The sequence below is a fragment of the Bombina bombina genome, chromosome 2 (assembly GCF_027579735.1).
Source record: "Bombina bombina isolate aBomBom1 chromosome 2, aBomBom1.pri, whole genome shotgun sequence".
In the NCBI taxonomy this organism is placed as follows: domain Eukaryota; kingdom Metazoa; phylum Chordata; class Amphibia; order Anura; family Bombinatoridae; genus Bombina; species Bombina bombina.
Window position 1 is genome coordinate 399,527,682 of NC_069500.1, and position 144,179 is coordinate 399,671,860.

At 39.8% G+C, this 144,179-nt stretch overlaps 1 protein-coding gene across 1 annotated transcript; it reads left to right on the plus strand.

Moving 5' to 3' along the window:
* The first annotated feature begins 37,509 nt into the window (after positions 1-37,509).
* On the plus strand, positions 37,510-110,441 carry NOC4L (nucleolar complex associated 4 homolog). The gene is made up of 15 exons (XM_053701875.1): positions 37,510-37,699; positions 39,405-39,525; positions 39,744-39,850; positions 40,828-40,935; positions 41,003-41,152; positions 41,741-41,843; positions 43,085-43,119; positions 43,209-43,259; positions 80,260-80,371; positions 82,287-82,347; positions 82,431-82,541; positions 82,702-82,865; positions 86,987-87,069; positions 96,488-96,601; positions 110,296-110,441. Exons 1-15 carry the CDS (start codon positions 37,544-37,546, stop codon positions 110,407-110,409), a joined length of 1,590 nt encoding a protein of 529 aa, XP_053557850.1. The 5' UTR covers positions 37,510-37,543; the 3' UTR covers positions 110,410-110,441.
* Positions 110,442-144,179: the final 33,738 nt, after the last annotated feature.

The window sequence follows — 144,179 nt, forward strand, 5'->3', positions numbered from 1 at the left end:
AAACCTTTACCCTGATAGGGATTGAGAAAGTAAAGCTGGGAATAAGGGGTGGCAATTTAGATAACATTCTTTTACAGCATGAAAGCCATTGGATTTTTAATTTAGATACCCTCCCCAGGAGGGCTAAATGAAGAATTTTTGTTTTCCCCATTTCTGTAATGTTTAAACAAAAACAAAATTATTTAATCCCAAAATAGCAATGTTGCACTTTAGACAAAATATATGAATATAGTGGGATTGCCTCAATGTTTGTCTTTATAAGAAGCATATCCTGTTGTGGAAGCCATTGTGGTTAAAAATCATATTGTAAATATTAAAGAAGTTTTGTGGGTTTAATGTAATTAGTTATGATTAACTGTAATTATTTCACAAGCTTATCGGTTTTAATTATATGTCAGATTTATGAAGATCAAATTATAAAGTATCAACAAGTGTATTGCTAATATCAATGTTACAATTTTGTATATAGAAGGAACAAAAATTCATGCAAAGGATTCCCGGTGGATTGCAACAAATGTTGCTATTTAAGGAAGCATTACTTGATGCTGGAATACAAGCCCTGACGAAGCCGTAAGGTAAAACGATAGTTGGAGTTTTCTAATGGTTCCCTGTCTGAACTTCAAACACAGCACGACCAGTCAAGAGAAACTTTCAGGGGTTGAGGAGTTTGAATATACAGGTGCAAAACAGGTATTCATAAGGCTTGCTTACTGCCCGCTTCCTACTTACTCCGTAACTAAAGCATTTGGAATAATGCACTTATAAGGTTTAAGTGTACCGGAAGCACTCTGGCTTCTCAGCGGTTTAGAATGGCGGTCTTACTGCCAGACCCACAGCGTAAGGAGAAGCGCTTTACCTGAAAGTACAGTCCATTGCTTACGGACAATAAGCGAGGTAGCTCTTTAGCCTGTCATTACCTGGCAAACACAGTTTGCAGCACGCTGTCTCCCGCAACATACTCTTTACCAACTACCTGCTCGATAAGCCTGTATTGTCATATCACCACTGAATGATTGTTTTCAATTTATTTGGATCCACATCTAATCAGATTTGTACCCACTGGACACAGCCGTTATCCTACTTATTACGGCTCACCTGTATGAAAATGATACAGGACATTTCCAGTGGTAACTATAAGGAAGGTTTGATTTATGGATTACAGAATACACCTTTAACAAGGTGACTTTTTGTATTTAATCATTAATTTGTTTGCGATTGTGCAATACACTTGATCTTCAGTATATAGGTTTTCTTTGTGTGTTTATCTATATATTGGAATAAAATAAATTTATATGAACATTCAATAGATTCCTATTGATTTTTGTGGATGGCCGTATTTTATGTATAGCCATCTTTTCAATTGACTCTGTTTTGAGGCAAGAGTGCTATTTATAAGTTCTATATTTTCCCTTTTTTATTGGATTTTACTGTACCTGTCATGTGTGAACTGGTATTGTATAAGGTGTCAGTGGTTGTTTCCTTTCAATACATTTTCGTATTGATATAGCCATCTATGACTTTTTCAATAGTCAAATCCAATAAATTGACTTTTGATTGACTTGCATTAAATGTCAAATTAATATTGAGGTCATTGGTATTTACCTTATCTAGAAATGTAATCAAATCAGCATAATAACCTTCCCAGAAAAATAAGAAATCATGGATATGTATGATCCACAGAAAGATAAGAGTTGCGTATCGATCATTATCATCATTAAATAGTTTTATTTGTTCCCAAAACCCAAGGAACAAGTTGGCCTATGTTGCGGAACATGCTTTGCCCATCGCTGTTCCCTGGATAGCGCTTGCTGATTGGTGGCTACATTTAGCTACCAATTAGCAAGAGCAACCCAGGTGCTAAACCAAAAATGGGATGGCTTCTAAACTTACATTCTTGCTTTTCAAATAAAGATAGCAAGAGAACAAAGAAAATTTGATAATAGGAGTAAATTAGAAAGTTGCTTAAAATTGCATGCGCTATCTGAATCATTAAAGAATAAAAAAAAATTGAGTTTACTATCCCTTTAAATGTAAAATAATGGTGTGTTAATACATATTTTAGTAAGTTAAAGGAATATTCCAGTCAAAATTGGAATCCACATGGATGCATTTCAGTTTTGGATAGAAGCATTTTTCAATATACACGTTTTAGCAAACATGCTTCTAATTAGGGCTGCAACTAACGATTATTTTCATAATCTATTAATCGGCCAATTATTTTTTCGATTAATCGACTAATCGGATAAAAAGAGAATCAACATGAGTGTTACAAATATAAACTTCAGACTAAAACTTTACATTAACACAACTGTTTCTTCAATTTTTAAGCAGCAGAGCACAGTTTTATAATTAAACAAAACCACAAACTGTTTGAAAAGAGGTAGAACTAGAAAGAGTTAGACTCTATCTCAACATGTCCACATGCTTCTGGCTAAGGCTGTTTCTCTGTTTGCAGCTATATTTCCTGCAGCAGAGAAAAGGCTGTTGAGGTGTATAAGTAGGGTTTTGCCAATTTCACCAAAGTGTGATATTTATCTTTGTTAGCTCTTCACCAATGCGAAGTGTTTTCTACCTTGGCAAGGGGCCTCTCAATAAAGTAACTCTTGACTTCATTCTAACATAAACATATCTTGAAAATCTATATGCAATGGTAAATAACCAGCTATAAGGTTAGGGGAAATATCTAGTCAGCTCTAAAAATAACGAATATATACTTATAAAGGTTGAATCTGGTACATATCACAATTTATTAAAAATTTAAAAAACAATAAAATACAAAATCAAAAGCGCTAAGGACTGTATATTAATAACAGGACCTAGCATTACACATTTATTTATACAGTACATATAATCAGCAATAGCAAACAATACGCTAATAATTGTGCAAACAGATAATAGTGCACATCAATTTAAATAACTCCCATCAATCTAGGGGCAAGGTGTAAACAACTATCTTGGCACCATATCATGAAAAGCATAGTTCCAAATCACCTGATTTAATATAAACAATCCAAATGATGACTATTATATCTGGGTTGCACATAAGCCAGGGGTAGTTGTAAACGTATACCGTCCTGAAAATGTGAAAAGTAGACGTCATTTAGGCTAAGGACATAACCATAAAACACAATACCATGTGCAGGAGCTCAGTGTTATGAAGCAGCTGAACTTGTGCACAGACCAACTAATTGCAAACCAACTAATCGATTATGAGATTCGTTGACAACTATTTTCATAATCGATTATTATCGATTATGACGATTAGTTGTTGCAGCTCTACTTCTAATAAATACTATAGTGGTTTCAAAAGTGTATTTAAGTATGCACCGTGCACCAGCATTTTATATACAGCACTTGCTTGGAGAGCCTAAAGGTGCTTGTGCCACCTGGTAATGATTCAATTTGTTAATTGCTGACATGATACAAGCCCACTGGCGCTCTAAACAGCTGCAGTATTTAAAATGCTGATACACTGAGAATATCTAGCTATGCTTCACATGCACGTGCAGAGAAAAATGTTAACACTAAACAAGTGATGACTTTTACCAATATATTATGTATATTGCAAATGTGTTTCTATTCAAAGATGTAATTCAACTATGTGCATTTAAATTTTGACTGGAATGTCCCTTTAAGGACAAAATGATTATGCCTCACGTTGTCCGATTGGTTGGTGGATAAAAAATAGATTATGCCTTCCATTCCATCTGGGTGTCTGATACTGATGTAGAGGGGTTCAATATCCAGTTACCATTCACGTATCAGGAGATATTTGTAAATGCTGTAACTTTTGAAGTACCTCTGTAGTGTCTTTTACATATAATAGAAGTGTGTGCATTACCATAATCATTGGTCAACATATTTGCTTGCTGATTCTGTTAAGCTTTCATTGCCAGAGACAATGGGTCTGCCAGGGGGTTGTTGTAAGTCTTTATGTACCTTTGGTATAAAATAAATTGTTGACATTTTGGGTTTAGTAGAGAAAATAAACTTATTTTCTGTGGTTGTTATTTTATTCTCCCAGGCTTCTATTATTCATTTATTATACTGTGTTTGATATCCTAATTACCTGATCGTTGCTTATAGTTCTGAGTATTACTTAGTTGTCTTTTGGCTTCTGTCAAATACATCTGTGTTGGCCACAATACTTTATTGCCACCCTTATCTGAGGGCTTAATTATTGTGTCTGACCAGGATTTCATATCTTTCAATGCATGTTTTTCTTTATATTTCAAATTAGGTGGAATTGGAAATTGGTTTTATCTAACATTAGATAATGTATGATATCTCCATTTATAAATTATTTTTCTTGATCTCTGGATCTTTTTTTATTCTGTATCAATTCTTGTTCGAGTTGATCAAGTTCTTGTTGATATTAATACTCTGATAAGTAAATATGCAAACGATATCGGCACCAATTTACTCCCAAAAAAGTCTGTGAGCATATAACCACTGTAATTCTAATGTGAATAAGCTGATCGAATCCGCTTCTTCTCCACTCACCTCTACTTCGGGGCGCAAACGACAGTGTGAACGTACTTAGAAGATATGCCTTACCTCTCCCAGGCTTCAGAGATTCCCAACACCACGGTACCTTATTCCGCTTGTGTGGTCCTATATGCGGACTGCAGAAAACAAACCAACTTCTCCGCTAGGTTGTGCTCAGTTTCCAGCCTCGAGGTTTTCCGGCGTCTGACGTCACTGTCTCTCCCCTATGCTTCAATTCTCGCGGGAGGTGAGTGGACTATGCTAACAGGAATGGTCACCTGTAACTCCGTGCAAATCCTCAGTTTCTTTAACGTGTAGCAATAGAGGGATTCAAGGATGCACTGGTAGCTGATAGATGTTACAAAAACTTTATTGAAGAAAACATTAAAAGTTAATCGCTGAACATATTTCATTCCATAGACAAGTGAGAGGTGTATGTTCCACCCCAGGGACTGCTTGCTGACGCGTTTCGGCTCCAAGGGCCGTAATCGTAGCTGCAGTCACTTGCCTTAATGATCCTTAAATATCAATTAAAGCCAGCTAATAGGTTAAAAATAGTAACACCCTTCTTTTACCTGGGGCGGAACAAAAAACACCTTTTAAGGTCTAAACTCTTTATTGCATATATGGACACATAGTAAGTTTGATACTAACTTGGACCAAACAATGATTAAAGACCGTAAAGCTCACTAAATTTTGCTCAAAATGACCCATATACCTACATTAACAATATGAAACAACAAATATATATATATATATATATATATATAAAAAAGTTCATAGTGCATATAACCATATTTGCAACTTCCTGATACATTTGTTGACATTGCAAAATAGATACAAATATACAGAATAGCGATATTACAAATGCAATTGCCAATACACAAAAGGAAAGGAAAAGAAAGTGTAAGTCTATTTCATTCCCTTATTATAACCTAAGTTTCATGCCCCAAATTTGATCACTTCCCAATTAATGTGAAAACATATATAGAGGATTTAATCCAATCCAAGGGGATTCATGGAAGAAAAAAAGGTTATAAACCATGTTTAAAATTTATGGGATTCTCAATCTCACTTATCAAGTCACTTTCTTCTCAGTGACACAGGGATTGAAAAGGGGTCTTCCTAGTTAAAAAGACTGAAATAATGATGCAAAGATAATAGCATCTTCAGGATGCTAGATACACAGGCCAAAGGATTATTACTCCCAAAAATTAATGAGATCAAACTCTGAATTTAATCCATAAGGGATCCTTGTTTTTAGTCTGTGTATCCAGTATGCCTCCCTTTTAGACAATAATTTATCTCTATCTCCTCCTCTTGATTTACATCTCACCAATTCAACTAAGGTCCATTTCAAGGATTGGGGACTACTATTGTGCCTCTCCTTGAAATGCCGCACTAGCGGTGTGGTCAATTTGCCTGCTTTTATGTTCGTAAGGTGTTCCCTTATTCTTTCCCTTGTTTCTCTCGTCGTGAGTCCTGTGTACTGAATTTCACATTCAGTACAAGTCAGGAGATACACTGCATAAGAGGTTCTGCAATTTAGACAAGATAGATGTTCAAATTGCTCTCCTGTCGCTGTGCTGGAAAAGCCATTACCTTGTTGTAAGTACATGCATGCTGTGCACTGTGTGTAACTGCACCTGTATGTGCCCTTGTATTTTAGCCATGATGAGGTTGGCATAGGAGGGGCAAACTTGGCCCCCATAGCTGTCCCACATCTCTGCAGGTAATGGACTCCTTCAAAGAGAAACATGTTATGTGTGTATAATAAACAATTCTCTCTTTCCAGCGCTATTATCTTTGCATCATTATTTCAGTCTTTTTAACTAGGAAGACCCCTTTTCAATCCCTGTGTCACTGAGAAGAAAGTGACTTGATAAGTGAGATTGAGAATCCCATAAATTTTAAACATGGTTTATAACCTTTTTTTCTTCCATGAATCCCCTTGGATTGGATTAAATCCTCTATATATGTTTTCACATTAATTGGGAAGTGATCAAATTTGGGGCATGAAACTTAGGTTATAATAAGGGAATGAAATAGACTTACACTTTCTTTTCCTTTCCTTTTGTGTATTGGCAATTGCATTTGTAATATCGCTATTCTGTATATTTGTATCTATTTTGCAATGTCAACAAATGTATCAGGAAGTTGCAAATATGGTTATATGCACTATGAACTTTTATATATATATATATATATATTTGTTGTTTCATATTGTTAATGTAGGTATATGGGTCATTTTGAGCAAAATTTAGTGAGCTTTACGGTCTTTAATCATTGTTTGGTCCAAGTTAGTATCAAACTTACTATGTGTCCATATATGCAATAAAGAGTTTAGATCTTAAAAGGTGTTTTTTGTTCCGCCCCAGGTAAAAGAAGGGTGTTACTATTTTTAACCTATTAGCTGGCTTTAATTGATATTTAAGGATCATTAAGGCAAGTGACTGCAGCTACGATTACGGCCCTTGGAGCCGAAACGCGTCAGCAAGCAGTCCCTGGGGTGGAACATACACCTCTCACTTGTCTATGGAATGAAATATGTTCAGCGATGAACTTTTAATGTTTTCTTCAATAAAGTTTTTGTAACATCTATCAATTAATACTCTGATGTAACATTCAATTTATCCTTAAATTGATTATTTTTTTCATTGTCTTTTAATTTACTAATCTAATCTTTGTACTTCTAAATCATCATGCTTAATTAGTATTTGAATACGTTTTAAGGAGCACTCCAATGTTTTCCCATTTTTTTTTAACTAATTCTTCATTGTTTTATGTGTGTGTAGAAAACATTTTCCATAACCCCCTCTTGGAAAAAGTGGGAATTCCACCATCTTTTAGTTTCTTTAAAAAGAGTTTGATTTAATTTTCATAATAAGTTATTTAGCTAATCTTCACTGATTTCAGTACTTTCTGAATTGTGTTTGCTAAATATTTGTTTTAATTCTAACAGCTTTTCTCCAACATTGGTGTGTCCGGTCCACGGCGTCATCCTTACTTGTGGGATATTCTCTTCCCCAACAGGAAATGGCAAAGAGTCCCAGCAAAGCTGGTCACATGATCCCTCCTAGGCTCCGCCCACCCCAGTCATTCTCTTTGCCGTTGCACAGGCAACATCTCCACGGAGATGGTTAAGAGTTTTTTTGGTGTTTAAATGTAGTTTTATTCTTCTATCAAGTGTTTGTTATTTTAAAATAGTGCTGGTATGTACTATTTACTCTGAAACAGAAAAGGATGAAGATTTCTGTTTGTAAGAGGAAGATGATTTTAGCAGACAGTAACTAAAATCGATTGCTGTTTCCACACAGGACTGTTGAGATGAAGTAACTTCAGTTGGGGGAAACAGTTAGCAGACTTTTCTGCTTAAGGTATGACTAGCCATATTTCTAACAAGACCATGTAATGCTGGAAGGCTGTCATTTCCCCTCATGGGGACCGGTAAGCCATTTTCTTAGTTAAACATAAAAGAATAAAGGGCTTCAAAAAGGGCTTAAAAACTGGTAGACATTTTTCTGGGCTAAAACGATTGCTTTACTAGGCATATTATGCAGATTCTAACTAATAATTGGTATTATAATCTTGGGGAACGTTTAGAAAAACGGCAGGCACTGTGTTGGACACCTTTTTCAGATGGGGGCCTTTCTAGTTATAGACAGAGCCTCATTTTCGCGCCATTAATGCACAGTTGTTTTTGGAGAGCAAGGCATGCAGATGCATGTGTCAGGAGCTAAGAATCACTGAAAAAGCTTATAGAAGGCGTCATTTGGTATTGTATTCCCCTCTGGGCTTGGTTGGGTCTCAGCAAAGCATATAGCTGGGACTGTATAGGGGTTAAATGTAAAAACGGCTCCGGTTCCGTTAATTTAAGGGTTAAAGCTCTGAAATTTGGTGTGCAATACTTTTAATGCTTTAAGACACTGTGGTGAAATTTTGGTGAATTCCTTCATACTTTTTCACATATTCAGTAATAAAGTGTTTTCAGTTTGAAATTTAAAGTGACAGTAACGGTTTTATTTTAAAACGTTTTTTGTGCTTTGTTGACAAGTTTAAGCCTGTTTAACATGTCTGTACCATCAGATAAGCTATGTTCTATATGTATGAAAGCCAATGTGTCTCCCCATTTAAATTTATGTGATAATTGTGCCATAGTGTCCAAACAAAGTAAGGACAGTAATGCCACAGATAATGATATTGCCCAAGATGATTCCTCAAATGAGGGGAGTAAACATGATACTACATCATCCCCTACTGTGTCTACACCAGTTATGCCCACACAGGAGGCCCCTAGTACATCTAGTGCGCCAATACTTATTACCATGCAACAATTAACGGCTGTAATGGATAACTCCATAGCAAATCTTTTATCCAAGATGCCTACTTATCAGAGAAAGCGCGATTGCTCTGTTTTTAACACTGAAGAGCAAGAGGACGCTGATGATAACTGTTCTGACATACCCTCACACCAATCTCAAGGGGCCATGAGGGAGGTTTTGTCTGATGGAGATATTTCAGATTCAGGAAAAATTTCTCATCAAGCTGAACCTGATGTTGTGACATTTAAATTTAAATTAGAACATCTCCGCGCACTGCTTAAGGAGGTGTTATCTACTCTGGATGATTGTGACAATTTGGTCATTCCAGAGAAATTATGTAAGATGGACAAGTTCCTAGAGGTTCCGGTGCCCCCCGACGCTTTTCCTATACCCAAGCGTGTGGCGGACATAGTAAATAAAGAGTGGGAAAGGCCCGGCATACCTTTTGTTCCCCCCCCCCCTATATTTAAGAAATTATTTTCTATAGTCGACCCCAGAAAGGACTTATGGCAGACAGTCCCCAAGGTCGAGGGGGCGGTTTCTACTCTAAACAAACGCACTACTATTCCTATCGAAGATAGTTGTGCTTTCAAAGATCCTATGGATAAGAAATTAGAGGGTTTGCTTAAAAAGATTTTTGTACAGCAAGGTTACCTTCTACAACCAATTTCATGCATTGTTCCTGTCACTACGGCAGCGTGTTTCTGGTTCGAGGAACTAGAAAAATCGCTCAGTAAAGAATCTTCGTATGAGGAGGTTATGGACAGAGTTCAAGCACTTAAATTGGCTAACTCTTTTGTTTTAGATGCCGCTTTGCAATTAGCTAGATTAGCGGCGAAAAATTCAGGGTTTGCTATCGTGGCGCGCAGAGCGCTTTGGCTAAAGTCTTGGTCAGCGGATGTGTCTTCCAAGACAAAATTGCTTAACATTCCTTTCAAAGGTAAAACATTATTTGGACCTGATTTGAAAGAGATTATTTCAGACATCACTGGGGGAAAGGGCCACGCCCTCCCACAGGATAGGTCTTTTAAGGCTAAAAATAAGCCTAATTTCTTCTGTTATGTGTGATCAGTCCACGGGTCATCATTACTTCTGGGATATAACTCCTCCCCAACAGGAAATGCAAGAGGATTCACCCAGCAGAGCTGCATATAGCTCCTCCCCTCTACGTCACTCCCAGTCATTCTCTTGCACCCAACGACTAGATAGGAGGTGTGAGAGGACTATGGTGATTATACTTAGTTTTTATAACTTCAATCAAAAGTTTGTTATTTTACAATAGCACCGGAGCGTGTTATTGCCTCTCTGGCAGAGTTTGAAGAAGAATCTACCAGAGTTTTTACTATGATTTTAACCGGAGTAGTTAAGATCATATTGCTGTTTCTCGGCCATCTGAGGGAGGTAAAAGCTTCAGATCAGGGGACAGCGGGCAGATGAATCTGCATTGAGGTATGTAGCAGTTTTTATTTTCTGAATGGAATTGATGAGAAAATCCTGCCATACCGTTATAATGACATGTATGTATACTCTACACTTCAGTATTCTGGGGATGGTATTTCACTGGAATTACTCTGTTAAAAGTACATTAAACCTTTTATTATGTTAAACGTTTTTGCTGGAATGTAGAATCGTTTGCATTTTCTGAGGTACTGAGTGAATAAATATTTGGGCATTATTTTTCCACTTGGCAGTTGCTTGTTTTAATTGTGACAGTTTCATTTCTCTCTCACTGCTGTTGTGTGAGGGGGAGGGGCCGTTTTTGGCGCTCTTTGCTACGCATCAAAAATTTCCAGTCAGTTACTCTTGTATTTCCTGCATGATCCGGTTCATCTCTAACAGAACTCAGGGGTCTTCAAACTTCTTTGAAGGGAGGTAGATTCTCTCAGCAGAGCTGTGAGACATATATTGACTGTGATTAAAAACGTTGCTCTGTAATTTTATGTTTCAAATTTAATTATTGTTACTTTACTAATGGGAACAAACCTTTGCTAAAAGTTGTGTTATTTTCAAGGATTGATGCTATAACTGTTTTTCAGTTCATTATTTCAACTGTCATTTAATCGTTTAGTGCTTCTTTGAGGCACAGTACGTTTTAATTGTAACCAAGTTGCAAGTTTATTTGCTAGTGTGTTAAACATGTCTGATTCAGAGGAAGATACCTGTGTCATTTGTTCCAATGCCAAGGTGGAGCCCAATAGAAATTTATGTACTAACTGTATTGATGCTACTTTAAATAAAAGCCAATCTGTACAAATTGAACAAATTTCACCAAACAGCGAGGGGAGAGTTATGCCGACTAACTCGCCTCACGTGTCAGTACCTGCATCTCCCGCCCGGGAGGTGCGTGATATTGTGGCGCCTAGTACATCTGGGCGGCCATTACAGATAACATTACAAGATATGGCTACTGTTATGACTGAAGTTTTGGCTAAATTACCAGAACTAAGAGGCAAGCGTGATCACTCTGGGGTGAGAACAGAGTGCGCTGATAATACTAGAGCCATGTCTGATACTGCGTCACAGCTTGCAGAGCATGAGGACGGAGAGCTTCATTCTGTCGGTGACGGTTCTGATCCAAACAGATTGGATTCAGATATTTCAAATTTTAAATTTAAATTGGAGAACCTCCGTGTATTACTAGGGGAGGTTTTAGCGGCTCTTAATGATTGTAACACTGTTGCAATACCAGAGAAATTGTGTAGGTTGGATAAATACTTTGCGGTACCGGCGAGTACTGACGTTTTTCCTATACCTAAGAGACTAACTGAAATTGTTACTAAGGAGTGGGATAGACCCGGTGTGCCGTTCTCACCCCCTCCAATATTTAGAAAGATGTTTCCAATAGACGCCACCACACGGGACTTATGGCAAACGGTCCCTAAGGTGGAGGGAGCAGTTTCTACTTTAGCTAAGCGTACCACTATCCCGGTGGAGGATAGCTGTGCTTTTTCAGATCCAATGGATAAAAAATTAGAGGGTTACCTTAAGAAAATGTTTGTTCAACAAGGTTTTATATTGCAACCCCTTGCATGCATCGCGCCGATTACGGCTGCGGCAGCATTTTGGATTGAGTCTCTGGAAGAGAACCTTAGTTCAGCTACGCTGGACGACATTACGGACAGGCTTAGAGTCCTTAAACTAGCTAATTCATTCATTTCGGAGGCCGTAGTACATTTAACCAAACTTACGGCTAAGAACTCAGGATTCGCCATTCAGGCACGTAGGGCGCTGTGGCTAAAATCCTGGTCAGCTGATGTAACTTCTAAGTCCAAATTACTTAATATACCTTTCAAGGGGCAAACTTTATTTGGGCCCGGTTTGAAAGAAATTATCGCTGACATTACAGGAGGTAAGGGCCACGCCCTGCCTCAAGACAAGGCCAAACCTAAGGCTAGACAGTCTAATTTTCGTCCCTTTCGGAATTTCAAAGCAGGAGCAGCACCAACTTCCACTGCACCAAAACAGGAAGGAGCTGTTGCTCGTTACAGACAAGGCTGGAAACCTAACCAGTCCTGGAACAAGGGCAAGCAGGCCAGGAAACCTGCTGCTGCCCCTAAGACAGCATGAATCGAGGGCCCCCGATCCGGGACCGGATCTAGTGGGGGGCAGACTCTCTCTCTTCGCCCAGGCTTGGGCAAGAGATGTTCAGGATCCCTGGGCGCTAGAGATCATATCTCAGGGATACCTTCTAGACTTCAAATTCTCTCCCCCAAGAGGGAGATTTCATCTGTCAAGGTTGTCAACAAACCAGATAAAGAAAGAAGCGTTTCTACGCTGTGTACAAGATCTGTCATTAATGGGAGTGATCCATCCGGTTCCGCGGTCGGAACAAGGACAAGGGTTTTACTCAAACCTGTTTGTGGTTCCCAAAAAAGAGGGAATTTTCAGGCCAATCTTGGATTTAAAGATCCTAAACAAATTCCTAAGAGTTCCATCGTTCAAAATGGAAACTATTCGGACAATCTTACCCATGATCCAAAAGGGTCAGTACATGACCACAGTGGATTTAAAGGATGCTTACCTTCACATACCGATTCACAAAGATCATTACCGGTATCTAAGGTTTGCCTTCTTAGACAGGCATTACCAGTTTGTAGCTCTTCCATTCGGATTGGCTACGGCTCCAAGAATCTTCACAAAGGTTCTGGGTGCCCTTCTGGCGGTACTAAGACCGCGAGGAATTTCGGTAGCTCCGTACCTAGACGACATTCTGATACAAGCTTCAAGCTTTCAAACTGCCAAGTCTCATACAGAGTTAGTTCTGGCATTTCTAAGGTCGCATGGATGGAAAGTGAACGAAAAGAAGAGTTCTCTCTTTCCTCTCACAAGCGTTCCATTCTTGGGGACTCTTATAGATTCTGTAGAAATGAAGATTTATCTGACAGAAGACAGATTAACAAAGCTTCTAAATGCATGCCGTGTCCTTCATTCCATTCAACTCCCGTCAGTAGCTCAATGCATGGAGGTGATCGGCTTAATGGTAGCAGCAATGGACATAGTACCCTTTGCACGTCTACATCTCAGACCGCTGCAATTGTGCATGCTGAGTCAGTGGAATGGGGATTACTCAGACTTGTCCCCTACTCTGAATCTGGATCAAGAGACCAGAAACTCTCTTCTATGGTGGCTTTCTCGGCCACATCTGTCCAGGGGGATGCCATTCAGCAGGCCGGACTGGACAATTGTAACAACAGACGCCAGCCTACTAGGTTGGGGCGCTGTCTGGAATTCTCTGAAGGCTCAGGGACAATGGAATCAGGAGGAAAGTCTCCTACCAATAAACATTCTGGAATTGAGAGCAGTTCTCAATGCCCTTCTGGCTTGGCCCCAGTTAAAAACTCGGGGGTTCATCAGGTTTCAGTCGGACAACATCACGACTGTAGCTTACATCAACCATCAAGGAGGGACAAGAAGCTCCCTAGCAATGATGGAAGTATCAAAGATAATTCGCTGGGCAGAGTCTCACTCTTGCCACCTGTCAGCAATCCACATCCCGGGAGTGGAGAACTGGGAGGCGGATTTCTTGAGTCGCCAGACTTTTCATCCGGGGGAGTGGGAACTTCATCCGGAGGTCTTTGCCCAAATACTTCGACGTTGGGGCAAACCAGAGATAGATCTCATGGCGTCTCGCCAGAACGCCAAACTTCCTCGCTACGGGTCCAGATCCAGGGATCCGGGAGCGATTCTGATAGATGCTTTGACAGCACCTTGGAACTTCGGGATGGCTTATGTGTTTCCACCCTTCCCGCTGCTTCCTCGATTGATTGCCAAAATCAAACAGGAGAGAGCATCAGTGATTCTAATAGCGCCTGCATGGCCACGCAGGACTTGGTATGCAGATCTAGTGGACATGTCATCCTGTCCGCCTTGGTCTCTACCTCTAAGACAGGACCTTCTGATACAGGGTCCATTCAAACATCAAAATCTAACTTCTCTGAAGCTGACTGCTTGGAAATTGAACGCTTGATTTTATCAAAACGTGGTTTTTCTGAGTCGGTTATTGATACCCTGATACAGGCTAGGAAGCCTGTTACCAGAAGGATTTACCATAAGATATGGCGTAAATACCTATACTGGTGCGAATCCAAAGGTTACTCCTGGAGTAAGGTTAGGATTCCTAGGATATTGTCCTTTCTACAAGAAGGTTTAGAAAAGGGTTTATCGGCTAGTTCATTAAAGGGACAGATCTCAGCTCTGTCCATCTTGTTGCACAGGCGTCTGTCAGAAAATCCAGACGTCCAGGCCTTTTGTCAGGCTTTAGCTAGAATCAAGCCTGTGTTTAAAACTGTTGCTCCGCCATGGAGTCTAAATCTTGTTCTTAACGTTCTACAAGGAGTTCCGTTTGAACCCCTTCATTCCATTGATATAAAGTTGTTATCTTGGAAAGTGTTATTTTTAATGGCTATTTCTTCGGCTCGGAGAGTCTCTGAGTTATCAGCTTTACATTGTGATTCTCCTTATTTGATTTTTCATTCAGATAAGGTAGTTCTGCGTACTAAACCTGGGTTCTTACCTAAGGTAGTCACTAACAGGAACATCAATCAAGAGATCGTGGTTCCTTCTCTGTGCCCGAATCCTTCTTCAAAGAAGGAACGTCTTCTACACAATCTGGATGTAGTTCGTGCCCTCAAGTTCTACTTGCAGGCAACTAAGGATTTTCGACAAACGTCTTCCCTGTTTGTCGTGTACTCTGGTCAGAGGAGAGGTCATAAGGCTTCGGCTACCTCTCTCTCCTTCTGGCTTCGTAGCATAATTCGTTTAGCCTATGAGACTGCTGGACAGCAGCCTCCTGAAAGAATTACAGCTCACTCTACTAGAGCTGTGGCTTCCACTTGGGCCTTTAAGAATGAGGCCTCTGTTGAACAGATTTGCAAGGCTGCAACTTGGTCTTCGCTTCATACTTTTTCCAAATTTTACAAATTTGACACTTTTGCTTCTTCGGAGGCTATTTTTGGGAGAAAGGTTCTTCAGGCAGTGGTTCCTTCTGTATAATGAGCCTGCCTATCCCTCCCGTCATCCGTGTACTTTTGCTTTGGTATTGGTATCCCAGAAGTAATGATGACCCGTGGACTGATCACACATAACAGAAGAAAACATAATTTATGCTTACCTGATAAATTCCTTTCTTCTGTTGTGTGATCAGTCCACGGCCCGCCCTGTTTTTTAAGGCAGGTAAATATTTTTTAAATTATACTCCAGTCACCACTTCACCCTTGGTTTCCCCTTTCTCGTTGATTCTTGGTCGAATGACTGGGAGTGACGTAGAGGGGAGGAGCTATATGCAGCTCTGCTGGGTGAATCCTCTTGCATTTCCTGTTGGGGAGGAGTTATATCCCAGAAGTAATGATGACCCGTGGACTGATCACACAACAGAAGAAAGGAATTTATCAGGTAAGCATAAATTATGTTTTTCGTCCCTTTCGCAGAAACGGACCAGTCTCTAATTCTGTATCCTCTAAGCAAGAGGGTAATACTTCACAACCCAAACCAGCCTGGAAACCAATGCAAGGCTGGAACAAGGGTAAGCAGGCCAAGAAGCCTACCACTGCTACCAAAACAGCATGAAGCGATAGCCCCCGATCCGGGACCGGATCTAGTGGGGGGCAGACTTTCTCTCTTTGCTCAGGCTTGGGCAAGAGATGTTCAGGATCCTTGGGTGCTAGAAATAGTTTCTCAAGGTTATCTCCAGGAATTCAAGGAACTACCCCCAAGGGGAAGGTTCCACAGGTCTCAATTATCTTCAAACCAAATAAAGAGACAGGCATTCTTACATTGTGTAGAAGACCTGTTAAAGATGGGAGTGATACATCCAGTTCCAATAAGAGAACAAGGAATGGGATTGTATTCCAATCTGTTCATAGTTCCCAAAAAAGAGGGAACATTCAGACCAATTTTGGATCTAAAGATCCTAAACAAATTTCTCAGGGTACCATCGTTCAAAATGGAAACTATTCGAACGATCCTACCTACTATCCAGGAAAATCAATTTATGACTACCGTGGATTTAAAGGATGCGTACCTACATATTCCTATCCACAAGGAACATCATCAGTTCCTAAGGTTCGCTTTTCTGGACAAGCATTACCAGTTTGTGGCACTTCCATTCGGATTAGCCACTGCTCCAAGGATTTTCACAAAGGTACTAGGGTCCCTTCTAGCGGTTCTAAGACCAAGGGGCATTGCAGTAGTACCTTACTTGGACGACATCCTGATTCAAGCGTCGTCCATGTCAAAAGCAAAGGCTCATACGGACATCGTCCTAGCCTTTCTCAGATCTCACGGATGGAAGGTGAACAAAGAAAAAAGTTCTCTGTCCCCGTCAACAAGAGTTCCCTTCTTGGGAACAATAATAGATTCCTTAGAAATGAGGATTTTTCTGACAGAGGTCAGAAAATCAAAACTTCTAAGCTCTTGTCAAGTACTTCATTCTGTTCCTCATCCTTCCATAGCGCAGTGCATGGAAGTAATAGGATTGATGGTTGCAACAATGGACATAGTTCCTTTTGCACGAATTCATCTAAGACCATTACAACTGTGCATGCTCAGACAGTGGAATGGGGATTATACAGACTTGTCTCCGACGATTCAAGTAGATCAAAAGACCAGAGATTCACTCCGTTGGTGGCTGACCCTGGACAATCTGTCACAGGGAATGAGCTTCCGCAGACCAGAGTGGGTCATTGTCACGACCGACGCCAGCCTAGTGGGCTGGGGCGCGGTCTGGGAATCCCTGAAAGCTCAGGGTCTATGGTCTCGGGAAGAGTCTCTTCTCCCGATAAAAATTCTGGAACTGAGAGCGATATTCAATGCTCTCAGAGCTTGGCCTCAACTAGCAAAGGCCAAATTCATAAGGTTTCAGTCAGACAACATGACGACCGTTGCATATATCAATCATCAGGGGGGAACAAGGAGTTCCCTGGCGATGAAAGAAGTGACCAAGATAATTCAATGGGCGGAGGATCACTCCTGCCACTTGTCTGCGATCCACATCCCAGGAGGGGAAAATTGGGAAGCGGATTTTCTGAGTCGTCAGACATTCCATCCGGGGGAGTGGGAACTCCATCCGGAAATCTTTGCCCAAATAACTCAATTATGGGGCATTCCAGACATGGATCTGATGGCATCTCGTCAGAACTTCAAGGTTCCTTGCTACGGGTCCAGATCCAGGGATCCCAAGGCGACTCTAGTAGATGCACTAGTAGCACCTTGGACCTTCAACCTAGCTTATGTATTCCCACCGTTTCCTCTCATCCCCAGGCTGGTAGCCAGGATCAATCAGGAGAGGGCCTCGGTGATCTTGATAGCTCCTGCGTGGCCACGCAGGACTTGGTATGCAGACCTGGTGAATATGGCATCGGCTCCACCATGGAAGCTACCTTTGAGACAGGACCTTCTTGTTCAGGGTCCATTCGAACATCCGAATCTGGTTTCCCTCCAACTGACGGCTTGGACATTGAACGCTTGATTTTATCAAAGCGTGGGTTTTCAGATTCTGTAATAGATACTCTGATTCAGGCTAGAAAGCCTGTAACTAGAAAAATTTACCATAAAATATGGAAAAAATATATCTGTTGGTGTGAATCTAAAGGATTCCCATGGAACAAGATAAAAATTCCTAAGATTCTATCCTTTCTACAAGAAGGTTTGGAGAAAGGATTATCTGCAAGTTCTCTGAAGGGACAGATCTCTGCTTTATCTGTTTTACTTCACAAAAGACTGGCAGCTGTACCAGATGTTCAAGCATTTGTTCAGGCTCTGGTTAGGATCAAGCCTGTTTACAGACCTTTGACTCCTCCCTGGAGTCTAAATCTAGTTCTTTCAGTTCTTCAAGGGGTTCCGTTTGAACCCTTACATTCCGTAGATATTAAGTTATTATCTTGGAAAGTTTTGTTTTTGGTTGCAATTTCTTCTGCTAGAAGAGTTTCAGAGTTATCTGCTCTGCAGTGCTCTCCGCCCTATCTGGTGTTCCATGCAGATAAGGTGGTTTTGCGTACTAAGCCTGGTTTTCTTCCGAAAGTTGTTTCCAACAAAAATATTAACCAGGAGATAGTTGTACCTTCTTTGTGTCCGAATCCAGTTTCAAAGAAGGAACGTTTGTTACACAATTTGGACGTAGTCCGTGCTCTAAAATTCTATTTAGAGGCTACTAAAGATTTCAGACAAACATCTTCCTTGTTTGTTGTTTATTCTGGTAAAAGGAGAGGTCAAAAAGCGACTTCTACCTCTCTTTCCTTTTGGCTTAAAAGCATTATCCGATTGGCTTATGAGACTGCCGGACGGCAGCCTCCTGAAAGAATCACAGCTCACTCCACTAGGGCTGTGGCTTCCACATGGGCCTTCAAGAACGAGGCTTCTGTTGACCAGATATGTAAGGCAGCGACTTGGTCTTCACTGCACACTTTTGCCAAATTTTACAAATTTGATACTTTTGCTTCTTCGGAGGCTATTTTTGGGAGAAAGGTTTTGCAAGCCGTGGTGCCTTCCATTTAGCTGACCTGATTTGCTCCCTCCCTTCATCCGTGTCCTAAAGCTTTGGTATTGGTTCCCACAAGTAAGGATGACGCCGTGGACCGGACACACCAATGTTGGAGAAAACAGAATTTATGCTTACCTGATAAATTACTTTCTCCAACGGTGTGTCCGGTCCACGGCCCGCCCTGGTTTTTTAATCAGGTCTGATGAATTATTTTCTCTAACTACAGTCACCACGGTATCATATGGTTTCTCCTATATATATTTCCTCCTGTCCGTCGGTCGAATGACTGGGGTGGGCGGAGCCTAGGAGGGATCATGTGACCAGCTTTGCTGGGACTCTTTGCCATTTCCTGTTGGGGAAGAGAATATCCCACAAGTAAGGATGACGCCGTGGACCGGACACACCGTTGGAGAAAGTAATTTATCAGGTAAGCATAAATTCTGTTTTTTTGTTGGCTTTGTTTTATATCTTACTGTATATTCATTGTGTAAGTCACCTAGAATCCTTATATAGAAAAGAAAAAATTGTAGAAAGAATCTATGCTACACTAGAAATAGCCTGTACTTTATATAGTAAGGATTATAATTTTCGATCTAAATTTGAAAACAGCATAAACATAAAAATGCAATTCTTAACTATTGTAAAAAACAGCTCATATGCTAAATAGACTATTTAAGAGTAATCCAATATCCCGACATTTAAACTACAGCATACGGTTTAAGTAAACATGATCAACCAATGAAGTGTTACTAAAAGCAAAACATACATGAGATTGGTCAAAGAAATCATGTGATTCCAAATATCAAACATAACACCGTAATGTAAACATAAAGCATATTATACTCCACTGACTGACAAGTGAGTTTGCCAATAAGAATAACCAATGAGTTCAAGAGGTGGGATTACAGTACGAATAAATAACCGAGCATCTCCCCTTGCAGCGTTAGTCAAACGTGCGTCAGGGGCCATGCTATTTTGGGGTAATATTCCCATTTAATTGCTAGTTTCTAGCTTCAGTTATATCTGAATGTATGAATGAGTCTTATTATTATTAGACAGTGTTAAAGATAAAGTTCCTGGATCGTAAGAGCCTAGCCCAAGAGCAGGTTAATCCTGAGAGAGAGTGAATGTATGGAAGTTATGAACTAATGTTCCAAAAGATAAAACCTTAGTCCCAGTTTGAGACTAATATATTGGTATAACAAATTAACAACCATACTTACAAATATTATTCCTAGAACCACCGAGACACTACAATATCTTAAAATACAAACCATACCGCTGTCCCAGAAACATTCCTAAAACATAGTAAATAATTATAGTGAGGCAGAAAACTCAGTGTTTTTAATCTTATATCCAACTTAAACCTCCAATAGAAATAGTTTAAAAGCTCCCAGTAGAAGGAAAAAATACACACACTGAGTAAAAGACAACATAATTTATGTAAGAACTTACCTGATAAATTAATTTCTTTCATATTGGCAAGAGGCCATGAGCTAGTGACGTATGGGATATACAATCCTACCAGGAGGGGAAAAGTTTCCCAAACCTCAAAATACCTATAAATACAACCCTCACCACACCCACAATTCAGTTTAACGAATAGCCAAGTAGTGGGGTGATAGAAAGAGGAGTAAAAAAAAGCATCAAAAAAGGAACTGGAAATATAATTGTGCTTTATAGAAAAAAACATAACCACCATAAAAAGGGTGTGTCTCATGGACTCTTAACAATATGAAAGAAATGAATTTATCAGGTAAGTTCTTACATAAATTATGTTTTCTTTCATGTAATTGGCAAGAGTCCATGAGCTAGTGACGTATGGGATAGTAATACCCAAGATGTTGTACTCCACAGAAGAGTCACTAGAGAGGGAGGGATAAAAATAAAGAACAGCAATTTTCCGCTGAATAAATTAAATCCACATCCAAAAAAATAAGTTTATCATAATTGAAAAGAAAAAAAAAAAAAAAAACTTAAAACTTAAGCAGAGGAATTAAACTGAAACAGCAGCCTGAAGAACTTTTCTACCAAAAACTGCTTCCGAAGAGGCAAATACATCAAAACAGTAGAATTTAGTAAATGTATGCAACGAAGACCAAGTTGCTGCTTTGCAAATCTGATCAACTAAAGCTTCAATCTTAAAAGCCCATGAAGTGGAAACTGATCTAGTAGAATGAGCCGTGATGATCTGAGGTGGAGCCTGACCCGACTCCAAATAAGCCTAATGAATCAAAAGCTTTAACCAAGATGCCAAGGAAATGGGAGAAGCTTTCTGACCTTTCCTAGAACCAGAAAAGACAACAAATAACCTAGGAGTCTTCCTGAAAACTTTAGTAGCTTCAACATAATATTTCAAAGCTCTTACAACATCCAGAGAATGTAAGAATCTCTCCAAAGAATTCTTAGGATTAGGACACAAAGAGGGAACAACAATTTCCCTATTAATGTTGTTTGAATTCACAACTTTAGGTAAAAATTTAAATGAAGTCTGCAAAACCGCTTTATCCTGATGGAAAATCAGAAAAGGAGACTCAAAAGAAAGAGCAGATAATTCGGAAACTTTTCTAGCAGAAGAGATAGCCAAAAGGAACAACACTTTCCAAGAAAGTGGTTTAACCCCTTAATGACCAAGGACGTACGCCACACGTCCTAAAAAAAAAAAGACAGTTAATGACCGAGGACATGTGGCGTACGTCCTTGGTCTGGAAAGCAGCTGGAAGCGATCCTGCTCGCTTCCAGCTGCTTTCCAGTTATTGCAGTGATGCCTCGATATGGAGGCATCCTGCAATAACCCCCCTTGGCCATCCGATGCAGAGAGAGCCACTCTGTGGCCCTCTCTGCACCGGACATCGGTGGCCGGTATCGTTGGTGGGTGGGAGCAAGTCTGGGAGGCGGGTGGGCGGCCATCGATGTGCCAAGTGGAGGGAAGGGGGGCGGGATCGGGGGCGGAACAGGCGGGAGCGCGCACGTGCACGGGGGGGGCGGCGGGCGCGTGCACGGGGCGGGAGGGAACCGCTACACTACAGAAAAACAAAATTGTTAAAAGTTAAAAAAAAAATATTTGTAAATTTAGAAATAAACATCTAAGGGATCAGGAAGGGGTGGGGGGTTGGTCTTGGGGGGAGGAAGCTACACTACAGAAAAGGGCATTTTTTTTTAAAAAAAAGGCACATTTGTTGCTAAACTGGGTACTGGCAGACAGCTGCCAGTACCCAAGATGGTGCCCATTAAGGCAGAGGGGGAGGGTTAGAGAGCTGTTTGGTTGGGGATCAGTGAGGTTGGGGACTAAGGGGGGATCCTACACAGCAGCATATGTAGATATGCCAAAAAAAAGCCCAAATATAGCTTTTATTTTAGTACTGGCAGAGTTTCTGCCAGTACTTAAGATGGCGGGGACAATTGTGGGGGAGGGAAGAGAGCTGTTTGGGAGGGATCAGGGGGTCTCATGTTTCAGGTGGGAGGCTGAGCTCTACACTAAAGCTAAAATTAACCCTGCAAGCTACATAATTAACCCCTTCACTGCTAGCCATAATACACGTGTGAAATGCAGCGGCATTTGGCGGCCTTCTTATTACCAAAAAGCAACGCCAAAGCCATATATTTCTGCTATTTCTGAACAAAGGGGATCCCAGAGAAGCATTTACAACCATTTGTGCCATAATTGCACAAGCTGTTTGTAAATGATTTCAGTGAGAAATCTAAAATTGTGAAAAATTTAACGTTTTTTTTTAATTTGATCGCATTTGGCGGTGAAATGGTGGCATGAAATATACCAAAATTGGCCTAGATCAATACTTGGGGTTGTCTACTACAGTACACTAAAGCTAAAAGTATCCCTAAAAGCTCCCTACATGCTCCATAATTAACCCCTTCACTGCTGGGCATAATACACGTGTAGAAAAGGATTGGAACCAAAGCGCCTAAAAGGCCGGGTCTGGACAAAGTTAATTAGACAGATTCACTTTAAAATAAAAGTTACACTTTAATTCGTTTACAAGCATGGATCCATGTTACATAATAAAAAACTTAAAATTCTTCAAACAATAAAATTCTTTAAAATAAGGATCACTGATAATTCTCTTATAGGTAACTGGTACAGACCTATCTCTACTGGTATCCCAGTATCTCTAGGTATTCTTTGAACAATAAAACAATCACTGGTGATCCTCTTATAGGTAACTGGTGCAGACCTATCTGGACTGGTATCCCAGTATCTCTAGGTACGGCGGTCACCTTTCTAGGTGTTATGTGCCTTAGTATCTAATATTCCCTAAATATGTGAGTGGTGTTTTGAGTGCAAAATTGTGCTAGAGGATACCAAATCCTTCTATGTAGCAATAAACAAAATTGATAATGCAAAAGATGATAATAAAAATTGTGATGAAAAAAATATAATGAGGTGATGGTGTATAAAAGTAACAGTGATAGGTATTAAAACTTGAATAAAATATTAATGCAGGTAATAAACATTTCAATGTGAATATTCAAACAGAAAAATATAAGCAAGACGTTGCAGATGACATAAACAAAAGCAAATCACGATAAACAAAAAATAGTCCTCCAAATGATAATGTTAAATCCAAATTGCAGTGTTCACTCCAAAAAGTGCTGGTAATAAAACACAAAGTGAAAAACCAAAGCTAAAAAATCAGTGGCCACTGTAAAATATGAGCAAAACAAGTCAATCCTGTGAGGAGAAAAATATAATTCTGCAACCTTAGCAGTACTGGAAAGTGATGATATATCAAAGTCTCATCCGGGGCCCGGCTGGCCCAAATCAAACCTAAAAATAAAAACAAACACACAATAGTGCAGAGCGTAATTTCTCAAGTTGATATAAAAGGAGGAAGACTCACCAGTCGACGCGTTTCGGTCTGTGCTAGACCTTTATCAAGACTGGATTGTATAGATTTTGGTGATCTTTTATACCTGTGTTCTAAATGCATACCGGAAGTGATTGCTTAGTACTTCCTGTTTCATCGAGGGTGATTAAGATGATTAAAATGTTTGTTTCTAAATATCTTGCACCTTTATTTCAATATTCTGATGTGCCTTTATGACAATCAGTTCTGATTCTTTAAATTGTGTATTTATAATCTACTCCGGTGTTCGTCCGGATTTTTCGTTTCTAACAACTTCCGGTTTAAGAGTTGTTATGTCTAACAACTTCCGGTTTGCATTTAAAATTTGTTTACATAATATCGGCATATAAGTACTACCGAAAACAAATTAAATAAATTTAATTCAGACCAATTGTTCAGACTCATGTTTTTGTTTATTCTATTGCACATAATCTTTTATCAGTTCTATGTATGGTTAATCTCTATGTGGTTCCATCTCTAGAAGAAGTAGCGGTCCTTAGTAGTGGCCAGGTATTTGCTTATCTATTAGAATTATATAGTGCTTGTCATTCATTTAAGCTTTATCTGCCTATCTTTCACCATCTCGTAGTATCACTTTGTCTATTGTATACAAAATGTGTGACAGAGGGTGTGTGCAAATATCCTATTCCTATTGGTTGGATTCAGAGGGTCTGTTACAGAGCTCTATTCTTATTGGTCAGAATTGTTCCACCCTGGGGGCATGTTTCTAGATACTGTATTTGAGATAGGTAGCATGCGATGTGTTATGAAGCATTATTCTTATTGGTGGTATGTACCTGAACTCTATATACATAGTAGGTGGCACGCAATGTTATTGTTACTAATCGGCTCGATTTGTCTACAATAAACATTCGACATTATTCCCCCCATTTTGTAACGATTTAGGGTAAATCTTAATCCAATGTTACCTGTCCAATTTGATCGGTATATAGTGTCTTTGAGTCTTATTTGACTCGTAGTGCAGGATTTAATTATAATTTTCCCTTTTAATTATAAAGGGTTCATGTTTCATACATGTATCAATAATCAAAATATCCCCAGCTTCTTGATACATTTGAAAGGAGAGCGGAGTGAGCTAGTTCACATCTCGGTGGTATACATATATATGTTCACTTCCTTGTTACTATATAGATTCATCTTTGAGTTTATTGAAATCCTGTTAGACCCGTTTTCAATCAACCTATATCATTTATTGAAAGATTTATGTATCTGCGAGCAGTCTCTTATATTATACATAGCTGTTGATGCTAAATTGAATAACTAACATCTATGATTCCCCTTTGGTATTCTATAATGCAGTTAGCGATATTTCTGGTATCACTGCTAGGGGCATTTTTATCTGTTATATCACTGATAGGGGGATTTCTAAGGGGGATGCTTTTAAAGTGGAGCTTGAGAGATAATCCAATCTGTATGTATCCAAATACATATATATCAGTATATGTGTGTATCATCTCTATAAGGGGGAAACCATTTTATCAACAACCCAATAGGTTAAATGAGTGTTAAGTTGAGCCTGTTTCTTTTATGGCAATCTTTATTGATCATTAGAAGTCAATGGACATACACCCAGGTTATATTTTACCGGGTGAATGATACATTAACTTTCTTTAATTAAAGTAAACAACTAAATTCAGCTCCCATAACACCAAAGAGGAGTTTAAAATACAAGATCTGATACGATGTAAAGATAAAGGAGTGATCTACCTACTACAATGCCCATGTGGGCTGCAATACGTAGGACAAACGTCCAGGATCTTGAGGGATAGGATCCGGGAACACCTGCTGATGATAGAAAAACTAAACATGGATACGCCACTCTACCAGCACTTTGCGACTAAACATCATGGAAACATCAACACACTAAGATATATAGGAATCCAAAAAGTTACCAAAAACTGGAGAGGCGGCAACTTTGAAAAATTATTACTAACTAATGAATCCAAATGGATATTTCTAATGGATTGCTTACATCCAAAGGGCCTCAATAATAAAGAAGACCTTTCCCATTTACTTAATTGATACAACTATAAACAAACGGCACATTGGGGTATGCACCAAAAACATGCAACTCCAAGAAAAGTAAGATTCAAACTTTACGAAGAAAGAAGAAAAAAATTGTCATATTCATCTCTCCCAGTTAAAATCTATTTCTCTCTATTTCAGGTCACATGAAAAATACCCATCTCTCTTAGTTTTCGGAGAATATTCCACACATATATATATATATATATATATATATATATATATATATATATATATATATATATATATATATATATATATATATAGACATCTAGCTTAGCCTCCTGGAGTAGTCCATAAGGAAAATAAGATAGATACAGATTTATGAACCTTATTGGGACACCCTTCCCCCCTACCTCTTAGCTCTTCTATATTAATTTAAAGAAAATTATTAATTGAACTAATCTATACGAAGCAGTGGAATCTGAGAATATAGATTAGGTTCAGCATAATATGCTCGCACATCTGAACAAACTATAAGCCAGTAAATTGTCTGAAGAAATCCATATAGTAATGAAAAAATATATATTCCTCTCTTTTTTCTCTCTCTTTTGAACCCATTATGAACATATATAAATGCCTCCATCAGAAAATAGTATAAACCAACACCGGACACTAGTCAAACATTACTTTAATTAAAGAAAGTTAATGTATCATTCACCCGGTAAAATATAACCTGGGTGTATGTCCATTGACTTCTAATGATCAATAAAGATTGCCATAAAAGAAACAGGCTCAACTTAACACTCATTTAACCTATTGGGTTGTTGATAAAATGGTTTCCCCCTTATAGAGATGATACACACATATACTGATATATATGTATTTGGATACATACAGATTGGATTATCTCTCAAGCTCCACTTTAAAAGCATCCCCCTTAGAAATCCCCCTATCAGTGATATAACAGATAAAAATGCCCCTAGCAGTGATACCAGAAATATCGCTAACTGCATTATAGAATACCAAAGGGGAATCATAGATGTTAGTTATTCAATTTAGCATCAACAGCTATGTATAATATAAGAGACTGCTCGCAGATACATAAATCTTTCAATAAATGATATAGGTTGATTGAAAACGGGTCTAACAGGATTTCAATAAACTCAAAGATGAATCTATATAGTAACAAGGAAGTGAACATATATATGTATACCACCGAGATGTGAACTAGCTCACTCCGCTCTCCTTTCAAATGTATCAAGAAGCTGGGGATATTTTGATTATTGATACATGTATGAAACATGAACCCTTTATAATTAAAAGGGAAAATTATAATTAAATCCTGCACTACGAGTCAAATAAGACTCAAAGACACTATATACCGATCAAATTGGACAGGTAACATTGGATTAAGATTTACCCTAAATCGTTACAAAATGGGGGGAATAATGTCGAATGTTTATTGTAGACAAATCGAGCCGATTAGTAACAATAACATTGCGTGCCACCTACTATGTATATAGAGTTCAGGTACATTCCACCAATAAGAATAATGCTTCATAACACATCGCATGCTACCTATCTCAAATACAGTATCTAGAAACATGCCCCCAGGGTGGAACAATTCTGACCAATAAGAATAGAGCTCTGTAACAGACCCTCTGAATCCAACCAATAGGAATAGGATATTTGCACACACCCTCTGTCACACATTTTGTATACAATAGACAAAGTGATACTACGAGATGGTGAAAGATAGGCAGATAAAGCTTAAATGAATGACAAGCACTATATAATTCTAATAGATAAGCAAATACCTGGCCACTACTAAAGACCGCTACTTCTTCTAGAGATGGAACCACATAGAGATTAACCATACATAGAACTGATAAAAGATTATGTGCAATAGAATAAACAAAAACATGAGTCTGAACAATTGGTCTGAATTAAATTTATTTAATTTGTTTTCGGTAGTACTTATATGCCGATATTATGTAAACAAATTTTAAATGCAAACCGGAAGTTGTTAGACATAACAACTCTTAAACCGGAAGTTGTTAGAATCGAAAAATCCGGACGAACACCGGAGTAGATTATAAATACACAATTTAAAGAATCAGAACTGATTGTCATAAAGGCACATCAGAATATTGAAATAAAGGTGCAAGATATTTAGAAACGAACATTTTAATCATCTTAATCACCCTCGATGAAACAGGAAGTACTAAGCAATCACTTCCGGTATGCATTTAGAACACAGGTATAAAAGATCACCAAAATCTATACAATCCAGTCTTGATAAAGGTCTAGCACAGACCGAAACGCGTCGACTGGTGAGTCTTCCTCCTTTTATATCAACTTGAGAAATTACGCTCTGCACTATTGTGTGTTTGTTTTTATTTTTAGGTTTGATTTGGGTCAGCCGGGCCCCGGATGAGACTTTGATATATCATCACTTTCCAGTACTGCTAAGGTTGTAGAATTATATTTTTCTCCTCACAGGATTGACTTGTTTTGCTCATATTTTACAGTGGCCACTGATTTTTTAGCTTTGGTTTTTCACTTTGTGTTTTATTACCAGCACTTTTTGGAGTGAACATTGCAATTTGGATTTAACATTATCATTTGGAGGACTATTTTTTGTTTATCGTGATTTGCTTTTGTTTATGTCATCTGCAACGTCTTGCTTATATTTTTCTGTTTGAATATTCACATTGAAATGTTTATTACCTGCATTAATATTTTATTCAAGTTTTAATACCTATCACTGTTACTTTTATACACCATCACCTCATTATATTTTTTTCATCACAATTTTTATTATCATCTTTTGCATTATCAATTTTGTTTATTGCTACATAGAAGGATTTGGTATCCTCTAGCACAATTTTGCACTCAAAACACCACTCACATATTTAGGGAATATTAGATACTAAGGCACATAACACCTAGAAAGGTGACCGCCGTACCTAGAGATACTGGGATACCAGTCCAGATAGGTCTGCACCAGTTACCTAAAAGAGGATCACCAGTGATTGTTTTATTGTTCAAAGAATACCTAGAGATACTGGGATACCAGTAGAGATAGGTCTGTACCAGTTACCTATAAGAGAATTATCAGTGATCCTTATTTTAAAGAATTTTATTGTTTGAAGAATTTTAAGTTTTTTATTATGTAACATGGATCCATGCTTGTAAACGAATTAAAGTGTAACTTTTATTTTAAAGTGAATCTGTCTAATTAACTTTGTCCAGACCCGGCCTTTTAGGCGCTTTGGTTCCAATCCTTTTCTATGCATTTATTCTATTGGCTACTAGGAGCCAATATCCAGAGCCAGGGTCCTTGAGGCAGGCGCTTAGTGTACCATCCACTGTCACTTATAATACACGTGTAGTGCGCAGTGGCATTTAGCAGCCTTCTAATTACTAAAAAGCAACGCCAAAGCCATATATGTCTGCTATTTCTGAACAAAGGGGATCCCAGAGAAGCATTTACAACCATTTAAGCCATAATTGCACAAGCTGTTTGTAAATAATTTCAGTGAGAAACCAAAAGTTTGTGAAAAAATTAGTAAAAAAGTGAACGATTTTTTGTATTTAATCGCATTTGGCAGTGAAATGGTGGCATGAAATATACCAAAATGGGCCTAGATGAATACTTTGGGATGTCTACTAAAAAAAAAATATATACATGTCAATGGATATTCAGAGATTCCTGAAAGATATTAGTGTTCTAATGTAACTAGCGCTAATTTTGAAAAATAATGGTTTGGAAATGGCAAAGTGCTATTTGTATTTATGGCCCTATAACTTACAAAAAAAGCAAAGAACATGTAAACATTGGGTATTTCTAAACTCAGGACAAAATTTAGAAACTATTTAGCACAGTGTTTTTTGGTGGTTGTAGATGTGTAACAGATTTTGGGGGTCAAAGTTAGAAAAAGTGTGTTTTTTTCAATTTTTTCCTCATATTTTATAATTTTTTTTATAGTAAATTATAAGATATGATGAAAATAATGGTATCTTTAGAAAGTCCATTTAATGACGAGAAAAACGTTATATAATATGTGTGGGTACAGTAAATGAGTAAGAGGAAAATTACAGCTAAACACAAACACAGCAGAAATGTAAAAATAGCCTTGGTCCCAAACGGACAGAAAATGGAAAAGTGCTGTGGTCATTAAGGGGTTAATATCAAAAGAATGCATAGGCTCAAAAGGAGGAGCCTGTAAACACTTCAAAATCAAATTAAGACTCCAAGAAGGAGAGAGATTGATCTAATGACAGGCTTAATACGGACCAAAGCCTGTACCAAACAGTGAATATCAGGAAGCTTAGCAATCTTTCTGTGAAATAAAACAGAAAGAGCAGAGATTTGTCCCTTCAAGGAACTTGCAGACAAACCTTTATCCAAACTATCCTGAAGAAACTGTAAAATTCTAGGAATTCTAAAAGGATGCCAAGAAAATTTATGAGAACACCATGAAATATAAGTCTTCCAAACTTGATAATAAATCTTCCTAGAAACAGATTTAAGAGACTGTAACAAAGTATCAATCACTGAGTCAGAGAAACCTCTATGACTAAGCCATCCATTTAACAATTTGAGATCCTGATGGAAAAAAACGGCCCTTGAGACAGAAGGTCTGGTCTAAAAGGAAGTGGCCAAGGTTGGCAACTGGATATCCGGACAAGATCCGCATAGCAGAACCTGTGAGGCCATGCTGTTGCTACCAGAAACACAAACAATTGTTCCATGATGATCTTGGAGATCACTCTTGGAAGAAGAACTAGAGGTGGGAAGATATAAGCAAGGAACTGCTAACGCATCCAGCGACTCCGCCTGAGGATCCCTGGACCTGGACAAGTACCTGGAAAGTTTCTTGTTTAGATGGGAAGCCATCAGATCTATTTCTGGAAGACCCCACATCTGAAAAAACACATCTGGATGGAGAGACCACTCCCCAAGATGTAAAGTCTGACGGCTGAGATAATCCGCTTCCCAATTGTCTACACCTGGGATATGTACCGCAGAAATTAGACAAGAGCTGGATTTCGCCCAAGAAAGTATCTGAGATACTTCTTTCATAGCTAGGGGACTGCGAATCCCACCCTGATGATTGACATATGCCACAGTTGTGATATTGTCCGTCTGAAAACAAATGAATGGTTCTCTCTTCAACAGAGGTCAAACCTGAAGAGCCCTGAAAATAGCACGGAGTTCTAAAATATTGATTGGTAACCTCGTCTCTTGAGATTTCCAAACCCCTTGTGCCGTCAGAGATCCCCAGACAGCTCCCCAACCTGAAAAAGACTTGCAACTGTTGTGATTACAGTACAGGTTGGACGAACAAAAGAAGCCCCTTGAACTATACAATGCTGATCTAACCACCAAGTCAGAGAGAGTCGAACATTGGGATTTAAGGATATTAATTGGGATATCCTTGTATAATCCCTGCACCACTGATTCAGCATACAAAGCTGAAGAGGTCTCATATGAAAACAAGCAAAGGGGATTGCGTCCGATGCTGTAGTCATGAGACCTAAAACTTTCATGCACATAGCCACTGAAAGGAAAGATTGAGACTGAAGGTTTCGACAAGCTGAAACCAATTTCATACATCTCTTGTCTGTTAGAGACAGAGTCATGGAAACTGAATCTATCTGGAAACCTAAAAAGGTGACCCTTGTCTGAGGAATCAAGGAACTTTTTGGTAAATTGATCCTCCAACCATGTCTTTGAAGAAACAACACGAGATTCGGCAGAATGTAAAGACTGAGCTAATACCAAGATATCGTCCAAATAAGGAAACACCGCAATAACCTGTTCTCCAATTACAGAGAGTAGGGCACCGAGAACCTTTGAAAAAATTCTTGGAGCTGTCGCTAGGCCAAATGGAAGAGCGACAAATTGGTAATGCTTATCTAGAAAAGAGAATCTCAGAAACCGATAGTGGTCTGGATGAATCAGAATATGAAGATATGCACCCTATAAGTCTATTGTAGACATATAATGACCTTGCTGAACAAAAGGCAGAATAGTCCTTATAATCAAAATGTTTAAATCCAGAACTGGCCTGAATGAATTTTCTTTCTTTTGGACAATGAATAGATTTGAATAAAACCACAAACCCTGAAACGGAACAGGTATAATTACCCCTGAAAGCTCTAGATCTGAAACACACTTCAGAAAAGCCTGAGCCTTCACTGGATTTGCTGGAACGTGTGAGAAAAAAAATGTTTAAATCCAGAACTGGTCTGAATGAATTTTCTTTCTTTGGGACAATGAATAGATTTGAATAAAACCCCAAACCCTGAAACGGAACTGGTATAATTACCCCTGAAAGCTCTAGATCTGAAACACACTTCAGAAAAGCCTGAGCCTTCACTGGATTTGCTGGAACGTGTGAGAAAAAATAAATAAAAATCTTCTCACAGGTCTTACTCTGAATCCTATTTGATACCCTTGAGAGACAATACTCTGAATCCAATGATTTTGGACAGAATCTTCCCAAATGTTTTTGGAAAAAATGTAATCTGTCCCCCACCAGTTGAGCTGGAATGAGGGCCGCACCTTCATGCAGACTTGGGGGCTGGCTTTGGTTTCTTAAAAGGCTTAGATTTATTCCAACTTTAAGAAGGTTTCCAATTAGAACCAGATTCTTTGGGGGAAGGATTGGCTTTCTGTTCCTTATTCTGTCGAAAAGAACGAAAACTATTAGAAGCTTTAGATTTACCCTTCAATCTTTTATTCTGAGGCAAAAAAACAAAACTCCCTTCCCCCCAGTGACAGTTGAAATAATTGAATCCAACTGAGAACCAAATAAATAAATTTACCTTGGAAAGAAAGAAATAGTAATCTAGACAGATACCATGTCAGCATTCCAATATTTGAGCCACAAAGCTCTTCTAGCTAAAGACATAGATTTAACATTAATTTTGATGATATCAAAATAGCCTCACAGATAAAATGATTAGCATATTGAAGCAAGCGAACAATGCTAGACAAATCAGGATCTGTTTCCTGTTGCACTAAGCTTTCCAACCAAAAAGTTGATGCAGCTGCAACATCAGCCATAGATATAGCAGGCCTAAGAATATAGCCAGAAAATAAATAAGTGTTCCTTAGATAAGATTCAAGTTTGCTATCTAAAGGATCCTTAAAAGAAGTACTATCTTCCATAGGGATAGTAGTACGTTTGGCAAGAGTAGAAATAGCCCCATCAACTTTGGGGATTTTTTCCCAAAACTCCAATCTAGCTGCTGGCAAAGGATACAACTTTTTAAACCGAGAAGGAGGAATAAAAGAAGTACCAGGCCTATCCCATTCCTTTGAAATCATATCAGAAATAGCATCAGGAACTGGAAAAACCTCTGTAATAACCACAGGAGGTTTATAAACAGAATTTAAACGTTTACTAGTTTTAGTATCAAGAGTTCTAGATTCCTCATTATCCAAAGTAATCAACACTTTATACTCCATCTTAAAGAGATAAGTAGATTTGTCAGTGTCAATATCTGAGGTAGGATCTTCTGAATCAGATAGATCCTCATCAGAGGAGAGTAATTCAGTATGTTGTCGGTCATTTGAAATATCATCAACTTTATGAGAAGTTTTAAAAGACCTTTTACGTTTATTAGAAGGTGGAATAGACAAAGCCTTCTGAATTGCATCAGCAATAAAATATTTTATATTCACAGGGATACCATGTACATTAGATGTTGAAGGAATAATAGGCATTGTTACTAGTACTGATGGATACATTCTATGCATGTAAAAGCTTATCATGACAACTGTTACATACTACAGCTGGAGATATAATCTCTGCTAATTTACAACAGATACACTTAGCTTTGGTAGAACTGTTATCAGGCAGCAGGGTTCCAACAGTTGTTTTTGAGACAGGATCAGATTGAGACATCTTGCAAATGTAAGAGAAAAAAAAAACCCATATAAAGCAAAATTATCAATTTCCTTATATGGCAGTTTCAGGAATGGGAAAAAAATGCAAACAGCATAGCCCTCTGAGCATAAAAAAAGGCAAGGAGGCATATAGGAAGTGGGGTTTAAATAATTAAATTATTTGGCGCCAAGTATGACGCACAACGCAAAATGATTTTTTTTGGCGCTAACATCTGGAAATGACGCAACTCGCGTCATGGCAGACGCAACCTTGTGTCGTCAACTAATACGCCGGAAATGACGAATTTGCGTCACCGAACGTACCAAAAGGGGCGAAGAATGATGCAATAAACATCAGCATTCTGCAACCTCGCGAGCCTAATTTTGCCCGTGAAATTTAATGAAAAAGCAGTCAATTTGAAGAAAAGACTATACCCCAGGTAAGAAAAAATAAAATTCCTAAATATTTCCCAATTTTGAAACTGATAGTCTGCAAAAAGAAATACACATAAACCTGACTCATGGCAAATATAAGTACAATACATATATTTAAAACTTTATATCAATACATAAAGTGCCAAACCATAGCTGAGAGTGTCTTAAGTAATGAAAACATACTTACTCTGAGAAGCGCATATCACAAGAAAATCAAGCACAAAATCTTACTTCACCACCTCCATAGGGAGGCAAAGTTTGTAAAACTGAATTGTGGGTGTGGTGAGGGGTGTATTTATAGGCATTTTGAGGTTTGGGAAACTTTGCCCCTCCTGGTAGGATTGTATATCCCATACATCACTAGCTCATGGATTCTTGCCAATTACATGAAAGAAATGAATTTCAGCACTTGATGAAAAAAATCTTAAACAATTTTTTAATGTTCAATTAAACATAGTGAGTTACCAGTCATACAGTGGCTAGCACCAATACATGTGCAAATAAAAAAAATGCCAAAAAAAATTGAGATACATGTATGTAGGACACAGGGAACATAAATATTGTATCAAGAACTGGCAACAACCAACCCATTACTAGACCTCAAAAGTGTAAAGGGTAATGTCTAGACAGTAGAAATATTACTATGACATCCTTAAAGGAATAGTCTTGTCAAAATTAAACATTCAGGATTCAGATTTTAAATTTTAAGCAACTTTCTAATTTACTCCTATGATCAAATTTTCTTTGTTCTCTTGGTATCTTTATTTGTAAAAGCAAGAATGAAAGCATAGGAGCCGTCCACTTTTGGTTCAGAACCTGGGTAGCACTTTCTGATTGGTATCTAAATGTAGCCACCAATCAGCAAGCGCTACCCAGGTTCTGAACCAAAAATGGGCTGACTTCTAAGCTTACATTCAAATAGATACCAAGAGAACGAAAAAAATAATAATAATAATAATAGGAGTAAATTAGAAAGTTGCTTAAAATTGTATGCTCTCTGAATCATGAAAGTTTATTTTTGACTAGATTATTCCTTTAAAGTATCATCAAACATATACAAAGGTACAAATGTAAAGGCTTCAAGAGACCGGCATATGCAGAAAGGCAACACCCCAACCTTAGCAGACACCACATCCACAAGGAATAATAAGTCTGTCTGCACGGTGCATATAGGGATCTGTGCCAGACTGCAGTGGCATACATGCATGTATCTCAATTTTAACAGATTTTTTTTTTATTTACACATTTATGGGTGCTAGCCACTGTATGACTGGTAACTCGCTATGTTTAATTGAACATTAATAAATTGTGTACAATTTTTTCATCAAGTGCTGAAATCCCTGTCTAGTGGGGGTCTCTCTATTGGAGGCATTATTTGGATATAATGTATTTATAAAGGCCTGAACTATAATGAATATTTGAGAGATATATTTTAAAGGAAATGTATATGGTATACTATACATTAATCCTCACATATAGAGTAGTATATCAGTGTTTTTAAATTGTTCCATCAGATGCAGGTTAAAAAGGTGTGTGAAAAGAACAAGTAGATAAACTGTTTTTAATTACAATTTTTGTAAATAAAAGTTATCATTTTGATAATCAAACCTATTTGTGTATAGGACTTTCTTACTTAGTCTCTTCTATAAGACTTAGTATACCTAAGTAAGGTGTCTCATACTTGTCGAAGCAGCAGCAATACACTACTGGAAGTTAGCACACTGGCTGAGCCAGCAACGAGAAGCATATATGTACAACCTCCAGTCAGCAGCTAGCTCCAATTGGTGCATTGCTGCTCCTAAGCCTACCTAGGTATGCTTTTCAATAAGTTAAATGAACAAAAACATTTGCTAAACAGCATTATAAACCTAATAAAATAATCACACAACACAGACTTCACTTGCATTTTTCTGCAAACAGTTCTTTCTATGCATTCCAATTTGGACTGATTTATAGACAGGAAGATCTTGTTCTTTTGAAATCTGCTCGATAGCTCAGGTCTGGTTAAACTGATTAATTTCAGCTTGCTTGGCTTTGCTGCAACACAAGCGGACAGCTCCACCAACTGGCTATTTTAATAAATGCACTGCTTCTCAATGCTTTTCAATAGCAGTCACATGACTGGAAAAAAAGGTTGTTATTCTGAAACGGTGTAAATTGAACCGTTGTAAAACAAGGGCCACCTGTATTACTTAGTGATTGTAAAGTTTAATGAATAAATGCACTGTATCTAAAAATACTCTTACAAACAGGGTCACTTCATTCATTAAAAACTATAATAAAGCTTATTTTTTATAAATACCTTTCTTTATGGAAAACAGACTGGCAATCCTCCGCCTGCATCTCATGCTGTAGTTAGCACAGTGATGACAAATCAGGCTTCCTCCAATTGTTGCATGCCCCCTTTGGCGTCCAGCTTGTGGGGCCACGCAACGATTGGAGGAAACTGGATTCGTCATCGCCGTGCTAACTACAGCAGAAGAAGTGGGCAGAGGATCGCCGGTCTGTTTCCATAAAGAAAAGTAAATATTTTAAAAAAGAAGCTTCATTGTAAAGTTTTTAATGAATGAAAGTGCCCCTGTTTTTAAGAGTATTTTAGATACCAGGCACTTATTAATTAAACTTTACAATCACTTTAACATATACTATGCATATAAAAAAATAGGGTTATGACCCTTTAGATACGAGTATTAACCAATTAATAGTTTTTTTATCATAGCAAATGCTATACAACAGCAGCCATATACAAAAAGTTTCTTATACACACACACACACTCTTTTGGTCTAAAACTCAAAATGTCAGCAATGGTAATGCGCCTGATATGTTCATTTGCTTAAAACAGTGCTGAAGAAAAAGTACAAGGCAAACACACTGGGGAGGTTAGCTTGTGATTGTATTGACACAAATTTGGAATGCTGTACTGAATGGGGTAATACCAATCTTCCTCCATCCCATATATATATATATATATATAAAAAAAAAAATCATAAACACATTTATCTATTGTTCCAAATAGATATAAAAAGTACAGAGCAACTGCCCCACATATATCTTCTCACTCCAACCATGAACTGCTCCCCCAGCACGGCCAGGGTCAAGTTTTTCCAGCCTTTGCGCAAACAAATTTCCTATTCCCTCCATTGCATATTCGTCCCACATTTATTTGATCCCTTCATTGAAGAGGTGAAAGTCGCTGTGTCCAGACAGGTCGCCAGTCCAGGGCGTACCGTTTACCGTGTAATTGTAAAATCTTCAAACCTGCTTCTCAGAGGCGAAGGTACCGACCTGTATAATATTATGTTCATAGCTATGTTTGTTAACTAGTAGGTCTCCCTGGGAATACCAGAAAGTGTAGTTGTATCGCTCATTTGGAACTGGCACAACCGTCTTCTTCCGGACCTGGAGGACAATGGACATCTGGTTCTTGTCATTTCTTTCTGTGGTGTGTTGTGTTCCATTCCCTACTATAAGTAAATACAGTTCTAGTTACTACTCTGCACATGCGCAGTTGCTGTAACTCGCTAACTCTTCCGGACACGTGATTGTGGACTGGAGATTATCAAGATGGCTGCGCGCAAGGGACAGCACGCGTCTCGTAGTCGGGGAACAGAAGGAATGGCAGCGGACTCAGCACGGAGGGATCTGGCTGCTAAACTTGAGGCAGTGCTGGAAAATCGGGGCAACGCCAACGCTGTGTTTGATATCTTGGAGTACCTGGAAGTAAGAATTACTTGCTGAACGTAGTCTGTATATGAAGCTTGGAATACTACTGTGTATTCTCTCTTACAATACTTGATAAATACCAGCAATCAAAATGTTAAATATGCATCCCAATTTAAAATAAATATGTATGGGTATAATGTCCATCCCTGAATCAAATTTTTAGACTCCTTAAAGGGACAGTGCACTGTAAAATGTGTTTCCAATGACTTTTATACCAGCTGCAGAGTAAAAATGTATAGTAAACTGTTCCTTTATAATTATTTTTGTATATGAAATAGCTGTTTTTGATCTTTGATGCCACAATCCATTACATTGTGTTGAGCTTACAGGGAAATCGGATTTATTTAGTATGTTTTCTTTCTATCCAAACGAACTTCATTATCCTATCTCTTTATACCATAGCCCAATAATTAGAGAGAACAATTCCAAATTAAAATGTTATTACTTATCTCTTGCCTCTCACTCGGAGGGTAATTTATTTTGCTGGCTATGTTAAGTTAGCTTTTTATAGGCAATACTTAATTATTGAAATTTTCAGTATATGTTTTGATACCACAGGCAAAAACAGCTATTTCAGTTGCCAAAACAAAAATGAAGCTGTTTGTGAACAATTTATTACACTCCAGCATATAAAATGAATAATTGGGAACACATTAAAGGGTAGAAGATACACTGTCCCTTGAAATCTTAAAGACATAATTTAGTGGAAATTCAAAGGCAGATTTGTGCATTTTAGTTTTTATCCGAATCATTTTTTCAATATTCTCTATTACAGGGATAGTCTTGTCAAAATTAAACTGTCAGAGTATGCAATTTTAAGCAACTTTCTAATTTACTCCCATTATCAATTTTTCTTTGTTCTCTTGATGTCTTTATTTGAAAAAAGGAAGAATGTAAGTTTAGGAGCTGGCCCAATCAGCAAGCGCTACCACCTGGGTAGCGCTTGCTGATTGGTGGCTACATTTAGCAACCAATAAGAAAGTGCCACCCAGGTCCTGAACCAAAAATGGTCCAGCTCTTAAGCATACATTCCCGCTTTTCAAATAAAGATATTAAGAGAAGGAAGAAAAATTGATAATATGAGTAAAATAGAAAGTTGCTCAAAGGGACACTAAACCCAAATTCTTTCTTTTGTGATTCAGATAGAACATGCAACTTTCTAATTTACTCTTATTAAGTTTTTTTTTCTGGACAGCACTTGTTTATTGGTTGGTGAATTTATCCACCAATCAGCAAGAACAACCCAGGTTGTTCACCAAAAATGGGCCAGCATCTAAAATTACATTCTTGCTTTTCAAATAAATATACCAAGAGAATGGAAAAAAATTTGATAAGAGGAGTAAATTAGAAAGTTGCTTAAAATTGCATGCTCTATCTGAATCACGAAAGAAATTTTTTTGGGTTCAGTGACCCTTTAAGCAAATTTCCTTCTTACATGTCAGTTTTAGTGATAGCTTTTACTGTGAATGTAATCTGTGAGCATGCGTTCACAGCTTACATCTACTTAGTGCTCCGGTAGAAATGCAATGTTCTTTAATTTATTTTTATAACATCTGATCAGTACGTAATATTTTTTTACCATTCAGCCACCAAGGTAGTAATGCTTGCTTCATATCTTAATTTTTTTTTCATGTCTGATCAATTTTCTTTTAAATGCTTGTAATGTTTTATAGTTGGGTCATTTTGTCTTGTCTTTTCTAAGTCTCCAAAGGAAGATATTGTACAAGCTGCAATTCGAACGTGCTCTAAAATGTTTGAAACTTTATTGGAGAAGGGGGAGCTTTTTGTTGGTGACCTTCCTAAAGAGGATGAAAGCCTTCCAGGTAAACACATCTGTGATATGCGTCATTTGATGACATTCTATTTTCAGAACACTAGTGAATATGTTAATTTGTTTGGTTTCACAAAGTTCCTGTACAGTATTGACATTTTATTTGTACTGTCTATTTTACTTTCAGATGGTTGTTCAAATTGTTGACAATTTGCAGAATTCCTGCAAATGTAAAACTGTTCACTTTTTTCTTATTTTTCTGTTATCCAGAGACATGCAGTGCTGAAGAAAAGTTCAAGATGTGGATGAGGCATCGGTATAACAGCTGTGTTACCTGCCTGCTGGATCTCATGCAGAATAGCTATTTCAATGTGCAGGTCAGTGTGGGTTTACCATGTAGCAGCATACTGACATATACAGTAATAATATGAGTTAGTCATTGACTTCATCGTGCCATCTGTGCATTTTAACATCATGCTTGTATAGTCATTTTGTTTCTCCAATTATATGTGCTACCATATAACCCAGGAGATACAGCTGCTAAAGTTGTTATTCTGGCTCTGAGTATTTTTTTTTATACACATCTGTATACAAATGCATTTATCTGTTTCCTAAAAATGTGTGGTGAGCACCTAAAAGTAAAATAAATTTGCCAACCATCACTCCAAAAGGATTTTTTTATTGATTTTCATTTTTTTTTTTTTTTTTTTGTAACATCTTAAAGAAATATAATGGTAAAATTTAAATGGTGCATTTAAATTTTGAATTGAATAATTTATGTAAAAGCCATTGTTGTGGCATGCACTTATGATGTTCGTGCCATGTGCACCATATTTAGACACTGTGCCTGCGCAGAGTTTTTGGTGACTATTATAATTCAGATATATCAGTCATAAATTATATACAAACTACCACTGGCTTTTTGAGCTGCTAAATGCTTCTAAACTGGACAGAAATGCAAACTTGCACTTTTCACTTGTGAATTTTAGAATTTATTTTGTTTGTTTTTTTTTCTTAAGGGATATGAAACCCAATCCTTTTTTTTTTTTTTTTTTTTTCTTTCATGATTCAGATGGAGCATGCAACTTTCTTATTTACTCCTATTATCAATTTTTTCTTTGTTCTCTTGGTATCTCTTTCTTTTTTTAAAAAGCAGGAATGTAAGCTTAGGAGCCAGCCCATTTTAGGTTCAGAACTTGGTTAGCGCTTGCTGGTTGGTGGCTATCTGAATCATGAAAGAAACAATTTGTGTTTCATATCCCTTTAAGGCTAGCAGGCAGAGAGTATTTTTGGTTGCTGCCCTGTTGTTTTTTCACTTTTCTAACATGTCTCCCCCTGTGTTTTGTTGTTGAAGGAACTAGCACTGTGCACACTTATGAAGTTCATCCAACTAGAAGGAAAGTTCCCTCTTGAGAAAGCTGAATGGAAGGAAAGCTTCTGTTTCCCATTATTACTGCTAAAAGTAAGATGGGAAGATTTTGGGGGGATAGTTATATATGTCATTTATTTACCATCTATGTCTTCTTTAGTCTGTAGTTAACAGCTTGCTGCAGGAGGACGCAGATGCTCATTTACTCATTTCACGATACCAAGAGTACGTAGAATATGATGACGTTCGTTATTATACTATGGCCGCTACCAGTGAAATTATTGCACGTGTTCACCAAAAGAATAAAGAGGTAGTAATACATAAAATGAATCTTATCCTTACGCTATGATGCCTTTTCAAATATTGGACAAGAGTTGTAAATATGTAGTGTATTATTTGCTGGTATTCCAAGAAGCAGAGCACAGTGACAGATATTTGGTACCATTATTATTCTTGTCTCCATGTTTTCTGTCAGGAGAATTTCATTCAGTCTTGGGCCCTGATGATCTAAAGCTCCCTGGTCTGTTGAGATTATCTAAGAAGTCTCATCAGTACACGGATTAGAAAGGCACATTTAAGCTTGAGAGCTGTTCATATGCCTGTGCAAGGTTCTGGATTTAAAGGAGAGAGAGAGAGCGGTACAAGTACATGCTAAACCCTCCCAAAGACTTTATGCACTTTCTCTCCTTGCTGGCAAGATATTTGTCTTCAGACCCTTAGTTTCTGTGTTCTATATAGCACGTGTAGTGCAAGTCATTTTAAATGTATTTAATGGGTATGGCTATTAGGAAGACATTGGATGTGACTGTTCTCTGTATATTTCATGTCCTTTGTATTTAGATTTAACATTATTTATTTAACTTTTTTTTTTTTTTTTTTTTTTTTTCAATGCTATCAGGGCTTACCGGTTCTTTTCCAAAACAATGTTTTTTGCTTGCTTTCATCCATAAACATGCCAGAAGAGGAAGGTGCATTGTCTAACTTCTTGGTAACTCCCAAAGGTAAAAATTGCTCAGTATTAAATATTCATTTTTTTTAATCTCTATAGCTTTAGGTGTAAGGAGACTGCATGGTGTTTTAGAATTAAAACAAAAAGTAATGTAGTGTTTCAAATTCATTTAACTTACACAGCACGTAATGCCAAATGCCCTAAACAATTTTAAAGAAATGTTGCACTAAGCTTTTATTTGACAATAATACAAACTATATACCAAAGTGGTTTTGCTTTTCTTGTACAATTAGCCTCAAACAAAGAAACATTGAAAGCTGGTTTTGGAATTGTGCATTTATAAAAAAACAAAATGTTACTTTTTAGATTAACTAAATGACATTGAAAATGAGTATTTGGGTTACAAATCATCTGTTTGTAAAGCAAATTATTCCCTTGGACAAACTGTATTTTACAGTAAGGAATTTTTTCAATGAGCACAATTTTTCGGCTTTATCATCTATATATCTTACTATTAGAGTACCACTATTGCACTACTGTCACACAATAAAAAAAATAACCCCAGTCCGGAATGGGTGCAAGAAACAAGGGGGATTACAAACAAAAAGTAATACAACACATAGAAACACCCAGCACTCACCAGCTAGCTCACAGCTAAGATAAAATCACAACTGGAAAGGTTAGTTACCGCATCTGGCCAAATGGGAAAAGCTCACCAAATGGGAAAAGCTCACCAGATTACAAAACAAATTAATACAACACACAGAGAAAACCCAGCACTCACTTACAAGCTCTCGGCTAAGATTTAAAAGCAAAAACCTTTCCACTTACTGAGCTTGTAAGTGAGTGCTGGGTTTTCTCTGTGTGTTGTAGTATTTGTTTTGTAATTTTCCCTATGGTTCTTGCACCCAGACCTGACTGGGGTTAACTGCCTGTGACTGTGGGAGCAGCACAGCTTCCTGTGAGTGCCAGTGGCAGCCAGGGCTGAGCATGTTGCAGGGTCATGGGATGTGTACCCGGTCCAGTATGAGAGTGCAGTTCCCTTCTGTGTTTTGTATATATTAAAAAAAAATAAAAATATATATATATGTGGCAATAGTGGTACTCTAATAGTAAAATATATAGATGATAGAGCTAAAAGTGTGCTCATTGAAAAAACACCCAAACTGTGGTTTAACCTCTGCTACCAGGAACACGCACATGCATGAGCTGGGATTTAAACCTTCATGCACTAGTATTTTAAACCTTGTGTTTTTTTTGTTTTTGTGTGTTTAACTTGTATTTCTGATGCAGCAAAAGATGAAGATTGGAAGCCATCAAAACTGAAGGTACTTTCTGTGTGTTTTTTGGTAATGTGCTAAATGTTGGTAATTGGTTAATAAAATGTAATTGTATATTTTTTTTTTTATTTCTAAAGGAGCAAAAAAGGGTTTTTGAACGAATTTGGATGGGCTTCCTTAAACACAAAGTAAGTGAGCAACTGAGGAAAAAAAAAGTTTGTGTGTAAGTGTGCAGTATATTTGATAGAAAAAGTGAAATTGTCCGGAGTCTTGTCAAATGTGAGTAAAAACACACAAGTTTATTTAAATCCATGGATTTAAAAGCAGGAGATGCCAAACAGGAGGACTGGTCTTATGCATTTCAGCATAGAGCCGTAATCATAGACCTGACAATGCAGTGTGTCCACCCTTTTTAAAAAGGCAGCTGCTAAGCAGCTATTGGTCAAACAATTGTGAATGAAATAGTTTAAAGTGAAACTACTTCTTTGAAACTAGCTATCTATATGTGACAACAATAATTACAACAGGCTGGAAGGACAAAAATACAGAAAACAATGTTACTAGAAAAGGAGGACAAAGGCTATTTACATACTAAAAAATGGTAACATGCCTTGAAAGTGCAAGAGGTATAAATGCATTGTATCAGTGTACAACTGATGTGATAAATATGATGACTAACATAGTATTCATTTCTTAGGAAATGATTATTTGAACATATCATGATTAGCACCAAACATATCAAAAGTTTGAAAATTTGTACAGCACTGCAATATATATATATATATATATATATATATATATATATATATATATATATATATATATATATATATATATATATATATATATATATAATTTTTTAACATCTAAAAGAGCTGATTACTTTGAGGCAATGCCCGCAAAAGGCCCTTTTAAGGGCTATTTGTAATTTAGTATAGGGTAGGGAATTTTATTATTTTGGGGGGCTTTTTTTATTTTATTAGGGGGATTAGATTAGGTGTAATTAGTTTAAAATTCTTGTAATTCTTCTTTTCTTTTCTGTAATTTAGTTTTTTTTTTTTTTTTTTTTTTTTTTTCGTAATTTAGTTAATTTAATTGTAATTAATTGTAGGTAGTTTAGGGAATTAGTTTAATGATAGTGTAGTGTTGGGTGTAATTGTAACTTAGGTTAGGATTTACTTTACAGGTAATTTTGTACTTCTTTTAGCTAGGTAGTTATTAAATAGTTAATAACTATTTAATAGCTATTGTACCTAGTTAAAATAAATACAAAGTTGCCTGTAAAATAAAGATAAATCCTAAAATAGCTATAATGTAACTATTAGTTATATTGTAGCTGTATTAGGGTTTATTTTATAGGTAAGTATTTAGTTTTAAATAAATATAATTTAAATCTAAATAAAATTACGATAATTAAATAAATTAATCCTAAATTAGGGGGGGTTAGGGTTAGAATTAGGTTTAGGGCAGGGGTGTATTAAGGCATAGGCCAACAAGGCCGGTGCCTAGGGCAGCAGATTTTTAAGCGGCAGCAGAATTTTGAGTCCCTAGGGCCACTCTACTGAACTCAGGGCCGGGTGGCTAAATCAACCTATTACTAATGACTTAAATGGCTGGCCCGTCTATTGCTATCCTATGGGATTGTATGTGGGTGTGCATGACGTGGTGACAGTGGAGGCGGAGCTCACTTGTGCAGCCTGGCATGGACTGAGAGGGAATGCGGTATTCTTCCTGGCTCCACCCTGTGATTGAGACTCACACAGACTACACAGTGCAGTGTGCACTGCAACGTGACCACTGTGAAACAGCATATGCTTTTCTCCCTTAAATACATCTTCATTAGGCATTAAAATACTTAAACGGATTAGTCACTAAATACTTGTACATTTACTGTTTGTCTATCTGTCATACATGCAAAGAATAAGTATTTATTGCTGAATCTATACAACTATGTGACTTAAAACACAACTGAAAATTTGTTGTATGCATTTAATACATTCAGAAACAATACAAGTATATACTTTATTATGATTGTATCATGTGACTTTATCCCCTAGGATACAATTCCTAAACCTATCATAACTACTGTTTTATTTTTGTAAGTACTTTTAAAGGCCAGTTTGTATATTCATTACATTTTTATCCAAGCAGATATTTTGCTTAAATAACTGTCAATCACCAAAGAAGATGTTTAAGGTTAAACAACTACCTACTGACAAACTATCATACAGTGAAGGATATTTTTTTCTGATATAAACACTTTAATCATCTGACTTGCAAAATAATGTCTATATATATATATATATATATATATATATATATATATATATATATATATATATATATATATATATATATATATATATATATATATATATATGTGAGTGCAGTGGCGGCTGGTCACTTTTGAAGATGGGGGAGCACTAGCCCCGCCCCTCAGATGGCTCCGCCCATTATATATATATATATATATATATATATATATATATATATATATATATATATATATATATATATATATATATATATATATATATATATATATATATATATATATATATATATACTGGGTATATATATATATATATATATATATATATACTGGGTATAAGAGTCCTGTCACTGGGGCAGCCGCAGTATAAGGATATATATATATATATACACATATATACATAGTCTGACAACTGTGGCCGAAAAAGTGTCTTAAATGTCAGTTATCCCACTGTGGTTACATTTACTTGATTTTTTTGTGATGCTCACACACACTCACACAGCCACACACACACAGCCATTAGCCACACACTCACACAGGCAGTAGCCACACACACACTCACACAGTCAGTAGCCACACACACACAGTCAGTAACCACACACACACCCACACAGTCAGTAGCCACACACACACACAGCCAGTAGCCACACAGCCACACACACCTCTCACACACAGCAAACCAACATTTGGTTAGCAGCAGCCATCCCAATATTCTGTCACGCTCAAGCAGACAGCCAGGCTGAAATACACTGCCTGTCAGGAACTCAGGATTTGTGAGGAGAAACATAATAAAAACAAACTGCAACAGGGGGGAGGCTTAAGATCGTCAGCCCAAAGCAAACATCTCACACGCTGTACTCCGTGTTGAAAACTCTGCCCCCCCCCTGTACAGACAGCACCTAGCTAGCAGCTGAAGAGTCCTGTAACTAACTGAGCTACATTTAATAAAGTCAAGTTATAGCTATACAGGAGAAACAGAGCTGTGACTCTTGCACCTCCCCAAGTTAGATATTTAATTTTCCTCAGACAATCCCCTGTCCCCCACAACTGCCAATACGGCCCTTGCATTTCTTCTATGTGAAACTTTAAAGTCTTTAACTTTTATTAACATTAACAGTACACTTTACACCATAATTTAACAATTTACACTAAGAAAGCTGCACTAACCACTGACTGCACAGGCTCCTATGCAGCAATAAGGTGTACTGGAGAGAACGGTGCTGGCGTTGACACTGAAGTGCTGCGCCTTCCCCTTGTGCATGATGCTGAGTCAATCTAGCACTGCACTCCTGCTTTGCTGCCTGCTTCCAGCTCTGGAGAGATCGGACAGGATAGGAGCGACCTGGTGAGCCACACACCCTGTAAATGAGCTGTGCTGACTAGGCTTTTGGCGGGCTGAGGGCTCAGATGCGCGGCCTTAATTGACACACGTTAGAGGGAACGTTGCTCGTAACATCTTGTTATTGTCCCTCCCCACTCTCTGACATATCCGTGCAGCCTATCAGGGCACAGGCTGAACTTGTCAGAACAAGTCCCTCCCCACTCTCGCACAGTTCAGCCTGTGCGATAAGGCATGTATACAGAACTGGTTTGATGCCTGCAGTGAACAATATAGACATCACTGACAGGCATGATAGGGCTCTAACCGCACGTGCGATAAGGGGAAAAAAACCACCCATAATTTTTGTATTTTTTTTATTATATTAAAAAAAACATCAGAATTTGATATTTGGGGGATAAAAATAAAATATAATTTTTTCAATAGGGGGATATTGTAAAAATGATATTTTATTCAATATTTTTTTTTTCCTCTCAGCATCACAGGGGGGCACGTGCGAGTGTGCACACATGGAGGAGCCTCCACTGTGTGAGTGTGTGTGACCAGAGTTAATGCAAGCCCTGGTGAACAACTACTTAAAAAGACATTATTTTTTACACCCTGCCCCAAAAATATTATGTATAAAAAAAGGCCTTAAACGTGGGGTGGGGGGTGGGCAGCAGAATTTTGAGTGCCTAGGGCAGCACAAAACCTAAATACGCCCCTGGTTTAGGGTTTAATTAATTTAGTTATAGTGGCGGCAGATTAGGGGTTAATAAATATAACGTAGGTTAGGGGCAGCAGATTATGGGTTCATAGGTATAATGTAGGTGGCGGCGATGTCCGGAGCGGCAGATTAGGGTTTAATAATATAATGCAGGTGGCGGCGATGTCGGGGGGGCAGCAGATTAGGGGTTAATAAGTGTATGGTTAGGGGTGTTTGGACTCGGGGTTCATGTTAGGGTGTTAGGTGTAGACATTATTTTTACATTCCCATAGGAAACAATGGGGCTGCGTTAGAAGCTGGACGCTGCTTTTTTGCAGGTGTTAGTTTTTTTTTTTAAGTCCTCTCAGCCCCATTGTTTCCTATGGGGAAATCGTGCACGAGCACGTTTTAGCCAGCTTACCGCTACCGTAAGCAACGCTGGTATTACAGTGAGATGTGGAGCTAAATTTGCTCAATGCTCACTTTTCTGAGGCTAACGCAGCCATTCAGAAAACTTGTAATACCAGTGTTGTTTAAAGTGAGCGCTGGAAAAAAAAGGCTCGTTAGCAATGCAAATTTTTACCGACAAAACTCGTAATCTGTTTGTGAAACAAATGGTGGACCTTTAGTTGTAATCTCTTGTGTTTTTAGGTTTAGGTCTAGCTCCCAAATCTGGCCCTATACCTTGGTGTGAGTTACCACTATAATTAGATATTGTGGTATTAGTAGTTGGTAATTTATTTTGGAGGTTTGTGAGGTTCAGTCTACATTTCAACATCAGATGCTGATGTTTCAAGCCTGAGAGGAAAATTCCTCATCTGTGACTTCCGGGCCTGATAAAGACTTTTTTTTAATTTTTTTTTATTTTAACCTCTTAGTACGTCTATGTCTTCTATGTGGTTTTCCTGCATCATTCCACCCAACAGAATCATCAGAAAGATTTGTGTTAGTTGTCTCAGTGCTATGTTTATTATTTTTGTTTTTATTGTTAGAATTGCGTGGCCAATTCCTTTGCTTGATTTTTTTTATTTTTTTTTTGCCAAAGGAATAATTTGTGCTATAATCTTTGGTCACGCAAGAATTTAACATGTTTGGTTTGAATAATGTGTTGCTTAGATGTTTCTACTAGTGAAAAACAGATACTGTGGGCGCCTTAAATGGCAGGTCAAAATTAAGAATTAATGGTATCCTGTTACGTATATAGAAAAAATCTTTCAACAAACGATGAGTAAATAATGGAGAAAAAATACAACAGCCAATGAAAAATGAATGTTAAAATATAATTTAATTCCACTTATTCTGTTAAAAGAATTTGTTTATAAATAGTTCATACAATGGAAGGTTGAAAATAAAGACAATACTGGATGCAAATAAATAAATAAAAGCTAATATAAATAAAAAAAATCAATATTGGTATTTAAATGACCTATATTAATAAAAAGGAGTCCTCAAAAAACACTTAACCTCTGCTGCAGACATGGTTAAGATAGCAAAAAAGCAATTTTCAAAGGAGAAAAATGGATCTTGGTATTCAAGTACAATGACAATGAGTTTTCAACAATATTACTCAAGTCAGATATAAAAGTTTAGGATTAGTGGACCAGTAATCCTGCACAGGTTATGGCCGTGAAGCAATAGTACCTTATTTTAGTCTGGAGCTCTGGGAACCCTCTGTGTGTGATGAGAATGCCGCCCAGCTCCTCTCCCCTGTACACTCTGGAGCTCAGCTGTTAGATATCCTTGTGTTGCTTCAGTGTTTCCTGGAGTACGGTGTCCTTTGGTAGCCACAATTGTGTGAAGAAAGTGGTTCCAGCAATGCGTTTCAGCTCTTAGCAGAGCCTTTGTCAAGCCTTTTTTTTTTTTTTTTTTTAGATGTTTCTACTACTCATTGCAATAGTTTGTCAAAGCTGCTGTATTCATCCACATCTTTACATTTGTTTAACTCATACTGAAGTTTAACAATCTCATTCCTAACAGAAACCAGCTGTTCAGTTTTGTATTTAACCAATATAAACATGAGTCTTAATGAACATTCAAATAGTATTTGGTTCCATTCTTTGATGAAAGCAGGATCAGTAACCTCAAAAGTAGGAAACTTTTTGACCCTTAGGCCTGTGGTATCAAATTTAAGTCCAAATTTTATTTATTTTTTAAATCCAAGTGTCTAATTTCAGTCTTGTTTCCTTGAGCCTTAAATGTTCCTTTAAATTGAACATGTGCAGCATGTGACAATGCTTAAAGGGACATGAAACCCAATATGTTTATTTTGTGGTTCAGATAGAGCATACATTTTTAAACAATTTTCAACTTCTATTAGAAATTTTGCTTAATTGTCTTTCTATCCTTTGTTGATGAACAGCAATGCACTGCTAGGAGCTAGCTGAACACATTAGAAAGCCAATGTCAAGAGGAATATATATGCAGCCATCTCCCAGCTACTGAACCTACCTTGGTATGCTGTTCAACAAAGGATATTAGAAAGTGTTTTAAAAATTGCATGCTCTGTGGGCGGAGCTTGCCACAAGATGGAGACACATTTTACCAATTTAATGAAGGACTAACCTAGCCATAACTCCTTTACCTACTCTCTAGGGCACCCTAATACTATATGGCACCCGACTCAGGTCTTATTACGTCACATTGGCCTATAATTACAACCCCTTTAATAAGCTGCCGCCCGGACCGCATGGCGCACTCAGATCGAAGTAGCTTCTTCAAATGGCCTCTTGTCTGATTACACTACGTCTCAACCTGGCTAAGAGCAGAAGCGACCTGAAGCCCAGGAGCAAGTCCCTGCGTTTGCTATCACTACTAGCTTCCTAATCTGCTCCACAAGAAGGCTACACAGAGGGACTCCCACCTGCTTCTACACTATAACCACAGCATCTGAGAACTGTAATCCACAACTGAATCGTCTACGCGGCTCAGACCGACATCGAGAATTCTGTGCTTTTGGGACTGCAGTTACATGGTAGCGGGGGAGTCCTACGCACAGTCTAGAACTTTTTCTGGTACATCAGCACAAGTGGGAGTTGCGACTCCCGGGTCAGCCATGATTCTAGTATTCTACAGGAGATATAAGTGCTCTCTCCAATAGCTACACCTACCTGGCTGTGCCTACATCCTCTTTCCCCTCTCTGGTACGCCACAGCGAGGGGCCACTTTCTTTCACAGCTAGAGATATAGCTCTTGGTCACGTCCTTTCCACGCAGTTACTACTCCTCACAATATGGCTGCCGCTATCATGGAGGCGCTACGCAGTCTAATGGACACACTTGACACTCTCTATAACACTCTTGTCCGGGAGATTTGGTCTATTTCCAGCACAGACCAGAGTACGTTAGCTGAAGATAACGGAGGAATTGACGACAACCTATCCCTTACTAGTGCCCCAGACTGCTCACTGGATTTGCCGATAATCACGACAAGGTAACATTCCCCTGCAAGCTTGTACCTGAGGACTACAGACAGGACGCCAAAGCAATTGTTATGCAAGATTTCTTACTCCAACATACCCCCGTCCACATAGATGGACTTCTATTTCAATCACCCTTTGTACAGGTAGTGGGGGACTCTGATCTGCAATTGAGACACTGCCTGAAAGACACGGTACCTTTATAGGGACACTCAGCAAGGGTTCAAGTTTGCGGGTACCAGAGCAGGCATAGGATAACGTCTGACACCTATTGATCTCCTACCTTGTTTGGGCAGTTATTGGTTAATGGTCTAGTTTCTAGCTCAGTTTATTGGCCTACAATATAGGGCAGTCAGTCTTCATATGTTTGCAGCTAACTTTGTTTTCTATATATGTTTTTTGTTATAGGTTGAGAGTTGATTTCTTGTTTCTTTCTTATTCTCCCTGCTGCGCTCAAAAGTTTATATATGGCAATGTTAGTTCTTATTCCAAACTTGTCTGTCATGGTATATGCAACCATTCAAATTCAGCACACCATAGATCGCCACATTATACTGTGTAAAGGCTATGTGTTTACTGCTGGTTATTTGCCATTGTTATTTTGCAAGGTACACATGTCCAAATCACTGTCATTCGCCTCCAGGGAGTGGTTTCCTGTGACAGTGATAACTATATCTAAAAGCAATTGGACCCAAAAGTGGTATCCAGGCAGACTAATCGCACTAAAAGCCATATGCAACATTAATACTTTCTATACTTGGGAGATATGCCCCTTCTAAGTTGCCTTTTAACTTTTGGCTATTATAATATGCATCACAATACTGAGCTAATCTGTTGTGACTGCTATCCACATATTAGCAGTTTAACAGTTTTTATCAAATTTCTATGTTGGGAATACATTTGTCACAGACCATACCCCTCCTCCCTCTCACCTATATGTGAATATAGACTTCATAATGTACCCTGGTATCGTGGCTTACTGATCTTCTATATTACCTACACATCCATGCAAACAGGTGTGAAACTACTTCCAGCACATTTCTATGCGCTAAGCACGAGAACCTTTTTTTTTTTTTTTTTTTTTTTTTTTTTTTAAATAGTAGTTTTATGATTTCATAGTGTTCTGTAACCTCCAGATTATCCAGTTATTCTACTAATGCTATTTAAATAACTGTAGCTCCTCCTCCTACCTTGTAGGATCACAAGTTCAATATTCATTTAATATGTCTACATTGGACTAGCTATGGCTAGTACAACACTTTTTAAACTACTTTCTAATCTTGTTGTCTTTTAACACCGACATATTTTAAGCTACCATAGGTCCATATTTTTATATAACCACTTCATTACTATTGTTATTCCAGGTTTCATAAATAACTGTTAGTATCATTAGCTTTCCCCCTTTGAAGGTCCAGAAATGACCATTGTTACCACTGGTTTTCCTCCTTGGTGTCAATCTTATTCTTTTGGGTCCCTGAGTGGCCCTAGAATGTCCAGGAGGAATTTACACAATACATGAAATGAGGTTTTATCACTATATAGTTAATGGAGTCATTGACCTTCAGTTTAAGCATTTCTTTACTTATCTCAACACAGGATCCAGTGAAGCCATGTATATAAAATATGTATGTGTTGTTGAACTTACTAATAACCTTTATAGGAAGGTATGGAAATAGAAGACATTGTGCACACCATTTATGCCCACATTTCTTAAGTTAAACAAATGATTCAAGAGTTGCCTTCTTACCTCTTACTAATTATATCTCACATTACCCTTATTCTAATATCCTGCCCACTACATTTCCATGTTCTGACTTACTTTTATTATCTCCATTTAACTGTGTGGCCAATATTACCTCTCTAACCACTTATATTAACATTTAGAAGGTCTGCCCCCCTCCTCCCCCCTTCCTCCTTAATTCTGAGCAGCTCTTGCCTGCTGATTCCCCCGAAAAATTTCCATCTCCTATCACATTCTATGTTACATTATAGAGAAAATGAGGTTTCATTTATATATGCCTTATATTAGTATTGACACCTGGTTGTTTACCTTCACAAATATATTTCGATTTATATACTTAGCTCGCAAGTTTCTACTGCTTTTGAAGGGAGGCATTGTTTCATTACCTAATCACTATACTGTCTCAGCCTGACAATACCTTGTATCCTTGTTATGTTAATGTATAAAAACCTCCAATTTAAAAAAAAAAATAAATGTTTAAATAAAAATTGCATGCTCTATCTGAATCGTGAAGCAAACATTTTTGGTTTCATGAGGCAAAATGGAAACAATGGCACTATAATGGGAAATCCCCACTAATACATATTCCTTTGTAGCAATTCATAAATATTGAATTTGCTACTGTGTCCCATATAATGGATATATATTGGGTTATGTGGGGTGGTGCTTTGCATTAGAAATTACAACAAAAGTAGTGGATATAAAGAAGAAATCTACAGAAGAAATGCAATTACAGCACTCTGTGCCCAGACTTAAAGGGACAGTATACACTCATTTTCATATAACTGCATGTAATAGACACTACTATAAAGAATAAGATGCACAGATACTGATATAAAATCCAGTATAAAACTGTTTAAAAACTTACTTAGAAGCTGTCAATTTGGCTCTGTTGAAAAGGTAGTTGGAAAGCCCACTGCAAGTGGCAAATAAGACACTCCCCCCCTCCCCCTTCTTTTGCATATGAAAAGACCCTTTACACAAACAGGAGCAAGCTGGAGTAGGTAGTCGAGCGTATTCACATAAAACTTTGGGGCTTGGTTAGGAGTCTGAAAATCAGAGCAATGTTATTTAAAAATAAGCAAAACTATACATTAATTAAAAAAAAAACTTTATGGGCTATATAAATAGATTATCTACAAAACATTTATGCAAAGAAAAAATGAGTGTATAATGTCCCTTTAAGAGGCAAGGAAATTCCTGATTTACAGTTTAAAATGTAACTTTTATTATGTTAAAATAAGAAAAGAAACACACAAAGAGAATTAAAAAAACAATGCGAGACAACATCCTTGTAACGGGTAAGTGTGGTACTTGATAATATAATTATTGCCTTTATTGTGTAAGTATCAAAGTGGACACAAATCCAAATAATAAATAGTAGAGCCTGCTTCCCTCTAGACAATAAAGTGGGTAACAAGGGTGAGTTGAAACATGAAGATCAAGACTGGGTGCTAACAATTGCACTAATAACCACGCCTGTATGTACTGCCACTATGTAGGTATAGAACTGGGATGTGTGGCTCGTATTTTTAGGTACATCTGTAAAGTAATATGATGTGTTCAACATCTATAGTGTTTTAAACTAGTGAGAGCAATTGTTGAACAAGTGTTGCAAAGTATGTAGTGCTTATACACGTGAAGTTACACTGTCCCTTTCAAACTCCTGCGCTGAAGGTGGAGGCTAAGTGGATACAGTCTGTATATTCACAATTACTACCTGGGTAAAAGGGTAATCATTTTCGAGCTGCCATGCAGACTTAAAGCAACGATCATATATGTATGCAACAGTGTTGCTGTAATGGCATGCTAATACATATGAGGTTTTTATTACTAACGGTAATTATCACCTGCTGACTTATCTGGCAAATGCTCAACAAGTGTTGCAAAATATAGGGTGCTAATACACATGATGTTGCGCTATTACTTGCAAACTTATGAGCTGAATTATGTAGCAAGGTTAGTGCAACCTTGGTGTCCACAGTTGCTAGCTGAGTAATAAGATAATTGTTTGCACACTACCACACTATAGTAAAATCACTATCCTATATTGCTAGTGACAGTATAGCCGTAATGTAGTGCTAGTATACAAAGGGTTTCTATGATCTAGATAGTTGTCGATTAAGCTATAGCAGCGTGGCCAGGTTAAATGAACCTATGTGGTGATAGTTGCTAACCAAGTATCAAAATAATTCAATATGTGAAACCATACAGGAAAAAGAGAACATATGTAAGCAAACTATCTTGCCAGTATATTGCGGTTCAAATGTTAATGTGATTAACTCTAATATTCCCGGTTGTCTGCTTTTGATAACTGGCGTAGGTAAATCAACAAACACCTCCCGGAAGACCTAAAGTCTCTGGAATGGGTTGTTTAACAGAAAAAGCAAGCCAATACATGGACTATCGACTCAGAGTATGTCAAGGAATTGCCCTCTTATATACAAGATACCATGCAGATACTACTGAGATTGGAAGATGTTAGCTTGAAGAAAAAAACAGCTTGGCTAGTCACTACAGACATAGAATCTCTTTACACATCAATTAACCACATCAAGTGTGTTAGGGCAGTGCAATACTTTCTTGAATTAAAATCTGAAGAAGATGCAGAACATGATAAAGCTGTTAAATTTTATATTAAATTACAAATGTTTCATATTCGACAATTTTTTACTTACAAACCCTTGGAACAGCCATGGGGACAGCCTGCGCCCCACCTACGCCAATTTATTCTTAGACTGGTGGGAGGCTGAACATGTTTTCACGGATACAAATACTGAATATACTAACATGATCCCCCTTATGGCTGCGCTTCATCGATTATATTTTCTTCATCTGGGAAGGAACAAATGGCAAGAGTTCCTCAACAGTTTAAATCAAAATGATCTCAATATTAAATTGACACATGAAGCCAGCCAAAATGCAATACATTTTTCTTTTTTTTTTTTTTTTTAGATCTTGCGATATACAAAAATGCTCAAGGGAATATCAAAACAGTACTATACTGAAAAAAAAAAAACATTTTACTGTATAGCACCAGTGCCCACGCCCCAGGAACCATCAGAGGTTTACCTACTGGTGCGTTCCTGAGAATACAGAGAAACTGTTCGGATGAGCAGACATTTAATTTGAGAGCCTCTGAACTTAAAGATAGGCTAATCAATCGTGGTTACAGTAAAATGAGTATTAAGAGAGCCAAGTACAGAGAACTACATACCAACAGAAGGGAACTACTGTACAAAAATGGTTCCCAAGCTTTTTGACTAATTCTCACCTACAATACCCAAACTCCTCAGGTAATTGAGATTATCAACAAGCATTGGCAAATACTTATATCCGATCCTAAAAACAAAGCTGGGGACAAACCTGCAATCAGATACAGACGCACCCAAAATCTAAAAGATCTAATCAGCAGTAGTCATCCCCATACAAAGAGAACCAAGACAGCATTTAAGCCAGGTACAGTACATTCAGATGTGGCAACTGCAGCACGTGTAAACACATTGTAAAAACATCCCAAATTGAAGATAGATTTGGGGTAAAGCATGCAATCAGTTGCAAACTGGAGTTATTTACGCATTTCGCTGCAGATGCAATCTGCTTTACATAGGGATGACTACCTGCAAGTTAAGATTGAGATTGATGGAACATTTGCATTATATTAAAAATGCAGCAAAAGATCTGGAAAATGGTAAAACTCTTACAAGTGTAGCTTCCCATTTCCTAACACACCATCACTCCAATAGAGACAAACTGCAATGCTGGGGTATTGAGAAAGTCAGCTTAGGTGTAAGAGGAGGAGATCTTGAATCTGCACTCCTGAAAGCAGATGGATCTATATTAAATACTGTCCATCTGTATGGAATGAATGAACAGAATAATTACTATAAATGTTTATAAAGCATTATGATTTATATTTCACACAGAACTTTATTTTAGCCTAGATAAACCCCCTATATATGAATAAGGGAATTAGTGCAAGATTTGTGGGTTTTCATTTGGTTATAGTATAGAAACTCATTCTGTTGTTTGATTTTTGTCCAAAACCATTTGGGTTGTATTATTATCACCTCAGTAAATATAGACACAATACTACACAACTTTTTTTTGTCACACGTTTTCATTTGTATTTTGTCATTTCACTTTTTGTTTTTTACACTTTCACCTTAATAGTTACCTCCCTATATGGATCGGTACTACTTCAACGAGTTTTTATATATTAGCACTTATCCCATTTGAGAAAACATTGTTATCTGTCATTTAAGAGTGACACTTCACATTTTATTTCAAACTTGGTGTACACAAAATAATTAAACACTTTTACCTATCACTCACCCTTCCATTAAACAGTTTTATACAACTTGTAGTAGGACATTAATCCCTTGAGCTTGATATATGTTCCCACCGACTAGATGCTCGCACACTTTTTTTTTTTAGATCATCCAGCATATCTACCTTTATTCCCACTATCCTAGATTGTTTTTTTTTTTTATCCCCCCCCCAGGAAAGTTATTTATGGCAGTTATTATCCTATACCAAACCCAACAATACTCTCCAATGTACATAAGATCTGAATATCGTAACTAGAGAGCAACTTCAATCCAAAATTTTCTTTAGTTCAACTCACTATATACACTACGACATATTACATGATCATGTCAGTACATTAGATAGATCATCATGATTATATAAGTGTAGGACCTTAGTATGATCAATAGTATCACTACGCATACCTTGGAATTCAATTACAAGTGGTATATACTACCTTTTTAGAAGATGACCGTATGTCCCAAGTGATAGACACCTTTAGTAATCAAAAAAGATGAACTATTTAAATGTGCACGCAGAACTAATTTGTGAGGCTGTAGCAGATATAATATAATGCTTCAATACACAGGATCAGTACTGGAAAACCTCTCCACCCATTAGCATGTAAAGTTAAGTGAGGGTAAGACTAGGAAAAACTCTGGATAATTCCAGGTATCACTCACCATTACTTTTGTCCACTCTCTACTGCAGCTTTCTCCCAGAAGATCGTGCTTTGCACAGACATCAAAATGAGGCTTAGAAGTACAACAACCTAAACAGCATGCAGTTTAACAGCGACTGACATATTCCATTAAGGGTTTCATGAGCCAACCTATTATTAGTCTATTATGACCAACCGGAGTTACTTCACTCACCCTCACTATGTACCATCGATGTCTGCGTTTCGAAGTCACAGCCATCCTCATCCAGTGCCGAAGCAATAAACTTCCTGATGCAGCATTCTAAGGTGAATTTTTAGTGAGTGCTGTGACCCGTGATCGATGAACAGTCATGTGGCATGGGGACAACCAATCTGTGCAAGTATCTACTACAACACAAGCCTCTAAAGCTATACGTAGGGTGGAAGCATGAAGGGCTAGCACAATAGAAAAAAAACGGTTATAATCCGGACCTTTTAATTAGCGGATCCCTATAATCCACAAAAGGCAATATCCAGAAAAATGGTGAAAAAGTCCAGTTCAAACTGCTCTGATAAAAATACTTCTCACTTTATTAGAAATCCTGTAAAAATTAGATGAAATACATGTTTAGTAATCCAATCAGCATTGAAAAGAGGCAGAACTTCCGGTTATCACAGAACTTAAATTCTCTCACAATCGGTGGCTCGCTGCCTTTGAAAAACCCTGCGTCAGCAGTTACAGGGGCGTTTTTTAAACTAACTTTGTTTGAAATTCATTCTTTGAGCCTACCAATAGATTTAAAATTGAGCCATATCACAACAAGTGCTTTTGAGTATTATAGGTGTCAATGGTGTTGATCTCTATTTCAGATTATCTAGTTGTCCTTACGTAAAAGCTTTAGTAACACTTTACCTAGTTAAAACTTTATTATTATTATTATTACTGAAGTGTTTATCACAAAGGAAATCTGCTCTCAACATACTCCCATTCTCTCACCCCCTCAAAAGCTCCCAATCAACCAAAACCCACATAGCCATAAATTTAGCTCCTTCTCCCCTGTTACTGAGGAAGAAGTTTCTGCACTTATACTGAGCTCTCACCTCACTACCGTCCCCTTGACCCTATCCCCTCACAGCTGCTCCCCTCTCTCTCTTCTACCTTTACCCCTATACTCACACACATTTTCAACCTCTCCCTCAGCACTGGTATATTTCCCTCATCTCTGAAACATGCACTAGTCGCATCTATCCTCAAAAAAACCCTTCTCTTGATCCAACCTTCCCATCCAACTACCACCCTATTTCCCTACTCCCTCTTGCCTCAAAGCTTCTCGAAAAGCTAGTATATGCACGCCTATTCCATTTCCTTACATTAAACTCCCTCCTCGACCCACTGCAATCTGGATTTTGTCCCCATCACTCCACAGAAACGGTAATCGTTAAGGTTACCAACAACCTACTTACAGCAAAATCAAAAGGCCACTTCTCTCGGCTTATCCTCCTTGATCTGTCCGCAGCCTTTGATACTGTTGACGACCCTCTTTTGCTCCAAACCCTCCAATCCTTCTGCATTTGTGACACAGCTCTCTCGTGGTTCTCTTCCTACCTGTCAAACCGTACCTTTAGTGTAGCCTTCTCTGGGCCCTCCTCGGCCCTGTCACCACTTTCTGTTGGGGTACCGCAATGCTCTGTCCTCGGTCCCCTTCTCTTCTCAATCTACACGGCATCATTAGGTTCCCTAATAATAAAGTCCTACTGGTTCCAATATCATTTGTATGCCGACGACCCCCAAATCTACTTCTCTGCACCAGACCTATCTCCTTCCTTGCTAACCCATGTCACTAACTGTCTTTCTCACATCTCTTCCTGGATATCCTCTCACTACCTCAAGCTAAATCTCTCCAAAACTGGTCTCCCTATTTTCCCTCCTTCCAAAATTTCCAACCCCAATCTCTCTAACGGTTGCCAACTCCATTGCTCCTACCCAGTTTGCCGGATGTCTTGGGGTCACACTTGACTTAAATCTTTCTTTCACTCCTCACATTCAGTCCTTGGCTAAATCCTGTCGCTTCCACCTTAAAAACATCTCTAAAATTTTGACTTTTCCTTGCACAAGACACAACTAAGATTTTAATCCACTCTCATCCTTTCCCGTCTCGATTACTGCAACTCTGTCCTCTCTGGTCTCCCCAGCTGCACCTTGCTCCTTTACGATCCATAATGAATGCCTCTGCCAGGCTCATCTTCCTTACACGTCACTCTTCATCTGCTGCACTTCTCTGCCAATCCCTTCACTGGCTTCCTCTTGCCTCCAGGATTAAACACAAAATTCTCACTCTGACATACAAAGCCCTCAACTGCCCCTAAATCTCAAACCTTGTCTCCAGATACTCTCCCTCCCGTCCCCTTCACTCTGCTCATGACTTCCTACTCTCCTCCTCTCTTGTTACCTCCTCACTCTCCCGCTTACTGGACTTCTCCAGATTGGCTCCCATCTTGTGGAACTCTCTGCCCCGCTCCACAAGACTCTCCCCTAGTTTTGAAAACTTCAAGCGCTCCCTAAAGACTCTACTGTTTAGGGATGCATACAACCTACACTAACCTTTATTTATACCGTTTCCTCTCCTCCATTGCTATCCCCTTGAACCCCCTTAGCATGTAAGCCTAAGAGCCATGCTCTTTGTAGATCACCTTCTTTAGAGCTGACTACAACCGTGCGACTCTTGGCAGGGCCCTCTACCCGTCTGATCCCTGTAAATGTTTCCTTGTATTCCGCCTATGTTTATAGTACTGCAGAATCTGTTGGCGCTCTACAAATAACCAATAATGATAATGTGTTCAATTTGAACAAACTAGTGGGATACCATGAAACACTGCTAAATCTGACCTACGCCAGTTATCAATAGCAGACAACTGGGAATATTAGAGGTAACCACATTAACATTTGAACCACAAAATACCGGCAACACTATGTTATCAAATGTTATCTTATTCCTGTGTGGTTTCACATATTGAATTATTTTGATACTTGGTTAGCAACTATAACCACATAGGTTCTTTTAACCTGGCCACGCTGCTATAGCTTAATCGTCAACTATCTAGATCATAGAATACCTTTGTATACTAGCACTACATTACTGCTATACTGTCACTAGTAATATATAATAGTTAATTTACTATAGTGTGGTAGTATGCAAACAATTATCTTATTACTCAGCTAGCTACTGTGGACACCCAGATTGCACTAAGCTAGGTACACACTTCACGTGTATTAGCACCCTATATTTTGCAACATTTGTTGAGCATTTGCCAGATAAGTCAGCAGGTGATAATTACCTTTTAGTAATAGAAACCTCATATGTATTAGCATGCCATAACAGCAACACTGTTGCATAAAATATTATATATGCGTGGCAGCTTGAGAATTATTATTCTTTTACCCAGGTAGTAATTGTGAATAAAAAAAAAAAAAAAATATGTAAAGCTCACTTCAGAGCTTCAAAGCTCACCTCAATTTATTGCCATATAACTTATAGTGCAACCCAGAAAGACATTTTTATATATGCATAAAAAGAGAGTAGATCACACAGTATCAGTGAGATCTAAAAGTCTAGGCAAAACAGCACCTATAAGTCAAAATGATAAGACAAGATAGACGATCTATGCAAAAATAATTATACATTTAATAAAGATACATATATATATAGTAGAGCTGCGCATCTTCACTTGTCTCACGATTCGATTCGATTACGATTATCATCGTAACGATTCGATACGATTCGATTCTACGATGCATCGCGATGCATCACGATTACTGCCTATGATTTTCATGATCTTGTTCTATTCCATATTTTATATATATATATATATATATATATATATATATATATATATATATATATATATATATATATATACACACACACTTATATATATATATATATATATATATATATATATATATATAGTGTGTGTGTGTGTATATATAATAATCTTTTAAACAACTGTGTAAGATGGAAGAGCACTTATAAACATAATGCTACAATATGCACAGATATGTATGTGTAGATTTATTTTACAAAGGAAAACCAGCAGCAGTGTACTCACTCAAACATTCTCACAGAGTACATGCAGACATCTGAAACCTGACCCAGAGAGCATTACCAATAGACCTCCTCTCACATGTTCCGGTCAGGAATTTTTATGACACCTATCCTAAAGAGCCGACAGCAGCCTCATGTAAACAGTGAATCTTTTCTTGTATTATAGATTCACTGTTTACTGTTGCGGTCTCTGCTGCATGTTTCCTCTGTCAGATCCCTAGCCCAAACGAGCATTTGAGGGTTGCTGTAAAACTTTTGACTTGCTGTATCTAATAGCAACCCTCAAATGCTCCTTTGGGCTAGGGGTCTGACAGAGAGGAAACATGCAGCAGAGACCGCAACAGTAAACAGTGAATCTATAATACAAGAAAAGATTCACTGTTTACATGAGGCTGCTGTCGGCTCTTTAGGATAGGTGTCATAAAAATTCCTGACCGGAACATGTGAGAGGAGGTCTATTGGTAATGCTCTCTGGGTCAGATATCTGCGCAGAGTGCACAGCAAGTCCTGATGTGGTGTAGCTGGGGGCTGTAACCAGATTAATCCTGACACAAATGCTGTCGGCTCGTCTGCTATGTGAGAGAGGCGGGGTCACGTGACGTTGCGCGATGATGTCACCCCTGAATCGATTCTGATCTGCACTGCATCGATGCAGCATCGTTAACAGGCTGCATCGCGATGCATCGCAGAATCGATTATTTTAGGCACCCCTAATATATAGACATAGAAACAGTAAAAACATACAAGTCAGGGGTCCCCATTAGTTAATTGATATAAGGATATGGCCAATAAAGTAACCAAAGTGGTGCACCACGTATCCTTTATAAAGCGATTTATGGTCAGAGAAAATATCCAAATGTTGCTTGAAAAGGATAAGCGAAGTAGACAAGCATTTATGCATAGGTGTTAGCAGGCTCAGCAAAGCAGTCAATGCTAGTAAAGCTCTCAGGTTTAAGCTGAATAGTGAGTGCTTGATGCAGAGAGTAATATAATATCAGCATAAAGCAGGGCAAATCAACAAGCAGTTGTTAAATCTTCAGACAACCTGACATATCCTTACAAATTCACAGTCTATTACCCTCAATATGTGGCAAAGATAGAAGATGTATAGTCCATTCATTCAAAGAACCAGAGGTGCTGCACTTTCGGATAGTACTGAAGCAGAACGCATCCAGAGTTATATCCGGTAAACCGGTCAGGTAAATACTTATCCACAGTCCGTCACCAGCAGGGAATGTTCCACAAGCCATCGAGGGTAATCCCAGTGAGGAGGGGATCCCCCGAACAGGTAAATGTAGTGACAAACCAACGCATCCCTGTGTGCGTTTCACTCCGCTCTCGTGGTCGCTCGGAGCGTCTTCCGGGTTGTGACATCACCCCAGCGAGGTTGTTATTTATTGGATACAGATGTCACATGACGCTCAGCAAACTGCCGAGATTCTTAAAGAGTCATTACGCAGTCACATCAATGCAACACTTATGCAGTCTACTTATTGAAGCCTTTTTGCTATTAATAGTTAAATGATCCAACACATCATGTCTGGCAACCTTATAACAACTGGGCATCATAAATTAGAGGGTACATGTTTTTATATACAGTTACCACAAATAATTAATGCTTTTTATAACATCCATAGCATTTAAAACAGGGGTTTAATTATATTAAACATTCAAAAATATCCAATATGTTTTATACTTATTCACAGAGTGATGATCACTCGCAGACTGTTGAGACTCCGAGGGGAAAGCAAGAACACTGCTTGTTATGCAAAATATAAAGAAAGCTATCTTTTACATAATATTGGGTTAAGGAGGAGGCAAACTCCAATTTTTCATTTAACCAGTTAGAGGACAAGGTCTTGAGATTATACATCCATCTCGTTTCTTTTTGGAGAAGGATTGTATCAATATTACCTCCTCCTTACTGGCTTTTACTGATTCAATGCCGACAAAAGTTGTCTTCTGTTTTTGACCTATGATACTGTGCAAAATGCCTTGCGATTAGGCTATCAATATTAAAATCCTTAATATCATCTCGATGTTCTGTTATGCATGAACAAAATTCCCTATAGGTTTTTCCTATATAAAAAAGCGGGCATGAGTATGATAGAAGGTATATCACCCCTATAGTAGAACAATTGATAAAGGATTTAATTTTATAGACTTTGTTAGTACTAGTTTAAAAAGATTTTGTATTTTTGACAAATTGACAGCAGACGCAATGATTGCAGGGGGAGCACCCTACAATTTTTTGGGAATATGTTTCTAACCAATTGATGTTTTTAACTTGGTTGAATTCACTTTTGACTAAGAAATCTTTTAAATTATTTGCTCTATGTGCCGTCATAAGGGGATAATCCCCTACATATTCCTGTAAAATGGGATCTAAAGACAGCAAGTGCCAATTATTTTGCAAAATGGTTTTAATTTTCCCCAATGGGAATTAAATTTTGTGATAAATTTTAGTAGCAGTTTCATCATTGTTGATTCTTTATTTTGAAATAGAAGATCCCTTCTATTTTTATTTCTAGCTTTAAAGAGAGCTCTTTTTACACATCTTTTAGATTAACCCCGTTCATGGAATCTACTGGCCATTTCAACAGCCTTTTTGTTGAAAATATAGTCGTCAGTGCAAATTCTACGCAATCTTAAAAATTGCCCATATGGGATACCTCTTGAGGTTTTCCGAATGGCGGCTAGATCCCAACAAAAGGCTGTTTGATGTCGTAGGCTTCCTATATACTTCAGTAACAATAGCATTCTCTCTTTTGCTAACAAGGAGGTCCAGAAAGCTGATGCTATTATCATAACTGCAAGTGAGAAAAATATTTAAATCGTTCTGATTAAGAATGGACACAAAGTTTAGAAGCTCCTGTTCTGTTCCCTCCCATAGGATCAATATATCATCCACATAGCGGATCCAGAGGGCCACATGTTCATCCACCCATGCTGCATGTTCACTAAACACAATGTCCTCCCACCATCCAAGGTGTAAGCAAGCATAGGTGGGTGCACACATGGCACCCATGGCCGTACCACGTTTTTGTCTGTAATATTTTCCATTGAACAAAAAGATGTTATTAGTAAGTACAAATTTAAGTAAATTGGTAACAAATTGAGTATGTCTCTCATATCCTGACCCCCCTAGTCTCCAAAAAGGATTTACTGGCCTTTAATCCCACTGAGTGCTGGATAGATGAGTATAAAGACTCCACATCCAAAGAAACCAACAAAGTGTTGTCGATTACAGTAATGCCATCTAACTTTTTGATTACATCAGTAGAATCTTGGACAAAAGTCCTAAGTTCATTAACAAAAGGCTGTAGGAAAAAGTCCACATATCTGCTAACTCCCTCAGTAGGGCCCCCTATCCCGGAAATGATAGGGTGACCCAGAGTTTTTTTAAGTGATTTATGAAGTTTGGGAATCCAGTAAAAAACTGGTATCTTAGGTTTCGCATTGTATAAATAACTTTGTTCTTGACTAGTGATTAAATTTGATCTCCTAGCATCATTTAAAAGAAATAAATCATCATTTGTCACTGGGGTATATTGATTGGCATCAGAGAGTTGTCGTGTAGCCTCACCAATATAATAATCCCCCAAGAGTGACATCATATCGGGTTATAATTGTATCTCAATCTGTTCCTGGTTATCATGTAGTAACAGAGGTCACTACATGATAACCAGGAACAGATTGAGATACAATTGGAACCCGATATGACGTCACTCTTGGGGGAACCGCCTGGGAATCAGGTATCTAATATTGTAAATCTTTTTTTTTTTTTTTTTTCTTTCCTGAATCAGGAACATATTAAGCTCTTAGAAAAGGGACTTAGCTTCTGCCCCTCTAATAGATTAGACCTCTTTGAGGTCACTAAAGATCTACACCTTTTTGCTCGAAAATTAGCATTGAAGAAAATAATAATTAGCATTGAAGATAATGAAGAAAATAATGACCCCACGTACAACTATTGATTTAGGTAGTGGGAGTGACAGGGAAGCCTTACACAACTTGGAAACATTGGCCTATGAACAGTCTAATGAACAAGTAGCTATTTGCCCTAGATCGAATTTCAAGAAAAGGTCCACGTATATGCCTTCTTTCTTTCATGTAATTAGCAAGAGTCCATGAGCTAGTGACGTATGGGATATACATTCCTACCAGGAGGGGCAAAGTTTCCCAAACCTCAAAATGCCTATAAATACACCCCTCACCACACCCACAATTCAGTTTTACAAACTTTGCCTCCGATGGAGGTGGTGAAGTAAGTTTGTGCTAGATTCTACGTTGATATGCGCTCCGCAGCAAGTTGGAGCCCGGTTTTCCTCTCAGCGTGCAGTGAATGTCAGAGGGATGTGAGGAGAGTATTGCCTATTTGAATGCAGTGATCTCCTTCTAAGGGGTCTATTTCATAGGTTCTCTGTTATCGGTCGTAGAGATTCATCTCTTACCTCCCTTTTCAGATCGACGATATACTCTTATATATACCATTACCTCTGCTGATTCTCGTTTCAGTACTGGTTTGGCTATCTACTATATGTAGATGAGTGTCCTGGGGTAAGTAAGTCTTATTTTCTGTGACACTCCTAGCTATGGTTGGGCACTTTGTTTATAAAGTTCTAAATATATGTATTCAAACATTTATTTGCCTTGACTCAGAATGTTCAACTTTCCTTATTTTCAGACAGTCAGTTTCATATTTGGGATAATGCATTTTAACATTTTTCTTACCTTAAAATTTGACTTTTTCCCTGTGGGCTGTTAGGCTCGCGGGGGCTGAAAATGCTTCATTTTATTGCGTCATTCTTGGCGCGGACTTTTTTGGCGCAAAAATTCTATTTCCGTTTCCGGCGTCATACGTGTCGCCGGAAGTTGCGTCATTTTTTGACGTTATTTTGCGCCAAAAATGTCGGCGTTCCGGATGTGGCGTCATTTTTGGCGCCAAAAAGCATTTAGGCGCCAAATAATGTGGGCGTCTTATTTGGCGCGAAAAAATATGGGCGGCACTTTTGTCTCCACATTATTTAAGTCTCATTTTTTATTGCTTCTGGTTGCTAGAAGCTTGTTCTTTGGCATTTTTTCCCATTCCTGAAACTGTCATTTAAGGAATTTGATCAATTTTGCTTTATTTATATGTTATTTTTTCTCTTACATATTGCAAGATGTCTCACGTTGCATCTGAGTCAGAAGATACTACAGGAAAATCGCTGTCAAGTGCTGAATCTACCAAAGCTAAGTGTATCTGCTGTAAACTTTTGGTAGCTATTCCTCCAGCTGTTGTTTGTATTGATTGTCATGACAAACTTGTTAAAGCAGATAATATTTCCTTTAGTAAAGTACCATTGCCTGTTGCAGTTCCTTCAACATCTAAGGTGCAGAATGTTCCTGATAATATAAGAGATTTTGTTTCTGAATCCATAAAGAAGGCTATGTCTGTTATTTCTCCTTCTAGTAAACGTAAAAAATCTTTTAAAACTTCTCTCCCTACAGATGAATTTTTAACTGAACATCATCATTCTGATTCTGATGATTCCTCTGGTTCAGAGGATTCTGTCTCAGAGGTTGATGCTGATAAATCTTCATATTTATTTAAAATGGAATTTATTCGTTCTTTACTTAAAGAAGTCCTAATTGCTTTAGAAATAGAGGATTCTGGTCCTCTTGATACTAAATCTAAACGTTTAAATAAGGTTTTTAAATCTCCTGTAGTTATTCCAGAAGTTTTTCCTGTCCCTGATGCTATTTCTGCAGTAATTTCCAAAGAATGGGATAATTTGGGTAATTCATTTACTCCTTCTAAACGTTTTAAGCAATTATATCCTGTGCCGTCTGACAGATTAGAATTTTGGGACAAGATCCCTAAAGTTGATGGGGCTATTTCTACCCTTGCTAAACGTACTACTATTCCTACGTCAGATGGTACTTCGTTTAAGGATCCTCTAGATAGGAAAATTGAGTCCTTTCTAAGAAAAGCTTATCTGTGTTCAGGTAATCTTCTTAGACCTGCTATATCTTTGGCTGATGTTGCTGCGGCTTCAACTTTTTGGTTGGAAACTTTAGCGCAACAAGTAACACATCGTGATTCTCATGATATTATTATTCTTCTTCAACATGCTAATAATTTTATCTGTGATGCCATTTTTGATATTATCAGAGTTGATGTCAGGTTTATGTCTCTAGCTATTTTAGCTAGAAGAGCTTTATGGCTTAAAACTTGGAATGTTGATATGGCTTTTAAATCAACTTTACTTTCCATTTCTTTCCAGGGTAACAAATTATTTGGTTCTCAGTTGGATTCCATTATTTCAACTGTTACTGGTGGGAAAGGAACTTTTTTACCACAGGATAAAAAATCTAAAGGTAAAAACAGGGCTAATAATCGTTTTCGTTCCTTTCGTTTCAACAAAGAACAAAAGCCTGATCCTTCATCCTCAGGAGCAGTTTCAGTTTGGAGACCATCTCCAGTTTGGAATAAATCCAAGCCAGCTAGAAAGGCAAAGCCTGCTTCTAAGTCCACATGAAGGTGCGGCCCTCATTCCAGCTCAGCTGGTAGGGGGCAGGTTACGTTTTTTCAAGGAAATTTGGATCAATTCTGTTCACAATCTTTGGATTCAGAGCATTGTTTCAGAAGGGTACAGAATTGGTTTCAAGTTGAGACCTCCTGCAAAGAGATTTTTTCTTTCCCGTGTCCCAGTAAATCCAGTAAAAGCTCAAGCATTTCTGAAATGTGTTTCAGATCTAGAGTTGACTGGAGTAATTATGCCAGTTCCAGTTCCGGAACAGGGGATGGGGTTTTATTCAAATCTCTTCATTGTACCAAAGAAGGAGAATTCTTTCAGACCAGTTCTGGATCTAAAAATATTGAATCGTTATGTAAGGATACCAACGTTCAAGATGGTAACTGTAAGGACTATCTTACCTTTTGTTCAGCAAGGGAATTATATGTCCACAATAGATTTACAGGATGCATATCTGCATATTCCGATTCATCCAGATCATTATCAGTTCCTGAGATTCTCGTTTCTGGACAAGCATTACCAGTTTGTGGCTCTGCCGTTTGGCCTAGCTACAGCTCCAAGAATTTTTACAAAGGTTCTCGGTGCCCTGCTGTCTGTAATCAGAGAACAGGGTATTGTGGTATTTCCTTATTTGGACGATATCTTGGTACTTGCTCAGTCTTCACATTTAGCAGAATCTCATACGAATCGATTTGTGTTGTTTCTTCAAGATCATGGTTGGAGGATCAATTTACCAAAAAGTTCTTTGATTCCTCAGACATGGGTAACCTTTCTGGGTGTCCATGACTCTGTCTTTAACAGACAAGAGACGTCTAAAGTTAATTACAGCTTGTCGAAACCTTCAGTCACAATCATTCCCTTCGGTAGCCTTATGCATGGAAATTCTAGGTCTTATGACTGCTGCATCGGACGCGATCCCCTTTGCTCGTTTTCACATGCGACCTCTTCAGCTCTGTATGCTGAAGCAATGGTGCAAGGATTACACGAAGATATCTCAATTAATATTTTTAAAACCGATTGTTCGACACTCTCTAACATGGTGGACAGATCACCATCGTTTCATTCAGGGGGCTTCTTTTGTGCTTCCGACCTGGACTGTAATTTCAACAGATGCAAGTTTCACAGGTTGGGGAGCTGTGTGGGGATCTCTGACGGCACAAGGAGTTTGGGAATCTCAGGAGGTGAGATTACCGATCAATATTTTGGAACTCCGTGCAATTTTCAGAGCTCTTCAGTTTTGGCCTCTTCTGAAGAGAGAATCGTTCATTTGTTTTCAGACAGACAATGTCACAACTGTGGCATACATCAATCATCAAGGAGGGACTCACAGTCCTCTGGCTAAGAAAGAAGTATCTCGAATTTTGGTTTGGGCGGAATCCAGCTCCTGTCTAATCTCTGCGGTTCATATCCCAGGTGTAGACAATTGGGAAGCGGATTATCTCAGTCGCCAAACGTTGCATCCGGGCGAATGGTCTCTTCACCCAGAGGTATTTCTTCAGATTGTTCAAATGTGGGAACTTCCAGAAATAGATCTGATGGCGTCCCATCTAAACAGGAAACTTCCCAGGTATCTGTCCAGATCCCGGGATCCTCAGGCGGAGGCAGTGGATGCATTATCACTTCCTTGGAAGTATCATCCTGCCTATATCTTTCCGCCTCTAGTTCTTCTTCCAAGAGTAATCTCCAAGATTCTGAAGGAATGCTCGTTTGTTCTGCTGGTAGCTCCGGCATGGCCTCACAGGTTTTGGTATGTGGATCTTGTCCGGATGGCCTCTTGCCAACCGTGGACTCTTCCGTTAAGACCAGACCTTCTGTCACAAGGTCCTTTTTTCCATCAGGATCTGAAATCCTTAAATTTAAAGGTATGGAGATTGAACGCTTGATTCTTGGTCAAAGAGGTTTCTCTGACTCTGTGATTAATACTATGTTACAGGCTCGTAAATCTGTATCTCGAGAGATATATTATAGAGTCTGGAAGACTTATATTTCTTGGTGTCTTTCTCATCATTTTTCCTGGCATTCTTTTAGAATACCGAGAATTTTACAGTTCCTTCAGGATGGTTTAGATAAGGGTTTGTCCGCAAGTTCTTTGAAAGGACAAATCTCTGCTCTTTCTGTTCTTTTTCACAGAAAGATTGCTATTCTTCCTGATATTCATTGTTTTGTACAAGCTTTGGTTCGTATAAAACCTGTCATTAAGTCAATTTCTCCTCCTTGGAGTTTGAATTTGGTTCTGGGAGCTCTTCAAGCTTCTCCGTTTGAACCTATGCATTCATTGGACATTAAATTACTTTCTTGGAAAGTTTTGTTCCTTTTGGCCATCTCTTCTGCCAGAAGAGTTTCTGAATTATCTGCTCTTTCTTGTGAGTCTCCTTTTCTGATTTTTCATCAGGATAAGGCGGTGTTGCGAACTTCTTTTGAATTTTTACCTAAAGTTGTGAATTCCAACAACATTAGTAGAGAAATTGTGGTTCCTTCATTATGTCCTAATCCTAAGAATTCTAAGGAGAAATCGTTGCATTCTTTGGATGTTGTTAGAGCTTTGAAATATTATGTTGAAGCTACGAAATCTTTTCGTAAGACTTCTAGTCTATTTGTTATCTTTTCCGGTTCTAGAAAAGGCCAGAAAGCTTCTGCCATTTCTTTGGCATCTTGGTTGAAATCTTTAATTCATCTTGCCTATGTTGAGTCGGGTAAAACTCCGCCTCAGAGGATTACAGCTCATTCTACTAGGTCAGTTTCTACTTCCTGGGCGTTTAGGAATGAAGCTTCGGTTGACCAGATCTGCAAAGCAGCGACTTGGTCCTCTTTGCATACTTTTACTAAATTCTACCATTTTGATGTATTTTCTTCTTCTGAAGCAGTTTTTGGTAGAAAAGTACTTCAGGCAGCGGTTTCAGTTTGAATCTTCTGCTTATGTTTTTCGTTAAACTTTATTTTGGGTGTGGATTATTTTCAGCAGGAATTGGCTGTCTTTATTTTATCCCTCCCTCTCTAGTGACTCTTGTGTGGAAAGATCCACTTCTTGGGTAGTCATTATCCCATACGTCACTAGCTCATGGACTCTTGCTAATTACATGAAAGAAAACATAATTTATGTAAGAACTTACCTGATAAATTCATTTCTTTCATATTAGCAAGAGTCCATGAGGCCCGCCCTTTTTTTGTGGTGGTTATGATTTTGTATAAAGCACAATTATTCCAATTCCTTATTTTATATGCTTTCGCACTTTTTTATCACCCCACTTCTTGGCTATTCGTTAAACTGAATTGTGGGTGTGGTGAGGGGTGTATTTATAGGCATTTTGAGGTTTGGGAAACTTTGCCCCTCCTGGTAGGAATGTATATCCCATACGTCACTAGCTCATGGACTCTTGCTAATATGAAAGAAATGAATTTATCAGGTAAGTTCTTACATAAATTATGTTTTTTCTGCAATACCCAATATATCTGTGTTTGTGCAGAGTGTCTGTGAACAATTTGCACAGATACAGACCACTGGTATAATTAATGATAATTTAACCTATGGAGAACGTAAAGCCTTAGATGATCTAATTAACCATAAGGAGTTGGTCATTAAACCTGCCGACAAAAGTGGGAATGTTGTAATCCTAGACCAGAACTGTTATATTGGTAAGGCTACACGACAACTCTCTGATACCAATCAATATACCCCAGTGACAAATTATGATTTTCAAAAATCACATAATGAGTTATTTCTTTTAAATGATGCTAGGAGATCAAATGTAATCACTAGTCAAGAACACAGTTATTTATACAATGCCAAACCTAAGGTACCAGTTTTTGACTAGGGAGTTAGCAGATACGTGGACTTTTTCCTACATCTTTTTGTTAATGAACTTAGGACTTTTGTCCAAGATTCTACTGATTTAATCAAAAAGTTAGATGGCATTACTGTAACCGACAACACTTTGTTGGTTTCTTTGGATGTGGAGTCTTTATACTATTCTATCCCGCACTCAGTGGGATTAAAGGCCAGTAAATCCTTTTTGGAGACTAGGGGGGATATGAGAGACATACTCAATTTGTTACCAATTTACTTGAATTTGTAATAACATCTTTTTGTTCAATGGCAAATATTACAGACAAAATCGTGCTACGGCCATGGGTGCCACGTGTGCACCCCCACCTATGCTTGCTTACACCTTGGATGGTGGGAGAACAACATTGTGTTTAGTGAACATGCAGCATGGGTGGATAAACATGTGGCCCTCTGGATCTGCTATGTGGATGATATATTGATCCTATGGGAGGGAACAGAACAGGAGCTTCTAAACTTTGTGTCCGTTCTTAATCAGAACGCTTTAAATATTTTTCTCGCTTGCAGTTATGATAATAGCATCAGCTTTCTGGACCTCCTTGTTAGCAAAAGAGAGAATGCTATTGTAACTGAAGTATATAGGAAGCCTACGGCATCAAACAGCCTTTTGTTGGGATCTAGCCACCATTCGGAAAATCTCAAAAGCGGTATCCCATATGGGCAATTTTTTAAGATTGCGTAAAATTTGCACTGACGACTATACTTTCAACAAACAGGCTGTTGAGATGGCCAGTAGATTCCATGAACAGGGTTACTCTAAAAGATGTGTAAAATGAGCTCTCTTTAAAGCTAGAAATAAAAATGGAAGAGATCTATTTCAAAATAAAGAATCTAACAATGATGAAGCTGCTACTATAATTAGATTCATTACAAAATTTTATTCTCATTGGGGAAAAATTAAAACCATTTTGCAAAATAATTGGCACTTGCTGTCTTTAGATCCTGTTTTACAGGAATATGTATGGGATTATCCCCTTATGACGGCACGTAGAGCAAATAATTTAAAAGATTTCTTTGTCAAAAGTGAATTCAACCAATTTAAAAACATCAATTGGTTAGAAACATATTCCCAAAAAATTGTAGGGTGCTCCCCCTGCAATCATTGTGTCTGCTGTCAATTTGTCAAAAAAATGAAAACTTTTTAAAGTAGTACTAACAAAGTCTATAAAATTAAATCCTTTATCAATTGTTCTACTATAGGGGTGATATACCTTCTATCATGCTCATTCCCGCTTTTTTTATATAGGAAAAAATCTATAAGGAATTTCGTTCACGCATAACAGAACATCGAGATGATATTAAGGATTTTAATATTGATAGCCTAATCGCAAGGCATTTTGCACAGTATCATAGGTCAAAAATAGAAGACTTAACTTTTGTCGGCATTGAATCAGTAAAGGCCAGTAGAAGAGGAGGAAATATTGATACAATCCTCCAAAAAGAAACGAGATGGTTGTATAATCTCAAGACCTTGTCCCCTAACGGGTTAAATGAAAAATTGGAGTTTGCCTCCTCCTTAAAGGGACATTAAACACTTTGGGCTGGTAATATAAAATGATAAATTGTATATATAAAACAACTCTGCAATATACTTTCATTATTTATTTTGTCCTCTTTGCCTGTAATTCCATTCTGAAATTGTGAGCTTTTCAGTTCCTGTTAGAAATGGAAGTGCAGAACACTGTTAAATCCAGCACAACCATTGGCTGCACACTCTAGTGACCTATGTATAACTGTCCCTAATTGGCCACAGCAGAGAAGGTAACACAAGTTACAACATGGCAGCTCCCAGTGTTTTATAGACACTAAAACTTTACACTTATTTTGTCACTTTTTAAACAACTAATGAAACTTTAAAAAAATACATCTACATGTTAGTCATGGACTAATCTTTTCTTTGAATGCATCATTCTATCTAGGATGTATTTAGTGTTTAATGTCCCTTTAACCTAATATTCTGTAAAAGATAACGTTAATTAATATTTTGCATAACAAGCAGTGTTCCTGCTTTCCCCTCTGAGTCTCAACAGTCTTTGAGTAATCATCACTCTGTGAATAAGTACTGTATATAACATATTTTATATTTTTTAATGTTTAATATAATTAATCGGCCCCTGTTGTTTTAAATATTTAAAATATTATGCTATCTTATATGTTATGGATGTTATAAAATGCATTAATTATTTGTGGTAACTGTATATAAAAACATGTACCCTCTTTAATGTATAATGCCCAGTTATAAGGTCGCAAGACATGATGTGTTGGATCATTTAACTATTAATAGCAAAAAGGCTCAATAAGTAGATTGCATAAGTGTTGCATTGATGTGACCATGTAATGGCTCTTTAAGAATCTCAGCAGTTTGCTGAGCGTCATGTAACATCTGTATCCAATAACGCGTTGGTTTGTCGCTACAGATTACCCTTGATGGCTTATGGAACATTCCCTGCTGGTGACGGACTGCATGTGGATAAGTATTCACCTGACCGGTTTACCGGATATAACGCTGGATGCGTTCTGCTTCAATATATTCAATATATTCAATTTATAAAGCATAGGTGGTGCACCACTTTGGTTACTTTATTGGCCATATATCTGATTTATTTTTGCATAGATTGTGTCTTATCTTATCATTTTGACTTTTAGGTGCTGTTTTGCCTAGACTTTTAGATCTCACTGATCCTGTGTGATCTACTCTCTCTTTTTATGCATATATAGTAATTGTGAATATACGGACTGTATCCACTTAGCCTCTATCTTCAGCGCAGGAGTTTGAAAGTGACAGTGTAACTAAACGTGTATAAGCACTACATACTTTACAACACTTGTTCAATAATTGCTCTCACTAGTTTAAAACACTAAGGCCTAGATTTAGAGTTCGGCGGTAGCCGTCAAAACCAGCGTTAGAGGCTCCTAACGCTGGTTTTGGGCGCCCGCTGGTATTTGGAGTCAGTGATTAAAGGGTCTAACGCTCACTTTTCAGCCGCGACTTTTCCATACCGCAGATCCCCCTACGCCATTTGCGTAGCCTATCTTTTCAATGGGATCTTTCTAACGCTGGTATTTAGAGTCGTTTCTGCAGTGAGCGTTAGAGCTCTAACGACAAAACTCCAGCCGCCTGAAAATAGCAGGAGTTAAGAGCTTTCTGGCTAACGCCGGTTTATAAAGCTCTTAACTACTGTACCCTAAAGTACACTAACACCCATAAACTACCTATGTACCCCTAAACAGAGCTCCCCCCACACCGCCGCCACTCGATTAAAATTTTTAACCCCTAATCTGCCGACCGCCACCTACGTTATATTTATGTACCCCTAATCTGCTGCCCCTAACCCCGCCGACCCCTGTATTATATTTATTCACCCCTAACCTGCCCCCCACAACGTCGCCGCCAGCTACTTACAATAATTAACCCCTAATCTTCCGACCGCAAATCGCCGCCACCTACGTTATCCCTATGTACCCCTAATCTGCTGCCCCTAACATCGCCGACCCCTATATTATATTTATTAACCCCTAATCTGCCCCCCTCAACGTCGCCGACACCTGCCTACACTTATTAACCCCTAATCTGCCGAGCGGACCTGAGCGCTACTATAATAAAGTTATTAACCCCTAATCCGCCTCACTAACCCTATCATAAATAGTATTAACCCCTAATCTGCCCTCCCTAACATCGCCGACACCTAACTTCAATTATTAACCCCTAAACTTCCGATCGGAGCTCACCGCTATTCTAATAAATGGATTAACCCCTAAAGCTAAGTCTAACCCTAACACTAACACCCCCCTAAGTTAAATATAATTTTTATCTAACGAAATAAATTAACTCTTATTAAATAACTTATTCCTATTTAAAGCTAAATACTTACCTGTAAAATAAATCCTAATATAGCTACAATATAAATTATAATTATATTATAGCTATTTTAGGATTAATATTTATTTTACAGGCAACTTTGTAATTATTTTAACCAGGTACAATAGCTATTAAATAGTTAAGAACTATTTAATAGTTACCTAGTTAAAATAATAACAAATTTACCTGTAAAATAAGTCCTAACCTAAGTTATAATTAAACCTAACACTACCCTATCAATAAAATAATTAAATAAACTACCTACAATTACCTACAATTAACCTAACACTACACTATCAATAAATTAATTAAACACAATTGCTACAAATAAATACAATTAAATAAACTAGCTAAAGTACAAAAAATAAAAAAGAACTAAGTTACAGAAAATAAAAAAATATTTACAAACATAATAAAAATATTACAACAATTTTAAACTAATTACACCTACTCTAAGCCCCCTAATAAAATAACAAAGCCCCCCAAAATAAAAAATTCCCTACCCTATTCTAAATTAAAAAAGTTACAAGCTCTTTTACCTTACCAGCCCTGAACAGGGCCCTTTGCGGGGCATGCCCCAAGAATTTCAGCTCTTTTGCCTGTAAAAAAAAAACATACAATACCCCCCCCCAACATTACAACCCACCACCCACATACCCCTAATCTAACCCAAACCCCCCTTAAATAAACCTAACACTAAGCCCCTGAAGATCTTCCTACCTTGTCTTCACCATCCAGGTATCACCGATCCGTCCTGGCTCCAAGATCTTCATCCAACCCAAGCGGGGGTTGGCGATCCATAATCCGGTGCTCCAAAGTCTTCCTCCTATCCGGCAAGAAGAGGACATCCGGACCGGCAAACATCTTCTCCAAGCGGCATCTTCGATCTTCTTCCATCCGGTGCGGAGCGGGTCCATCTTGAAGCAGGCGACGCGGATCCATCCTCTTCTTCCGATGTCTCCCGACTAATGACGGTTCCTTTAAGGGACGTCATCCAAGATGGCGTCCCTCGAATTCCGATTGGCTGATAGGATTCTATCAGCCAATCGGAATTAAGGTAGGAATTTTCTGATTGGCTGATGGAATCAGCCAATCAGAATCAAGTTCAATCCGATTGGCCGATCCCATCAGCCAATCAGATTGAGCTTGCATTCTATTGGCTGATCGGAACAGCCAATAGAATGCGAGCTCAATCTGATTGGCTGATTGGATCAGCCAATCGGATTGAACTTGATTCTGATTGGCTGATTCCATCAGCCAATCAGAAAATTCCTACCTTAATTCCGATTGGCTGATAGAATCCTATCAGCCAATCGGAATTCGAGGGACGCCATCTTGGATGACGTCCCTTAAAGGAACCGTCATTAGTCGGGAGACATCGGAAGAAGAGGATGGATCCGCGTCGCCTGCTTCAAGATGGACCCGCTCCGCACCGGATGGAAGAAGATCGAAGATGCCGCTTGGAGAAGATGTTTGCCGGTCCGGATGTCCTCTTCTTGCCGGATAGGAGGAAGACTTTGGAGCACCGGATTATGGATCGCCAACCCCCGCTTGGGTTGGATGAAGATCTTGGAGCCAGGACGGATCGGTGATACCTGGATGGTGAAGACAAGGTAGGAAGATCTTCAGGGGCTTAGTGTTAGGTTTATTTAAGGGGGGTTTGGGTTAGATTAGGGGTATGTGGGTGGTGGGTTGTAATGTTGGGGGGGGGGGTATTGTATGTTTTTTTTTACAGGCAAAAGAGCTGAAATTCTTGGGGCATGCCCCGCAAAGGGCCCTGTTCAGGGCTGGTAAGGTAAAAGAGCTTGTAACTTTTTTAATTTAGAATAGGGTAGGGAATTTTTTATTTTGGGGGGCTTTGTTATTTTATTAGGGGGCTTAGAGTAGGTGTAATTAGTTTAAAATTGTTGTAATATTTTTATTATGTTTGTAAATATTTTTTTATTTTCTGTAACTTAGTTCTTTTTTATTTTTTGTACTTTAGCTAGTTTATTTAATTGTATTTATTTGTAGCAATTGTGTTTATTTAATTTATTGATAGTGTAGTGTTAGGTTAATTGTAGGTAATTGTAGGTAGTTTATTTAATTATTTTATTGATAGGGTAGTGTTAGGTTTAATTATAACTTAGGTTAGGATTTATTTTACAGGTAAATTTGTTATTATTTTAACTAGGTAACTATTAAATAGTTCTTAACTATTTAATAGCTATTGTACCTGGTTAAAATAATTACAAAGTTGCCTGTAAAATAAATATAAATCCTAAAATAGCTATAATATAATTATAATTTATATTGTAGCTATTAGGATTTATTTTACAGGTAAGTATTTAGCTTTAAATAGGAATAAGTTATTTAATAAGAGTTAATTTATTTCGTTAGATAAAAATTATATTTAACTTAGGGGGGTGTTAGTGTTAGGGTTAGACTTAGCTTTAGGGGTTAATCCATTTATTAGAATAGCGGTGAGCTCCGATCGGAAGTTTAGGGGTTAATAATTGAAGGTAGGTGTCGGCGATGTTAGGGAGGGCAGATTAGGGGTTAATACTATTTATGATAGGGTTAGTGAGGCGGATTAGGGGTTAATAACTTTATTATAGTAGCGCTCAGGTCCGCTCGGCAGATTAGGGGTTAATAAGTGTAGGCAGGTGTTGGCGACGTTGTGGGGGGCAGATTAGGGGTTAATAAATATAACATAGGGGTCGGCGATGTTAGGGCAGCAGATTAGGGGTACATAGGGATAACGTAGGTGGCGGCGTTTTACGGAGCGGCAGATTAGGGGTTAAAAGTGTAATGCAGGGGTCAGCGATAGCGTGGGCGGCAGATTAGGGGTTAATAAGTGTAAGGCTAGGGGTGTTTAGACTCGGGGTACATGTTAGAGTGTTAGGTGCAGACGTAGGAAGTGTTTCCCCATAGGAAACAATGGTGCTGCGTTAGGAGCTGAACGCTGCTTTTTTGCAGGTGTTAGGTTTTTTTTCAGCTCAAACAGCCCCATTGTTTCCTATGGGAGAATCGTGCACGAGCACGTTTTTGATGCCGGCCGCGTCCGTAAGCAGCTCTGGTATCGAGAGTTGCATTTGCGGTAAAAATGCTCTACGCTCCTTTTTTGGAGCCTAACGCAGCATTTGTTTGAACTCTCGATACCAGAGTTAAATTTATGGTGCGGCCAGAAAAAAGCCCGCGGAGCGTTAACAGCCCTTTTACCGCCGAACTCTAAATCTAGGCCTATAGATGTTGAACACATCATATTACTTTACAGATGTACCTAAAAATATGAGCCACACATCCCAGTTCTATACCTACATAGTGGCAGTACATACAGGTGTGGTTATTAGTGCAATTGTTAGCACCCAGTCTTGATCTTCATGTTTCAACTCACCCTTGTTACCCACTTTATTGTCTAGAGGGAAGCAGGCTCTACTATTTATTATTTGGATTTGAGGCCGCTTTGATACTTAAACATTAAAGGCAATAATTATATTATCAAGTACCACGCTTACCCGTTACCAGGATGTTGTCTCGCATTGTTTTTTTAATTCTCTTTGTGTGTTTTTTTTCTTATTTTAACATAATAAAAGTTACATTTTAAACAGTAAATCAGGAATTTCATTGCCTCTTAAGTCTGGGCACAGAGTGCTGTAATTGCATTTCTTCTGTGGATTTCTTCTTTATAGCCACTACTTTTGTTGTAATTTTTGGTTTCATGTCTTTAAACATAAACTTTTTTGCATAAGCAAATCTATTGCTGTACATTTTAAAGACACATGAAACTTTAATTATGCATTTAATCATGTGCAAGGGTTAAACACATTGGAAGTGATCACAATCCTTTAAAACAATCTTATCTAAATATTCTATAGAAAAATCATTAAAGTCTACAGGGATTTTTGTAGATGCATCATTTGATAAATTAGGGTTGTGATTAACCCCATAGTTAGATCATTTTATTATTGCACTATTGATTGGATATAACATTAGAGAATTTTCTTTTAGTGCTTTTATATCCCTTTTAAATGTGCACTATAGTCAAAATTAAACTTATTATTCAGAAAGAGCAAGCATTTTTAAGAGACTTTCCAATTTACTTCCATTATCAAATTGTGCTCAGTCTTTTTATATGCACACTTCCCGATGCACTAGCTGCTATTGAACATGTGCAAGAATTCAGATTGTATCTTTATACAAGTCTGTTATTGGCTAATGGCTGTCACATGATACACAGGGCAAGCAAAATGAAATAATTTTAAATGAGCTGATTTTTTTCTGACAAATTTCAAATTTTAAGTGTTATCACATTATCTTTTTAATATGTACTTGTTGATTATGTAATTCTATATTAACTGTCCTTTTAAATACAATTTTCATGACCTGTGCATTGGATGTAAAGCAATGATTTTGGAAGTGATCGTGTCAGTGATTTTTTTTTTTACTCTTGCTTCTTTGATTGATATCTTGTTTCCCTTCTAGCTTCAAATCAACATGTATAAGAAAGTACTCTTGATCATGCATGAATCCATCCTACCTCACATGAGCAAGCCAACCTTGATGATAGATTTCCTTACAGCTGCCTATGAAATTGGTAAGAGGTTATAAATGGCACATATGATCTGTGTACTTCTGTATATGTTTGAATATTAAAGGGACATAGAAGTCAAAATTAAATTTACCTGCTTCAGCAAAAAAAACTTCTTTCCCAGATACCATACTGAGGTATGGTCAGAAGGGTGCATGTGTCTAGAGCAATATTTTTTTTACATTACTGCAAACACAGTTGCCAAATTGTGACCAAACTCAGTATGTTCTCATGGAAACAATCTAAGTGTCGACAAGAGATGCTAAGACAGGTAAATTTGAAGATAGAAGAACATGGGAAAGTTATATTATTTGTTTTAGGATACAACCAGAAAATACAGGATATTTGTATGAAGTATTAAAAAAAACGGGAAAAAACAGCTTCTATAGGCTAAAGTGGCAAGTATTTAGTGGGACCTTCCCTTACACTTGAGCAATAGCAGAAACCTGGCTCTCATAAACGTAAATGTAATGGAACCCTAATTAATGTCATTGCAAACACCTGTATTTTGCTTTTATTCCGTGTCAAAATGACTGCTGTGAAAAAGGTCTATTACACCAGGTTTGGGCAAGACATGCTTGAGCATTACTTACCCATGTGGTATGAGTTTAATTCATTGAACACTTGCTAATAAGACCAACTTCCAATCACATCATTCCATTCAAAATGCCAAAGATCACAGAATTTGACAGACATAAAATCATACTTGTTCATCAGCAAGGCCACTTTCAAAGGGAAATCGGCATACAGACTGGATACTCAAGATGTGGTATTCAAGCTGTTATATAGAAATTTGAAGAATCAGGAGAGCTCAAGGACAAAAAAGGACTGGAAGGTTAAGAAAACTTTCAAAATTTGATGAGAGGTTTCTCAGAGTTTCTTCTTTGAGAGACCGGAAGAAGTCCATCAAGGACCTGGCTCACCATGTGGCAGCGAATGCCAAGTTAACCCTTCTACAGTCCAAAGAAGCTTGATCAGGAATGATCTTTGTGGAAGGATAGCAGCCAAAAAAACACTTTTTCGGAAGGGGAACAGTGTGAAAAGGCTAAGATATGCTAAAGCTCACAAAGATTGGAATGAAGATCAGTGGAAAAGAATATTCTGGAGTGACAAATCCAAGTTTTAAATTTTGGGGTCGACAATATGTGAGAAGAATAGTTGGAGAGAGATGGAAGAATGAGTGCTTGTGGTCTTCAGTGAAACATTGTGGAGGGTCTGTCCTGCTTTGGGGCTGCATTTCTGCCACTGGTGTTGGCGATATTGTCCGAATTGATGGGAACATAAATGCTGAAAAGTACAGACAGGTTTTAATTCATCATGCCATTCCTTCTGGAAAGTGCCTGGTTGGGAAAGGTTTTATTTTTCAGCATAAATAACGATCCCAAGCACAATGCTAATGCAGTGAAATCATATTTGGAAAGAAAAACAGCTGATAAAACACTGACAGTCATGGACTGGTCTCCGCAGAGTCCAGACCTGAATATTATAGAGGCAGTATGGGATCATCTGGACAAAGAAAGAAATAAGAACCTAAATCTAAAGAAGAACTATGGGAAGTGATGAAAGAAGCCTGGTATACCAGAAGATTATTTCAGAAAACTTCAGGACAGTCTCCCCAAAAGAGTTCAAGATGTGCTTAGTGCCATGGGAGGTCACCGTAAATATGGACTTTTGCCTGAAGAAGCCATTTTATTCTGAATTTTTTTTTTTTTAATTATTTATTTATTTTATTTTTTTTATATTTTGTTTACATATTTCCTGTATTTTCTATTGTTTATCTTAATGAAAAGACCGAAAAATAAATATGGATGGTCATTAAAACTTTGCTAAAGCAACAAATCTTATGGTGGCTAAGTCTTTTGCACAGCACTGACTATGTATGTGTGTGCATAAAATTTTTTTTATTTTTTTTCCCCCCTAGGTGGAGCTATCAGTCTTCTTGCTCTGAATGGCCTCTTCATGTTGATTCATCAACATAACCTGTAAGTATTTCTTTCTTATGAGCCCACACATTGTAGCAGCCACTGTGTGAATTGTTTTCACTATTTTTTCTGTTTCTCACTAGAGAGTATCCAGATTTCTACAAGAAGCTCTACTGCCTTCTTGACCCATCTGTGTTTCATGTGAAATATCGTGCCCGCTTTTTTCACCTTGCCAATTTGTTTCTGTCATCAACGTAAGTTACAAGACATACTTTAATTATACAACTAGAGCAGATCAGTGTTTGGTGGAGAGCTGTGCTTTAGGAAAAATCCATACCAGTGTAAAGTGTTGCTCACCTGAAAGCATTTGATATCTTGTTTGTATCCTTTTCATATATGTTGTTCATATTTTAGGCATTTACCGGTCTACCTCGTTGCTGCTTTTGCTAAGCGCCTGGCCCGGCTTTCGCTCACAGCACCTCCTCAAGCACTGCTCATGATTATCCCATTCATCTGTAATCTTATCCGCCGGCACCCAGCTTGTCGCCCTCTCATCCACCGACCTGCAGCTACTACAGGTTATAACTTCACCTAAAACTTTTTTCTGGCAGATAACTAAACAATTAAATCTTAAAATATTTTTTTTTCCAGATTTTAACTTATTAAATTCATATTCGACAGTCTGATTTTTAGATGCAAAATTTTCATTTGTTACCATAAGTGCGGATATTTTAATCTTCTATTAGAATAGTATTTTCATTCTTAAAGCTACGGAAAGGTGTAATTTCATTGCTGCACCTAGGGCATTTTAATATGTTTTTACTAAGTCTTGTGGAGGCTTCTTAGTCCACCAATACTGTTATTGGGTGCAGAAACTTTTAGTATGATTTATGCAATGTATATAAAGCTTTTGCTTTGCATCTCCAGTTTAGAAATGAAAAAATACAGTAGTTAAGTATAAGAATAATTTTGAGATGTTCAAATAACATTCTAATTATACCTCACAGCGGGGGCGGAGCTTGCAACTGATGACACAAGACGTGTGGCATGAGAGCTCCTGCAATATCAACAAACATTTAGCATAATATAAAGTATAATTGGTGTTATTTGTTGAAGCTTCTGATCTACACTTATGTAAGAGGGAAAGAGTCTTCCTAAATTTGCTCTAGGGAAGCCTTAAACTTCATATATGACAAAGGTTTGGAGCTACATATACCGGTATGACCACGAGGCAGAAGTAATTCCTTCTCTGCAGCTGGGACGTAATCTATACAAAACACAAGGCTACCTAACTAAATATGGCAGATTTTAACGAACAGATGCAAACTTCACTTCGCAAATTAGAGGAGAAGATGGACTACTGCTTCCATGACCTGCTAATTACAGTCAGAAATCAGGGTGGAAGAGAGGTCACTTCAACACCTAAAATGGCCGCTACAATAGACATCACCAAGCACGGCGAGACCTCCCAGCTTAACACCAGAGCTTTAACATCAGTGCTGAAAGCACCACGGAGCCACTCGGAGTCCTCTCCACCTGATCACCCTCTGAGTACAATAGCGAGTACCGTAATGAAGAAGATCTCAGTTTTACAGACTCTGTCCGGCAACGATCTTAGTTTAAGGAGCAGAACACCGCAACCTGTTAGCACCTTACCATCAGTAAGTACTTTGCACCCTCATGCAGAGAGATGGATCCTTTGCTCTGAACTGGCCTTCGCTGCTATAAGGACTGCTGCCGATATTAACTATGTCACAGGTATACCGGACATAGGCAAGGATTTACGGCCGCTGTCTATCACAGTCACGCTCATACAGGGAGCATGTGAGACAGATCTGAGGTCAATCTCGCCTCTGCACACCAACCCTGAATCTCTCGTATGCACCTTAGCCTGTCTGGTGAGACTTTCGTCAGAGAACTTAACTAACCTGATTCTTCAGATGCGCACACAGAGCCTCCAGATTGTAGGGCACATTGGAGTTCACATCTCACTACTGGATTCTGACCTAGCCCACACCGCAAGAGCAGTGGATATTTATGCCCCATGCAGATCCGGAATAGGCTAAGACTCACACAGCTCTGCAACAAATCTGCCATATCTTCAGCAGAGACAGTCACTTGGACTTATGAGGGCAGAGCCTGATAACTGCGAAGATATCCCACACTGTTAAAGGCTACTGGCCTCTAAAATTGCATACCTGAGCTAGTAATTCTTTTCCTTTATATTGGTTTACAGTAGTTGTCTTATCAAGTTAATTATAACTATTAGTCATAATATTAATCATTTTTTGAAGGCCTGTTCTACAGAATTTTTTAATGAGAATGAGCTTTGTGTCCCTGGGCATGTGTATGTTTATACTGTTCTATATGCACATTAGCAGACGCCTAGTTTTGCTCTCCTATAGAATGTATGTCCAATACTGTTTGTACTTATCAGATTGAAGCTTATCTATGCTGTGTGTAATCTATCTCATATGAATATTGTTAGTAGCTAATGTATATGACCTACACTTTCATATTTTTACTTCCGCCATGCTATTCCTGATAACTGGTTGAGAGACTATTTGTACGTAATACCTATGTGAATTTATAACTGACCCAACCTAGTATACTACCTATCCATGCCCTAAAAGTTTACAATTTTATCACTAATGCAGACATTTATTAAGATACGTTATATAAGAACAGAGTTTGGTTAGCTTATTGATTCATTGTACATTCTACAATACCCAGAGATCCCACCAGCCAATGCTATGTATACAAGTTGTATAAGAAGGGGATTTGGCTGAATTACTTCTGGGTTGTTCTCTTCCCCTGTATGAAGCTGGTCCTTAGTGGAGTATCAACCTGCCATAATTTCCTGGACCTATAGGTTTATAATCCCCTAGACAAACTATTTCTATACAGAACTCCACATTTGGGACACTGACTTTCTAAATAGCTTATAGACGACAACATCGCCTGATTGTAAACACTTGGGTTTTAATACTGGATCTCAAGTAAGGCTCAAAATATTGCATATAGAAGCTAGTTCATTTTGCATGTGAGTATCCTGATGAGCACAACACAGGGGAAAAAAGAGTACTAAGTTTTTATCTTTATCAGTCGTCATATGTGCGAAGCTATACACTTTAGGAGATACTTAATTGTGTCTCTGTTATTAACCAGAATGCATATTTAATTGTACCTAATGAGACATAGTTAGTTGGACTGAAGGTTTTCCTACGAAATAGGTACTTGCTGTACTCTTAATGTTACTTAATGTTTTCCCCTTCTCAGCATTGCTTTAAGATTACTTACTTAGGTTCAAAGGGGTAGCAATGATACCCTATTTCTACTATATGTCAGTTTTTACACACACCTAACAATACCTCTGTATAGAGGGTTTTATAATGATAACTCACTTGATCCCTAAGTATGTGAATGTCTGATTTCAATGTCTGAGTTCGGTATTTGCTCATTCCCTTATGTATATCTCATTTAGTTCTACGCTATGTCTCTAAGCTGGTATGATTGGAGTTATATAACAGAACACCTCCTTTCTATCATACCCAGCTAAAGTTAGATGAGCTATAACTATCCGGATCTATAAAAGTTACTAGTTAGGGAGGCTCATAAGACATACCTGTTAGTTCTTGTCCTTTGGGCATTTAGAATGAAAGTACTGGTTAACATTAAGGATTTAGATATATATAGGAAGTTAGGTTTGTTTACCTCAAGCTCTTATAATTCATGAATAACCAACTCCAGTGGAGACAGTTTCTATAGGTGAATACGGCACTAGCACAAGTTTGATATTACATCCTCATACCACAGCAGCCACCCTCTAGGGGTACAGGACCCTCCTGACAGGCTACCCTTTACATAGCTTTAATCTAGGGCCACTGGCCATCTTAATATATCTCCCCTCAATATATCTCCCCTCACCCTGTAGCCCCCTTCGTCTTCATTAAGGGACCCTGTCAGGTCCACCTATAATTGTACATAACCAGTTTTCACTGTGGAATCAGCCCTGGGAAGATTAGTTTTACGCATACCAAATAAAGCATTCCCCTTGATACCTTATTTTAGTTATTACCCTGCTTGCATCTGTAGCCCACATAAGCCTATAAGTGAGTTCACCATACAGCCCGAACGGGGTTAGCTCCGCCCTCCTTCCTTTTTCTGTCCCCCCCCCCCATCTTCCCTATAATTCAAGTGGCTCTAGCCCACTGCTACACCTTTTCTTTCCCACTCTTTGTAACCCACCTGTGGTCATTATAAAAGCTAATTCTCCACATCATGACAATCTTTATAGGACATTAGAATTTATTTACTACGCAGGAGTGGAGTTCATGTTCCAATTACCAAAATATAAAAAAATAAAATATGAAGTTCCGCCTCAATTAGTCCAAACTTTTAATTGACACTTCACTTGATATGACACATGTTTCCATTTGTTATAGTGGGCCTACTGTTACGATTATCTTTGAGAGTTCCAATAGGAATGTATCAACCTTATGCTTAGCCCTACAACCTTTCTTTCAGCTGAATGGACAACTTCTATGTAATAATACTGAGTGTTATACTTTGTTGTTAATATTGTTAATGGACAAATCCTGTATTTTACTTGTCTCTGAAACTTCAATAAAAAATGTTTAAAAAATAATTATACCTCACAGCCAATAGATTCTAAGTTAGTTTATTTTATATTTAATAGATCTGATGATGGATCCATACTGCATGGATGAACCAGATCCAGCAAAATGCCGGGCACTGGAGAGTTCCCTGTGGGAGCTGGAGGTAAGATTCCTAAAAACATAGTTCAAAGAACTTTTTCTGTTTTTGTTTTTTAGCAATGCTGTTGTGATGCTTGAAATTGAGATATTTTCTAAATGGTTTTAACCCTACATGTTAGAACGAAAACATTCACCATACAATCTTAAAATTGTGATGAATATAATGAAATCATAAGCTTTCTTTCTCTCCTTTTTTTTTTTTTTTGTAAATGGAAAATAAGAAAAGTAGAAATCTTTACATCCACTGAAATATAAAAACGTAAATTAATTACTGGCACTAATCTAAATTGGTAAATAGGAAATAATGGAGTTGTTAAAGAACTCACTCCGGTGCTACCCCCCAATAAATACAATGAGGTTTGAGACAGGGAAAGACCAAAGTGGGGGTTTAGTCTAAGCACTCTTTCCTATATTAATGTGTAATTAAATTGATTAAAAGTTTAATACTTTTATTCAGTTAACCTTAAAACTGAGGGTAAGAACTCCTCATTAACGTACCATTAAGAGCCAGACGATTATTAAACTAATATGTTGTCACCCCCCTGTTTCCTGGCTGATATCTGCAGCCGTCGGCGTCAGGTGACAAACATAACAAAGCAAATAAAAGTGCAAATATATGCACAATAACCACAAACGCGTTTCGGCCGTCTTTGCGACCTTTGTCAATGTGAAAGATTAGGCAAACCAAGGTCAGAGTGCCACCCATTTAAATACATTTAAAGTGTCCGGTGATAGACCAATCAACTATACTCTGCGGTAACTACGCCCCCCGTCAGACGAATCATCGCCATAGACGTATTGTAAAGTGGGCGTGTACTTCAGCTTATTGCTGATTGAGTATCGGCTCATTACGTCAGCCCCGGAAAAGCGGAATTGTTTATATTCTAGCAACACACATAGGTGACTAAGATCTATTGTTACCCAATATTTCGCATCACTTCCTGCTTATTAATCACTGGCATGTACAGAGCAATTGATTAACAAAGCACTGTTTCTTATGATTACTATTAATTCTTATATAGATACTGCTTAACATACAATGATATGTGTCAAGTGATCATAATGTATATAAAGTGACTATAGTAAAACCTATATGATGATTAGGTACAGCGCAAATAGGGTTATCGATGTCTTTGAAAAACATGGGAATTTAGACGAAAATATAACCCTTAGATAGTTGTTACTAGTGTATTATCTGAACGATGAACAAAATCCGTATGTCGGTTAATATGAGCTAATTACAGAGCTCTGATATGGATTGTGCCTGTCATCGTTCACATTGTATTAGGGCAGCACACAATAGTGGAAAGTTATCTGTCCGCTGGCAATGGGACTTAGTGAAAACAGACTGTGAACATGGCATATTCTAAGGAACTTATGTTGTTCATCTTTGTAATTAAACTATCCCCTTATATATTAAACCGACTCTATCAGAGTTGCAGACCATTTGTAATGCGTTTGCTCTTGTGGAGACATACACTAGGTAATGTGGGTCTGTTCGACCAGTTACATGTCAAGGGAGATAGACATGTACATACACACACACAGCAGGGTGAGAGACAGCAGGGTGAGAGAGATACGGAACAGTAGGAAGTGAGATACACATGTACATACAGACACACACACACACACACAACAGGGTGAGAGAGAAACACACAGAACAGTAGGAAGGAAGTGAGATAGGCATGTCATACACACACACACAGCAGGGTGAGAGAGAGGACAGTAGGAAGTGATAGAGTATTATAAAAAGCAAGAGGAATAATCAGAAGTAATTCAGCGCAACCAAATACAATACAAAGGGATAATCAAGTCTCTAAGTTTTTCTATTTAGTAATCCTTGTTGAAATATGCGATGAGGTTAATGAATGGATGTCTCCTTACCAGAAATTACCTCAATCACTAAGGAACTGCTGTTAGTTGATCCCTCGGTCTGAGGTTATTTGCATCTGTAGTGACTTCTTGGAGTAGGGGATTTCTTTCTCTGCAATCTTGCGTATGGCACTTTTCTATTAGAAACTTCCAGGATCATCTTTGGTGTGATGCCTTGGTGTCTCCCAGGAGTATGGTACTGATACCGTATGTCCTTTGGTCTCCAATTTCTCAGAAGTATGTGGTAGAAGAAAAGAGAAAGTACATAGCGTAATAGTGTTTAAACCAATAATTTATTTAACGAGATAACGAAATGCACTCACATGTAAGACCCTCAATCCTTGATGATGTAAGCATTAACACATATACATACACCTGAAAGGTGTGTAAGCCAGGTAAATGTTGAAGAAAAGAATGTTTTCACTTCAAATGGTATAAAAAACTTCAGGTGTACAATGATATGGTTCAGTCCATGTGAAAGATCCAGTAATAAAAACACCTTACACTGCGGTGTAAGGGACTTGATTATCCTTTGTATTATTGTATTGTATTTGGTTGCGCTGAATTACTTCTGATTATTCCTCTTGCTTTTTATATTACTTACAGTGTTAAGGGTACACTGAATCATTTGTTCATGCTGCACAATACTTTGTTCTAACATTTTGAACACATTTATATACATATATATATTCATATATACATTGTATATTTCTTTTCTATTTGTCTACCGATATAGGTTGACAGTTGAGAGCTGGTATTACATCTTTATTCGCACAGGAAGTGATAGAGACGTACATACGCACACACACACAGCAGGGTGAGAGAGAAACGCACAGAACAGTAGTAAGTGAGATAGACATGTACATACACACACAGCAGGGTGAGAGAGGCACACAGAACAGTAGGAAGTGAGATAGACATGTACATACACACACAGCAGGGTGAGAGAGACAGAACGGTAGGAAGTGAGATAGACATCTACATACACACACAGCAGGGTGAGAGAGGCACACAGAACAGTAGGAAGTGAGATAGACATGTACATACACACTGCAGGGTGAGAGAGGCACACAGAACAGTAGGAAGTGAGATAGACATGTACATACACACACAGCAGGGTGAGAGAGGCACACAGAACAGTAGGAAGTGAGATAGACATCTACATACACACACAGCAGGGTGAGAGAGGCACACAGAACAGTAGGAAGTGAGATAGACATGTACATACACACACAGCAGGGTGAGAGAGGCACACAGAACAGTAGGAAGTGATATAGACATGTACATACACACACAGCAGGGTGAGAGAGACAGAACAGTAGGAAGCGAGATAGACGTGTACATACACACACACACAGCAGGGTGAGTGAGAGAGACGCACAGAAACACACAGAATAGTAGGAAGTGAGATAGACATGTACATACACTCACACAGCAGAGTGAGAGAGACAGAACAGTAGGAAGTGAGATAGACGTGTACATACACACACACACAGCAGGGTGAGTGAGAGAGACGCACAGAAACACACAGAATAGTAGGAAGTGAGATAGACATGTACATACACTCACACAGCAGAGTGAGAGAGACAGAACAGTAGGAAGTGAGATAGACGTGTACATACACACACACACAGCAGGGTGAGTGAGAGAGACGCACAGAAACACACAGAATAGTAGGAAGTGAGATAGACATGTACATACACTCACACAGCAGAGTGAGAGAGACAGAACAGTAGGAAGTGAGATCGACATCTACATACATACACACACACACACACACACACACACACACACAGCAGGGTGAGAGAGGCACACAGAACAGTAGGAAGTGAGATAGACATGTACATATACATACATACACACACAGCAGGATGAGAGACAGAACAGTAGGAAGCGAGATAGACATATACACACAGCAGGGTGAGTGAGAGAGACACACACAGCAGGGTGAGTGAGAGAGACACACACAGCAGGGTGAGTGAGAGAGACACACACAGCAGGGTGAGTGAGAGAGACACACACAGCAGGGTGAGTGAGAGAGACACACACAGCAGGGTGAGTGAGAGAGACACACACAGCAGGGTGAGTGAGAGAGACACACACAGCAGGGTGAGTGAGAGAGACACACACAGCAGGGTGAGTGAGAGAGACACACACAGCAGGGTGAGTGAGAGAGACACACACAGCAGGGTGAGTGAGAGAGACACACACAGCAGGGTGAGTGAGAGAGACACACACAGCAGGGTGAGTGAGAGAGACACACACAGCAGGGTGAGTGAGAGACACACACACAGCAGGGTGAGTGAGAGAGACACACACAGCAGGGTGAGTGAGAGAGACACACACAGCAGGGTGAGTGAGAGAGACACACACAGCAGGGTGAGTGAGAGAGACACACACAGCAGGGTGAGTGAGAGAGACACACACAGCAGGGTGAGTGAGAGAGACACACACAGCAGGGTGAGTGAGAGAGACACACACAGCAGGGTGAGTGAGAGAGACACACACAGCAGGGTACACAGCAGGGTGAGTGAGAGAGACACACACAGCAGGGTGAGTGAGAGAGACACACACAGCAGGGTGAGTGAGAGAGACACACACAGCAGGGTGAGTGAGAGAGACACACACAGCAGGGTGAGTGAGAGAGACACACACAGCAGGGTGAGTGAGAGAGACACACACAGCAGGGTGAGTGAGAGAGACACACACAGCAGGGTGAGTGAGAGAGACACACACAGCAGGGTGAGTGAGAGAGACACACACAGCAGGGTGAGTGAGAGAGACACACACAGCAGGGTGAGTGAGAGAGACACACACAGCAGGGTGAGTGAGAGAGACACACACAGCAGGGTGAGTGAGAGAGACACACACAGCAGGGTGAGTGAGAGAGACACACACAGCAGGGTGAGTGAGAGAGACACACACAGCAGGGTGAGTGAGAGAGACACACACAGCAGGGTGAGTGAGAGAGACACACACAGCAGGGTGAGTGAGAGAGACACACACAGCAGGGTGAGTGAGAGAGACACACACAGCAGGGTGAGTGAGAGAGACACACACAGCAGGGTGAGTGAGAGAGACACACACAGCAGGGTGAGTGAGAGAGACACACACAGCAGGGTGAGTGAGAGAGACACACACAGCAGGGTGAGTGAGAGAGACACACACAGCAGGGTGAGTGAGAGAGACACACACAGCAGGGTGAGTGAGAGAGACACACACAGCAGGGTGAGTGAGAGAGACACACACAGCAGGGTGAGTGAGAGAGACACACACAGCAGGGTGAGTGAGAGAGACACACACAGCAGGGTGAGTGAGAGAGACACACACAGCAGGGTGAGTGAGAGAGACACACACAGCAGGGTGAGTGAGAGAGACACACACACAGCAGGGTGAGTGAGAGACACACACACAGCAGGGTGAGTGAGAGAGACACAGCAGGGTGAGTGAGAGAGGCACAGCAGGGTGAGTGAGAGAGGCACAGCAGGGTGAGTGAGAGGAGGCACAGCAGGGTGAGTGAGAGAGGCACAGCAGGGTGAGTGAGAGGAGGCACAGCAGGGTGAGTGAGAGGAGGCACAGCAGGGTGAGTGAGAGAGGCACAGCAGGGTGAGTGAGAGAGGCACAGCAGGGTGAGTGAGAGAGGCACAGCAGGGTGAGTGAGAGAGGCACAGCAGGGTGAGTGAGAGAGGCACAGCAGGGTGAGTGAGAGAGGCACAGCAGGGTGAGTGAGAGAGGCACAGCAGGGTGAGTGAGAGAGGCACAGCAGGGTGAGTGAGAGAGGCACAGCAGGGTGAGTGAGAGAGGCACAGCAGGGTGAGTGAGAGAGGCACAGCAGGGTGAGTGAGAGAGGCACAGCAGGGTGAGTGAGAGAGGCACAGCAGGGTGAGTGAGAGAGGCACAGCAGGGTGAGTGAGAGAGGCACAGCAGGGTGAGTGAGAGACGCACAGCAGGGTGAGTGAGAGACGCACAGCAGGGTGAGTGAGAGACGCACAGCAGGGTGAGTGAGAGACGCACAGCAGGGTGAGTGAGAGACGCACAGCAGGGTGAGTGAGAGACGCACAGCAGGGTGAGTGAGAGACGCACAGCAGGGTGAGTGAGAGAGACGCACAGCAGGGTGAGTGAGAGAGACGCACAGCAGGGTGAGTGAGAGAGACGCACAGCAGGGTGAGTGAGAGAGACGCACAGCAGGGTGAGTGAGAGAGACGCACAGCAGGGTGAGTGAGAGAGACGCACAGCAGGGTGAGTGAGAGAGACGCACAGCAGGGTGAGTGAGAGAGACGCACAGCAGGGTGAGTGAGAGAGACGCACAGCAGGGTGAGTGAGAGAGACGCACAGCAGGGTGAGTGAGAGAGACGCACAGCAGGGTGAGTGAGAGACGCACAGCAGGGTGAGTGAGAGAGACGCACAGCAGGGTGAGTGAGAGAGACGCACAGCAGGGTGAGTGAGAGAGACGCACAGCAGGGTGAGTGAGAGAGACGCACAGCAGGGTGAGTGAGAGAGACGCACAGCAGGGTGAGTGAGAGAGACGCACAGCAGGGTGAGTGAGAGAGACGCACAGCAGGGTGAGTGAGAGAGACGCACAGCAGGGTGAGTGAGAGAGACGCACAGCAGGGTGAGTGAGAGAGACGCACAGCAGGGTGAGTGAGAGAGACGCACAGCAGGGTGAGTGAGAGAGACGCACAGCAGGGTGAGTGAGAGAGACGCACAGCAGGGTGAGTGAGAGAGACACGCACAGCAGGGTGAGTGAGAGAGACACGCACAGCAGGGTGAGTGAGAGAGAGACACACAGCAGGGTGAGTGAGAGAGAGACACACAGCAGGGTGAGTGAGAGACACACAGCAGGGTGAGTGAGAGACACACAGCAGGGTGAGTGAGAGACACACAGCAGGGTGAGTGAGAGACACACACAGAACACACAGAATAGTAGGAAGTGAGATAGACATGTACACACACACACACAGCAGAGTGAGAGAGACAGAACAGTAGGATGTGAGAGAGACATACATATACACAAAGCAGGGTGAGAGAGACACAGAACAGCAGGAAGTGAGATAGACATACATACACACACACACACACACACACACACACACACACACACACACAGCAGGGTGAGAGAGACAGAACAGTAGGAAGTGAGATAGACATACATATACACAAAGCAGGGTGAGAGAGACACAGAACAGCAGGAAGTGAGATAGACATACATACACACACACTTCAGGGTGAGAGAGAGACGTGTGTATACACAAACACACACACACACACAGCAGGGTGAGAGAGTCACACAGGACAGTAGGAAGTGAGATAGACATGTACATACACACACAGCAGGGTGAGAGAGACAGAACAGTAGGAAGTGAGAGAGACGTGTACATACACACACAGCAGGGTGAGAGAGACGTGTACATACACACACAGTGAGAGAGACATACAGAACAGTAGGAAGTGAGAGACATCTACATACACACGCACATACACACACACAGCAGGGAGAGAGAGACAGAACAGTAGGAAGTGAGATAGACTTATACATACACACACAGCAGGGTGAGAGAGACAGAACGGTAGGAAGTGAGAGAGACATCTACATACACACACAGCAGGGTGAGAGAGACAACTGTAGGAAGTGAGATAGACGTACATACACACACACGGCAGGGTGAGAGAGACAACGGTAGGAAGTGAGATAGACGTACATACACACACACACAGCAGGGTGAGAGAGACAACGGTAGGAAGTGAGATAGACGTACATACACACACACCAGGGTGAGAGAGACAACGGTAGGAAGTGAGATAGACGTACATACACACACACCAGGGTGAGAGAGACAACGGTAGGAAGTGAGATAGACGTACATACACACACACCAGGTTGAGAGAGACAACGGTAGGAAGTGAGATAGACGTACATACACACACACCAGGGTGAGAGAGACAACGGTAGGAAGTGAGATAGACATATACATATACACACACAGCAGGGTGAGAGAGACAACGGTAGGAAGTGAGATAGACATATACATATACACACACAGCAGGGTGAGAGAGACAACGGTAGGAAGTGAGATAGACATATACATATACACACACAGCAGGGTGAGAGAGACAACGGTAGGAAGTGAGATAGACGTACATACACACACACCAGGGTGAGAGAGACAACGGTAGGAAGTGAGATAGACGTACATACACACACACCAGGGTGAGAGAGACAACGGTAGGAAGTGAGATAGACGTACATACACACACACCAGGGTGAGAGAGACAACGGTAGGAAGTGAGATAGACGTACATACACACACACCAGGGTGAGAGAGACAACGGTAGGAAGTGAGATAGACGTACATACACACACACCAGGGTGAGAGAGACAACGGTAGGAAGTGAGATAGACATATACATATACACACACACCAGGTTGAGAGAGACAACGGTAGGAAGTGAGATAGACGTACATACACACACACCAGGTTGAGAGAGACAACGGTAGGAAGTGAGATAGACGTACATACACACACACCAGGGTGAGAGAGACAACGGTAGGAAGTGAGATAGACATATACATATACACACACAGCAGGGTGAGAGAGACAACGGTAGGAAGTGAGATAGACATATACATATACACACACAGCAGGGTGAGAGAGACAACGGTAGGAAGTGAGATAGACATATACATATACACACACAGCAGGGTGAGAGAGACAACGGTAGGAAGTGAGATAGACGTACATACACACACACAGCAGGGTGAGAGAGACAACGGTAGGAAGTGAGATAGACGTACATACACACACACAGCAGGGTGAGAGAGACAACGGTAGGAAGTGAGATAGACATATACATATACACACACAGCAGGGTGAGAGAGACAACGGTAGGAAGTGAGATAGACGTACATACACACACACAGCAGGGTGAGAGAGACAACGGTAGGAAGTGAGATAGACGTACATACACACACACAGCAGGGTGAGAGAGACAACGGTAGGAAGTGAGATAGACATATACATATACACACAGCAGGGTGAGAGAGAAAGACAGAGAACATTAAAGTATAATTGCACATAATAAATTCTGAGTGAGACGCTGGAGGATACATCTGAGTGATTTAACCAGACAGGAGTTGTGTGCCCTAGTGAATTAAATCTGCTTACACTATACTTCCGCCCTTTACATATTGCATTAGAGCTATGCAGCATACGTTCACAGGGCCTTATGCTTTCAGCGGTGCCACAATGTATATTCTTTCAGTCTATTTTGTTCAGTGTATAAAGTTATATATATAATCTGATGAGTAGAATTAATATTGTAGTCATTGCAAATATGCCTAACATTAAAATGAAAGCCGGAAAACAAACCTTTCATTTGTCTTTAATATATAAAGTGCATTTGTCAAGCCCTGGCAATGCTGCAGGGTTTCGGAATTAGTATCCTTGAAACTGTCATGGTCTTTAGCTTGGAATTTGTGTTACCCTTCCTGCCTCACAAACACTATGTTCCTCTTCATAACCATTATCTGTGTATTTTCTTTGGTAATGCAGGCTCTTCAGACGCACTACCACCCTGATGTAGTAAGAGCTGCCAATGTGATCAGTCGGGCTCTGTCGACACAGGAAAGTGATATATCTGAGCTCCTAGAGATCTCTTCTTATGAGGTAGGAGGGCATGCTGCCTCGTCTCTTGCTACAGGCGTGTGTAATTTATCCTAGAGAAATAATGCCAGTGTAATGTAATACACTCTTGAGTACATTTATCTTAGGGAAAAGTCTGAATTACAAATAATATACATTTACAGTTGGTGCTCTTTTGACATTTTAAATTTGATGGAAAATATTCAGTAATTTTGGAAGCAGATGTTTCATATTTAATGTTTTTTTTCTTTCCTGTGACATGGAGAGTCCACAACGTCATTCCAATTACTAGTGGGATATTCAACTCCTGGCCAGCAGGAGGAGGCAAAGAGCACCCAAGCAAAGCTGTTAAGTCTAACTTCCCTTACCCATAATCCTCAGTCATTCTCTTTGCCTCTGTCAATAGAGGTTATGCGAATTTTGTGTCTGAAGAAATTAATCCTTTTATGGGTACTTTTCCCTGCAAGCAAGGAATTGGGGTCTAGCTGTGTCCACATCAATCTCTTGAGTAAGTAGTGGTGGCTTTTAGCAGTTAAAAGGCGGTGAGGAAGTCTTTGCTTTACTTTTAACACTTTGCCTACCCCTTTGTGGAAAGCCAGAGTTGATTACTCTGTTCTTTCTTTTCCTACAGGTCCATGACAGGGAAGCAAAGTGCCTTCCACACCTAAGGATCAGCATCTATTATGCAATTGGATCTAAGGTAAGTGCCTTTGCCTTCTAGGTACAGAAGGACAGCAGCACTTAATAGGTTAACCCTCTTTTCTCCAACATAGGTGTGTCCGGTCCACGGCGTCATCCTTACTTGTGGGATATTCTCTTCCCCAACAGGAAATGGCAAAGAGCCCAGCAAAGCTGGTCACATGATCCCTCCTAGGCTCCGCCTACCCCAGTCATTCTCTTTGCCGTTGTACAGGCAACATCTCCACGGAGATGGCTTAGAGTTTTTTAGTGTTTAACTGTAGTTTTTATTATTCAATCAAGAGTTTGTTATTTTAAAATAGTGCTGGTATGTACTATTTACTCAGAAACAGAAAAGAGATGAAGATTTCTGTTTGTATGAGGAAAATGATTTTAGCACCGTAACTAAAATCCATGGCTGTTCCACACAGGACTGTTGAGAGCAATTAACTTCAGTTGGGGGAACAGTGTGCAGTCTCTTACTGCTTGAGGTATGACACATTCTAACAAGACGATGTAATGCTGGAAGCTGTCATTTTCCCTATGGGATCCGGTAAGCCATGTTTATTAAGATAGTAAATAAGGGCTTCACAAGGGCTTATTAAGACTGTAGACTTTTTCTGGGCTAAATCGATTCATTATTAACACATATTTAGCCTTGAGGAATCATTTATTCTGGGTATTTTGATATGATTATATCGGCAGACACCTTATTCTTTAGGGCAGTGCTTTCCAAACTGTGTGTCGTGACACATTAGTGTGTCGGCGGCAGTGTGTAGGTGTGTCCCTGCTTCAGCACAATTTTTTTTTTAATTTAAAATTCTTTTCAAAAAATTTTTTTGGTTTCCGACTTTCCACCTGCCTGCTACGCAAATCAGATGGTTGACATGTGATTGATACCTAGTGGGTCAGAGATCATCTTAACCTATTGGCGCAGCTTAGCGGAAACTGAAACTATTCCCATTGGCAGAATATTGGCTCCTGACTACATGTGTAGTCTCCTCAATCAGCTTATGACTGCACGTGTAGTCAGTGAGTGGGACAGCAGTGTGCTTGCCGCGTGGGCAGTAGTCAGTCGTTCTCGCAGAGCTCTGAGGGCAGCAGCTTAAACGCTGAGCTGAAGTCAGAAGTCAAAGTGATTCTTTTTTTTGCAGCTAGCTCCCAGTAGTGCATTGCTGTTCCTTCTCTTGATATATGGATAGGAAGTGGAAGCTTAAAAATGCTTGATGATGAAATGTGAGTGTCTTTATCCTTACCCTAACCCTAATATTCTACTAAATATTTAGAAAAAAAATTCATCCCATCAACCTCACACATCCCATTAAAATAGTAAGTAGCTATTGGTATTATTAAACTTTTTTATAATTCTTGCACATACTTACTGTTACTTGTAAATACATTTCATTGTTATATCATTTATGTATGTGTCCGTATCTCTTAAAACAAGTTAGTTTAACCTCCTGTTTGATAGTACAACTGAATTACTGTGTCGCGAAATGATGTAGGTCTAAAAAGTGTGTCACCAACATGAAAAGTTTGGAAAGCTCTGCTTTAGGGGCTTTCCCTAATCATAGTCAGAGCCTCATTTTCGCGCCGGTATGGCGCACTTGTTTTTGAGACAGCATGGCATGCAGCTGCATGTGTTTGGAGCTCTGATACATAGAAAAGTCTTTCTGAAGGCATCATTTGGTATCGTATTCCCCTTTGGGCTTGGTTGGGTCTCAGCAAAGCAGATTCCAGGGACTGTAAAGGGGTTAAATATAAAAACGGCTCCGGTTCCGTTATTTTAAGGGTTAAAGCTTCCAAATTTGGTGTGCAATACTTTTATGGCTTTAAGACACTGTGGTGAAATTTTGGTGAATTTTGAACAATTCCTTCATACTTTTTCGCAATTGCAATAATAAAGTGTGTTTAGTTTAAAATTTAAAGTGACAGTAACGGTTTTATTTTAAAACGTTTTTTGTGCTTTGTTATCAAGTTTATGCCTGTTTAACATGTCTGAACTACCAGATAGATTGTGTTCTGACTGTGGGGAAACCAAGGTTCCTTCTCATTTAACTATATGTGTTTTATGTCATAAAAATTTTTTTTAGTAAAAATGATGCCCAAGATGATTCCTCAAGTGAGGGGAGTAAGCATGGTACTGCATCATCCCCTCCTTCGTCTACACCAGTCTTGCCCATACAGGAGGCCCCTAGTACATCTAGTGCGCCAATACTCCTTACTATGCAACATTTAACGGCTGTAATGGATAATTCTATCAAAAACATTTTAGCCAATATGCCCACTTATCAGCGAAAGCGCGACTGCTCTGTTTTAGAAAATTCTGTAGAGCATGAGAACGCTGATGATATGGTTTCTGAAGGGCCCCTACACCAGTCTGAGGGGTCCAGGGAGGTTTTGTCTGAGGGAGAAATTTCAGATTCAGGAAACATTTCTCAACAAGCTGAACCTGATGTGATTACTTTTAAATTTAAGTTGGAACATCTCCGCGCTCTGCTTAAGGAGGTGTTATCCAATTTGGATGATTGTGATTATCTGGTCATTCCAGAACCACTATGTAAAATGGAAAAGTTCTTAGAGGCCCCGGGGCCCCCCGAAGCTTTTCTTATATCCAAGCGGGTGGCGTACATTGTTAGTAAAGAATGGGGCAGGCCCGGTATACCTTTAGTACCTCCCCCCATATTTATAAAATTGTTTTCCTATAGTCGACCCCAGAAAGGACTGATGGCAGACAGTCCCCAAGGTCGAGGGGGCGGTTTCTACTCTACACAAGCGCGCCACTATACCCATAGAAGATAGTTGTGCTTTCCAAGATCCTATGGATAAAAAATTAGAAGGTCTGCTAAAGATGTTTGTTCAGCAAGGTTCCCTTCTACAACCAATTGCATGCATTGTCCCTGTCACTGCAGCCTCGTGTTTCTAGTTTGATGAGCTAGGAAAGGCGATTATTAGTAATTCTTCTTCTTATGAGGAGATTATGGACAGAATTCGTGCTCTTAAATTGGCTAATTCTTTCACCCTAGACGCCACCTTGCAATTGGCTAGGTTAGCGGCGAAAAAATTCTGGGTTTGCTATTGTGGCGCAGAGCGCTTTGGTTAAAATCTTGGGCAGCGGATGCGTCTTCCAAGAACAAATTGCTTGACATTCCTTTCAAGGGGAAAACACTCTTTGGCCCTGACTTGAAAGAGATTATCTCTGATATCGCTGGGGGCAAGGGCCACGCCCTTCCTCAGGATAGGTCTTTTCAAGACCAAAAATAAACCTAAGTTTCGTCCCTTTCGCAGAAACGGATCAGCCCCAAGGGCTACGTCCTCTAAGCAGGAAGGTAATACTTCTCAAGCCTATCCAGCCTGGAGACCTATGCAAGGCTGGAGCAAAGGAAAGCAGGCCAGGAAACCTGCCACTGCTACCAAGACAGCATGAAATGCGGGCCCCCGATCCGGGACCGGATCTGGTGGGGGGCAGACTCTCTCTCTTCGCTCAGGCTTGGGAAAGAGATGTTCTGGATCCTTGGGCGCTAGAAATAGTCTCCCAAGGTTATTCTCTGGAGTTCAAGGGGCTTCCTCCAAGGGGGAGGTTCCACAGGTCTCAGTTGTCTTCAGACCACATAAGAAGACAGGCATTCTTACATTGGGTAGAAGACCTGCTAAAAATGGGAGTGATTCATCCTGTTCCATTAGGAGAACAAGGGATGGGGTTCTACTCCAATCTGTTCATAGTTCCCAAAAAAGTGGGAACGTTCAGACCAATCTTAGATCTCAAGATCTTGAACAAGTTTCTCAAGGTTCCATCATTCAAGATGGAAACCATTCGAACACTTCTTCCTTCCATCCAGGAAGGTCAATTCATGACCAAGGTGGATTTCAAGGATGCGTATCTACATATTCCTATCCACAAGGAACATCATCGGTTCCTAAGGTTTGCATTCCTGGACAAGCATTTCCAGTTCGTGGCATTTTCTTTCGGATTAGCCACTGCTCCTAGGATTTTCTCATAGGTACTAGGGTCCCTTCTGGCGGTGCTAAGACCAAGGGGCATTGCTGTAGTACCTTACTTGGACGACATTCTGATTCGAGCGTCGTCCCTTCCTCAAGTAAAGGCTCACACGGACATTGTCCTGGCCTTTCTCAGATCTCACGGATGGAAAGTGAACGTGGAAAAGAGTTCTCTATCTCCGTCAACGAGGGTTCCCTTCTTGGGAACTATAATAGACTCCTTAGAAATGAGGATTTTTCTGACAGAAGCCAGAAAAACAAAACTTCTAGACTCTTGTCGGATACTTCATTCCGTTCCTCTTCCTTCCATAGCGCAGTGCATGGAAGTGATAGGTTTGATGGTAGCGGCAATGGACATAGTTCCTTTTGTGCGCATTCATCTAAGACCATTACAACTGTTCATGCTCAGTCAGTGGAATGGGGACTATTCAGACTTGTCTCCGAAGATACAAGTAAATCAGAGGACCAGAGACTCATTCCGTTGGTGGCTGTCCCTGGACAACCTGTCACAAGGGATGACCTTCCGCAGACCAGAGTGGGTCATTGTCACGACCGACGCCAGTCTGATGGGCTGGGGCGCGGTCTGGGGATCCCTGAAAGCTCAGGGTCTTTGGTCTCGGGTAGAATCTCTTCTACCGATAAATATTCTGGAACTGGGAGCGATATTCAATGCTCTCAAAGCTTGGCCTCAGCTAGCGAGGGCCAAGTTCATACATCAACCATCAGGGGGGAACAAGGAGTTCCCTAGCGATGGAAGAAGTGACCAAAATCATTCTATGGGCGGAGTCTCACTCCTGCCACCTGTCTGCTATCCACATCCCAGGAGTGGAAAATTGGGAAGCGGATTTTCTGAGTCATCAGACATTGCATCCGGGGGAGTGGGAACTCCATCCGGAAATCTTTGCCCAAGTCACTCAACCGTGGGGCATTCCAGACATGGATCTGATGGCCTCTCGTCAGAACTTCAGAGTTCCTTACTACGGGTACAGATCCAGGGATCCCAAGGCGGCTCTAGTGGATGCACTAGTAGCACCTTGGACCTTCAAACTAGCTTATGTGTTCCCGCCGTTTCCTCTCATCCCCAGGCTGGTAGCCAGGATCAATCAGGAGAGGGCGTCGGTGATTTTGATAGCTCCTGCGTGGCCACGCAGGACTTGGTATGCAGATCTGGTGAATATGTCATCGGCTCCACCATGGAAGCTACCTTTGAGAGACCTTCTTGTTCTAGGTCCGTTCGACCCACTCCAGCTGACTGCTTGGAGATTGAACGCTTGATCTTATCAAAGCGAGGGTTCTCAGATTCTGTTATTAATACTCTTGTTCAGGCCTGAAAGCCTGTAACCAGAAAAATTACCACATAATTTGGTATATCTGTTGGTGTGAATCTGCAGGTTTCCCTTGGGACAAGGTTAAGATTCCTAAGAGTCTATCCTTCCTTCGAGAAGGATTGGAAAAAGGATTATCTGCAAGTTCCTTGATGGGACAGATTTCTGCCTTGTCTGTGTTACTTCACAAAAAGCTGGCAGCTGTGCCAGATGTTCTAGCCTTTGTTCAGGCTCTGGTTAGAATCAAGCCTGTTTACAAAATTTTGACTCCTCCTTGGAGTCTCAACCTAGTTCTTTCAGTTCTTCAGGGGGTTCCGTTTGAACCCTTACATTCCGTTGATATTAAGTTATTATCTTGGAAAGTTTTGTTTTTGGTTGCAATTTCTTCTGCTAGAAGAGTTTCAGAGTTATCTGCTCTGCAGTGTTCTTCTCCTTATCTGGTGTTCCATGCAGATAAGGTGGTTTTGCGTACTAAACCTGGTTTTCTTCCAAAAGTTGTTTCTAACAAAAACATTAACCAGGAGATAGTTGTGCCTTCTTTGTGTCCTAATCCAGTTTCAAAGAAGGAACGTTTGTTGCACAACTTGGATGTAGTTCGTGCTCTCAAATTTTACTTAGCAGCTACTAAGGATTTCAGACAAACTTTGTCTTTGTTTGTTGTTTATTCTGGTAAACGGAGAGGTCAAAAACCAATTTCTACCTCTCTCTCCTTCTGGATTAAAAGCATTATCCGATTGGCTTATGAGACTGCCGGACGGCAGCCTCCTGAAAGAATCACAGCTCACTCCACTAGGGCTGTGGCTTCCACATGGGCCTTCAAGAACGAGGCTTCTGTTGATCAGATATGTAAGGCAGCGACTTGGTCTTCACTGCACACTTTTTCTAAATTTTACAAATTTGATACTTTTGCTTCTTCTGAGGCTATTTTTGGGAGAAAGGTTTTGCAAGCCGTGGTGCCTTCCATTTAGGTGACCTGATTTGCTCCCTCCCTTCATCCGTGTCCTAAAGCTTTGGTATTGGTTCCCACAAGTAAGGATGACGCCGTGGACCGGACACACCTATGTTGGAGAAAACAGAATTTATGTTTACCTGATAAATTACTTTCTCCAACGGTGTGTCCGGTCCACGGCCCGCCCTGGTTTTTTTAATCAGGTCTGATAATTTATTTTCTTTAACTACAGTCACCACGGTAACATATGGTTTCTCCTATGCAAATATTCCTCCTTAACGTCGGTCGAATGACTGGGGTAGGCGGAGCCTAGGAGGGATCATGTGACCAGCTTTGCTGGGCTCTTTGCCATTTCCTGTTGGGGAAGAGAATATCCCACAAGTAAGGATGACGCCGTGGACCGGACACACCGTTGGAGAAAGTAATTTATCAGGTAAACATAAATTCTGTTTTTCAGATTCTTTTTATCTAAGGGACATAATAATCCTTATTTAATTAAGGATTCATATGGGGACAATATATTTATTGGCACACTAAATATGGAAACAGTATATTTAATCTTTATTCAGTATGAGACTTGAGGGAAAGAGTTCTCATTTGGCTAAGGGATGTAAGGAGTTAAATAGTAAGGGATACTCTTTATTATTTAGTTGTGTGGCTATGTATGAGGCTTTGGACTGTTTAGGGCTTATTGGTGTGAAATGGTAAAGCCGTTTTCAAACTGTTTTTTCACTCGCGCATTTTTTCTCTGCATAGAAATGTTAGGCACTTTTTTTTTTTTTTTTAAGCTCCGCTCACGTGACACCCACACTTCCGATTTAGCGGAGTGGTGCCGTTGAGACCTCAGTAACTTTTGCTACGGAGGAGAGAATCCAGCTCTTCTATGTTCGGCTGTATTTGCATATTCTACCCGGATCGTTCAAGAGGAAGAGGGTCTCTTCAAGGAGTCCGTTTTTCCTCTTACTAGTGGGGTATTACTTTTGGCGGTAGGAGCTTCAGGCAGTCTGAGGTGTTTTTTGTTATAAAAGCTTCCTTATATGTATATTATTAAAATTGTATAATTAATTCACACATTAACATACACACATTCACACACACACACACACACACACACACACACAAATATATATGCACACATATATATATATATATACACACACACACACACACACACACACACACACACACACACACACACACATATATATATATATATATATATATATATATATATATATATATATATATATATATATATATATATATATATATATATATATATATATATATATATATACACACACTTATTAATACACACATATTAATGTTTAGAAAAAAAGAGAGGAGGAACAGAAGTATTATTGGGCACACTTATAGGATGGATTACCGATTATTTCGTGGGGTAGAGTATGGTGTAAGAGAGAGTATGAATTTTAGTGAAATAAAACGTAACGTTTATTAATGATATTAAAATAAAGGTTGTGGACCATGCAACCATTAAGCTAATATGAACAACTCATTAGGTACGATTTAAAAACAAAAATAAAGAGAGCACTGTGGCATATATTATAGACATAGATCGGTTAATTCTTATAAGGTGTTGTTAACCTGTGGATTAACCTGTGCTTACGACATCTATATTTTTCAAATGTTTTAATATATTTGATAATTGTGTTATTTAAGGCTTTTCCTGCCCGGGAGAGATTGCAGTGCTCTCTTTAGTTTCGTTTTTAATCGTACCTAATGAGTTGTTCATATTAACTTAATGGTGGCATGGTCCACAACCTTTATTTTAATATCATTAATAAAAGTTATGTTTTATTTCACTAAAATTCATATTCTCTCTTACACCATACTCTACCCCACGATATAATCGGTAATCCATCCTATAAGTGTGCCCAATAATGCTTCTGTTCCTCCTCTCTTTTTTTCTAAATATTACATTGTGGCATTAGGCACTACCTCCTTTCTACACATAGGATTGTGTTTGGAGGTCACTAGGGTGGACTACCTCCCCTCTTTCCCACCTTCCCTAAAGGTTATTAGGGACTTTTTAGTTGAATACACACACATATTAACACACACACACATTAACACAGATTTATTAAAACACTAAATCTGTCTCCTAAGTATATTGGTTTGCTTCTAGGCTCCTAGAATAAATTTGTGAAGCCCTGACTTACCTTTTCTGCAATGTGCTGTTACCCTGTACTGCACTGGAGTTCAGGAAGGGGGAGGAAATTGAAAAGAGAGGTACATAGTAAATATTTACATTGAGAACGGAACAGTGACACCTGTAGATAGAAATTGAAATTACATGCAAATTGTTTTTTTTTTTTTGTTAACTGTCACGGCTGGTCTTTCTGCAGACACACTACAGTTTCTGTGATGACATTGCACAGTGTTCTGCCTTGGGGCTCAGAACAAGATCAGTCCATCTCCATGGATACCTGTTTACTTTGTTTAGAGGCCCAAATTGTTTTACCTATGCAATTTTGCTCCTCTTGTTTAACCAAGACTTTAAAATGTAAGGATAAATTACTCCCTTCTGAGCCTACTATCTCTCAGGATAATGCTGTGCATGACATGCCTCAGCTTTCTCCTCAAACGTCCCAAGCCTTAATTGTTTCTCATACTGTGTCCTCTCATCCTCCTGGGGGTGGTTATTTACCTGGGGATTTTGCCACTCAGATTTCTTCTGCAGTAACAGCGGCTTTATCAGCTTTCCCTTCATTGGATAAGCATAAAAGAAAATCTAAACATCTGCCTGATACTAAGGCTTCTGACTCTCTCTAGGTCTGCATTAGCCAATCTTTCTCAGATGTCTGATGAGGAGAATAGCTTCTGAAGGTAAGATCTCAGACTCTGACTCTTTAGCAGAAAAGTCTTCAGAATTTAAAGTGGTTGATTTTAGATTTAATCTTGAACACCTCCGATTACTATTGAAGGAGGTTCTAGCTACTTTAGACGACTCTGAACCTTCGGTTGCTGTCAACCCCACAAAGTCTTCTTAACTGGATAGAGTTTATGGTTCTCCATCTTCTGATGAGGTTTTTCCTGTCCCAAGGAAGACGTCTGAAATTATTGCTCAGAAATGGGATAAACCAGGGGTTCCTTTTTTTCCCCTTCCCCTGGTTTTTTAAAAAGATGTTTCCTGTTGCTGACTCTATGCGCGACTCTTGGCGCACTGTACCTAAAGTAGAAGAAGCTATTTCTACTCTGGCTAAGAGAACTATTATTCCTATAGAGGATAGTTGCTCTTTTAAGGATCCCATGGATAAGAAACTAGAGACTTACTTAAAAAAGATTTATATACATCAAGGATTACAGTGGCAACCTGCAGCAAGTATCGCCACGGTTGCAGCAGCACCATCTTATTGGTGCAATGCCTTGTCTGATCTTATTGCAGAGGAAACTTTGGTAGAGGATATCCAAGATAGGATCAAAGCTCTCAAACTAACCAATAACTTTTATCTTTGATGCCAACGTGCAGATAATTAGACTGGGAGCTAAGATGTCCAGCTTCACTGTACTAGCTTGCAGGGCTCTGTGGTATAAGTCCTGGTCAGCTGATGTTTCTTCTAAGGCCAAAGCTTTTGGCTTTAAGTTTTAAGAGTAAAACTCTGTTTGGACCTGGTCTGGCGGAAATCATTTCAGAGATTACGGGTGGAAAGGGATCTTTCCTACCTCCAGGACAAGAAGAATAGACCTAGGGGTCATCAGACTTATAATTTTCGTTCCTTTCGCAACTTTAAGAAACAGAAGTCCTTCCTCTTCCAATCCAGGTCCACTTGGTAATCCAGCCAGCCCTGGAATAAGGGAAAGCTGAAGAAGCAGCCTTCCGCTGATTCTAAATCAGCATGAAGGTTCTGCCCCGGATTCAAGTTCGGATCAGGTGGGGTGCAGGCATACTCTTTTTTTTTTTTTTTTTTTTTTGTCAAGCCAGATACGCGATGTGCCAGATCCTTGGGCTGTGGACATAGTATCCCAGGGTTACAGAATGGGATTTAAGTCTTGCCCTCCAAGGGGAAGATTTCTCCTGTCAAGACTATCCTCAAACCAGGTAAAGGAGGCCTTCTTAAATTGCGTAAAGGACATATCCTCCCTGTGAGTTATTGTACCAGTCCCTCTAAGGGAACAAGGTCTAGAATTCTATTCAAATCTATTTGTGGTCCCCAAAAAGGAGGGAACTTTCCTCTAATCCTAGATCTTAAGTGCCTTAACAAATTTCTCAGGTTCCCGTCCTTCAAAATGGAAACTATTTGTTCCATTCTTCCTTTGGTACAGGAAGGATGCATACCTTCATGTTCCCATTCACAGGGAACGTCACCAGTTTTTGAGGTTTGCTTTTCTGGGCAAACATTTCCAGTTTGTTGCACTTCCATTTGGTCTGGCCACGGCTCCCAGAATATTCACAAAGGTTCTGGGGACACTATTGGCAGTGATCAGATCCCAGGGAATTGCTGTGGCATCTTGGTTCAGACGTCATCTTTTTAACTAGCTCAATCTCAAACAGAGATGCTGTTGTCTTTTCTACTTTCCCACGGGTGGAAGGTGAATTTGGTAAAGAGTTCTCTAATTCCATCTACAGCAGTGTGTTACCTAGGGACAATAATAGATTCCATGTTCATGAAGACTTTCCTGACAGAGGTCAGAAAATCCAAACTTCTTGCTTCCTGCCTTTCTCTCCAGTCTGCCTTTCGGCCATCAGTGGCTCAATGCATGGATGTTATTGGTCTGATGATGGCATCCATGGACATCATCCCTTTCGCTCGGTTCATCTGCGACCTCTGCAGCTTTGCATGCTCCGTCCATGGAACGGAGTCCATTCAGATTTGTCACAGATGATAAATCTGGACCCCCTAACAAGAGACTCTCTCCCAACAAAACGCCAAGGTTTCAAAGTACGGTTCAAGTACAAGTGATCCTTAGGCCGTTCTGATGGATGCTCTAGTGGTTCCTTGGATGTTCTCTCTGGCATATCGGTTTCCTCCGTTTGCTCTCCTTCCATGAATCATTGCTCGAATCAAACCAGAGAGAGCATCGGGGATCCTAATAGCTCCTGCATGGCCTTGCAGTATCTGGTTCGCAGATCCGGTACGGATGTCATCTCTACCTCCTTGGACGTTACCTCTGAGGAAGGACCTTCTCATTCAGGGTCCTTTCCTCCATCCAAACCTATGTTCTCTGTAGCTGACTGCTTGGAGGTTGAACGCCTAGTTTTGTCTAGACATGGTTTTTCTGAAGCGGTCATTGAAACTATGCTTTTTACCATATGATATGGCGTAAATCTTTATTGGTGTGAATCTAAAGGGTTCTCCTGGAGCTGGGTGAGGATTCCCCGGATTTTATCTTTTCTTCAGGATGGCCTGGAGAATGGTTTGTCGGTCAGTACTCTAAAGAGACAGATTTCTGCGTTATCTATCCTTTTGCACAAACGTCTAGCAGACTTACCAGATGTCCTGTGTTTAAACCTGTTGCTCCCCCGTGGAGCCTTAACCTAGTTCTTAAAGTTTTGCAGCAGGCTCCTTTGAGCCGATGCAAGTTGTGGATATCTTGGAAGGTTTTGTTTCTCCTTGCTATTTCTTATGCTCGCAGAGTCTGAGCTTTCAGCTCGGCAGTGGGATTTCCCTGTATCTTATTTTTCATGCAGATAAGGCTGTTGTTTGTATTAAATTGGGGTTTCTCCATAAGGTGGTGTCGGATCGAAACATTAATCAAGAAATTGTTGTTCCTTCTTTTTGTCCTAATCCTTCTTCTTCTCATTAGGAACGTCTTTTGCATAACTTGAATGTTGTGTGGGCTCTAAAATTTTATTTACAAGCTTCTAAAGATTTTAGGCAGTCTTCTGCCCTGTTTGTTGTTTTCTCTGGAAAGCGTAAGGGTCAGAAGTCCACTTCTACTACTCTGTCTCTTTGGTTTAGAAGTTTGATGTGTTTGGCTTTTGAGACTGCTGGACAGCAGCCTCCTGAGAGAAATATGGCTCATTCCACTAGGGCTATCTACTATTCTTGGGCTTTCAAAAATGAAGCTTCTGTGGAACAGATTTGCAAGGCGGCAACATGGTCCTCTCTGCATACTTTTTCCAAATTCTACAAATTTGATACTTTTGCCTTGGCTGAAGCTTCCTTTGGGAGAAAAGTTCTTCAAGCGGTGGTGCTTTCTATTTAGGTCCTCCTGCCTTGTTCTCCCTCCCTGTTTATTCTGTGTCCTCTAGCTTGGGTGTTGGTTCCCACTAGTAATTGGAATGACGTGGACTCTCCATGTCATAGGAAAGAAAACAAAATTTATGCTTACCTGATACATTTCTATCTTTTTAATTATAATCAACAGTTGTTTTGAGTAAACCTGAGGCACCTTTTCACCCTTGTGTTTCTTCTTTTTCTATTTTCCTTCGGCTGAATGACTGGGGATTATGTATAAGTAAGGGAAGTTATACTTAACAGCTTTGCTGGGGTGCTCTTTGCCTTCTCCTGCTGGCCAGGATTTGAATATCCCACTAGTAATTGGAATGACGTTGTGGACTCTCCGCTACGGAATTTGGCGGCGCTTTACAAATAAATTATAATAATAATGTCTGGAAATAAATACATTTATCAGGTAAGCATACATTTTGTTATTTCTGATATACCGTTTAATATAACTGCAACTAAATAGAAATTATCTGTACTTTTTTTTTTTAAATATAAATTCCATTTAAAATATGTGACTTAGATGCAAATTCCCATGATCTTATCTATTTATTTGTATCTTTTATTTTTTCACAGCTTTTTGACAAGGAGCTGAAGAAAAAGTTTGGCTCAGTTCCTCTGGAATTTGAACCAGTGCAAGGACTGCTTGGCAGGAAGCATGATATTATTGTTGATCATTTTGCCCTGTAATTTTGTTTTCTATTAAAACATTCAAAAATGTATATTATTGTGTTTTTGTTTATAGTAACAAACTTTTCTGCACATGCAAAAGACCAAGCTTGTCAGCTAATTAAGTTGCTTAAAGGACTATTCCTCTGCAGCTAAGCTCTTAAAAAAAAAATTAATAATAATTTACATACAATTTTCCAAACTGACCATTTGCTATGCAACATCCTCTGGTGTCCAATTAGCTACCCCTTTATCAGGAGGGAGATTTTATTGGGTCTTCATCATTTTTAAAATTGTAGTAATCTACACCATACTAAGTAATGGTGATCCAAGGATTTTGAAAAAAAATGAATCCCAGGTTCCATAAAAGGGAAAAAAACTAATTTTATAAAAAAAAAAAAAAAATTGGTCATAAAGAAAAAAAAAAAATATTCAAATTTTTAAAAAGGCTCATTTCAATCACAATTAAGTTATCTAATGCTGTTTCTCTGGGTACTAATGTACCTACTGTTGGTTCATTACAGTACAATTCTGATTTAGTGTCACCTACTCTTTTCTGTTTAAAATAGAATGAATTTGTTTAACCTTAAAGGAGTTCTTAATTACTGTTGGGGTTAAAGATCCTAAAGTTTCTGATGATAAGCCTTGTAATTGTTTAAATTTCGTTTTTAAGACTTGCTAATCTCCCTATTCCTGATGCTGTCTCTGACATGATTTCTAGGGAATGTTCTAGGCCAGGTAATTCTTTTACTCCTGCAAGGTTTAAAAAGTTATATCCTTTACCTGCTGCTAATTTAGATTTATGAAAAACAGTTCACAAAATAGATAGAGCCATTTCCACTCCGGAAAAACATACTACTATTCCTTTGGAAGACAGTACTTCTTTTTAAGACCCTTTAGACAGAGTATTTATTTCATGTAATTGGCAAGAGTCCATGAGCTAGTGACATATGGGATATACAATTCTACCAGGAGGGGCAAAGTTTCCAAAACCTCAAAATGCCTATAAATGCACCCCTCACCACACCCAAAATTCAGTTTTACAAACTTTGCCTCCTATGGAGGTGGTGAAGTAAGCTTGTGCTTGATTTCTATGATTTATTCTATGATAAACACTTCTAAGCATTCTGAAGCCCAATTCCTCTCAGAGTACAGTGTTTGTCAGAGGGATGTGATGGGAGTATCGCCCATTTTGTTTTTATGCTTTTCCACACAGGAAATCTTTTCAAAGGTTCTCTGTTATTGGTCGTAGGGATTCATCTCCTACCTTCCTTTTCAGATCGACGATATACTCTTATGTACCATTACCTCTGCTGATACTTTTTTCAGTACTGGTTTGGCTATCTTCTATATGTGGATGGGTGTCTTTCGGTAAGTGTTTTCATTATTTAAGACACTCTCAGCTATGGTTTGGCGCTTTATGTATTAATATAAAGTTTTGAATATATGTATTCTACTTATATTTGCCATGAGTCAGGTCTATGTGTATTTGCCTTTTTCAGTCTAAACAGTTTCAGTATAGGAATCATGTTTGGGAAGTTTATTAACTTTTTTTTTTTTCTTACCTGGGGTTCAGTCTTTTTTTTATTTGACTTTTTAATTTTCTTTGCAGGCAAATCTAGGCTCGGGAGGGTGCAAAATGCTGATTTTTATTGCGTCATTTTTGGCGCGAAGTTGCGCCCTTGATGGGGAGATTTAGTTTTGCTGCGCAGCTAGCCTGGTTATGTATGATTGGCAATCTCCTCTTAACGGCTTATTTTGTATTACTAGCTGACTGGGAGGTTTAACCTTGTTTTGCAGCTAGCCTTGTTATCTTTGACACTTTCATACTCCCAACGGCTCTCTTTGCAATTGTCTAGCCGACCGGGAGATTTTTACTATTGAATACGCATTCTGACAATTTTCGCCATGCGGTTCATTCTCCCGACGGCTCCATTTCTGAAGCAGAGTTTTGCTGCCAGGGAGGTTTACTTTGTTACACCCACGACGGGCGGAGCTATGCTACACAACATTGCGCTCTTTTTTGCACATAGCCCTAAGCCTGATGTAACGGACAGTGACGGTGGGTCTCCTCTGCTGCGTTTTGTCACGCAGTAGAGAGGCTTCACATTCCGTGTTAAAAGGTATCCTTAAGGAGTCTGGATGCCTACTATTTGTACTCTCCCATCCGTTGGCAGACACACACCTTAGCAAAGGTAGCTGAGGTCTGGGGGTTTTCACTTATGGGTTAAAGAATAATTTTTCGTTAACATATTTTATTTTGTCATTTAAAGTCGCAGTAACATCCAAATCTTAGTTTACAAGATTGTGAACAGTTTGTCCAAAAGGTACCATTATATGTTAATAACGTTACTTTTAATATTTAAAGTCACTGTATCTCTAGGATATTCAAATTTTATGTGATCAAGAATGTGAATAAAGATGTTACTTATACTTCATGCTTTGACAAACAAAACTTTATGTTCTTCAAGTATTGGATTTTACAGTTCAGAGACAAACCTCTTTTTCAAAGCCAACATTGTCTCAGATGCTGTTCAAGATGCATTCTGACAATGTTCAATATATTCTGCAGCCTTCTCCTCAAGTGTCCCAAAAAACCTAGCGTCCATTCAACCAGTGCCCTGCACTTCCTCCACGACTCCTCTTGGAGTTACCTTGCAAGACATCGCTTCCCTCTCGTACTAGGCGCTCCAGGATGTGTTGTCGGCTTTTCCCATTCTGCAGGGAGAGCGCAAGAGGAAAACTAAACATTCAGTGAGCGGGGTTTCTGTCACAGTTGTTGCTATCTCAGAGGTCTTCTCCCAGAGGCCTGAGGATACTTCGGTAACATCTGGGAATAAATTCTCAGATTCTGACGGTATAATTCCTCCTGCTGATACTGAAGTAGTATCTTTCAGGTTTATGCTAGTCCACCTCTGTCTATTACCTAAGGATGTTTTAGCTACTCTGGAACGACATAATGGTCTTTGTTATTCTTAAGTTGTACCAGATCGAGCTTCTGAGATCATTACTAAAGAATGAGAGAGAATGGGTATACCTTTTTTCTCCATTTCCTATTTTGAAGGAGAGGTTTCCCTTAGCGGACTCCTCAAGGAGGCTAGGCAGATGGTACACAAGGTGGAATAATTTCCACGCTAGCCAGGAGACCTTCTATTCCAGTAGGGGATAGTTTGTTCCATTAAGGAGTCCATGGATATAGTGGGCTTGCTCAAGATGGCAACCTAGGTTTGATATGGCTACCTTATGCGGCAGCATACTGGTTCATACGTTGTCTAGTTCTATTCGGACAGACACTCCCCTCGAGGAAAAGAATTCCTTTCTATTAGTTACTTCCCGTCAAGTATTAAGTGATAAGCTAAGATTTCAGGCTTGCCATATTGGCTCAAAAATATTAATGGTTAAGATCTTGGTTTGAGGAGGCTTCATCTAATACTAGCCTTTGGCGATTCCCTTTTTGGGCCTGAGTTGACGGAGATAGTCTGTTACAGGAGTTGGGGGTCATTCCTCCCTCTAAGATTTATTTTTCGTTCCATTTGAAAATTCAAGGGAATTTTTCTTCTCTTCCTACGAGCAGGAGGGTAGTTTCAGTTCTCAGGATTATCTGTAGACCAGATAAAAAGAGAGGCGTTCTTGCACTGTGTAAGAGACACCTCTGGCATGGGAGTGATAGTTCCTGTTCCGGTACAGGAACAGGGTCTGAGTTTTCTTCTATAAGATACGACGAGTCCACGGATTCATCCTTTACTTACGGGATATTATCCTCCTGCCAACAGGAAGTGGCAAAGAGCACCACAGCAGAGCTGCCTACACAGCTCCTCCCTTGACTCCACCCCCCAGTCATTCTTTTGCCTACTCTAAGTAATAGGAAGGGTAAAGTGAAAGAGGTGATAAAATGTTAGTTTTTATTTTCTTCAAGCAAGACTTTTTTATTTTAAATGGTACCGGTGAGTGCTATTTTTTCCCGGGCAGCAGATGGATGAAGACTTCTGCCTGGAGACTGATGATCTTAGCAGTTGTTACTAAGATCCAGAGTAGTTCCCACAGAATGGCTGAGGAGTACTTAAGAAACTTGTGAGGAACGGTTTTCATGCTACTAACATTGAGGTATGTTCAGTCATTTTTTTTCTGGAGAGACTGTGTTATTTCAGAATTGGCTGACAGTATCCCCATGAGGGAAAGGGTAAGCAGTAATCCTAATGCATAGAGAGGGGTATTACTGGATCTATATAGTATATCTGTATATTGGGCTATAAAAAAATGGTTGACACTGATGTTATGATGTTTGTGGGCAAACGTTTATATGAGTTAAAGATAACGTTTTTTTATGTCAAACATTTTTACTTTATTTTAAGAATGGAGGGTACACATGGCTTCACTAAATGGGTATCTGAACCCACATGGCTAAGTTTTAGACCGCTCTGGTGCGGTTATTTTAGGCTGTGAGACATTGAGTGAGATGGGCGGGGCCTATTTTCACGCCTCAGTTGCGCAGTTGTTTATCCCAGACAAGCAGCAAGCTCCAACTCCGGTGGGCCTTTCAGGACAGTTTGGGCCTAATCGAAGGGTTAATCCTATTTCTCTTGTTAAGTGTATCCAGTCCACGGATCATCCATTACTTGTGGGATATTCTCCTTCCCAACAGGAAGTTGCAAGAGGATCACCCACAGCAGAGCTGCTATATAGCTCCTCCCCTCACTGCCATATCCAGTCATTCTCTTGCAACTCTCAACAAAGATGGACGTAGTAAGAGGAGAGTGGTGTATTATAGTTAGTTTTTTAACTTCAATCAAAAGTTTGTTATTTTTAAATGGTACCGGAGTGTACTATTTCATCTCAGGCAGCATTAGAAGAAGAATCTGCCTGTGATTTCTATGATCTTAGCAGAAGTAACTAAGATCCACTGCCGTTCTCACATATTCTGAGGAATGAGGTAACTTCAGAGGGGGAATGGCGTGCAGGTTTTCCTGCAATAAGGTATGTGCAGTTAATATATTTCTAGGGATGGAATTTGCTAGAAAAATGCTGCTGATACCGGATTAATGTAAGTTAAGCCTTAAATGCAGTGATAGTGACTGGTATCAGGCTTATTAATAAAGATACATACTCTTATAAAAGTGTAATATAAAACATTTGCTGGCATGTTAATCGTTTTTATATATGTTTGGTGACAAAACTTATTGGCGCCTAGTTTTTTTCCACATGGCTGGCTTGATTTTTGCCTAGAAACAGTTTCCTGAAGCTTTCCACTGTTGCAATATGAGTGGCAAGGGCCTATTTTAGTGCTTTTCTGTGCAGATAAAAATACTGACAGAGACATTCAGCTTCCCTCTGCATGATACAGGACATCTCTGAAGGGCTCAAAAGGCTTCAAAGTCGTGTTTGAGGAGGGTAACAATCACAGTAGACTGTGGCAGTTGTTGTGACTGTGTTTAAAAAACGTTTTTGTCATTTATTATTCTGTTTTTGTTATTAAGGGGTTAATCATCCATTTGCAAGTGGGTGCAATGCTCTGCTGACTTGTTACATACACTGTAAAAATTTTGTTAGTGTAACTGCCTTTTTTCACTGTTATTTCAAATTTTGTCAAAATTTGTTTCTCTTAAAGGCACAGTAACGTTTTTTATATTGCTTGTTAACTTGCTTTAAAGTGTTTTCCAAGCTTGCTAGTCTCATTGCTAGTCTGTAGAAACATGTCTGAAACAGAGGATACTTGTTCATTATGTTTAAAAGCCATGGTGGAGCCCCATAGGAGAATGTGTACTAAATGTATTGATTTCACCTTAAACAGTAAAGATCAGTCTTTATCTATAAAAGAATTGTCACCAGAGGGGTCTGTCGAGGGGGAAGTTATGCTGACTAACTCTCCCCACGTGTTGGACCCTTCGCCTCCCGCTCAAGGGACGCACGCTAATATGGCGCCAAGTACATCAGGGACGCCCATAGCGATTACTTTGCAGGACATGGCTGCAATCATGAATAATACCCTGTCAGAGGTATTATCCAGATTGCCTGAATTGAGAGGCAAGCGCGATAGCTCTGGGGTTAGACGAGATACAGAGCGCGTAGATGCTGTAAGAGCCATGTCTGATACTGCGTCACAATATGCAGAACCTGAGGACGGAGAGCTTCAGTCTGTGGGTGACGTCTCTGAATCGGGGAGACCTGATTCAGAGATTTGTAATTTTAAATTTAAGCTTGAGAACCTCCGTGTATTGCTTGGGGAGGTATTAGCTGCTCTGAATGACTGTGACACAATTGCAGTGCCAGAGAAATTGTGTAGGCTGGATAAATACTATGCAGTGCCGGTGAGTACTGATGTTTTTCCAATACCTAAAAGGCTTACAGAAATTATTTGTAAGGAGTGGGATACCGGTGTGCTCTTTTCCCCACCTCCTATATTTAGAAAAATGTTTCCAATAGATGCCACTACACAGGACTTATGGCAGACTGTCCCTAAGGTGGAGGGAGCAGTTTCTACTTTAGCAAAGCGTACCACTATCCCGGTTGAGGACAGTTTGTGCTTTTTCAGATCCAATGGATAAAAAATTAGAGGGTTATCTTAAGAAAATGTTTATTCAACAAGGTTTTATTTTACAGCCCCTTGCATGCATTGCGCCTGTCACTGCTGCGGCGGCATTCTGGTTTGAGGCCCTGGAAGAGGCCATCCATACAGCTCCATTGACTGAAATTGTTGACAAGCTTAGAACTCTTAAGCTAGCTAACTCATTTGTTTCTGATGCCTAACGGCTAAGAATTCCGGATTCGCCATCCAGGCGCGTAGGGCGCTATGGCTCAAATCCTGGTCAGCTGATGTTACTTCAAAGTCTAAATTACTCAACATTCCTTTCAAGGGGCAGACCTTATTCGGGCCTGGTTTGAGAGAAATTATTGCTGACATTACTGGAGGTAAGGGTCATACCCTTCCTCAGGACAGGGCCAAATCAAAGGCCAAACAGTCTAATTTTCGTGCCTTTCGAAATTTCAAGGCAGGTGCAGCATCAACTTCTTCTGCTTGAAAACAAGAGGGAACTTTTGCTCAATCCAAGCAGGCCTGGAAACCTAACCAGTCCTGGAACAAGGGCAAGCAGGCCAGAAAGCCTGCTGCTGCCTCTAAGACAGCATGAAGAAGCGGCCCCCTATCCGACAACGGATCAAGTAGGGGGCAGACTCTCTCTCTTCGCCCAGGCGTGGGCAAGAGATGTTCAGGATCCCTGGGCGTTGGAGATCATATCTCAGGGATATCTTCTGGACTTCAAAGCTTCTCCTCCACAAGGGAGATTTCACCTTTCAAGATTATCTGCAAACCAGATAAAGGAAGAGGCATTCCTAAGCTGCGTACAAGATCTCCTTGTAATGGGAGTGATCCATCCAGTTCCGCGGACGGAACAAGGACAGGGGTTTTATTCAAATCTGTTTGTGGTTCCCAAAAAAGAGGGAACCTTCAGACCAATTTTGGATTTAAAGATCCTAAACAAATTCCTCAGAGTTCCGTCATTCAAGATGGAAACTATTCGAACCATTTTACCCATGATCCAAGAGGGTCAGTACATGACCACAGTGGACTTAAAGGATGCCTACCTTCACATTCCGATTCACAAGAATCATCATCAGTTCCTGAGGTTTGCCTTTCTAGACAGGCATTACCAATTTGTAGCTCTTCCATTCAGGTTGGCTACAGCCCCAAGAATTTTTACAAAGGTTCTGGGCTCACTTCTGGCGGTCCTAAGACCGCGAGGCATAGCGGTGGCTCCTTACCTGGACGATATCCTGATACAGGCGTCAAGCTTTCAAATTGCCAAATCTCATACAGAGATAGTTCTGGCATTCCTGAGGTCGCATGGGTGGAAAGTGAATGAAGAAAAGAGTTCTCTATCTCCTCTCACAGGGGTTTCGTTCCTAGGGAAAAAAAGGGGGGGGGCGTGAGGGCGCTAATGAAAGCTTAAGAAATCTAGTTATAAATATTAAACACTACGTGTGTGTATATAAAAAAAAAATTCTTAGTTGATTATTTAAAGTTTCTTATTTATTATCAGAGTGTTATTTTATTTAAATATTGTGTTGTACTTTGTGCTGTGTAACCTTTAGGATACAGTATGAATGATTTTAATAATTGATCAAAATGTGAATTAAGTGCACCGTGATATAGATCTAATATACCCAAATTTCCTTGATGATGTTACTTAAAAATGCTTACTGCTAATTTCATATGGTTTTTGTTATATATTCCATATATGTAGAATACAATTTCTGAAATGACAATGTTATCAGATTATCTAAATGCAGATCTTAGTATACATATTTCACACAATATTTAGAAACCACTTGGAAGGAGAATATGTCTTAATAAAAGTTATTTATTGTAGCAATATAAATTCAGATTTGATAATATAGCATTTACACCTTTTCCTTCCTAGGGACTCTAATAAATTCTGTAGAAATGAAAATTTACCTGACGGAGTCCAGGTTATCAAAACTTCTAAATGCTTGCCGTGTTCTTCACTCCATTCAGCGCCCCACGGTGGCTCAGTGCATGGAAGTAATCGGCTTAATGGTAGCGGCGATGGACATAGTGCCATTTGCGCGCCTGCATCTCAGACCGCTGCAATTATGCATGCTCAGTCAGTGGAATGGGGATTACACAGATTTGTCCCCTCTACTAAATCTGGATCAGGAAACCAGAGATTCTCTTCTCTGGTGGTTATTTCGGGCCCATCTGTCCAAGGGTATGACCTTTCGCAGACCAGATTGGACAATTGTAACAACAGATGCCACCCTTCTAGGTTGGGGTGCAGTCTGGAACTCCCTGAAGGCTCAGGGTTCATGGACTCAGGAGGAGAAACTCCTCCAAATAAATATTCTGGAGTTAAGAGCAATATTCAATGCTCTTCTGGCTTGGCCTCAGCTAGCAACACTGAGGTTCATCAGATTTCAGTTGGACAACATCACTACTGTGGCCTACATCAACCATCAAGGGGGAACCAGGAGTTCCCTAGCGATGTCAGAAGTCTCCAAGATAATTCGCTGGGCAGAGACTCACTCTTGCCACCTGTCAGCGATCCATATCCTAGGTGTAGAGAACTTTTCAGCCGGGGGAATGGGAACTCCATCCGGAGGTGTTTGCTCAATTGGTTCTCCGTTGGGGCAAACCAGAATTGGATCTCATGGCGTCTCGCCAAAACGCCAAGCTTCCTTGTTACGGATCCAGGTCCAGGGATCCAGAAGCGGCACTGATAGATGCTCTAGCAGCGCCTTGGTTCTTCAACCTGGCTTATGTGTTTCCACCATTTCCTCTGCTCCCTCGTCTGATTGCCAAAATCAAACAGGAAAGAGCATCAGTGATATTGATAGCGCCTGCGTGGCCACGCAGGACCTGGTATGCAGACCTAGTGGACATGTCATCCTTTCCACCATGGACTCTGCCTCTGAAATAAGACCTTCTAATACAAGGTCCTTTCAATCATCCGAATCTACTTTCTCTGAGACTGACTGCATGGAGATTGAACGCTTGATTCTATCAAAGCGTGGCTTCTCCGAGTCAGTAATTGATACCTTAATACAGGCACGAAAGCCTGTCACCAGGAAAATTTACCACAAGATATGGCGTAAATATCTTCTTTGATGTGAATCCAAGAATTACTCATGGAGTAGGGTTAGGATTCCTATGATATTGTCTTTCCTCCAAGAGGGTTTGGACAAAGGATTATCAGCTAGTTCTTTAAAGGGACAGATTTCTGCTCTGTCTATTCTTTTACACAAGCGTCTGGCAGAAGTTCCAGACGTTCAGGCATTTTGTCAGGCTTTAGTTAGAATTAAGCCTGTGTTTAAACCTGTTGCTCCTCCATGGAGCTTAAACTTGGTTCTTAAAGTTCTTCAAGGGGTTCCATTTGAACCCCTTCATTATATTGATATCAAACTTCTTTCATGGAAAGTTCTTTTTCTGATGGCTATTTCCTCGGCTCGAAGAGTCTCAGAGTTATCTGCCTTACATTGTGATTCTCCTTATCTGATCTTTCATTCAGATAAAGTTGTTCTGCGTACAAAACCTGGGTTTTTACCTAAGGTGGTTTCTAACAAGAATATCAATCAAGAGATTGTTGTTCCATCATTATGTCCTAATCCTTCTTCAAAGAAGGAACGTCTTTTGCATAATCTAGACGTAGTCCGTGCCTTGAAGTTTTACTTACGGGCTAATAAAGATTTTCGCCAAACATCTAACCTGTTTGTTGTTTACTCTGGACAGAGGAGAGGTCAGAAGGCCTCGGCAACCTCTCTTTCTTTTTGGCTTCGGAGTATAATCCATTTAGCCTATGAGACTGCTGGACAGCAGCCTCCTGAAAGGATTACAGCTCATTCTACTAGAGCTGTGGCTTCCACCTGGGCCTTTAAAAATGAGGCCTCTGTTGAACAGATTTGCAAGGCTGCAACTTGGTCTTCCCTTCATACTTTTTCCAAATTTTACAAATTTGATACTTTTGCTTCTTCGGAGGCTGTTTTTGGGAGAAAGGTTCTACAGGCAGTGGTTCCTTCCATTTAAGTTCCTGCCTTGTCCCTCCCATCATCTGTGTACTTTAGCTTTGGTATTGGTATCCCACAAGTAATGGATGATCCGTGGACTGGATACACTTAACAAGAGAAAACATAATTTATGCTTACCTGATAAATGTATTTCTCATGTAGTGTATCCAGTCCACGGCCCGCCCTGTCCTTTTCAGGCAGGTCTAAATTTTAATTAAACTACAGTCACCACTGCACCCTATGGTTTCTCCTTTCTCGGCTTGTTTCGGTCGAATGACTGGATATGGCAGTGAGGGGAGGAGCTATATAGCAGCTCTGCTGTGGGTGATCCTCTTGCAACTTCCTGTTGGGAAGGAGAATATCCCACAAGTAATGGATGATCCGTGGACTGGATACACTACAAGAGAAATAAATTTATCAGGTAAGCATAAATTATGTTTTTTGCAGACCCCTGAGGGCAGGTAGGCGCCACAGCAGGGCTGTGGCGAGGTGCAGGGGGTGTTTTTGTGTGAATTTAACGTTTTTTAGCACAATGTTTTTTGGTCTTAAGGGTTAAGTATTCCTTTCCTTGTGGGGCAAACTTAGCTGACAAGTTTGGATGCATTTATCATAAAATTGTGATAATTTTATCGTTTTAAAGCAGTTTTGGAAAAATTGTATGTTTTTTTTTTTTCTCTTAAAGGCGTAGTACCGTTTTTTCAGATTGTTATTTTTTTCACAAAATAAAGTGTTTTCAAGTCTGTTTGTGGTCATTACTAGCCTGTTTTAACATGTCTGACATTGAGGATAGCCAATGTTCCATGTGTTTAGAAGCCATTGTGGAACCCCCACTTAAAATGTGTCCCTCATGTACTGAAAGGGCCTTACATTGCAAAGAACATATTTTAGCTGATAAAATTATGTCTCAGGATGATTCTCAGTCAGAAGAGAATCAGGTTATGCCATCTACTTCTCCCCAAGTGTCATAACCTTTAACGCCCACCCAAACGACGCCAAGTACTTCTAGTGCATCTAATTCTTTCACCCTGCAAGATATGGCTGCAGTTATGTCTACTACCCTTACAGAGGTATTATCTAAACTGCCTGGTTTACAGGGTAAGCGCAGTAGGTCCGGTATTAGAGTAAATGCTGAGCCCTCTGATGCTTTATTGGCCATCTCCGATGTACCCTCACAGTGTTCTGATTTGGAGGTGGGGGAATTGCTGTCTGAGGGAGAGCTTTCTGATTCAGGAAAGATGTTCCCTCAAACAGACTCAGATATGACTGCCTTTAAGTTTAAGCTTGAACACCTCCGCTTGTTACTCAGGGAGGTTTTAGCGACTCTGGATGATTGTGACCCTATTGTAATACCACCAGAGAAATTGTGTAAAATGGAAAGATTTCTAGAGGTCCCTACTTACACTAATGTTTTTACAGTCCCTAAGAGGATTTCGTACATTGTTACTAAGGAATGGGATAGACCAGGCATTCCGTTCTCTCCCCCTCCTACTTTTAAGAAAATGTTTCCCATATCTGACACCATTCGGGATTCGTGGCAGATGGTCCCTAAGGTGGAGGGAGTTATTTCTACCCTGGCTAAGCGTACAACTATACCTATTGAGGACAGTTGTGCTTTCAAAGATCCTATGGATTAAAAATTAGAGGGTCTTCTAAAGAAATTTTTTCTTCATCAGGGTTTTCTTCTACAACCTTTAGCATGCATTGTTCCTGTAACTACTGTAGCAGCTTTTTGGTTTGACGCTCTAGAGGAGTCTCTTAAGGTTTATACCCCATTAGATGTTATTTTGGATAGAATTAAGGCTCTCAAGCTAGCTAATTCTTTTTATTACAGATGCCGCTTTTCAAATGGCTAAATTAGCGGCAAAGAATGCAGGCTTTGCCATTTTAGCGCGTAGAGCGTAATGGCTTAAGTCCTGGTCTGCTGATGTGTCATCAAAATCTAAGCTGTTAGCTATTCCTTTCAAAGGTAAGACCCTATTCGGGCCTGAACTGAAGGAGATGATTTCCGACATTACTGGAGGTAAAGGCCATGCCCTTCCTCAGGACAAGACGAATAAAATGAGGGCCAAACAAAATAATTTTCGTTCCTTTCGAATCTTTAAAGGTAAACCCTCTACTTCCTCCTCTGCCACAAAGCAGGAGGGGAATTTTGCTCAATTCAAGTCAGTCTGGAGACCTAACCAGACCTGGAATAAAGGTAAACAGGCCAAGAAGCCCGCTGATGCTACCAAGACAGCATGAAGGGGCAGCCCCCAATCCGGACCAGATCTAGTAGGGGGCAGACTTTCTCTCTTTGCTCAGGCTTGGGCAAGAGACGTTCAGGATTCCTGGGCATTAGAAATCATGACCCAGGGGTATCGTCTAGAATTCACAGATTCTCTCCCAAGGGGGAGATTTCATCTTTCACGTTTGTCTGTAAACCAGACAAAAAGAGAGGCGTTCTTACGCTGTGTAGAAGACCTATATACCATGGGTGTAATCTGCCCAGTTCCAAAAGTAGAACAGGGGCAGGGGTTTTACTCCAATCTGTTCGTGGTTCCCAAAAATGAGGGAACCTTCAGACCGATTTTAGATCTCAAAACTCTAAACAAATTTCTCAGAGTCCCATCCTTCAAGATGGAGACCATTCGGACAATTTTACCAATGATCCAGGAGGGTCAATATATGACCACCGTGGATTTGAAGGATGCGTATCTTCACATTCCTATCCACAAAGATCATCACCAGTTCCTCAGGTTTGCCTTCCTGGACAAACATTACCAGTTTGTGGCCCTTCCTTTCGGGTTGGCCACAGCTCCCAGAATTTTCACAAAGGTGCTAGGGTCCCTTCTGGCGGTTCTAAGGCCACGGGGCATAGCAGTGGCGGCCTATCTGGATGATATTTTAATTCAGGCATCAACTTACCATCTAGCCAAATCTCACACGGACATTTTCTAAGATCTCACGGGTGGAAGGTGAACATAAAAAAAAGAGTTCACTTGTTCCTCTAACAAGAGTTCCATTCCTAGGAACTCTGATAGAAAATCATAGATCTTAACCACTTGCCGAGCACTTCATTCCATTCCTCGGCCGTCAGTGGCTCAGTGTATGGAGGTAATTGGACTAATGGTAGCGGCAATGGACATAGTTCCGTTTGCTCGCTTGCATCTCAGACCACTGCAACTGTGCATGCTCAGACAGTGGAATGGGGATTATGCGGATTTATCTCCGTGGATAAATCTGGATCTAGAGACCAGAGACTCTCTTCTTTGGTGGTTGTCACAGGATCATCTGTCCCAGGTTATGTGTTTCCGCAGGCCAGCATGGGTCATAGTGAAGACGGACGCCAGCCTCTTGGGCTGGGGTGCAGTCTGGAATTCCCTGAAGGCTCAGGGTGTGTGGACTCAGGAGGAGGCCCTACTTCCAATAAATATTCTAGAACTGAGAGCGATATTAAACGCGCTTCAGGCGTGGCCTCAGCTGGCTTCGGCCAAATTCATAAGATTCCAGTCGGACAATATCACGACTGTAGCATATATCAATCAAAGAGTTCTCTAGCGATGATAGAGGTTTTCAAAATAATTCGATGGGCAGAGACTCACTCTTGCCATCTATCAGCAATCTATATCCCAGGAGTGGAGAACTGGGAAGCGGATTTTCTAAGTCGTCAGACTTTTCATCCGGGGGAGTGGGAGCTCCATCTGGAGGTGTTTGCACAATTGATTCATCAATGGGGCAAACCAGAATTGGATCTGATGGCATCTCATCAGAATGAGAATCTTCCCTGTTATGGGTCCAGATCAAGGGATCCTCAAGCAGTACTGATAGATGCTCTAGCAGTACCGTGGTCGTTCAACCTGGCTTATGTGTTGCCTCCTTTTTCTCTCCTACGTCGTCTGATTGCCAGAATCAAACAGGAGAGGGCTTCGGTAATCTTGATAGCGCCTGCGTGGCCACGCAGGACTTGGTATGCAGATCTGGTGGAAATGTCATCTCTGCCACTGTAGAAACTGCCACTGAGACAGGACCTTCTCATTCAGGGTCCGTTCCAACATCCAAATCTAGTTTCTCTGCGGCTGACTGCCTGGAGATTGAACGCTTGATTTTATCTAAGCGGGATTCTCTGAGTCGGTCATTGATACCTTGATTCAGGCTCGAAAGCCTGTCACTAGGAAAATTTATCATAAGATATGGCGTAAATATCTTTATAAGGCTACTCATGGAGTAAGATCAGGATTCCTAGGATTTTGTCCTTTTTACAAGAAGGATTGGAGAAGGGGTTATCAGCTAGTTCCTTAAAGGGACAGATTTCTGCTTTGTCAATCTTACTACACAAGCGTCTGGCAGATGTCCCAGACGTTCAGTCATTTTGTCAGGCTTTGGTTAGAATTAAACCTGTTGCTCCGCCATGGAGTTTGAATTTAGTTTTAAATGTTCTTCAAGGGGTTCCTTTTGACCCCATGCATTCCATAGATATTAAGCTATCTTGGAAAGTTCTATTTTTAGTAGCTATCTCTTCTGCTCGAAGAGTTTCTGAGCTATCTGCGTTACAATGTGACTCGCCTTATCTTATATTCCATTCTGATAAGGTGGTTTTGCATACTAAACCTGGATTCCTTCCTAAGGTTGTTTCAAATAAGAATATTAATCAGGAAATTGTTGTTCCTTCTCTGTGTCCTAATTCTTCTTCTAAGAAGGAGCGTATGTTACATAATTTGGACGTGGTTCATGCCTTGAAGTTTTACTTGCAAGCGACCAAGGATTTCCGTCAAACATCTTCTCTGTTTGTTGTCTATTCTGGAAAACGTAGAGGTCAAAAAGCTACGGCTACCTCTCTTTCTTTTTGGCTGAAAAGCATCATCCGTTTGGCATACGAGACTGCTGGACAGCAGCCTCCTGAAAGAATTACAGCTCATTCCACTAGATCGGTGGCATCCACATGGGCTTTTAAAAACTATGCTTCTGTTGAACAGATTTGTAAGGCTGCGACTTGGCCTTCCCTTCATACCTTTTCCAAATTTTCCAAATTTAAAACTTTTGCTTCTTCGGAGGCTATTTTTGGGAGGAAAGTTCTTCAAGCAGTGGTGCCTTCTGTTTAGGTATATGTCTTGTCCCCAGAATGACTGGGGTGTGAAGTCAAGGGAGGAGCTGTGTAGGCAGCTCTGCTGTGGTGCTCTTTGCCACTTCCTGTTGGCAGGAGGATAATATCCCATAAGTAAAGGATGAATCCGTTGACTCGTCGTATCATAGAAGAAATCAATTTATTAGGTAAGCATAAATTTCCTTTTTATTCCAATCTGTTCGTGGTTCCCAATAAAGAGGGAACCTTCATTCCAGTTTTAGATTTCAAGAGTCTAAACAAATTCCTCAAAAGTACTGTCCTACACAATGGAAACTATACGTTCCATTCTCCCTTTATCCAAAAGGGTCAATTTATGACATCAGTGGTTTTAAGGGACGCGTACCTGCATGTTTCCATTCACTGGGTTTCAGGGTTTTTTCCCTGATCTGTTTGCCATGTGCTGCTGGCAGCCATTTTACTCACCTCTCTTCCTGACTCTGGTGCATACTGTGTAATGCTGCTCATTTGCTGCACTTCCTTTTATAGCCAGACTGGTGTACATCATCCATGTGAGACAGGATGCAGTCTCAGAATTGTGATGTCATCACTTATTTAAAGGGCCTCTGTTCAGTATGCTTTGCTTTTGCGTTGTCTCAGACCTGTTTGTGAGAGCTCCTGTGTATTACCTGGCTGTCTGACGTCCCTCCTGGTTCCTGATCCCTGGCTTGTTCCTGACTCTGCTGTTCTCCATGTTCCTGATTACGGCTCGTCTGACTATTCGCTTTGGCTCCTGACTTGGCTCGTCTGACTACCAGTTCTGGTTTTGTTTCCTGGCTTTTTATTTGACTTGTGGACTTTTTATTATTTTTTGCTATTAATAAAGGTGTGATTATTTTTGCACTTCTTGTCTCAGTCTGATTCCTGGCACCCTGACATTACGCAAGGGCCATGAATTTTGATGGTGCTAATAATCCACCTTTACCTGCCATAATTTCCAGGATGGACGAACAGGATCACCGTTTAGATCAATTTGCACTATCCCTGCAAACCCTGCTGACTCGCACTGCACATTTGGACCAAAGTGTCCCGCAAGTTATGGCTTCTCCTGTTTCTGTTGCTGCACCTAGTCCTACCAGGAGCATGTCCGGTTCTGCACCTCTACCTCAGCGATATGGAGGTGATCCTAATCAGTGCAGATGGTTTTTGAACCAGGTGGGCATTTACTTGGAGATGTTAACTCAGGCGTTTCCCTCTGACAGAGCTAAGGTGGGATTTCTCTTCTCGTTACTCTCTGACACAGCTCTTGCCTGGGCTAAACCCTTGTGGGAGACTAATAAACCTGTGATTTCAAATTACCCTGAATTTGTGGCCTCCTTTCGAAGGGTATTTGATGTTCCGGCTCGCTCCTCCTCTGCTGCTAAACGACTCATGACCATTCAGCAAGGTACAAGATCTGTTGCTCAGTATGCCATTGAGTTCCGTACGCTTGCCGCAGAGGTAGGTTGGAACAATGAAGCCCTTGTTGCCGCCTTCTTTCATGGGCTCTCTGATGTGATTAAAGGGACAGTCTACACCAGAATTTGTATTGTTTTAAAAGATAGATAATCCCTTTATTACCCATTTCCCAGTTTTGCATAACCAACACAGTTATAATAATATACTTTTAACCTCTGTGATTATCTTGTATCTAAGCCTCTGCAAACTGCCCCTTTTTTCAATTATTTTGACAGACTTGCAGTCTAGCCAATCAGTGCCTGCTCTCAGATTACTTCACGTGCACGAGCACGGTGTTATCTATATGAACTAACACCCTCTAGTGGTGAAAAACTGTTAAAATGCAATCTGAAAGGTCTAAGAAATTAGCATATGAACCTCCTAGGTTAAGCTTTCAACTAAGAATACCAAGAGAACAAAGCAAAATTGGTGATAAAAGTAAATTGGAAAATTGTTTAAAATTACATGCTCTATCTGAATCATGAAAGTTTATTTTGGCCTAGACTGTCCCTTTAAGGACGAAGTTGCTGACAGAGATTTACCAGATCTCGAGGCATTGGTGTCTTTTTTTTAATCCTAATTTTTTTTATTTTTTTTTATTGGATTTTTCAAAACAGATTTAAACATCTTAAACAATAGCAGACTAAATTAATAAGCATCTTACAAATAAACATGTTCATGATATGAAGCATTATTATAGACACTTAACAAAAAAAACTAACTTAGGCGATCACCTAAAACAGGATTAAACATTTATACATTAACCCAAAAACAAAAATTTATTTCAGTAACCTGAAAAAGGGGTTATATAGACCCCGACTTACTTTACACGTAAATATCTCTGATTCAATACCAAGCCTAACTTTTCTGTTTCTGATAGATCATTACGTGTGAATCCCGTTATACTAACAGCTATCTTTACACTCAATATCCAGAGACCACCTAACACTCCAACTATAATTTAACTACCTACTACTTTTACCCTCTACCCATCCATCCTGCTAATCCCTTGGCTCTTATGCAATATCACTATATTTTGTACAGTGTACTTTCTGTTAAGTTATACCCGCAAATAACAACAAAAAAAAAGGGAAAAGAAAATTTTACCTCCATCCTGCGCCCCCTCCACCCCCTACCCAGTACCCATCCCTCCAGCCGAGTTATCACTAAGCCAAGCACTGGGAACGTTTCCTGCCAGTACCTGTAATTGAATATAGATAGAGTTCCTTAAGGGTTTAACTAAACTAACTTGAGCCTCAATTGGGAATGAAAGGATGAAAGTTTTCCATTGTTTAAAAAACAAAGCTAATCGAGCATCCGAGGGGTTTTGCAGATTACCTTGCTCCAATGTAAATTATGCTGTTAAAGCATTTTTAAGTTCTTTCAAGCGGGGCAGTGTTTTAGCTTTCCAGGCTCTCAATATTATATTACGGCCGAGAAATATAATTAGGTTAATTAATTTCGAGTTTCGCGAAGTTACCTGAGATTTGACTAGAATTTTTTTTTCTATCGGCTGTATCAGATATTCCAATTTGAGCGTTACATTCAGCCAGTAATTTACTTTAGCCCAGAATTGCCCAATCTTTGGGCATGACCAGAAGCAATGCAAAAGATCTGCCATGGTAGAACTACATTTAGGACAAGTAATCTTAGATTTAAACCATCTTGATAATTTAAGCGGGGTTAGGTATGTCATAAGAGCTATCTTGATCTGTGTTTCTCTCCATGAAGTCAGCACCCAACTTTTTTCAGTAACTTTAAAAGCATTCACTATTACTTGACTATCTATCTCCGGGAAAAACTTAGACCATTTTGTAATTATATATTCCCTTTGTGCATCAGAGGGACCTTGATTAAGACAGAAATAAAACGGTGCTAACGAGTATATGCCTCTTTGGAACATATTGATATTTGATTGAAATTCCCGCAGTGACCAATCCGTTCCATATCTTTGTTTTAATTCAAGTATAAAATGTCTCAGTTGCAGATACGTATAGAAATCTTTCTTTCTTAGTCCAAACTGATTTATTAAATCCATAAAAGTTAAGGGAACAAAATTTACGTCTAACATTTGTCTTACATATACCAGCCCTTTAGAAAGTCCAAAGTTTAAAAACTTCATCTGTCAAACCAGGTGGAAAGATAGGGTTGCCGATAATGGGTAAATATTTAGAAACGTAAGGGGAACAACCAATAACCCCACAACATTTTTGCCAAGCAAGAATAATATGTCTAAAAGTTATTAATGAAAAAAAGAAATTCATTGGACAGTGCAAAATAGCATCCAAACGGAAAGGAGCTGCCAAGGAAGATTCCCATGCCTCTGCAGAGACCTGATCTTGTTTTGTTAACCAATCCGCCAGGACCTTCAGTCGTGCTGCCAGACTATAAAATTGTAAATTAGGAAGGTTGTGACCTGCCGCGTCTTTATTATTCATAAGACGAGACACTGCAATATGAGCCCTAGTGCCTTTCCATAAAAGTTTAGAACATGCCTTATTGTATTTATCAATATCTGCTTTATGAATAGGAATTGGAATATTTTGTATAAAATATAACAGTCTGTCAGAGAAATAGGTAAGTTTTTCCATTCTTCCATTTTTTCCCCACTTTCTCGGAAACATGTACTGAAATTCAATTTATACCAGTTATCTGGGTTTGCACTTAGCTTAATACCTAAATAGGTTATCTGCCGAGCTTCCCTAAATGGATGATTGATACGTTGATCTTTTTTATTTAGCCATAATAATTCAGACTTACCTAAATTGATTTTGTACCCGGAAATTGAGCCAAATATTTCAATCATATTTAATAAATGGACAAGACTTCTCTTTATATTGCTCAGACATAAAAGTATATCATCAGCGTACATTAATAACACCAATTTTTGATCTCTAATATGAATCCCTTCCAACTGTTGCCGAAACCAAATCGCCAACGGCTCTAGGGATATATTGAAAAGCAGTGGAGATAATGGGCAACCCTGACGGGTGCCCCTGTAAAGTACTAATTGCTGTGAAATCTCTCCATTAATAAGTAGTGATGAGGTCGGCTCACAATATAATAGACGAATATATTCATATATATGGCCAGTCAAGCCAAACTGCTCTAAGGAATAAAGTAGATGGTTCCACGAGATGCTGTCGAACACCTTTTCTGCCTCAATTGTCAATAACGCTAAGTCGACCGTGTCTCGATGTCTAGATGTTTTAAACTTGTTCCAGAAGAAATCCACTAATGTCATCACCTTTCTAATATTCTAAGCTGGGTTCCTCCCAGCCATAAATCCAGCCTGATTATCATGTATTATTAAGCCTAAAAATGGTTTTAGTCTCTTTGCTAAGATAGTGGCTAGAAGTTTGTAATCCGTGTTTAATACAGAGATGGGCCTGTATGATTCTGGAAGTTCAAGGTCTTTATGTTTTTTTGGGATTAAAGATATAAGTGCAGATGCGAAATATGGTGAACATTTATTATGTTTAACAAAATATGAGTTAAATAGTTGCTCAAGCGCAGGAACTATATGTGGTTGCAAAATCCGATAAAATTCAATCGGAAGACAGTCCGGACCTGCAGCCTTGTTAGTTTTAGCTGTTTTAATTGCTGCACCTATCTTATCTATATTTATCGGTTTATTAATCTCTACCATGATCTCCGCGGGTATTTTAGGAATCTTTATCTTATCCCAGAAGATTTTTTTCCCATCCACTCCATGTTCCTCTGCGCTGTATAACTGACTGAAATATTCATAGAAGATTTTAATAATATCCGGATTATTAGTGACTCTTCTCGAATTAACTCTAATGGCTGTTATACTATTACGATGAGTTGCTTTAGTTAATCTGGCTAAGAATTTAGCTGATCTACCAGCGAAACCACCGTATAGAGCTTTTTGTATTTGCATCTCCATGTAATCTTCTGATGGATAAATATATCTCGCATCGCCTTGGCTTTATATATTTGCGCCATTTACCCGTAGATCGATCTGCCAAATATGTTTTATATGCATTTTTTACCTGATTAGAGATCTGGGACGCCTGTTGACTGAGCCTTCTCTTAAGTTTGCACAAATAGGCTTTAATCTTCCCTCTAATTACGGCTTTGGCCGCTTCCCAATACACTTCAGGCTTATCTTTATAGTCTTTATTAAAATTCTCATATTCTTTCCATTGCTCAATTAACCAATTTTGAAAATTGTTATTATTCAGCAGATATTTAGGAAAGAAAAGAGTTAAGCCTTAATGAAATTACAGCATGATCTGAGATCACTATATCTCCAATATCTGCTTTCCAATCTAATCCAGACATAGTCTCAGAAATTAAAAAAAAAATCTATCCTAGATAGGGCTTGCTGTCCTTTCGATAAACATGTATAGGATCTTAAATTGGGGTATTGAATACGCCAAATGTCTATTACACCTAATTGGGAACAAAATTTCTGAAAGATACGCATCTTCCTGTCCCGCGTGAAACCAGAAACTTTATTAGCTCTATCAAGAATGGGATCTGCTACTAAGTTAAAATCTCCCGTGATTATAAGGTTTTGACCAGTGTATTTATGCAGATATAGCAACATTTTATCCCAAAATACCTTATCAACTTTGTTTGGTCCATATATGTTACAAAGTATATATCGTATTTTGTTGCATAATATTTCTACAATTAAAAAGCGCCCTTCCGGATCTATCACCGAGGACTCAATTTGATAGACTAAGTTTTTATTAAAAAGAATAGCTACTCCCCTCTTTTGTGCATTATAGGGGGCAGAAATGACTTCACCCACCCAATTAGTTTTGAGTTTCAGCTTTCAGATAGCTTCAGATGTGTCTCTTGCAAGAAGACTAAGTCAAGTTTTAATTTTGCAAGGTGTTTTATTATAGCTTTCCTTTTTATAGGGGAGTTAATACCCCCTACATTCCAGGAAGCAAAATTAAGAGAAGTTAACATCTTTTATATAAAAAGGTCTATGTAATAGATCCAGTATATATGGCCGTGACACCCCCAAGCGAGAGAGACGTGCAACGGGCAAGGGGGGGAGGAGGAGGTAGAGAAAAAGAAAAAAAAAAAAAAGCAGCCGCATTAAATCACAAAATTTAATAATAACATCATAATCCATTCTTAACCGAAAAAAAAAAGAAAAAACCAATACAGATCACTAAAAAATATTAGCTGCGGCACCTTCAAGAAATACCCATTTCTTTACATAGCGCCATTGCTTCATTCAAGTTATTTGCTGTATAGGCAATTCCTGCCTTAGTAATTAAAAGTTTAGCAGGGTACACCAGTCTGACACTACATTCAGCTTTCAAGAATTTAGCAAAGAATGGTGACATCTCTCTTCTCTTAGCCATGGTCTCTGAGGAGAAATCTTGAAAGATCAGAATTTTATAAGAATCAATATTAAGTGAATTAAGTTTCCTATAGTGCTGCAGAAATAATACCTTATCTTGATAATTCACGAATTTAAAAATAATGGGCCTTGGTTTATTTATAGTATTGCTATCTCTGAGAGTCCCCATCCTATGTGCTCTCTCAATCTGGAAAGGCATAGGAGGAGGGGGAATCAGGAGTGCCTGAGGCAAGGTAACAGAGACAAAATGCAATACGTCTTGAAATTGGACAATTTCTGGTAAGCCAATGACTCTCAAATTGTTACGTCGCGATCTATCCTCAAGGTCCTCCATTCGAGCTTGTAACTGAGAGATGGCCTTACCTTGCTCCGATGACAAAGAGTCAAAGAGATTTACTCTGTCCTCTAGGTCAGACACTCTTGTCTCCACCTCCTCCATTCTAGCTGTAAATTGCCTGTTCTCAGTTGTCAAATTAAATATCTCTGATTTAATTTCTTGTTTTACAACATCCAGCTGTGGTGCAATCATTTTAGCTACTTCTGCTGCAAATTCTGTCATGTCATTAAAACCAGAATTAAAGGCTCCACGCTCTTGTGAGGTGTCTAAGGGTACTTCTATGTTCTTTGTATTCCCTCTTTTATCTTTGTGTTTAGGCGGCATGTTTGGTGAAGCACCTTTTTGATTTATAAATCTATCCATTCACCTCTGTGTCAATGTGCTTTAATCTTAAGAATTAACTTCTTTTATATATATATATATATATATATATATATATATATATATATATATATATATATATATATATATATTCATACAACTCTAAATATGAATATCCAATCAAATCTCCCCCAAGGGGTTATGTGTGATAGAGAAAAAATCTCATATAATCAAGTGCTTAAGGGCTGACGTCAGCCAGATATTAAAAATAATATTGTGTGTGAGAAAAAAAAAAAAAAAAAGATAGCCGCTAAGTCTTAAGTCAAGGCTACACTATCCATCAGAGAAAAAGAAAAAAAAAAAGGTGTCTATAGATACCTGGAGATTAAGGCGTCCTGTGTTTGGAGAGTTTTGCCCCGCAGCTGCCTGGTGGTGGTCGCAGCCTTGATGTCTTGCAGCAGAAACTTATACCCCAAGAAGAGTGGAGACGAGAGTTAAAGTGGAGGGATAGGAAAATCCTACGGCCCTCTACATATCAAGGTCCGCTGGTGCTCAGAATGAGTCTCTATTAGTGAAGGGGGTGTGAAGCTGCCGGTCAGTGTCTGGACCAATCGGGTCAGGGTGTTTTGACACACCTTCCTGTGTTAGCGGCGTGTCTGTGGGGCCGCGAAGCTGAACCGGAGTTGGAGCCTATGAGTGCATAAGTGGTCCGTTGTGACTGTGCGTTGGATTTGGGCTCAAAACAAGCTTGTTAGATCAACCCTGCCTGGGTAGCTGACGTGCATCAGTTACGCTTGTGGCCGGGAGGTGAAGGGTATCCTCTACAAAGCAGAGTGGCTGGCTGATTACCCAGCTCCAAGTTTTCATCAAAGGTGCACTACTGTTGCTAAGCGTCTCAGGAGTATACTGGAGTTCTGAGAGAGACGCGGTCTACGGGTTACTGGCCCGTTGGAAAGAGGTGTGAGGATTGGAGCTGAAGTATTTTGGCAAATAAGCTGTGTTGTACTGTCTTCGGGCAACAGAGGAATAAGCCCAATTGAGAAAAGTCGTACCTAGGCAGGACAAATTGATTGGTATCGTATAAACATTTTTTTTTCTTTTTTCAGTTTTTTTTTTTGCGTTGGCATATTGTGGAGTCTTATGCTGTTTTTTCAAGCTTCTGTAATGGTTGGTTAAAGCAGATAAGCCAGATAATTTGTGGATGCTGGCTCTGTAATACTTTCAGGAATTTGGACACTATAGATGACTGCTCTTTCTGTGAAACAAATAGGACTTGCATTTGCCAATTAGTTTTATGGACAGTGTCATATGGGAGAATGTTCTCTAAAGACTTGGTTTTTGCTTTTTTCCCTATTAACGTGTTTAGGAGCAAGATTGACTTTTTAAAAAAGGGGAAAAGATAAAAAGAAAAAAAGAAAAGTACTGTGTTGTTGTTTTTTTTGTTTGTTTGTTTTTTTTCTCTTGTTACTAATTTTCAAAAGTTGCAAGTGAATTTTTTTTTTTTTTTTTTGCAGATTGGAGTACTCTAAAAGTGGGATTAAGTCTGAGAGACCGTAATGGTTGGATGTTATGAGTAAAAATGAGTAATAATCTTTAATGAAAAGAAGTGTTTCTATTAGATAAGGTAGCAGTGGCTAACAGATATTGATAATCAAGCAACCTTTAGAAAATCTCACTGTTCCCTACTTTAGAAGGTAGAAAACAAAGATTATAATTTTTTCTTATATAAATATATTTTAGGTGTTTTTTTTTTTTGTTTGTTCGTTTTTTTTCTCTTTCTTTTCTTTTTTTTTTCTTTTTTTTTCACATAATTTTCACTGAAAGATAGCGTGTTTCTTTCTTTTTTTTTTTTTTTAATCCTAATTGACATCAGACTAAGTGAGAGGTCCTCTTTCAAGGAGCGCTTGCGGAAACCTCCTGTTCCGTTGTCTCCTACGTGTTCCTTCCCACCCATGCCTCCCTCTCTTCCCATGCCTCCTGGTCCCGAGTCACCAGGTACTGCTGAGCCGATGCAGTTGGGATTCACGCGTCTCTCCATGGCGGAGAGGGCCTTTAGGAGGAGGGAGGGGCTCTGCCTCTATTGTGGGTTACAGGGCCACCGTTTTGAAGTCTTGTCCTATTCCTACACAGCCAGGAAACGCTCACACCTAAGGTCCTGTCGGGGGGCAGACCTTGGGTGGTTTATCCTCATCCCCGGAACAGCTAAAGGAGAAACCTTTGGTCACGGTTGTCCTTTCCTGGGTGGACTCCTCCATATTCACCCAGGCTCTTGTTGACTCCAGGTGCTGCGGGCTATTTCTTTTTTTTTTAATAATGTTTTTTTATTGATGTTATGCAAATAATATAACAAAGAACAATCAAATACATACAAGGCATGTCAATATTACAATATTCTTCATTTTTTTGTTTTTGATGAAGTAACATAACAGATTGTTTGTAAACAAAAAAAACCTCAAAAATATTTTTACATAGATATACATTGTGATCCAACACTAAGCACAAAGACAATGACCATTAATATTTGGAGGGCTCCTAGGTGTGTTCATATTGATGTGATAGGCTATAGTTATGGTGTGCGAATCAGATATTGATAAATAATAATGTTTAAGTATGTGCATGAAAACTTGAGTTCTAATAAGTAGGATATATAATTACTCTATCATATTGTATAGGGGAGGACCCCGAATACTAGTGAGGAGAGAAAAAAAAAAAAAAAGGTGGTGGGTCAAGAGGATAGAGGGAGAGAGTCAGAGGGATGGGAGATAAGGCTAAGAGGGTAAGGGGAACAGATGATCTATTTGACTCGTTGATACTATTTAAGTGGGAGGGGACTTAATTCTCCTCCAGAGTTCCCATGTTTGACAATGCAAGGAGATCTTATTGTTTGAGGTAAATATGGGGCTTTCCATAACCTCCAGATAATCCATAATTTTGATCAAATCTTGCCAATTGGGAATAGTGGGTTGTTTCCATTTACGTGCAATTATAAGCTTAATGGCCATCAGTAGATAAATGCTAAGGAGACCCACTGGGGAGAGGGGAAGCCCCACCCCAAGATGAAACAGTGCTTTCTGTGGAGTTCGCCAGAGGTTCGGGTCTACTAAGGAACATCTGTGTGAGAGCATGGTCCATAAGGGCTGCAAGACAGGGCATTCCCACCATATGTGTGCCGGCGACCCTACCTGTCCACAGCCTCTCCAGCAAAGCGGAGAATTCACCGGGGATATTTTAAAGAGTCGCAATGGAGTGATATGCCATTGCATGCATATCTTGAGGTGTAATTCCAGCAGCGTGACGCAATGTAGGGCTCGTTTGGTCACAGTTACAGCTTTGGACCACTCTTCCTGAGAGGCTTGGAATCCAAAATCTCTTTCCCACATGATAATGTAAGTAGATTTAAAGTACATGGGGGGATTGAGAATATCCTGGTAGGATATCGATAGTGCTTTAGGGATCTTTATTGCCGCACACCAACGCGATTCCCACTTCGTAGGGGCCCGTAATGGTAGAGCAGTGAATCCCCACGTATTTAGTAAGCTTCTCAGCCTCCAAAATTCAAACTGTAACAACTGTGAGGGCTGGAACGTGGAGCAGAAAGTTGTCAGGCTCATCAACTGTTTGCCAGGAAAGAGGTCCTGGATACTGAAGATTCCATGGGAATGCCATACTGAGGGATGCGAATCTTGAAGAGCGGATAGGAGGCCTGACAGTGTATGGGCCGGAGATGGATGGGGGGCTATTTGGGGAAGTGATCTTATTTTGTCCCAAAATTTTAAGGCTGACAGAACAATAATATTTTGGATGTTTAAAGCAGCTCTAATGTGCTTGGGGATCCAAAGCAGGTCTGATAAAGTCAGTGGGCGAGGTAAGGAAGCTTGTTCAAGCTTCCACCATCTACATTCAGAAGACTCAGAGTTCCATGGAAGAATGTGTGCTAGTCTAGAGGCTTCATGATAATATGCCAAGTTAGGGGCACCAGCACCCCCATTCAGCATTGGCTGTTGCAAAATTCTAGTTGCTACTCTCGGGTGTTTGTTCTTCCAAATGAATTTATTACAAAGAAGTTGGAATTTCCCTATAAGAGATTTGGGGATAGGGATCGGCAGTGAACGAAACAGGAATGTGAGCTTGGGTAAGAGAGACATTTTAAAGGCCGTCACCCTGCCCAGCCACGAAATGCTAGGAACATCCCAGCGATTCACAGCTTTCTGAAAATGATGAAGAAGGGGATAAAAATTAGATTCGACTATAGTCGAAATATCGGCAGAGAGGAAGACTCCCAAATGCTTAAGTCGCTGCTTCGACCAATTGAAGCTATATTTCTGTGTAAGCGTATGATACTCCCTATCGGGGATGTTAAGTGTATAGGCATCCGTCTTATTCACGTTTAGTTTGTAGTAGCTAACAGTTCCAAAGTGCTGAAGGAGGTCAAATAGTACTGGGAGGGAATGTGTAGGATCACTTAAAATTACTGTGAGATCATCAGCAAACAAAGCAACTTTCTGTATAGACCCAGTTATGTTTACCCCTTTAATGTCATCATTGGAACGAAGTGCTGTGGCCAGTGGTTCGATCGCTAGTGCGAAAATCAGGGGAGACAAGGGACATCCCTGCCTTGTGCCGTTAGTGATTGGCTGCGGGCTATTTCATTGACAGTGCTTTTGTATCAAAGCACTCCATTCCTGTTTTGCCTTGGTCCGTTCCTCTTGCTATTGAGGCCATTGATGGCAGGCCCCTTCAGCCCGCACTTGTTACTCACAAAACTGCTCCGTTATCCACGGCTGACGCAGGGGATCATCCGCAAATCCTGCTCTCCTGCAGGGGCTGGCTTCTTCTTTGTGAAGAAAAAGGGTGGCGAGTTAAGACCATGCATCGATTATAGGGGTCTTAATCGTCTTACCATTAAGAATGCTTACCCTATCCTGCTCATTACGGAACTCTTTCACCGCCTCAAGGGAGCTACGGTCTTTACTAAACTTGATTTGAGAGGAGCGTACAATCTCGTTAGGATCAAGGAGGGCCAGGAATGGAAAACAGCATTTAACACCAGGAGCGGGCATTATGAGTATCTTGTTATGCCCTTTGGCCTATGTAATGCTCCTGCTGTTTTCAAGGAATTTATTAATGATGTCCTACGAGATATGTTGCAACAGTGTGTTGTGGTGTACTTAGACGACATCCTCATACACTCACCCGCACTTGAGGCTCATTGTTCTGATGTTACACGGGTTCTTCAGAGACTACGTGAGAAAGGCCTGTTTTGTAAACTCGAGAAACGCGAGTTCCATCAGACTCAAGTAACCTTCATAGGTTATGTTATCTCCATGCAGGGTTCTCCATGGATCCTGACAAGTTATCTGCAGTTCTGCAGTGGCCTCGCCCAGTTGGTCTTCGGTCTATTCAATGTTTTTTGGGGTTCGCCAATTACTATAGAAAGTTTATTAAAAACTTTTCTTCCTTGGTTAAACCTATCACAGACATGACCCGTAAAGAGAATGATCCACTCCATTGGTCACCTACTGCCATTAAGGCCTTTGATAGTCTTAAGACTGCCTTTGCTGCTGCTCCAGTTCTGGCTCATCTTAACCCTGTCCTGCCTTTCGTTCTTGAGGTCGATGCATCTGAGACTGGAGTAGGTGCCCTCTTGTCTCAATGTCCTACGCCTGACGGTTCCTTGCATCCGTGTGGTTTCTTCTCTAAGAAATTGTCTCCAGCGGAGTGCAATTATGAAATTGGTGACAGGGAATTACTGGCCATAATTTTGGCACTCAAGGAATGGAGGCATCTGCTCGAGGGTACTAGCGTGACAGTGCTCATTCTTACTGACCACAAGAATTTAACTTATCTATCAGAAGCAAAACGTTTGTCGCCCCGACAGGCCAGATGGGCGCTATTTGTTTCTCAGTTTAATTATGTCTCCTACCTGCCTGGTAGTAAGAATGTTAGGGCTGATGCCCTCTCTCGACAATTTTCGCCTCTCTCCAAGGAGGAGTCTGTACCTACTCCAGTTATACCTCCTGACCATATTTTGGCTACCATACGTACTAATTTGACTTCTCCCTTGGGGAGGAGATCCTGGCTGCACAAACCAATGCACCTCCTGAGAAGCCTAGTGGTAAGTGTTTTGCTCCTGAGAATCTTCAAAGTAAACTTTTGCACACTTACCACTATCCTAATGCCGCAGGTCACCCAGGCAAGAACCAAATTATTTGGTCTGTCACTCGTCAATTCTGGTGGCCAGCTCTTCGTTCTGATGTTGCTGCATATGTTTCCTCCTGCTCAGTTTGTGCACAGAATAAGACTCCTCAACGTCTTCCTGTGGGTCTTCTTCAACCTATTGCTAATGGTGAGCGTCCTTGGACAGATCTTTCCATGGACTTCATTGTCGAGCTCCCTGTTTCCAATGGCAATACTGTTATCCTTATGGTGGTTGACCGTTTTTCCTAAAATATCACATTGCATTCCCTTGAAGAAGTTGCCTACCGCTCAGGAGCTTGCTTCAATTTTTGCCCGGGAGGTCTTCCGTTTACATGGGTTACCCAAGGAGATAGTGTCGGACCGGGGTAGCCAGTTTGTCTCCAGATTTTGGTGTTCCTTTTGTGCTCAAATGGGGATCCAGCTTTCCTTCTCCTCGGCATGTCACCCTCAATCCAATGGGGCTGCGGAACGGTCTAATCAAGCTCTGGAACAGTTCCTCCGTTGCTATGTCTCAGTTCACCACAATAATTGGTCTGAACTGTTACCTTGGGCAGAGTTTGCTCGTAATAGTGCTATTAATGCTTTCAACCATCCTTGTTGCCTGATTCATTCATGTCTCAGGGTATTCCGACTTTGGAGGAGCATCTCCGGCAACTCCGTTCCACGTGGGTGCAGATTCAGGATTTCCTTCATCGTTCTATGCAATTCCAGGCTGATCGTAGCCGTCTGCCTGCACCTTCCTACCAGGTTGGTGAGAGAGTTTGGCTGTCCTCCCGCAACTTGAACCTTCATGTGCCTTCCAATAAACTGGCTCCCTGTTATGTTGGTCCTTTTCGAATACTCTGACGGGTCAATCCTGTGGCCTACGCTCTTGACCTTCCTCTTGCAATGCGCCTCTCCAATGTTTTTCATGTCTCCCTCTTGAAACCATTGGTTTGTAATCGGTTTACCACTGTGTTGCCTCGTCCCGCCCTATCTTTGTTGACAACCATGAGGAGTATGAGGTCAGCAGCATTATTGACTCTCGTATGTCCAGGGGCCGCGTACAGTATTTGGTTCACTTGAGGGGCTACGGTCCAGAGGAGCGTTCATGGGTTCCCTCCTCTGATGTTCATGCTCCCGCTCTCCTCCATGCCTTCCATGCCCATTTCCCCAATAAGCCTTTTGTCCTCCCGCGGGGGAGGGGTCGTTGAGGGGAGGGTACTGTCAGGGTTTTTTCCCTGATCTGTTTGCCATGTCCTGCTGGCAGCCATTTTACTCACCTCTCTTCCTGACTCTGGTGTATACTGTGTGATGCTGCTCATTTCCTACACTTCCTTTTATGGCCAGACTGGTGTACATCATCCGTGGGAGACAGGAAGCAGTCTCAGAATTGTGATGTCATCACTTATTATTTAAAGGGCCTCTGTTCAGTATGCTTTGCCCTTGTGTTGTCTCAGACCTGTTTGTGAGAGTTCCTGTGTATTACCTGGCTGTCTGACGTCCCTCCTGGTTCCTCATCCATGGCTTGTTCCTGACTCTGCTGTTCTCCTTGTTCTTGATTCCGGCTCGTCTGACTATTCGCTTTGGCTCCTGACTTGGCTCGTCTGACTACCAGTTCTGGTTTTGATTCCTGGCTTGTTATTTGACTTGTGGACTTTTTATTATTTTTTGCTATTAATAAAGGTGTGATTATTTTTGCACTTCTTGTCTCAGTCTGATTCCTGGCACCCTGACACTGGGATCATCACAAGTTCCTAAGGTTTGTTTTTCTAGACAAACACTTCTGATTTGTGACTCTTCCCTTCGGTCTTGCCACAGCTTCCAGAATTTTCTCAAAGGTTCTGGGATCTCTGTTGGCGGTGCTTCGGTTACGGGGCATTGCAGTGGCGCGTTATCTAGACAACATCCTATTCCAGGTGCCATACTTACAACAAGCAAGATTCCACATGGAAATGTTGTTATCCTTCCCGAGATCTCACGGATGGAAGGTAATTTTGGAAAAGAGTCCCTTAATCCCAAATTCAAGGGTAACCTTCTTGGGAACCATAACAGATTCCCTATCAATGTAAACTTTCTGACAGAAGTCATGAAATCAAGGATTTCGATACTTGTCTAGCCTTTCTGTCCTCTCCTCGGACATATGTGGCTCAGTGCATGGAGATAATAGGGTTGATAGTGGTGGCCATCAACCCGTTTGCTTGGTTCCGCCTCAGACCTCTGCAGTTAAGTATGCTCAGGCAATGGAATGAAAATTATACAGATTTGTCTCCTCGAATACTACTGGAGCAGGAGACAAGGGTTTCTCTTCAATGGTGGTGGTCTCTGGATCATCTCTCCCAGGGAACCTGCTTTCGCAGACCATCTTGGGTGATTTTGACAACAGACGCCAGCCTTCTAAAGGCTTGGGGTTTGGACTCAGAGTCTGTTCTTCCTATAAACATTCTGGAGCTGAGAGCGATCTACAATGCTCTTCTGGCCTGGCCCTAGTTAGCCTCGGTCCAGTTTATCAGGTTCCAGTCGGACAACATAACGTCAGTGGCTTACATCAATCATCGGGGGGGGAATGAGGAGTTCCTTAGCGATGACAGTGGTTACCAAAATAATTCAGTGGGCAGAGGCCCATTCTTGCTGCCTGTCGGCGATCCACATCCCAGGGTTGGACAACTGGGAGGAGGATTTCAGAGCAGGCAGACCTTTCATCCGCGGTGGGAACTCCATCCGGAAGTGTTCTCCAGCCTGATTCTCAGGTGGGGTCAGCTGGAATTAGATCTCTTGGCATCTCGACAGAATGCCAAGCTCCCGAGATACGGGTCGAGGTCCAGGGACCCCCAGGCAGAACGGATAGATGCTCTGGCGGTTCCTTGGACCTTCAGTCTAGCATACCTATTTCCTCCGTTTGCACTTCTTCCTCCGGTCATTGCTCGAATCAAGCAGGAGAGGGCATCGGTGATCCTCATTGCTCCTGCTTGGCCTCGCAGGTATGCAGATCTGGTGAACATGTCATCTCAGCCACCTTGGAGACTTCCGTTTAGGAAGGACCTTCTAATTCAAGGGTCTTCCTTCACCCAAATCTAGTTTCTCTGAAGCTGACTGCTTGAAGATTGAACGCTTAATTTTGTCCAAGTGGGGCTTTTCTGACTCGGTCATAGAGACCATAATTCAGGCTCGTAAGCCTGTAACTAGAAAGATTTACCATAAGATATGGCGTAAATATCTCTATTGGTGTGAATCCAAAGGCTACTCATGGAGTAGAGTTAGGATTCCTAGAGTTTTGTCTTTTCTCCAAGAAGGTTTGGAGAAAGGCTTATTGACTAGTTCCCTAAGAGGTCAAATCTCGATCTTATCTATTTTGTTACACAGACGTCTGGTGGATGTTCCAGATGTACAATCATTTTGTCCGGCCTTGGTCCGGATCAGGCCTGTGTTTAATCCAGTTACTCCTCCATTGAGTTTGAATTTAGTTCTCAAAGTTCTTCAAGGGGCTTCGTTTGAGCCTATGCATTCCTTAAATATTAAGTTGTTATCTTGGAAAGTTTTATTTCTTGTTGCTATTTCTTCTGCTCGTAAAAGTTATTATCTTGGAAAGTTTTATTTCTTGTTGCTATTTCTTCTGCTCGTAGAGTGTCAGAGCTCTCGGCTTTGCGGTATCAGTCTCTTTACCTTATTTTCTATTCAGCTAAGGTAGTTTTACGTTTTAAATTAGGATTTATTCCTAAGGTTGTTTCTGATCGGAACATTAATCAGGAGATTGTTGTTCCTTCCTTGTGTCCTAATCCTTCTTCTCAGAAGGAAAGTTTTCTGCACAATTTGGACGTGGCCCGTGCTTTAAAGTTTTACCTGCAGACGACTAAGGACTTTCGTCAGTCTTCTTCTTTGTTTGTGGTTTTCTCAGGAAGACGTAAGGGACATAAAGCTATGGCTACTTCTCTTTCTTTTTGGCTGAAGAGTATCATACATTTTGCATATGAGACTGCTGGACAGCAGCCTCCAGAGAGAGTTACGGCTCATTCCATGAGGGCTATTGCTTCCTCATGGGCATTCAAGAATGAAGCTTCTGTGGAACAGATTTGCAAGGCTTCAACTTGGTCCTCTCTTCACACTCTTTCAAAGTTTTTCAAATTTGATATTTTTGCCTCGGCTGAGGCCGCTTTTGGGAGAAAGGTTCTTCAAGCAGTGGTGCCTTCCGTTTAGGTTCCCTGTCTTGTCCCTCCCGTATCATCTGTGTACTCTAACTTGGGTATTGAATCCCATTAGTAATTAAGATGATCCGTGTACTCATCGTGTCATTAAAAAGAAAAGAAAATTTATGCTTACCTGATAAATGTATTTCTTTTTTGACACTATGACTCCACGGCCCGCCCTGTTCTTGAAAGACAGGTTGTTGGGTATTATAAACTTCAGACACCTCTGCACCTTGGTTTTTCCTTTCTATCCTTAACTTCGGTCGAATGACTGGAGTGGGAGGGAAGGGAGGAGCTATTTAACAGCTTTGCTGTGGTGCTCTTTGCCACCTCCTGCTGACCAGGAGGTGAATATCCCATTAGTAATTAAGA

Bases quoted from the DNA above. Each gene is read 5' to 3' on its own strand.
- NOC4L (XM_053701875.1), top strand. From the start codon at position 37,544: ATGGCTGCGCGCAAGGGACAGCACGCGTCTCGTAGTCGGGGAACAGAA. The intron at 39,526-39,743 runs GTAAACACATCT...TCTGTTATCCAG, and splicing joins AGAGGATGAAAGCCTTCCAG to AGACATGCAGTGCTGAAGAA. The intron at 39,851-40,827 runs GTCAGTGTGGGT...TTGTTGTTGAAG, and splicing joins ATAGCTATTTCAATGTGCAG to GAACTAGCACTGTGCACACT.